A 144,179-nucleotide genomic window follows, 5' to 3' on the forward strand; every position below is an offset into this window, starting at 1 on the left:
TTGCTGGGCACAGAGTGGCGCCCTCTACAGGGCCGCTTATAACACAGCGCTGCCCCGCCCTCCCTCCTTTTTTTTATTATTTTTTTTTTTGGATGATATTGGGAGGACGGTCAGGCTGCAATGTCTCCTCCTAGGACATGCACATACACAATCGTATATGTATACAATAATACCTGCATTATAAAACCAAAAGACGTTTTGGTACATTTGCTGGGATAGCTCTCCCCAAACCGGTGACCACAAGAAAAAAAAAAAAAAAAAAAAGTATACAAAATATAAAATATCTTAAATATTTATAAACATTGAGAGGAAAAAAATAGACCTGTATGAAAATATTTTTTCTGCTTTTTTTTTGTTTTTTTTTCCATCTGCAGTTACATTCTCCACCCCCTACAAAAAAAAAAAAAAAAAAAAAGTCCACTGTTCCGGCCTGGTCGTTTTTAGTGGGGTTTGAGTCCGTAGCTGTTGAGGGGGTGAGTATAAGCTCTTCCCAATACTATTCTGTCCCGTAGAAGTTTGAATAAGACGTAGTAGTTGCAGAACAGGATGAGCGCCATGGACAGAGTGTGGTTCCACTTCTCGGAGCGGAGCAGGGAGTAAAGCTGATACAGCACCAGGCTGCCTTCCATCACCACCAGGGTATTGAGGAGCCGTAACGGCCGGTGGAATAGAAACTACAAGAACAGAAACAAACCTCAGTGAGTCAATCATCCTTAACCTGATACATATACAACTCTCAACAACTGTGTTTAAAGCTGAACATGAACCTGAACTCTTGAGGTCCTCCTAAAAAATAGCAGTGCACTTCTTGTACCTAGGCAATTATATGCCTACAGCATCATAGCTGTAAATCTTCAGTGTGAGATCATCTAAGGCAGAGGTGTCAAACCCAATTTCATTGCGGGCAGCATCAGGGCAGGTTGTATCTGGGGTGCGCTAAGCAGAGTGCAGAGCTCGGGGGAGGTGCGCCACGTGCAGAGCGCAGAGTTCAGGGGTGCGCCACGTGCAGAGCGCAGAGTTCAGGGGTGCGCCACGTGCAGAGCGCAGAGTTCAGGGGTGCCCTACGTACAAAGCGCAAAGTTCAGGGGTGCGCTAGGTGCAGAGTGCAGAGTTCAGGAATGCCCTACGTGAAGAGCGTAAAGTTCAGGAATGCCCTACGTGAAGAGCGTAAAGTTCAGGAGTGCCCTACGTGAAGAGCGTAAAGTTCAGGGGTGCGCTACGTGCAGAGCGTAAAGTTCAGGGGTGCGCTACGTGCAGAGCGTAAAGTTCAGGGGTGCGCTACGTGCAGAGCGTAAAGTTCAGGGGTGCGCTACGTGCAGAGTGCAGGAGTGCAGGGGTGCGTTATGTGCAGAGTGCAGGGGTGCGTTATGTGCAGAGTGCAGGGGTGCGTTATGTGCAGAGTGCAGGGGTGCGTTATGTGCAGAGTGCAGGGGTGCGTTATGTGCAGAGTGCAGGGGTGCGTTATGTGCAGAGTGCAGAGTTCAGGAATGCGTTATGTACAGAGTGCAGAGTTCAGGAATGCGTTATGTACAGAGTGCAGAGTTCAGGAATGCGTTATGTACAGAGTGCAGAGTTCAGGAATGCGTTATGTACAGAGTGCAGAGTTCAGGAATGCGTTATGTACAGAGTGCAGAGTTCAGGAATGCGTTATGTACAGAGTGCAGAGTTCAAGAATGCGTTATGTACAGAGTGCAGAGTTCAGGAATGCGTTATGTACAGAGTGCAGAGTTCAGGAATGCGTTATGTACAGAGTGCAGAGTTCAGGAATGCGCTATGTACAGAGTTCAGGAATGCGTTATGTACAGAGTTCAGGAATGCGTTATGTACAGAGTTCAGGAATGCGTTATGTACAGAGTTCAGGAATGCGTTATGTACAGAGTTCAGGAATGCGTTATGTACAGAGTTCAGGAATGCGTTATGTACAGAGTGCAGAGTTCAGGAATGCGCTATGTACAGAGTGCAGAGTTCAGGAATGCGCTATGTACAGAGTGCAGAGTTCAGGAATGCGCTATGTACAGAGTGCAGAGTTCAGGAATGCGCTATGTACAGAGTGCAGAGTTCAGGAATGCGCTATGTACAGAGTGCAGAGTTCAGGAATGCGCTATGTACAGAGTGCAGAGTTCAGGAATGCGCTATGTACAGAGTGCAGAGTTCAGGAATGCGCTATGTACAGAGTGCAGAGTTCAGGAATGCGCTATGTACAGAGTGCAGAGTTCAGGAATGCGCTATGTACAGAGTGCAGAGTTCAGGAATGCGCTATGTACAGAGTGCAGAGTTCAGGAATGCGCTATGTACAGAGTGCAGAGTTCAGGAATGCGCTATGTACAGAGTGCAGAGTTCAGGAATGCGCTATGTACAGAGTGCAGAGTTTAGGAGTGCCCTACGTACAGAGTGCAGAGTTCAGGGGGTGCCCTACGTACAGAGTGCAGAGTTCAGGGGTGCCCTACGTACAGAGTGCAGAGTTCAGGGGTGCGCTACGTACAGAGTGCAAAGTTCAGGGGTGCGCTACGTACAGAGTGCAAAGTTCAGGGGTGCGCTACGTACAGAGTGCAAAGTTCAGGGGTGCGCTACGTACAGAGTGCAAAGTTCAGGGGTGCGCTACGTACAGAGTGCAAAGTTCAGGGGTGCGCTACGTACAGAGTGCAAAGTTCAGGGGTGCGCTACGTACAGAGTGCAAAGTTCAGGGGTGCGCTACGTACAGAGTGCAAAGTTCAGGGGTGCGCTACGTACAGAGTGCAAAGTTCAGGGGTGCGCTACGTACAGAGTGCAAAGTTCAGGGGTGCGCTACGTACAGAGTGCAAAGTTCAGGGGTGCGCTACGTACAGAGTGCAAAGTTCAGGGGTGCGCTACGTACAGAGTGCAAAGTTCAGGGGTGCGCTACGTACAGAGTTCAGGAGTACGTTATGTGCAGAGTTCAGGAGTGTGTTATGTACAGAGTTCAGGAGTGTGTTATGTACAGAGTTCAGGAGTGTGTTATGTACAGAGTGCAGAGTTCAGGAGTGCCCTACGTACAGAGTTCAGGAGTGCCCTATGTACAGAGTGCAAAGTTCAGGAGTGCCCTATGTACAGAGTGCAAAAGTTCAGGGGTGCGCTATGTACAGAGTTCAGGAGTGCAATAAAGTGATACAAATATCAGCATCAATAAATAGTCATAATAGTCAAATTCAATATAAATCAAACAATGATATAATAGAAATGAAAGTCCAATCCCAATGGGATATACAGGGCTCCACTAGGGGGCCGGCGCAGAATCACGTGTGAAAACGAAATGCCACAGCTCCACGTGTTTTAGTCCCAGCCACCTCGGACTTGCAGTGCATTCGGGAAGTATTCACAGCGCTTCAATTTTTCCACATATTGTTAAGTTACAGCCTTATTCCAAAATGGATTCAATTCAGTATTTTCTTCAAAATTCTACAAATAATACCCCATGATGACAACATGAAAGAAGTTTGTTTGAAATCTTTGCAAATTGTTAAAAAAATCCCATGTACATAAGTATTCACAGCCTTTGCCACAACACTCAAAATTGAGCTCAGGTGCATCCTGTTTCCACTGAACATCCTTGAGATGCTTCTACAACTTGATAGGAGTCCACCTGTGGTAAATTCAGTCAATTGGACATTTAATTTTGGAAAGGCACACACCTGTCTATATAAGGTCCCACAGTTAACAGTGCATGTCAGAGCACAAACCAAGCCATGAAGTCCAAGGAATTGTCTGTAAACCTCTGAGACAGAATTATATGGAGGCACAGATCTGGGAAAAGGTACAGATATATTTCTGCAGCATTGAAGGTCCCAATGAGCACAGTGGCCTCCATCATTCCTAAATGGAAGAAGATTGGAACCACCAGGACTTTTCCTAGAGCAGGCCACCGGCCAAACTGAGCGATCGGGGGAGAAGGGCCTTAAGTCAGAGAGGTGACCAAGAACCCGATGGTCACTCTGACAAAGCTCCACCATTTCTCTATGAAGAGAGGAGAACCTTCCAGAAGAACAATCATTTCTGCAGCACTCCACCAATCAGGCCTGTATGGTAGAGTGGCCAGACGGAAGCCACTGCTCAGTAAAAGGCACATGACAGCCCCCATGGAGTTTCCAAAAAAACACCTGAAGGACTCTCTGACCATGAGAAACAAAGATTGAACTCTTTGGCCTGAAGGGAAAGCGTCATAACTGGAGGAAACCAGGCACCGCTCATCACCTGGCCATTACCATCCCTACAGTGAAGCATGGTGGTGGCAACATCATGCTGTGGGGATTTTTTCAGAGGCAGGAACTGGGAGACTAGTCTAAACACACAGCCAAGATAACAAAGGAGTGGCTACAACTCTGTGAATGTCCTTGAGTAGCCCAGCCAGAGCAAGGACTTGCACCCAATTGAACATCTCTGAAGAGATCTGAAAATGGCTGTGCACCGACACTCCCCGTCCAACCTGATGGAGCTTGAGAGGTCCTGCAAAGAAGAATGGGAGAAACTGCCCAAAAATAGGAGTGCCAAGCTTGTAGCTTTATACTGAAAAAGACTTGAGGCTGGTGCCAAAGGTGCTTCAAAGTATTTTTTTCCTTTTTTATTATTAATAAATTTGCAAAGATTTCAAACAAACTTCTTTCATGTTGTCATTATGGGGTATTGTTTGTAGAATTTTGAGGAAAATAATGAATTGAATCCATTTTGGAATAAGGCTGTAACATAACAGAATGTGGAAAAAGTGAAGCGCTGTGAATACTTTCCGGATGCACTGTAGATTTATGAATTCCCTTACCAGATAACCAGAATCTCCAGATTATAAGAGATCATCATTTGGTGTATTCTGCGCTAGTGATCTCTTATAATCTGGGAGATCCTGGTCATCTGGTAAGGGAATTCATATATCTATGTCCGAGGTGATTGGGACTAAAACACGCGGAGCTGTGGCATTTCAATTTTCACACATGATTCTACACCGCCCCCTAGTGGAGCCCTGTATATCCCTTTAGGATTGGACCTTCCTTTCTATTATATCATTGTTTGATTCATATTGAACATGATTTTATTTTTCCACTTTATTGCTGGTTTTATTTATTGATGCTGATATTATTTGTATCGCATTATTGTTTGCTTTCATTGTGATTTTTTGGTCAGAGGTTTTGCGCACTTTTTATTTATTCAATTAAAGAGGAACTGCAGTCTGCTCACATAAATTTGTAATAAAAATATCTTTGCCATTCTGAAGCTTCCCTCCAACCACTTTGCATATTATTTTATATATACTGTGGCTCTGTACTTGCCAAATATGCTGCCGAAATCTCCCTCTACTGAGTCTGGCTGCAGCCATTTTAACTGTGGGCAGCTGAAGCTGCTGCCTGTTCACTTCCTGGATTTACACAGAGGCACACCTCCAGCTCTGCAGCTCTCATTGGCCCTCTTATGACTCATCACCCCTCCCTCCCTGACAAACTCTCACGAGAGGGACAGAGAGAGCTGTGCATGATGTCATAAGCCTAGGCTAATGACCAGACAAGAAACAGGAAGTGGGCTGTATAAGGGATTTACTGGCAGACAAAAAAAAAAGTTTTACTATCCAAAGTTAAAACAAGAAGGGCAGAAGATTTAATAGATGGAAAGTTGGAAAGAAAAATGACTGAAGTTCCGCTGTAACTAAGGCTGCATTGTCCATCAGGCTCTACTTACATAAAATCTGGCGTGAGAGACATCTGAAGGCACTGCTACATTATAGGGTCCCACGGCTTTATATAAGCTTCGGCTGTGTCGTACCAGAACGCCCTGGGGCCACACTGTGCTTTCTGACCAGCTGCGGAGAAAAGAGAGAGAGAAAGGTTACTTAACATGACAGACATGTGTGGGCTTGTAATAAATGTAGACCACAGTACACACCCCTCCCAATCAAAGCCTTACATGGGGTTCGCCCTCTTCCTTTCTGAACTGCTCCTGAATCCCTCTCTGCAGAACGCAGCAGCGGGAGTGAGACTCCAATAGCAGATTTGTAGAGCTGGAAACTCCAGGTGGTAATACATTGCTAGTAAAGTCCCCGAGACATATAAAAAGTCACCACTCCCAGGCTCTGCCTCATTAGGGGGGGGGGGGGTCAGCGTGATGTTATAAGGGGCCCTGTAGAGGGCGCCACTCTGTGCCCACTTTACCTGCCAGGACTAAGTCTAGGCCAATTTGAATAGGAATTCCCAACTTTGGGAAAACACCGTTGCTTCCTGGGCCGTTAGTTAGAGGGGGGGGGGGATTAATCAGGAAATTAATGTTCTCCGATGTCTTCCTCGTCTCACTGCATGCATCAAGGTATTTGATCAAACCAATCTCGGATTAATTACATACTCTGGAGGCCAGAGGAGAGATATGGGATCTAATAGACCCCACATCTCTCCATAAAGAGGACCATGCTATTACAGGGGAGGTTGTTCACTCATTGTGATAGCAGTAAAGTTCAATGAAACTAATTTTAAAAAGGTACAGTGTAAAAAAAAATATACACACATACATATATATATATATATATATATATATATATACACATACACACACACACACATATATATATGTGTGTGTGTGTGTTTTTTTTTTCAAGTGCCCCATGCAAATGTGCAAGCGCACGTAGTTCTCGCACACATATGTAAATGGAGATTGAACCACACATGTAAGGTATTGTTGCGAACGTCCGAGCGAGAGCAATAATTTTAGCACCAGACCTCCTGTGTAACTCCAAACCAACCTGGTAACCTGTAGCGGCTTTTATAACGTCACCTATAGAGACTTTTAGGTACCTTCGTTTGTCCCCATTCCAGAGGCGTACGCAATTGTAAAGCGTGACATGTTTGGGTGCTATTTACCGTATATACTCGAGTATAAGTCGACCCAAATATAAGCCGAGGCACCTGATTTTACTACAAAAAACTGGGAAAACTTATTGACTCGAATATAAGCCTAGGGAGAGAAATGCGCAGCTACTGTAAGTGGAAAAGAGGGTCAACAATGCCCATTTGAATGCCTCACTGTGCCCATTTGCTGCCATAGGTCCCCCGAACTTCAAACTCGGTAGTTAAGGGTTCCTAGATGCCCCCTAGCTGCAGCCAAAATTTGGGGTCTCTGGACCCAAAGGGTCCCGAAATGACATTGCTGCAGATGGACACAGTTGAATGACTTTGGGGCCCCGTATCTCGGGATCACTTGATGCTAAGAACCCCAAATTTGGTGTGCAAACCAAGTGGAACTAGCACTACAACATATCTAAAGTTGGGGTTCCTAGCACCAAGTGGCCCTGAGATACGGGGCCCCAAACTCGGTTCGGAAAATGTCAAGTACTTTTCTGCAGCAGAGAATGACATTTTCCGAACCGAATTTAGGGTCCCGTATCTCAGGGCCACTTGGTGCTAGGAACCCCAGCTTTGGATATGTTGTAGTGCTAGTTCCACTGGGTTTGCATACCAAATTTTCCTAGCACCAAGTGGCCCTGAGATACGGGGCCCCAAATTCGGTTTGGAAATGTCGTTCTTTGCACCAGAAAAGTGCTTGACTCGAGTATAAGCCGAGGGGGGCACTTTTAGCACAAAAAAAGTGCTGAAAAACTCGGCTTATACTCGAGTATATACGGTACTCAGTGTAACATCATCCTTTACTTTTTACCCCAAAATTGGGTATTATAATGTATTTGTGTGCACTAAAATTTATTAAAGAGTATTTTTTCGGGAAAATTTGCATTTAATAAACTGCTGCGCAAATATTGCACTGATGAACTATAAGGGCTTTTAAAGCATTACCTATGGAGAATTTTAGATGTCATAGTTTTGGTTTTTTTTTGTGATTTAATGGGCGTGTGCAACTTTAAGGCTTGACATGTTTGGTATCCATTTACTCAACGCAACCAAATATATTACAAAAAAAAAAAAAAAAGGTATAATATCTGGTGTTTGTTTGCACTAAATTACATTATGGGGCATTTTTTCCTGCAAATATGCATTTAATAAATAGCTGCGCAACATACAAAATTGAAACACCCACCATTTTATTCTCTAGAGCAGGGGTAGGCAACCTCAGCCCTCCAGCTGTGGTGAAACTACAAGTCCCATGAGACATTGCAAGACCCTGACTGGGATTTGTAGTTTCACCACAGCTGGAGTGGCGAGGTTGCCTACCCCTGCTATAGGGCCTCTACTTAAAAATATATGTTTGGGGGTTCTAAATAATTTTCTAGCAAAAAATGCTGCTTTTTACATATACAGTGAGGGGGAAAAAGTATTTGATCCCCTGCTGATTTTGAACGTTTACGCACTGACACAGAAATGATCAGTCTATAATTTTAATGCTTGGTTTACAGTGAGAGACCGAAAAGCAAAAAGATCCAGAAAAATGCATTTAAAAAAAATAGGATTTTTTAAAACAGCTTACCTGTAAAATCCTTTTCTTTCGAAGGACATCACGGGACACAGAGCCACAGTAATTACTGATGGGTTATATAGGTATCACTGGTGATTGGACACTGGCACACCCTATCAGGAAGTTCAACCCCCTATATAATCCCTCCCCCTTGCAGGGATACCTCAGTTTTGTAGCCAAGCAATATAGTGTATTAGAAGAGGGGCGGGACCTCTGTGTCCCGTGATGTCCTTCGAAAGAAAAGGATTTTACAGGTAAGCTGTTTTAAAAAATCCTATTTTCTTTCTCGAACATCACGGGACACAGAGCCACAGTAATTACTGATGGGATGTCCCAGAGCAATGCTACCTGAGGGGGGGGAACCACGACCAAGTAGGGTGCAATCAGACCTGAGGACCCTGTACCGCTGCCTGCAGCACACTACGCCCAAAGGCGATATCCTCATGCCTTCTCACATCCACCTGATAGAATCTGGTGAATGTATGGACTGAAGACCAGGTTGCGGCCTTGCAGATTTGAGCCATAGAGACCTGGTGATGCACTGCCCAAGAAACACCAATAGCCCTTGTGGAATGTGCCCTGATCTGAAACGGAGGAATCTTCTGTTTCAAACCGTAAGCTTGAATGATCAACTGTCGAATCCATTTAGAAATGGTAGCTTTTGACGCTGCCTGTCCTCTATTGGGACCCTCTGGTAGCACAAACAAAACATCCGTCTTGCGGATCTGAGTAGTTGCCCCTAGATAGGCCTTAACTGCTCTTACTACATCCAACGAATGTAGAGATCTCTCTTCCGGAGAACAGGGATCTGGAAAAAAGGAAGGTAGAACAATGTCTTGGTTTAAATGAAAATCAGAAACCACCTTCGGTAAAAAAAACTAGGATGAGGGCGTAGTACCACTCTATCCTTGTGTATAATCAAATAAGGCTCCTTACAGGAAAGAGCTGCTAATTCTGATACTCTTCTAGCAGAAGAGATGGCCACCAGAAAAATTAATTTCCTTGTCAACAAGACCAAAGGAATCTGACTTATTGGTTCAAAAGGCTGTTTCTGTAACACAGCCAGGACCAAATTCAAGTCCCAGGGGTTTAGGGGCGCTTTAACCAGAGGATTAAGACGCATCACCCCCTGCATAAAGTTTCGGACCAAAGAATGCGAAGCAAGTGGCCGCTGAAATAATACTGATAAAGCAGAAACCTGGCCCTTGATGGTACTCAAGGCCAGCTTCATCTCTAATCCCATCTGTAGAAAATCAAGGATTCTACCTATGACATATTTCCTGGGATGCCAACCTCTGGATTCACACCAGGTTATATAAGCCTTCCAGACTCTATGATAAATCATCCTGGAAGCTGGCTTCCTTGCATTAATCAAGGTAGATATGACAGGACCTGAGAGCCCATGACTCTTCAGAACGTGGGTCTCAATAGCCAAACCGTCAAATTTAGCGTTTGTAAGGCAGGATGGAACACTGGACCTTGAGATAACAGGTCTGGGCGTACCGGTAGGGTCCACGGGGAACCCACCGTCATCCTTACTATTTCTGCATACCAAGTCCTTCTGGGCCAAGCGGGGGCCACCAGAAGTACCGACTTCCTTTCCTGCCTGATCCTGCGAAGGAGTCGTGGTAGTAGCAGAATAGGCGGGAATGCGTAAATCAGTGAGAACCGATGCCACGGAATCACCAACGCATCCGTCCCGCATGCAAGAGGATCTTTTGTCCTTGCCACAAATCTGTCTATCTTTTTGTTGAATCGGGATGCAAAGAGATCTACATCTGGAACCCCCCATCTTTGGCATATGGCCCAAAAGACGTCGGGATGCAGAGACCATTCCCCTGGAAGGAACTGCTGGCGACTTAGATAGTCCGCCTGACAATTTTCTATTCCCGAGATAAAAACTGCAGATATGCATGGCACATGCATCTCTGCCCAAACTAAGATCTGGTTCACCTCTTTTTGAGCAGCTCGGCTCCGGGTGCCTCCCTGATGATTGACATAAGCCACTGCTGTGGCAATGTCGGACTGGATCCTGACCGGACAACCCTGTAGCCTGATAGTCCAGGCTTTTAAAGCTAGATGTATCGCCCGGATCTCCAGAATGTTGATGGGTAAGGTCCTCTCTGTCTTGGACCATACCCCTTGGACCGCAGCCTGTTCCAGAACTGCTCCCCAACCTGACAGACTGGCATCTGTTGTTACCACCGTCCAGGTAACCGGTAGAAAGGATTTCCCCTTCTGCAGGTTTTCGGGTATGAGCCACCAATTGAGGCTCTGACGCACCGCATGCGACAGGTGCATCGGAAAGTCTAATGCCTGAACCTTCTTGTTCCAGGTCAACAGAATACTGTGTTGCAGCATTCTTGAGTGAAACTGAGCATAGGGAACTGCTTCGAATGAAGACACCATCTTCCCTAGTAGCCTCATACAAAGGCGGACTGAGGGACCCTTCTTGGTCCTTACTGTCAGAATCAGCTCTCTCAAAGCAGTGATCTTTGCCTGGGGTAGAAATATCTTCTCCTGGCTTGTATCTATAATCAGACCTAAATACTCCAGTCTTCTTACTGGTTTTAGGAAAGACTTTTCTAAGTTGAGGATCCAACCCAGGTGTTCTAGATACCTGACCATGGTCCTCAAGTTTCCCTTCAAAGAGGCTACCGACCGGTCTATCAAGAGCAGGTCGTCTAGGTATGCTATGACAGCTATACCCTGAGCCCTTAATCTGGCCAGAGGAGGAGCCAAGATCTTTGTGAACACTCGAGGTGCAGTGGCTATCCCGAAAGGCAGAGCCACAAACTGGAAATGGCACCCTCCTACCTCGAAGCGCAGAAACTTCTGATGAGCAGGAAAAATGGGCACATGCAGATATGCATCTCTGATGTCTATTGATGCCAGAAATTCTCCTCCCTGCAGGGTGGGAACTACTGTTCGAATTGATTCCATGTGGAAGGATTGAATCCTTAGGAATCGGTTCAGATCCCTTAAGTCCAGAATGGGCCTGACATCCCCATTTGGCTTTTGGACCGTAAAAAGGTTGGAATAGAAGCCCAATCCCTGGTCCTTTGCGGGAACTATCATAATGACCTCCTGCGACAAAAGTCGCTCTAACGCTAGAAGGAGAGACTGCTTCTTCTCTGGGTCTCTGGGAACATTTGATCTGAGGAACCGAGGAGAAGGGAATTCCTGAAACTCCAGCTTGTACCCTAAGGTTACCGTGGAGATTACCCATCTGTCCTGGAAGTCCTCCTGCCAGAGCTCTGAGAACTGTCACAGTCTTCCCCCCACTCGAGTGAGCGGGGGCGCCCCCTCATGCAGAGGTCTTAGTGTTTTGCCTAGTAGGCTTCTTTCCCCAGGACTTCTTTTGTACCTGGGGTTGACTCTTGTCTCTGGACCCCGATGGAGGCGGCCGTCGAGACTGCCTGGAGGCTGAAGCCACCGGCGCTGGGGAAAGAGTCAGTTTGAAAGAGGGACGCTTACTCTTCTTCTTGACAGGTAAGAGAGAGTGCTTTTCCCACAAGAGATTCTCTTGATATAGTTATCCAAGTCCTCTCCAAACAACCTTGCACCACGAAATGGAAACCCAGCCAGTAGCTTCTTACATGGTGCTTCGGCTGACCAATTTTTCAACCATAGGATTCTACGTATATGCACCAATCCCAGTGAAAGACGGGAGGTTTGCACGATAGAATCTCTAATGGCGTCAACCACAAAGCATAAGGCCGCTGGAAGGTTAGCAAACCCCTGGGCCTGCTGTTCAGGTAATACTTTGATGACCTGCTTAACATGGTCTCTTAAGTATTGACAGACTCCAATCGCTGCTACTGCAGGTTGGGCCACTGATCCTGCTAAGGAGAAAACATCCTTCAATAGGGATTCCATCCTTTTATCTAAAGGATCCCTGAGCATCTGAGCATTGTCTACAGGACAAGTCAGGCTATTATTTACGGAGGAAATGGCGGTATCAATAGCCGGTATTCCCCACATTTTAATAAACTTTTCTTCCATCGGATAAAGTGTTGAAAACTTTCTCGGCGGAAAAAAACGTTTGTCTGGGTGATCCCACTCAGAATAAATAAGCTTTTCAAGTAAAGTATGAACAGGAAAAGCATGTGCTGCTTGGAAAGGTTTCAGTGACCCCAAAGCAGAAGAGGATTCTTTAGCAGTTTCAGGTATGGGCAACTTAAATGTGAAGTGGACCAATCCAGTGAGGATCTGCACTAAGACTTTCTCCTCTTGGGAAGTCGCAGAGGGTCCCTCTCCACCTGAATCCTCCGAAGAGGAATCATCCATCCCATCCCGATCCTCTGAAAGGGATTCATCTCCTTTATCCCAGAGCTCCTCTGTCTGAGGGTCTTGGGGAACAGAGGAAAGCCTAGTGCGTTTTCTTCCACTGAGTGAAGACGTAATCACGGCCATTAATCTTTCCTCTAGACCATTAATGGTTAAGGAAAAAACCTCTTGTGTAATATATACAGGGGCTGAAGTGCCAGAAGCAGGTGTAGCCCCTGACCCCGATGGCTCTCCCTGGCTAGCCATCCCTGGCCCATCTTTAGGGGGGGAGGATGCTGCCGACAGGGGGCCCTCAGAACCTGAATGAGATCCCCTAGTGTCTCTGGTTCCTGGGGTGCTTGAACCTCTTCTACCCATAGTGCAAAGCAACAAGGTGTGAGGTATACAAATGAACACTGCCCGCTGAGCGATGTAGTCTGGCTAAAAGCCTTGCTACCCAATGCTCAGTCTGGTGTTACTTCAGTAAATGCTGCCTAGGAGAATGCCTGTGTCCCACCTTACATGCGACCGTCAGCTCTGTGTCTCTCAGAAGGCTATGTGCACCTGTACAGAGTGCCTCTAATAGCCTGCAGCTGGCCTGAGTGGGAGTTTGCAGCCTGCTTGAGACGCTGGGACATAAACAGCGATTACAACACCTGAGACAGAGTCAGCATGTGTAGGTTTGTGCTCTTGGCAGCCCCCGGTGGTCACAATAGGCATAGCATGCATTTACCTTAAAGGAGAAAAGCCACTAGAACTCAAAAATTCTGTGGAATCTCCTCTTACCTTATCCAGCCGCAGGGTGCTGTTTACACAGACCCAATCTTCACCTCTCACGGTGGGCTCCGTTTGAAAAACCGTCAGAGACTGGGGCCCCCATCAGTAGGGGGATCCAACAGTTCTGGGACCGTAAAGCACCTCGCCAGAAATTAGGAAGTTTAAAGCCATTTTCTGATCTGCGGGGTCCAGCTCTCTAAAAAGAGAAGCATTACGGGTAAAACCTCGTTTCTTCGGACACGAGGACCGGGTACCATTCAATTCGGCCATGAAAAGACACTTTGAATGGATCCGGTTCGCCTGGCTTGCCCCAGTATAGGATCTTAGGATATTCCCTTTGGAGCTCAGCACAGGACATCTTTACACGTCCATCACCTAAGACACTGGCGTAAAAACTGAGGTATCCCTGCAAGGGGGAGGGATTATATAGGGGGTTGAACTTCCTGATAGGGTGTGCCAGTGTCCAATCACCAGTGATACCTATATAACCCATCAGTAATTACTGTGGCTCTGTGTCCCGTGATGTTCGAGAAAGAAAGTTATACATGGATTTGCATTTTAATGATCCCCTGTCAATCAGCAAGATTTCTGGCTCCCAGGTGTCTTCTATACAGGTAACGAGCTGAGATTAGGAGCACTCTCTTAAAGGGAGTGCTCCTAATCTCAGCTTTTTACCTGTATAAAAGTCACCTGTCCATAGAAGCAATCAGATTCCAATCTCTCCACCATGGCCAAGACCAAAGAGCTCTCAAAGGACGTCAGGGACAAGATTGTAGATCTACACAAGGCTGGAATGGGTTACAAGACCATCGCTAAGCAGCTTGGTGAGAGGGTGACAACGGTAGGTGCGATTATTCGCAAATGGAAGAAGCACAAAATTACTGGAAATCTCCCTCGGTCTGGGGCTCCATGCAAGGTCTCACCTCGTGGATCTTCAATGATCATGAGAACGGTGAGGAATCAGCCCAGAACTACACGGGAGAATCTTGTCAATGATCTCAAGGCAGCTGGGACCATAGTCACCAAGAAAACAATTGGTAACACACTACGCCATGAAGGATGGAAATCCTGCAGCGCCCCCAAGGTCCCCCTGCTCAAAAAAAGCACATGTACAGGACTGTCTGAAGTTTTCTAATGAACATCTGAATGATTCAGAGGAGAACTGAGTGAAAGTGTTGTGGTCAGAGGAGACCAAAATCGAGCTCTTTGGCATCAACTCAACTCGCTGTGTTTGGAGGAGGAGGAGGAATGCCACCTATGACCCCAAGAACACCATCCCCACCATCAAACATGGAGATGGAAATATTATGCTTTGGGGGTGTTTTTCTGCTAAGGGGACAGGACAACTTCACCACATCAAAGGGACGATGGATGGGTGAGAACCTCCTTCCCTCAGCCAGGGCATTGAAAATGGGTCATGGATGGGTATTCCAGCATGACCATGACCCAAAACACATGGCCAAGACAACAAAGGAGTGGCTCAAGAAGAAGCTCATTAAGATCCTGGAGTGGCCTAGCCAGTCCCCAGACTTTAATCCCATAGAAAATATTTGGAGGGAGCTGAAGGTTCGCGTTACCAAACGTCAGCCTCCAAACCTTAATGACTTGGAGAGGATCTGCAAAGAGGACAAAATCCCTCCTGAGATGTGTGCAAACCTCATGGCCAACTACAAGAAACATCTGACCTCTGTGATTGCCAACAAGGGTTTTGCCACCAAGTACTAAGTCATGTTTTGGGTCAAATATTTATTTCACTCATTAAAATGCAAATCAATTTATAACTTTTTTCAAATGCGTTTATCTGCATATTGTTGTTTTTCTGTCTCTCACTGTTAAAATAAACCGACCATTAAAACTATAGACTGATCAATTCTTTGTCAGTGGGGCAAATGTACAAAATCAGCAGGGGACCAAATACTTTTTTCCCCTCACTGTATTTTGTTTGCACTTAAAATTTATTATCATGCATTTTTTTCCTAAAAAAAATTAGCTGGGCAAATATCGCTGTGACATAAAAAAAAATTGCAAAACCCACCATTTTATTCTCTGCCTCTGCTTAAAAATATTTTTTGGGTTCGAAGTAAACTTTCTAGCAAAAAAATGCACATTTTTTACATGTATAAAAGAAATGTCAGAATTGGCCCAGACTGAAGGTGGTTAAATCCAATCTAAATTGGAGTTTAAAATTTATCGGAAGGGAATGGCAGTTCGATTTTTGCAGATTTAAAAGATCAAATGATGCAACTGAAGTATGTATGGCCACCATAGGACCGTTGTCGCCAGAAGATTCCTTCGCTGGTGTCATTACAAGGTGGCGCCGCTCTCTGCACCATTTAGGCCCCACCCACAGCAGCAGAAGAGGGCCTGTGACCTCACATGACCACACAGCAAACCCATGGAGGACGGCTTTAAAACAGGTGAGTGTGCCTAACAAAAAAAAAACAAAAAAAAAGCGCTACACTGCTATAAAGGTCATCTAAATCTAAAAACAAATATGTAATATACTGCAGCATACCGGTCCTTAGATGTGGTGGTTGTATTTGTTTTCTTTTTCAGGCTAAGACCTTTCTTTCTGAAATTACAGAAAAATTATCAGTTGATCCTGCCAGAAATCCAGTATGCTTGTAAGTTTCTGCACCCTGAACTGAAATTTCAAACAATGTTATCAGCTTCCCCAGCTGGGAACTACCGAATTCCCTCCCATGTAATGAAGGTGAGTAAAGGAGGGGGGGTTTGAAGTTCAAATTTGGAAAGCAACCTAAGGTGACAACGCTGCTTCTCCTCCACAGTACAGCGAGTGAACGAAAACCCGACAAGAGAAAACTAATGCGGCCACCATCTAATGACTGGTAAGCTGCACTATATTTCTTTTTGTTTTTTCTTTACTTTTCATATGCTTTAGGCAACCTCTTCTGAACGATTTTTTTTGACAGCTTTTAAAAACGACCGTTTAGCCGCGTTTGCATGTCGCGTTTAGATGCGTTTACGTCTAGGAGCGTTTATTTAAGATAACATCTTAAGACCCTCCCAAAGCACAAAAAAACAGTATTATTTGACTATTTCAGCCATTCTGTGAGACCAGAGTGAGTAGTAGCAGCTGAGAGAGCAGCAGTGTACTTGTATCTACCTCAATTTCAGTGTTTTTACTATGGATCCCATAATGAGCATATGTGTGGAAATGCTCCTGACGTTGCTGTTGACGAGGCTGGAAAGACGTCGGAAATTGCGTGTGAGGACCAGAGATTGTTGCTACTGGACTCATCCATTGACTGCGCAGCGCATGTCTGTAGGATATTTTTGTAAATGTATGTACAAGCAGGGTCTCAAACTGGCGGCCCTCCCAACTGTTGCAAAACTACAAGTCCCATCATGCCTCTGCCTGTGGGAGTCATACTTGTAACTCTCAGCCTTGCAATGCCTCATGGGACTTGTAGTTTTCGCAACAGCTGGAGACAGCTGGAGGTCCACCAGTTTGAGACCCCTGATGTACAGCAATGCTAGTGGTGTATTGGATTAGATCATGGACTCATTAGGGTTATATAAATGGTCTATGAAGCAGTGCAAGCAATTACAAGTTTTTAGAATATTTTTTTTTAAGCGGTTTTTCATCATTTGCCATCATTTTTTAGGTTTTGTAATGTAAAAAAAAAAAAATAGGGCACCTTTAAAAACATTGCTGAACGCCAGTACCGCGTTTGGCGTCGGAAACTTCGGTGTCTGAACACATTTTTATGCCTTCAAAGAAAAGCCTCTAAACGCAACTGCCTAAAAATGACGTTAAACGAACCTGTGTACATGTACACATAAGATAACATAGAGGAGAGTTCAGGGGCAGCTGAAAAAAAAACATACAACTGCCTCTGAACGTCCAGCAGTGTACATGAGGCCTTAGGGCCCTTTCACACTGGGGCGGTTTGCAGGCGCTAACAATAGCGCCTACAAACCGACCCAAAAGTGCTGCTGCTTTGTCTCCAGTGTGAAAGCCCCGAGGGCTTTTACACTGGAGCGGTGCGCTAGCAGGACAGGAAAAAAAGTCATGCTAGCAGCATCTTCGGAGCGGTGAAGGAGCGGAGTGTATACTGCTCCTTGAAATCAATGGGACAGCGCGGCTATACTGCCGGCAAAGCGCCTCTGCAGAGGAGCTTTGCGGTGGTATTTAACCCCTTCTCAGCCGCTAGCGGGGGGTAAAACCGCCCCGCTAGCAGCCAAACACGCTTTACCGCCGACGCCGCCCCCGCCCCAGTGTGAAAGGGCCCTTAAAGAGGAGCTCTAGGCTCCTTCAAGAAAAAAAAAATAAATAAAAGTCAGCAGCTACAAATACTGTTGCTGCCGACTTTTAATATTAGAACACTTACTTGTCCACGAATCCAGCGGGGTCTTCACCCGAGCAGATTTTTTTTAACTGGCTGTCGGGTGTTGCTGCCGCCAACTCCACTAAGGCAAACCAGCAGACGTTCCCTACTGCACATGAGCAACGCGTGCTGCTCTTTGTGAATGGCCCAGCGGTGGTGGGGGTAGGAGAACGCCAAGGCTGACTTTGCTGTAGTGAGATTAGCTGGAAGTGGGAGTGGGTACCTGTCAAAACCAGGTAGCCGCTGCCCCCAAAAAGTGCCAAATGTGTCACGCTTAATTCCTACATGTAATAATCATCATTTTTTTATCTAGAAAATTACTTAGAACCCCCAATCATATTATATATATATTTTTAAAAAAATTTTTTTTAAAGCCCTAGAGCAGGGGTCTCCAAACAAAGGGCCAGTTTACTGTGCTTCAGACTTGAGGGGGACCAGACTGTGGCCAATGAAAGTAAAAACTGTTCCAGCCACACATGGTGGTCAGTGTGAAAAGGAAGAAAGCCCCATTTTAGGTGTCATTAGGAGAAGTAGCACCCCATTGTTGGTGTCAGTGGGAAGAATAGTGCCTCATTGCTGGCATTGGTGGGAGGAATGGGGACTCCTCATTGGTGTCAGTGGGAGGAATAGTGCCCCATCTTTGGTTTCACTGCGAGGAATAGTGTCCCATTGCTGGTGTCACTGAGAGGAATAGTGTCCCATTGCTGGTGTTAGTGGGAGGAATAGTGTCCCATTGCAGGTGTCACTGAGAGGAACAGTGTCCCACTGCTGGTGTCAGTGGGAGGAATAGTGCCCCATCATCGGTGTCACTGAGAGGAATAGTGTCCCATTGCTGGTGTCACTGGGAGGAATAGCGTCCCATTGCTGGTGTCACTGGGAGGAATAGTGTCCCATCATTGGTGTCACTGGGAGGAATAGCGTCCCATTGCTGGTGTCACTGGGAGGAATAGTGTCCCATTGCTGGTGTCACTGGGAGGAATAGTGTCCCATTGCAGGTGTCACTGAGAGGAATAGTGTCCCATTGTTGGTGTCACTGAGAGGAATAGTGTCCCATTGTTGGTGTCACTGAGAGGAATAGGAACCCATCATTGCTGTCAGTGGACGGAATAGTTCCTCATGTCTGTGGAGGAAAAGTGCCCCAAGGACCGGATAAACTCAAGCAAAGGGCTGCATCCGGCCCCACGGGCCATAGTTTGGAGACCACTGCCCTAGGCCAGGGGTAGACAACCTCGGCCCTCCAGCTGTGGTGAAACTACAAGTCCCATGAGACATTGCAAGACTCTGACAATCACAGGCATGACTCCTAGAGGCAGAGGCATGATGGGATTTGTAGTTTCACCACAGCTGGAGGACCGAGATTGCCTACCCCTGCCCTAGAGAATAAAATAGTGCATGCTGCATATTTTTATGTCACATGATGATATTTGCGCAGTGGTTTTTCAAACACAATTTCTTTGGGGGGAAAAAATAAAATTTAATGTGTTTTCATGTGCAAAAACAATATAATACCCAATTGTTTGGTAAAAGATAAAAGGTGATGTAATGCCGAGTAAATAGATACCCAACATGGTACTCTTTGCATACGCCCATAGAACGGCGCCAACCAACAGCAACTAAAAATCTTAGGTGATGCTTTAAAAGCCTTTACAGGCTACCAGTTTAGAGTTACAGAGGAGGTCTGGAGCTAGAATGATTGCTCTCTCTATACTGCTCGCAATACCTCACATGTGTGGCGCGAACATCGTTAGCAACCTACGTATGCCTTTATTTTTATGCGCAAGCATAGGGGGACGGGGCACTTTAAAAGTTTTTTTTTTATTCTTACATGGTTTCTTTAAAAAATATATATATATCACTTTTATTGCTATCACAAGGAATGTAAACATCCCTTGTGACAGCAATAGTCAGTGACAGGTACTCTTTATGGAGAGATCTGGGGTCTATAAGACCGGGAAACCAGAAGAGACGAAAATGCTTGTTGCTTCCGGTTTCCTATACCATAGAGATCATCTGGGACCTTCCAGTCCTTGACCATCACTATGGCTAGCCGGCAAGACCACTGGGGTCCCCGGTGGGAGGGGAGAGCCCGGGAAGGAAGCGAGAAAGGAGGAAGGAAGGGAGGAAGGAGGAAGGGAGGAAGGAGGAAGGGAGGAAGGAGGAAGGAGGAAGGGAGGAAGGAGGGAGGAGGAAGGAGGGAGGAGGAAGGAGGAAGGAGGGAGGAGGAAGGAGGGAGGAGGAAGGAGGGAGGAGGGAGGAGGAAGGAGGAAGGAGGGAGGAGGAAGGAGGGAGGAGGGAGGAGGATTAGGGAGGAGGGTGAACCCCTTCCCTCCGCCTGTAAAAAGTGATCCAGTGGCTAATTGCCCGCTAGCATCGCTTTTCCAAAAAGAGAGACTAACTGGCTGAAAAAAACAAAGCTACCGCGCTGATGCCTGTAGCTGCAGGCATCATCCTGGTATAACCACTGCAACTCAGACATCCATGGGTGGCAATTGGTTAAGCAATTTGAAATGTAATTTTTGGTCTCAGTAAGATCTGCTTTTTAAATTTATTAGTAAAGCGATCGTGAGATACTGGAAGCCACGTCACGCGCTCAGTTGATGTGAATGTACACCTGTATTAACCCCAATGCCCCAACTATAAAATGAAGACAGGGAGGACTCACATGTGCTGTGGTGCGTTGCTGTACGACCCGTGCTCCAGCTTCTGCCACTTTCCTAAGTGTGACGCCGACCGGTGCAGCAAGTCGCAATACTTGGGCGGCAGCAGCTGTGTGGTCAGCATGACGAAGGCATTGATCCACACCATGATGAGGTGCTCACACGACCACCGCATGTCATAATACTGAGTGCTCTGCAAGGAAAGACACAACGTCAGAACATCGAATACATTCAGGAAACGCATGGAGCTCATCATTTGGATAAAGCTGCGTCACAACCAGGACTGTACAATCCTTAACCCTTTCATGCCTAAGCCTATTTCTGACATTTGTTGCTCACAAGTTAAAATCTGTATTTTTTGTTAGAAAATTACTTAAGTGTGTTTTTCCCAGAAAATTCTGTTTGAAAGACCGCTGCGCAAATACCGCGTGACATAAAATATTGCAACGATCGCCATTTTATTCTCTAGGGTCTCTGCTAACATTATATATATATATATATATATATATATATATATATATATATATATATATATAATGTTAGCAGAGACCCTAGAGAATAAAATGGCGATCGTTGCAATATTTTATGTCACGTGGTATTTGCGCAGCGGTCTTTTAAACGCAATTTTCTGGGAAAAACACACTTTCATGAATTTAAAAAAAAAAAAAAAAAATAAACAGTAAAGTTAGCCCAACTTTTTTTTGTATAATGCAAAAGATGATGTTACGCCGAGTAAATAGATACCGAACATGTCATGCTTTGAAATTGCGCATACTCGCAGAATGGCGACAACCTACGGTATCTAAGAATCTCCATAGGCGATGCTTTAAAAAAAAAAAAAAAAAAGGAAAAATGTTTATCAGTACATGGGTTGAATTTCGAAAGAATTTTCTTTAGAAAATCTCATCTAAGAATTTTCGTTCGTATTTCGCACCATTAGTGGGCTGCAGCAACAGCCGATTTTCTTGCGGCCATCAAATTGGAGTAATCGGACATGTTGGAAATTTTTTGAAAAACTAACGATTTTCTAATCAATGATGGGAGAATCGTGCGAGAAATGTAATCGAAAAAGAAATGCGCATGTGCAAGAAAAGAAAATTCCCGGAAAGAAAAGAAGATTCCCGGCCATGAAAATTCTTTTCTGTAGCAACATGGAGGTGAAATTGAAGGCTTGGTTGGTCAAATTTCGAAATCAATGGTGGCATCATCTGATCACAAAAAACGCACAAATTTTTAGATTTAAAAAAAAAAAATTCTTTCAATATTCGACCATGTATGGCCAGCCTTACAGAGGAGGTCTTTTGTTATAATTATTGCTCTAACTCTGACGATCGCCCCGATACCTCACATGTGTGATTTGAACGCCATTTAGATTTGCGGACGTGACTTACGAATGCGTTTTCTTTGCTGCGCGAGCACGCGGGGACAGGGCCCTTTACATTTTTTTTTTTTTCTTATTCTTTTTTACATTGTCCCTTTAAAAAAAAAAATTCTGATCACTTTTATTGCTGTCACAAGGAATGTAAACATCCCTTGTGACAGTAATAGGTGGTGACAGGTACTCTTTATGGAGGGATCTAAAAGACCCCAAATCCCTCCTTTGCACTTAAAAGTATTCAGATCGCCAAAATCGGCGATTCTACATTCTGTCATTTTTTTTTAAAATCGCCGCCCTTAGCAGTGACGTCACTTCCGGGAATTTACATCGGAGACCGAATCCGGCTTTGTTTGGGTCTCAGCCTAGGCGGCGGACGCGCCGGCTGGTGGCTCGGGCCTCCCGGTGGGATGGGAGGCCCAGGAAGAGCGGCGACGTCCCCTCCCACTCCATAGGATAACAGCCGATCGGCTTTTAGCTGCATCAGTTATCATCACTCCAATAAACGGTACAGAGCGAATAGGTAACTACAGATTAAAACGGTATTAAACCCAAAAGCAAGCAATTATTATATTGCAGATGACCAATTCTTTGATGTGATGGCTGCATTCGTTTTCTTTTTTTAGACTTTATTTTTTCTGTTTTCATCTGGTGATCCAGCCAGCAAGTCTATTTTTCAAAAGCACAAGGCTCTCCAGCAGAATGCATCAGTTTACATGGGAGGAGACGAACCACTTTACACTGGCAGGGGTGCTTACAACGATCAGCTTTTATTTATTCATGCAAAATCTTTATCTTGGATCACCGGGTAAAAATAATTGAGAGAAAAAAAACAAATGAAAGGACCAGCAAAAATTTGAGAATGGGTAGGCTGCAATATATATCGTTTTGGTTTTTATATGATTTTAAACTTTGATTTTTTATTTATTTTTTATTCACTTGCAATGTGCTTAGAAAATGTGACTACTCCAGGAACAGTAAATTCTTTAGCCCAGCCGCCTCCCTCCCTGCACGTCACAGCCCTCTCCTCCTCTGGGAGGGTTTAATTACACCAACATATCAGAAAAAAAAATTGAAAAACAGAATGACTGAGTTGGAAAAGGATCACCCCCCTTACGTCAGTATTTTGTTGAACCACCTTTTGCTTTAATTCCAGCCTTTAGTCTGTTGGGATTTGTCTCTACTAACTTTGCACATCTAGACTTTGCAATATTTGCCCCACTCTACTTTTCAGAAATGCTCAAGTTTAGTTACATTTGATAGTGGCCGTTTGAGGACCGAAGTCTTCAAGTCATTCCACAGATTTTCAATGGTGTCCAAGTCTGGGCTCTGACTAGGTCATGCAGGGACATTCACCCTCTTCTCCTTCAACCCCTGTGTGGTCATTGTTGCTGTGTGCTTTGGGTCATTGTCATGTTGGAAGGTAAACCTTCTTCCCATTGACAACTTTCTGGCAGAGGGCAGCAGATTTTCCTCAAAAATTTGACAGTATTTTTCCCCATCCATTTTTCCTTCTATCCTGACAAGTGCTCCAGTTCCTGCTGCAGAGAAAAACCCCCATAACAGGATATTACCACCCCCCCCATAACAGGATATTACCACCCCCCATAACAGGATATTACCACCCCCCATAGCAGGATATTACCACCCCCCATAGCAGGATATTACCACCCCCCCATAACAGGATATTACCACCCCCCCATAACAGGATATTACCACCCCCCCAACAGGATATTACCACCCCCCCAACAGGATATTACCACCCCCCCAACAGGATATTACCACCCCCCCAACAGGCTATTACCACCCCCCCAACAGGCTATTACCACCCCCCTAACAGGCTATTACCACCCCCCTAACAGGCTATTACCACCTCCATGCTTCACAGTAGGAATGGTGTTATTTGGATGGTGAGTTATATTGGATTTCCGCCAGACATATCGTTTGGCGTTGAGGCCAAATAATTAAATTTTAGTCTCATCTGACCATAACACCTTTTTCCATCTGGCCTCAGAATCTTCAAGGTGCATTTTGGCAAAGCTCAGTGGTGACTCCATGTGGCCTTTCTTGAGGAGTGGCTTTTTTTTTCTTGCAAACGTCCCATTAAAGCCACATTTGTGGAGAATTTGTGATATTGTCACATGCACTCAATGACCACTCCTTGTCAAAAATTCCTGCAACTTCTTCAGAGTTCTTGTAGGACTCCTGGTGGCTTCTCTGACCAGTTTCCTAATGGCTCCTTCATCCAATTTGGAGCGACGTCCTGATCCAGGGAGGGTCTGTGTTCTACCAAACTACCAAATACCTTCCATTTCTTTATAACAGACTTCTAGGCATTGATAAAGCCATTGTCTCCATCTCCTGACTTGTGCCTGTCCACAACTTTATCCCGGAGATCCCAGTGACAGCGCCTTGCCACCCATAGTGATTGTTTGCTTCACTTGCACTACCAGGAAATTAAATGCTCCAGGAAATCTCTTTTATGCTGAATTAATCAAAATGACCACAGCTGATCACAGTTGAAAGTCAAGTCATTTTTAGGAGGGGGGTGATCCTTTTTCCAACTCAGTTATTCTGTTTTTGAATTTTTAAGAAAAAATTTCTGACATGGTGGTGTTATATCCTTTATTTGGATGTTATACAACTGGATAAAACAAAAACTGTGCCCATATTCTATTAATAGATAAGCACAAACAAGTAAATAGTACAAATGAAAAAACATACTTTTACAAAGCACAGTGGCAGAATCGCCACGTAGTAGGCACTAAAGAGGGAGTTGAACAGGACTTCTTTAATCCTGCGGTTGAAGTCCGCTTTCAAACACTCCACCTCGTTACGTATGAGGTCCGGGGACAGCGGACAGCTGTGGGATGGGATAGAAGGGGGGGAATTGAACTGTTCTCTCAGGGACTCCCGGAGGAGGGATAGAAAGTCTTTGGGTCTGACAAGGCTGGCCACGTCATTAGCACCGTCCTCTACCAATGAATCCTGTACGAGGTATCCACAATCCGTGGGCAGAGGCTGGGAGCGGTTGTCTTGGTGGAAGCAGCAAAGAGGTACGTAGACTCCGAACCTGGAAAGAGATGGAGGAAACACAAGGGAGATATAAATACAGATGAAACAAAGAATGAAACAAAAAAATACTTCCAAACAATGGCCAACAATTGGCGGACACTTGACAATCACAACTATATCAGTTTGTTGGACATTCCATTACAAAACCATGGCCATTAATATGTAAATGTCCCCTCTTGGTGGCTATACCATCCCACACTCTTCTGGGAAGACTTTCCACAAGTTTAAATTTGTCTGTGGGAATTTGTACCCATTCAGCCATAAGAGTTTGTGAGGTAAGGTTTGAAGTGAAGTCCTGCCTCACACTTGGCATCCCAATTCATTCCAAAGGTGTTCAGTAGGGTTGAGGTCAGGACTCTGTAGAAGCCACTCAAGTTCCTCCACACCAAATTAGTCAATGTCTTTATAGATGGTGATCACTAGGGTTGAGGTCAGGGTTCTGTGAAGGCTACCCAAGTTTCTCCACAACAAACTCATCAAACTATGTTTTTATGGATGGTGACTAGTAGAGTTGAAGTCAGGGTTCTGTGAAGGCCACCCAAGCTTCTCCACACCAAACCATGTCTTTATGGATGGTGATCAGTAAGGTTGAGGTCAGGGCTCTGTGAAGGACACCCAAGTTCCTCCACACCAAATGATGTCTTTATGGAGCTGGCTTTGTACACAGAGGCACAGTCATACTAAAACAGAAAAGGGCCTTCCCCAAACTGTTACCACAAGGTTGGAAGGGCACCATTGTCTAAAATGACTCTGTATGCCTTAGCATAGATAGAACCTTTCTTTGGAAACACCTGAACTGGAGAAGGGTCCATATACTTTATGCCATATAGGTAAGCATGATGGTCATAACAATCAAAAACAACTCATCACCTTCTCACTTTAGTAAAGGCTGGAGTAAAACACAGACAATATATCCTGAACTTTAGTGTCACGTAAACGAAATTAAACCCCCCGCCTCAATGTTCTATGACCATAAAACAAGTCCTCGAGGGTAAATATTTTTTATAGGCACTGCATATACTTGATCATTTAGGCCCACTGTCTCCCTCTGTCTCTCACTCTGACACACACACACACACTGAAGAGGTTGTAACAATAACTCACGGGTAGCCCAAGAACAAGAGGTTCAAGACTGAATGATTGCGGAACAGGTTGACCAGGGTCCAGCAGAACACCCACCCGCACAGCGTGAGCAGGACCAGGCGGGCGGTGATCAAAGCGCTGTAGTGGACCATGGAGGTTGATCCTACCTGAGAAGCCTGAAAGAGAAACGACAATTAGCCAAAAAAGTCTGCCGCAGGAAGAGAAGCTTGAAACTTAAAGCTGAATTTCAGGAGCTCCAAGTCCAGCGAAGTGCATGACACCTTCAGGGCTTAGCTTTATTATTTATATCTGACAGGTTTATAGTATGATAGCAGTTTTCCGGGCCCCCAACACTGATCCTTCTGAGCTCTGCATCCTAAACAGGAGAATCGTTGCAGCAGCTATGCCCGCCTCTCCCCTCCTTCTGCCCATTCACAGAAGCCTTGGTATTATATGAACACATTCACAAAATACAAAGGCTTCTGTGAATGGGCAGCAGAGGGGAGGGGTGGGTATAGTCTCCTCTCGAATCCTGGAGTGACTCTCCGGCAGAGAAATAAACCTGTCAGATGTAAATAATAGAGGTAAACCAAGGGGATGCTATGCAGCTCCTTGGATTTAACTCATAGTGACCTTCACTTATTTTTCCACGTAGATATAAAAAATATTCAAATGACTGCAGCTCTGTAATCACAATTCATCATTAAATATATACTATAATGCAATCAGTGAAAGCAGCTGAATTTGACTTCATAACCGCTTCCTGCAATCCCTGTACAGCAACAGACCAGACTGCAACGTGGAGAAGCCACACAAGGTGCAAATCAGTACATGTGCTGACAAGAAGTATGCCGATAGAAGAAGAACAAAATATTTGATCGATCAATTATCTACTTGTTGTGCCACATCCTAAATTCGAGTTTAGAGCAAAAGGAGTTCCCCTAGCGGACTTTAAAGGCACATTTTTTAAGAAAATATTTTAAAAAAAAGGGGTATGTAAAGTAGATAACAGTTTATTAGTTACAAAAAATAATCAAGTGAATCACATAGTTACAAAGTTAAAAACAAGGAATGCATTTCCATAAATATAGAAGTTGATACCAATACATGTGCACCCGACGCGTTTCGGAGTTACTTATGCCTCCTTCTTCAGGGGTGATTGTAGGGTTTGCAACAAGAATTTTATTGGTATCTATGGATATAGGTTGTGCATTCCAGGACGAATTAAAAGAAACATAGATATGTTGACGTACTGCCCATCGGACACGCTCCCTGGTCGTGGTGTGTAGAACTTTAGTGAAGTATAGCAGGAGTATTCACATAGCCACTGTCAAGGTGGAAGTAGAGACGTATAAATATATAGGGTGGTTTTATTCTTCCTTCCAGTAGGAAGAAAGGCCCAAGGTTAGCGGGCATATGACAGTTTAGATCTGAGGTCACACTGGGGCCAAATGTGTATCCTGGTCCGCCTACAATAATGGGGGGCAGTAACTGGTGGTAAATATGGATCAGATGTGGTTCAAAAAGCAAGTGTCACAGCACCTCGCACCAAGAGCGTCCTGTCTGCTGCAGACAGGACGCTCTTGGTGCGAGGTGCTGTGACACTTGCTTTTTGAACCACATCTGATCCATATTTACCACCAGTTACTGCCCCCCATTATTGTAGGCGGACCAGGATACACATTTGGCCCCAGTGTGACCTCAGATCTAAACTGTCATATGCCCGCTAACCTTGGGCCTTTCTTCCTACTGGAAGGAAGAATAAAACCACCCTATATATTTATACGTCTCTACTTCCACCTTGACAGTGGCTATGTGAATACTCCTGCTATACTTCACTAAAGTTCTACACACCACGACCAGGGAGCGTGTCCGATGGGCAGTACGTCAACATATCTATGTTTCTTTTAATTCGTCCTGGAATGCACAACCTATATCCATAGATACCAATAAAATTCTTGTTGCAAACCCTACAATCACCCCTGAAGAAGGAGGCATAAGTAACTCCGAAACGCGTCGGGTGCACATGTATTGGTATCAACTTCTATTTATGGAAATGCATTCCTTGTTTTTAACTTTGTAACTATGTGATTCACTTGATTATTTTTTGTAACTAATAAACTGTTATCTACTTTACATACCCCTTTTTTTTAAAAATATTTTCTTAAAAAATGTGCCTTTAAAGTCCGCTAGGGGAACTCCTTTTGCCGATAGAAGAAGAGAGCAAAGTGGCAGAGAAATTAGCTCATCACTGTGCTGCTTCTCCTTTCACCACCCAGTCACAGAATGGGAGCGGGTCCAGGACAGCCGGGGATCTCGAAGAAGCGGGTTGAATGATGCTGGCAATCATGCAACCCGGTAAATGGAGGGCATCTAGGAGCAGAAAATGATTACTGTGGAGGACAGCTCTGGTTGAAGGCGAGTACTATAGCAAAAAGTTGCTTTTTTAGTTTTATCCTTTAACCACTTGATCTCCTGAAGATTTACCCCCCCCTTCATGACCAGGCCATTTTTTGCGATACAGCACAATGTTACTTTAACTGACAATTCTGCAGTCGTGCGACATTGTACATGAATAAAATGTATGTCCTTTTTTTCCTCAAGAAATAGAGCTTTCTTTTGTGGGCAGTTGATCACCTCTACGTTTTGAATTTTTTGCTCTATAAAAAAAAAAAAAAAACAAAAAAAAAAAAAAAAAAAAACAATTTAGAAAAACAAACACAATATTTTTTACATTCTGCTATAAAACATGTCCAATAAAAAAATTAAAAAAAAAAAATCCAATGTCTTCATAAAATTTAGGCCAATATGTATTCTGCTACATATTTTTGGTAAAAAAAAAAAAAATCCCAATAAAGTGTATATTGATTGGTTTGCGCAAAAGTTATAGCGTCTACAAACTATGGGATATTTTAATTTATTTTAATTTATTTTACTAGTAATGTCGGCGATCAGCGAACCAATGTCAGATCACTTTGCTAAAAATATGCACTGTCACTGTACTAATATCACTGGCTGGGAAGGGTTAAACATCAGAGGGTGATCAAAGGGTTAATTGTGTTCCTAGCCAGTGTTTTACTAAACTGTGTGGTGTTTCTACTAGGGGAAGAGATGGATTCTAGTCCCTGCTTAGCAGGGACACAAAGTCCATCCCTTTCCTCCTGTCAGAACAGCGATCTGCCTTGTTTACATAGACAGAACGGCAATTAGCCTATCTGCCTAACGATCCGTGGATGCCGATCAGCTTCCGCTGACAGTGTGCATGCGCAACCACCTACCCAGAAGTGTCAGATCGTGTATGCTGTACATACGTGATCTGGTGCACAGGTGTCGCCCTGTAGAAGTAAAACTGCTATAGGGCGGACCTGAAGCAGTTAATGACCTCTGGAATAGTGAAAAGAGTGCAGCCTTAGACTTGTGCGACTTGTCTTGCGACTCAGGACTGCAAAGTCGCATGACAAGTCGTACCCCATGATTTCCAATGAGTACCGTTCATATCTGTGCGACTTCAAAGTAGTCCCTGTACTTTTTTGGTCCGACTGTGATATGAGTTGAGGGCCACAGACCTCAAGTTTACACAGGTTGTCCCTGAAATTGCAGCAAAATCGCACGACTTTTAAGTCGCTGCAGTGTTAAAGGGGCCTTACCTGTGAGGGATAGTTTCTTTTTTTTTTTTTATTACTGACTTGTACTCTCTTGTCAGAGCTATTCATACAATATAAGAAAAAACAAAAAAACAAAAGGCTTTTGCGTTTTATCCTCCTGCAGTCTGGACAGAGTGTTAGCTCACTTGCCCTGCTGCCGCACATATGCGTCACGCAGTCAGCAAGAGGTTAATATAGGGGGAAAAAAAAAAAAAAAAAAAACAACACACAATACACATTCCCTTTAGATCCATTTCACACCGAGGGAGTTTTGCAGGCACTATAGTGTTAAATATAGCGCCTGCAATCCGCCCTCAAACAGCTGCTCCATTGTCTCCAGTGTGAAAGCCCGAGGGCTTTCACACCGGAGCGCTGCGCTGGCAGGACATCAGGAAAAGTCCTGGCAGCAGTTTCTTTGGAGCGGTGAAGGAGCGGTGTGTTTACCGCTGCTCCCCATTGAAATCAATGGGGCAGCGCTGGGATACCGCCGGCAAAACGCCGCTATTGCGGCGCATCGTGGGCGGTTTTAACCCTTTCTCGGCCACTAGCAGGGGGTAAAAGCACCCCGCTAGCGGCTGAAATGCACCACAAATCCGATAGTAAAACGCCGCTTTGCTATGGGCGGCTCGGTGTGAAAACCGTCTTAACTTCTGATTGCCAGACAGTGCTTGCTTGATCTGAGGCTGTGCAGTACAGGGTGGATTGGAATAAAGCAGCACACCAATAAAAAGGAGAGAGAGAGAGGGAGAACGCGAGAGCGCGAGAGGGAGAGCGCGAGAGGGAGAGCGAGAGGGGGAGAGCGAGAGGGGGAGAGCGAGAGGGGGAGAGCGAGAGGGGGAGAGCGAGAGGGGGAGAGCGAGAGCGAGAGGGGGGGGGAGAGAGAGAGCGAGAGGGGGGGGAGAGAGAGAGCGAGGGGGGGGAGAGAGAGAGCGAGAGGGGGGAGAGAGAGAGCGAGAGGGGGGGGGAGAGAGAGAGCGAGAGGGGGGGGGAGAGAGAGAGCGAGGGGGGGGGGAGAGAGAGAGCGAGAGGGGGGGGGGAGAGAGAGAGCGAGAGGGGGGGGAGGAGAGAGGGGGGGAGAGGAAGAGGAAGAGGAAGGGAGGGAGGGGGAGGGGGAGGGGGAGAGAGAGAGAGAGAGAGAGAGAGAGAGAGAGAGAGAGAGAGAGAGAGAGAGAGAGAGAGAGAGCGAACTCACCTCAGAAATAAGGGCCCAGACAAGTCGCCGGGCCAACATGACGGTGATAAAAGCTGCCAGGTGATAATCGATGAGATGGAAATTCTGCAGAATAAAAAACACAAATCTGAATGTGAACATCTCTAATCTTTATGGCAGCCTAGTGCCTAAAAGAGGTACTACAGTCAAAAAACGACAACTGGGTTCTGGTACATGTAGTTTGTTTAGGTTTACAAATTAAAATGTAACTAAACCCGGGAACACCTCTGTAGGAGTGTGGCAATGACAAAAACCATATCAAAGTGGGACTTCACTCTCTGAATCAACATTGACTATTTTTAATCCTCATGCTGCTAGCATTAGTAAATCGATAGGAAAGAAGATATTTGTTTTAAAGTGTAACCCCCCCCCCCCCCCCTTTTTTTTTTTTTTTTTATTGTGGTTTTGTATGTCTGACATCCTTGCAGGAGTGGAAGAGGGGGAGTAGTGGCCATAGACTATAATTTAGTTGGGGTGAGGGAGATTTAATATGCATTATTCTTCTCTAAGGGTCCTGTAGTCGGGTAGAGTATTCAATCTATTTTTCATAACATCTAAGCGAATATATTGTTGGACTTATCCCAATAATACCTTAATTAATCAAGGCCATTATTTGGGCAAGGGGGTTTGTATAGGTTTATATAGTAATTATATTATATTATAATTTATATATAGTAATATGTTTTGTGCAATGTGTATTTCTTTAGTGAAGGATGTTGAAATGTTTTCTGTTTTGTAAATTAAATAAAAAAAAAAAAAAAAAAAAAAAAACAATCAATAAAATTAGATTGAAAAAAACTTTTTTTATTTTTTTACATTTCTTCAGTTACTTCCTGCTTTCCAATTACCTAGGCCAGTGATGGAGAACCTTGGCACCCCAGATGTTTTGGAACTAAATTTCCCATGATGTTCAACTACACTGCAGAGTGCATGAGCATCATGGGAAATGTAGTTCCAAAACATCTGGGGTGCCAAGGTTCTCCATCACTGGCCTAGGCAAATGAGGTCATACTTCCCAGGAGTCTTTAGGAGGGAAGGATGGGTTTTTCTCAGCTAAATACACTCTTCCTGCCTGCAAGCCTGAGCTAAGGGCAGATGGATTCCAGGAAGTAAATGCTACATGAATCATCTGCCCTTACTCAAGATGGCCATGGCCAGAAATGCTAGGGGGGTGGTGTTTTTCAGCAAAATAAAGCATGGAGACATGGATGGATAGGCAAGTTTGTTTTTAATATGAACAATACATTAAATAGTGTTTTTGGTTTGTGGTGTTCAGATGCAGTGTAGTTCAACTTTAAAGCTGCTCACTACATTACTGAGGACCACCCAACTCAGAGAAGAGGAGGACCAAGCAGGTCACATGACTTCATATTTACTGGAAAGCTCAACTCTTTTTTCTGAAGTCTTACACATTGAAATGCAGTCTTCTATTCAGCCAAAAGATGGAGCTCTAGCCTTCTTTTCGCATCATAAGAAGGAAGTTTTTATCAGACAAAGAAAGCTGCTCTCTGCTGTGTTGGTCTTTAGCTAACCCATAGTTAGGGCCCTTTCACACTGATATGTTTTTCCTGCATTTTTTCCTTTCAAGAAAAATGTTTCCCTTTCAATCCTTTTGGACTTTTCACCACACATGTGCACTGCCGAAAAATGTGTTTGTTTTCCTTTTATTCGTTTTGGGGTTTTTTTGGGGTCATTCATTATGAACGAAATTCGTGAATTCGAAAATAAAAATAAAATCTATAAGAAATTTTTAAACATTAAAGCTGGATTCTAAAACTTCAGCCACTTTGTAAAAGAGAAGGCACAACTAGGGGTTAAGTCCAAGGAGATGAATTACATCTCCTGAACTTATCTCTATTATTTGTAACTGACAAGTTTAAGGCTTTGCCTGAGCATACATGGACACTGGTTTTCTCTAAAGGGAGAGAGAGAGGCACCTCCCCTCCCTGAAGGCACACTATGAGATAAATCCAAGGAGGTGCATGCCCTCTCCTGGGCTCTGCTGCCCATTCAGAGAAGCCTTTGTATTTTGTGAATGAGTACACATAACACAAAGGCCTCTGTGATTGGACAGGAGGGGGGGGGCAGGCGCAGCAGCTGCGCTGAGTCTAAATGTTGAAGATGCTTAGACCTGAAGCATCAGGCTACTGGAATACGGCGACAGCTGTCTTCGGGAGAGCAGTAAGACTATCAGATTTAAAATAATAGAGAGATGAGCCCAGGAGATGGCATGCACCCCTTTGGATTTATTTCATAGTGTGTCTTAATTTTTTATTTTATTTTTTAAAGGAGCTACATTCCTGAATTCAGCTTTAATGTGGGAGAAGTTCTGCTAAATGTAAATTTATAGAGATTTAAATGGTAACCTTTTAGAATGACGCTAAACCCTTCTATCCCCTGGGTGGACCAAGCACAGTGTCTGCCTCTTCTACCCTCGCATGCAGTACATTGGAATGGTTTCATTTCACTGCCCACTGACTCACCAGGGAGGTGCAGGAGGCAGGGTGGTTATATGGGTACCACCACACGGTCTTGTATATATTGATGTACTGGATGAAGAGTGACACAAGAAGGTAGATAAAAAAGAGGAACTCAAAGAGGAGACTTCCGTCCAGCGGCAGGTCAGGGATACGGCAGTGACGCACGGGTTCGGGAGTTATCAAGGCAGTTATCGGAGGGGGCAGATAGGCCAACGGCACTACCATTCCTGAGAAAGAAGCAGAGTTACACATAAGTCATATGTCCTGTTTTATTAATTAGAGGTCATTTCTACTGATTAGGTTGTCATTGATTAGGTTGTCATTGATAACTTCTTCTGAAATGCTAACTGCCTGTCTGCCATGCTCATTTTCTGCCTACAGTACCTTCAGAGTCAACAACTTGGAACAAGATCTCATGTCATGTTCCTCATGTCCCTCAAAACACATTAGCTGCGGTTCACTGTTGACATGTTGCTAAGTGAATACTTTCATTGATCACTGCAAGCATGGAGACGTGAGGAGGTCCTGTCTATGGGATGTGATGGATAGTTACACGTCTGTAATTATAACGTGTGATAAAAGGTAATGCACAAGACTGGTATGTTCTCTCTTTTTGTGATTTTATACCCTACTAGTTAGATCAGCATTTCTCAACCAGGGACCCTTCAGAGGCTGCTCAGTTCTCTGAGCAATGGCGGATATTGATCTCCCACCTAAACTGACCCCCAATGGAAGGGGCCGCTCCTAAAGCGACCCCCAATGGAAGGGGCCGCTCCTAAAGCGACCCCCAATGGAAGGGGCGCTCCTAAAGCGACCCCCAATGGAAGGGGCCGCTCCTAAAGCGACCCCCAATGGAAGGGGCCGCTCCTAAAGCGACCCCCAATGGAAGGGGCCGCTCCTAAAGCGACCCCCAATGGAAGGGGCCGCTCCTAATGCGACCCCAATGGAAGCGGCCGCTCCTAAAGCGACCCCCAATGGAAGGGCGCTCCTAAAGCGACCCCCAATGGAAGGGGCCGCTCCTAAAGCGACCACCAATGGAAGGGGCCGCTCCTAAAGCGACCACCAATGGAAGGGGCCGCTCCTAAATCGACCACCAATGGAAGGGGGCGCTCCTAAAGCGACCACCAATGGAAGGGGCCGCTCCTAAAGCGACCACCAATGGAAGGGGCCGCTCCTAAAGCGACCACCAATGGAAGGGGCCGCTCCTAAAGCGACCACCAATGGAAGGGGCCGCTCCTACAGCGACCACCAATGGAAGGGGCCGCTCCTACAGCGACCACCAATGGAAGGGGCCGCTCCTACAGCGACCACCAATGGAAGGGGCCGCTCCTACAGCGACCCATGAAGGGGCGCTCACAGCGACCACCAATGGAAGGGGCCGCTCCTACAGCGACCACCAATGGAAGGGGCCGCTCCTACAGCGACCACCAATGGAAGGGGCCGCTCCTACAGCGACCACCAATGGAAGGGCCGCTCACAGCGACCACCAATGAAGGGGCCGCTCCTACAGCGACCACCAATGGAAGGGGCCGCTCCTACAGCGACCACCAATGGAAGGGGCCGCTCCTACAGCGACCACCAATGGAAGGGGCCGCTCCTACAGCGACCACCAATGGAAGGGGCCGCTCCTAAAGCGACCACCAATGGAAGGGGCCGCTCCTAAAGCGACCACCAATGGAAGGGGCCGCTCCTAAAGCGACCACCAATGGAAGGGGCCGCTCCTAAAGCGACCACCAATGGAAGGGGGCCGCTCCTAAAGCGACCACCAATGGAAGGGGGCCGCTCCTAAAGCGACCACCAATGGAAGGGGCCGCTCCTACAGCGACCACCAATGGAAGGGGCCGCTCCTACAGCGACCACCAATGGAAGGGGCCGCTCCTACAGCGACCACCAATGGAAGGGGCCGCTCCTAAAGCGACCACCAATGGAAGGGGCCGCTCCTAAAGCGACCACCAATGGAAGGGGCCGCTCCTAAAGCGACCACCAATGGAAGGGGCCGCTCTAAAGCGACCACCAATTAAAGGGGGCCTCTCCTAAAGCGACCACCAATGGAAGGGGCCGCTCCTAAAGCGACCACCAATGGAAGGGGCCGCTCCTAAAGCGACCACCAATGGAAGGGGCCGCTCCTAAAGCGACCACCAATGGAAGGGGCCGCTCCTAAAGCGACCACCAATGGAAGGGGCCGCTCCTAAGCGACCACCAATGGAAGGGGCCGCTCCTAAAGCGACCACCAATGGAAGGGGCCGCTCCTAAAGCGACCACCAATGAAGGGGCCGCTCCTAAAGCGACCACCAATGGAAGGGGCCACTCCTACAGCGACCACCAAATGGAAGGGGCCGCTCCTAAAGCGACCACCAATGGAAGGGGCCGCTCCTAAAGCGACCACCAATGGAAGGGGCCGTTCCTAAAGCGACCACCAATGGAAGGGGCCGCTCCTAAAGCGACCACCAATGGAAGGGGCCGCTCCTAAAGCGACCACCAATGGAAGGGGCCGCTCCTAAAGCGACCACCAATGGAAGGGGCCGCTCCTAAAGCGACCACCAATGGAAGGGGCCGCTCCTAAAGCGACCACCAATGGAAGGGGCCGCTCCTAAAGCGACCACCAATGGAAGGGGCCGCTCCTAAAGCGACCACCAATGGAAGGGGCCGCTCCTAAAGCGACCACCAATGGAAGGGGCCGCTCCTAAAGCGACCACCAATGGAAGGGGCCGCTCCTAAAGCGACCACCAATGGAAGGGGCCGCTCCTACAGCGACCACCAATGGAAGGGGCCGCTCCTACAGCGACCACCAATGGAAGGGGCCGCTCCTACAGCGACCACCAATGGAAGGGGCCGCTCCTACAGCGACCACCAATGGAAGGGGCCGCTCCTAAAGCGACCCCCAATGGAAGGGGCCACTTCTACAGCGACCCCCAATGGAAGGGGCCGTTCCTAAAGCGACTCATTTATGACTGTTTTGATTACTATTGTGATTGGCCCACAGCTATCACATGGTACCTAGGCCGATCACTGCACCCTGTACCATGTGATAAGCTGTAGTTAATCACAGGTCACAAGCTGTCATGAATGAAAGTTTAAAAAGCGTCTTATATAATGGAGGAGGCAGACCTTTCATTCATCTGCACTTTTCATTAATGGAACGGAGAAGGGGGTGGAAAGGGCAGGCATAGTCAACACTCTTTGATAAGTGCCTGTGACAGGCCCAGTGAATTTATCAACACACGTGGGATTGAGGGGTTTGGGGTCAACCATAAGAGAGTCTGGCCAACAGCACAAGGGACACTTTGCATTAAACTTAAGTGCTGTCCATTGTAATGACGTTATCTAAATTTAGGCATTAAAAGCTTTCGAATGCAATGCATTTAGATGATTAAATTTCTCTATGACCAATATCCAAAGGTCAGAAAAACAATCAGATTGGAGCGACAGGGGAACAAAGCAAGATCGTCAGCCTAACACTCAACTTTACCTTATAAAGGACTGTAGTGTTTTGTGCCCATTTTCTTTACTATGGCCAGAAAAAAAAGAAAAAAACAAATTACAAATTTCTATTATCTTTTCCTATTTCGCTAAATATAATTTATATTTCCATATCTAGCCACCAGGTGGAGCCCTCTGCTCCTTTTTTACATTTTCCAGGCTCTCCTTAGCTTCACTGTTGAAAAAAAAGAGTCTGAGATTTACAGAACACACAGGGGTTGATTTTATAAAACTGGAGAGCGCAAAATCTGGTGCAGCGGTACATGATATCCAATCAGCTTCTAACTTCAGCTTGTTCAATTAAAGTATAGCTAAAAGGCAAAAAATATTTCTAGTTTTGGATGGAGTGGAGAGGGATTAGAACGCCTGTCAGTTTTTATTGATGTCTGTGCTCCCGTTAAGGAGATTCACCTGCCTCTCTATATGGCATCATCATTGAAAGTGAAAGTAAATGAAAATCCCAAATTTAGGGTTGTCCTCAGAAAAGTAATGGAGGGGAAATCTTCCAAATGGGGAGTTCTGGTGACCTGGGGGAATTCCCTTAATTTTCCCCTCAGTTCCTGTTTGGCTATGGGACAGAAAGTGAAGGGAAATCTTCGCAATGGGACAAAGATGGCGGAAAAAAAATTTGCAGGAGTTATAACCCTCCCTTGCTCTATCCAAAATTAAAAAAATAAGTTTTGCATATAGTTCTACTTTAAAGTGGTTGTTACGCCACTTTATAAACTACACACAATTCCCCTCTGTTATGAAGCCTCCTATGCTGCAGAGTAGTTCTTTATATATAAAAAAAAAAAAAAAAAAATGCCTATTTCTACCTGAATTCACATGGTCGATCTGCGGTCACATGACTCTTGGAGGCTCTCTCTCCCCGTCTGACAGCTAGAGCGGAAGGGGCCAAGATTGCCCCTCTGATGTCAATCCGAGGGGAGGAGAGGAGGCGAGAGACCTGAGAATTCAGGCGGGGAGGAGGGGAGCCTCGAGGAGTCACGTGACTGCCGATCGGCGCTGTGAATTCAGGTGGAAATAGGCATCCTTATTACATAAAACATACACTCTAGCATAGGAGGCTTTATAACAGAGGAGAATTGTGTGTATTGCCTAAAGGGGTATTGCGGGGGGATTGGCAAGAGCTGACAAGCAGGGAGGGGAGGGGGAGGACGACAGAGGACACAGGAGACAGAGAGGAGAGCTGCGGATGACCGAGGCACGTGAACTGACCACGGGGTCAGGGCTCAGCAGCCATGATACACTGTGGTCAGTTTACAGAGGGGAGGGCATAGCCAGGCAGGATCAGCCAGGTATTACAGGGGGCCAAATTACACAGCACAAGCACTGTGCTATATAGCACACTTTAAAAGAGCAGGATACATTTTTCTTTCTTTTTAGGTTAACACTTTAAACGTTGACAAAAAAAGAAAAAAAAATTGAAAGCTGATTGGTTTCTATGCAGAGCTGCACCAGATTTTGCACTCCTCCAGTTTTAGTAAATCAACACCACAGACTATACTACACACATGTACAATCAGTGAGAGAGAGAGTCTAAAGGCAAACAATTTTATGCTTTGTGACACCAGTGTCATGATGATTTCAGAAGTTTATATATGCAGAATTTTTTTTTTTTTTTACACGGAAAAAAATAAAATAAAATCTAAAAACATTAAAAGCTTAAAAACTATTTAAACAAACTGACCTAGAACCATTTAAATCTCCCTTTAAAGTCTGTATTTTCATAAATATCTGGACTAATGCACACTAAAGATGTATGGGCAACCTATTAAAATGATAGGTATTTGGTCCACATTGAGCTTATGACAGGTGCTCTTAGAGGGAATCTATTAACCAGGCCACATAGTTTTACATCTTCGTGTGATTTAAAGGTCATGCCCGACTTGAGATGAAAGTTAGAACTTCAAAGCCGTATTCCAAAGAAAATTCTTATCCACAAACACTGGAAATTGAAGCTTTAAAAGAGAACTTCAAACACACGACAGAGGTCAGAGGGGGGGGGGGAAAGAAGGCTTAAAGCTGAAAATTTAATCTGGTTATATCTTGCTTGCCCTGGTTCCTCCTCACCCCCATCAACACTGCTTATGACATTTTTAAATAAAACCTTTCGGCTTTCATCACATACCTTATATTTATATCCAGTGACATCATCACTGGGTCTCTGTGCTTCTCCATGCAGATCATGGCTGGTAGGAGGGGCTGGCAAGATTCTGTACATCCTGAAAACATCACAGCACCCTGACTCAGTACTCCTCTCAAGAGAACTCAGCCCTGATACAAGCAGTGGGCTGGCTCTTGGGATGAGTTATGCAAATATCAAAATGCCTTGATGGGTGGAAGTCAGTCTGGAAGAGTGGGCGTTTCTAGGAAGGCAGTATTAGGATGCCAGACTGCCCTAGGCAACGCCCACATCTGATACTGAGTCCATATCCAATTAATGAAAGGAGCGGGCCAGGGACAGTCAGATTGGCGAGTAAAGTCTAGACAAAGGAATGCTAGGAAAGGAGGCAGGCTCTATCTGACTTGTTGCAGCTTCTAATGCACTCTGTGAGAAGCTCACAGTGTGCAGTGGAATCAGAGTAAGGGTAGTCTGTACAACTGCAAGACTGAAGGGAAAATTGGAGTCCAGATGTTTACGGTTATAAGAGGTCTGACTTGCAAGTCCATGAAGGGCTATTTGAATGTATACCATCCATGCAACATAATCTTAAAAGGATGCCCCCCATGTGTCTAACTGTTGGGTAAACATGAAGAAATGTCAGTTCTTCCCACGTCCAGCCTGCAGGACTCACCTGTTCCTCAGCCCTGTGCCATTGCCACAAGACCCGCCGCCAACCAAAGTCTGCAGAGAGGGCAAAGCGGAACGGCTTAGTTGCTGCCGACTAGGACCCCTTCTTCCACCGGGCATGACAAGGTGCCAGTCCGTGTCCAGCAGTCAGCTCCACTCCGAGGCCGGGAATACAGGGCAACGCCGTTTTCTGCTCTGCAGAGAGAGAGAACAAAAAAAAAAAAAGAGCGTCAACATGGCAAGACCCCATGGTAGTAACAGAATGCCATTATAAACCTAAACACTAAAATCTCAACCTTTCATGGTATTGTTTCAAATGTCATTTACATTATTTTTTTAAATCTTTAGGTTTTACTAAAATACCTGGTGATCATGTTATGAAGGTCCATGTTTGGGCTCTTCCTGCTTGAGGGTGACAACAGTTTGTCCATGACTGCCTATTGCCTGCCTGCATTGTCAATTGCTCTAGACCAGCCTTTCTCAACCTTTTCAACACAGAGGAATCCTTGAAATAACTTTCTGGTCTCAGGGAACTTCTACTAAAAATTACTATATCTACAACTCTTGATACATTAGTGTGATGGTCAGTGGGAAGGGTGCTATTGATACTTGTAGCCATTGGGAAGAATTACCCTTTTACAGATAGATAAAAAGATCAAGAGTGTCAGTGGGAACTTATCTGAGTGCAGAAATCTCTCATTGCTCAAGAAACCCCTAGCAACCTCTGGAGGAACCCTCGGGAAACCCCTAGCAACCTCTGGAGGAACCCTCGGGAAACCCCTAGCAACCTCTGGAGGAACCCTCGGGAAACCCCTAGCAACCTTTGGAGGAACCCTCGGGAAACCCCTAGCAACCTCTGGAGGAACCCTCGGGAAACCCCTAGCAACCTCTGGAGGAACCCTCGGGAAACCCCTAGCAACCTCTGGAGGAACCCTCGGGAAACCCCTAGCAACCTCTGGAGGAACCCTCGGGAAACCCCTAGCAACCTCTGGAGGAACCCTCGGGAAACCCCTAGCAACCTCTGGAGGAACCCTCGGGAAACCCCTAGCAACCTCTGGAGGAACCCTCGGGAAACCCCTAGCAACCTCTGGAGGAACCCTCGGGAAACCCCTAGCAACCTCTGGAGGTACCCTCGGGAAACCCCTAGCAACCTCTGGAGGTACCCTCGGGAAACCCCTAGCAACCTCTGGAGGTACCCTCGGGAAACCCCTAGCAACCTCTGGAGGTACCCTCGGGAAACCCCTAGCAACCTCTGGAGGTACCCTCGGGAAACCCCTAGCAACCTCTGGAGGTACCCTCGGGAAACCCCTAGCAACCTCTGGAGGAACCCTCGGGAAACCCCTAGCCACCTCTGGAGGAACCCTCAAGGAACCCCTAGCCACCTCTGGAGGAACCCTCAAGGAACCCCTAGCCACGCTGGAGGAACCCTCAAGGAACCCCTAGCCACCTCTGGAGGAACCCTCAAGGAACCCCTAGCCACCTCTGGAGGAACCCTCAAGGAACCCCTAGCCACCTCTGGAGGAACCCTCAAGGAACCCCTAGCCACCTCTGGAGGAACCCTCAAGGATCCCCTAGCCACCTCTGGAGGAACCCTCAAGGATCCCCTAGCCACCTCTGGAGGAACCCTCAAGGAACCCCTAGCCACCTCTGGAGGAACCCTCAAGGAACCCCTAGCCACCTCTGGAGGAAGCCTCAAGGATCCCCTAGCCACCTCTGGAGGAACCCTCAAGGATCCCCTAGCTACCTCTGGAGGAACCCTCAAGGAACCACTAGCCACCTCTGGAGGAACCCTCAAGGATCCCCTAGCCACCTCTGGAGGAACCCTCAAGGAACCCCTAGCCACCTCTAGAGGAACCCCCAAGGAACCCCTAGAAACCTACAGAGGAACCCTCAAAAAACCCCTAGCAAACTACGGAGGAACCCCAGGCAAGAAACCCTGCTCTATACACTAATGGGAATAGGTAGTCCAAAAAACCTAAGAGAAGCTTTATTAAACTTGAAACCTAAACTCTGTACTAATAACCAATTTAATTTACCGACATTTCTTTTCACGGTGGCTAAACAGGTTCTAGCAAAAGCATGGTATTCATCAACACCTATCATAGGCCAAGCAAAACAGAAAATGAATAGGTCTCTCCTCAATTCGAAAAATGATGGTGGAGCTCAAAGATCCCATCTCTAAGTTCAAGAAAATTTGGATTTATCATTATCCCCCAACTGAATTCAATGGCACACTGTTGGGGTTAACGATTATTTTGTCAAAGTTCCAACCATAAGATGTTCAAGACCCAACTCCAACCCTCTGACCCCACCCGCTTTTGTTCCTAACTTTATCCCTTACCCTTCAAATCTATAAATCCAGCCATAGATGGATTAAATCTTGGCCGGTTCAGCAGGGACCGGCAGAGATTCAATTATGTATGGGCAGGCTGACTGTACCCAAGTCAATTCATCGATCGATCTGGGTACAACCAGCATGTCGGATTTCTAGCATGTGATTATTGCCAGCAGCTATAGCCGCTAGCAGTAATCACTGTGTTCTCCTGGCAAGCATGGCTCCCACACCGAACCCCCCCCCCCACCAGGAGAACACAATATCTCCATGGGACTGTGTTGATGGGGGAACTGAGCGATTTTCTTTGCTGCAAATTGCATAATAAATGGCCTGCCTGACTCAGATTTATCACTTTTGCCTATGTCTAGTTTTAGCTAAGGAGCAGTAAATCTCAAGAACCCTTTTGCCTCCCCTGGAACTAAATTTAAAGCGTAGTTCCGCCATTCCCTGGCAAAAAAATTAAAAGTCAGCAGCTACACATACTGTAGCTGCTGACTTTTAAATATTGAGACTAGAGCTGCACGATTCTGGCTAAAATGAGAATCACAATCTTTTTGCTTAGAATAAACATCACGATTCTTGCAGCGTAACATCTTTCACATTACAGGAGGTCCCCGGTAAGGATGAGCTGAACACCCCCCGGTTCAGTTCGTACCAGAACATGCGAACCGGCAAAAACTTTGGACGAACACCGTTAAAGTCTATGGGACATGAACATGAAAAATCAAAAGTGCCAATTTTAAAGGCTTATATGCAAGTTATTGCCATAAAAAGTATTTGGGGACCCGGGTCCTGCCCCAGGGGACATGTATCAATGCAAAAAAAAGTTGTAAAAATGGCTGCTTTTTCGGAAGCAGTGATTTTAATAATGCTTAAAGTGAAACAATAAAAATGAAATATTCCTTTAAATATCGTGCCTGGGGGGTGTCTATAGTATTCCTGTAAATTGGCGCAGTTTTACCGTGTTTAGAACAGTACCACAGCAAAATTACATTTCTAAAAGGAAAAAAGTAATTTAAAACTGATCACGGCTGTAATGCATTGTCGGGCCTCGGCAATATAGATCAAAGTCATTGAAAAAAACAGCATGGGTTCCCCCCCAGTCCATAACCAGGCCCTTTGGGTCTGGTATGAATATTAAGGGGAACCCCAAACCAAAAATGTTTAAAAAAATTGCATGGGGGTCCCCCCAAAAGTCATACCAGGCCCTTCATGTCTGGTATGGAAATTAAGGGGAACCCTGTGCCAATTATTTTTTTAAAAATGGCGTAGGGGTCCCCCCAAAATCCATACCAGACCCTTAAGCAAGCACGCAAGCTGGCAGGCCGCAGGAAAAGAGCGCCCCCCCCTCCTGAACCGTACCAGGCCAGATGCCCTCAACATAAAGGGGGGGTGCTTTGGAGTAGCCCCCCAAAGCACCTTGTCCCCATGTTGATGGGGACAAGGGCCTCATTTCCACAACCCTTGCCCGATGGTTGTGGGGGTCTGCTTATAGGAATCTGGAAGCCCTCTTTAAACAAGGGGACCCCCAGATCCCGCCCCTATGTGAATTGGTAACGGGTACATTGTACCCTTACCATTTCACAAAAAAAAAGTGTCAAAAATAGTAAAAAAGACGGGAGACACTTTGGGAGAAGTCCTTTATTAAAAAAATAAAAATGTCCCACGATGTAGATCCATCTTGCGTTGCCTGACGAGACGAAAAAAAAAAACCCGCAACAGCTCCACCACCATCGGAGGCTCCCACAGAGTGACACTTCTTCTCAGTAACAGCCGTTACATAGCTGAGGGAAGGGCCACTCGGTGACGTAAACGGTGACCCCGCCTTCCGCTGACGTCACGTGGCATCAGAGGGGGCAAGATCTCTTAGAAGTGGGGACAGGTATCTGTCAAAAACAGGTACCCACTCCCCCCTGAAAGGTGCCAAATATGGCACTGGAGGGGGGGGGGGGGGAGCTGATAAGCGGAGCTTCCACTTTTGGGTGGAACTCTTGTTTAAGCCAGCCATAAGCTAGTAGATCGAAAATTCACACAAAAATGTGTAAAAAAAACCCCCACAAAACTCTCAGTATATTCGATGACTTAACAAGTGTCATTTGAATGTTTGAAATGTTGTTTGCTTTTAGCATTCCATTTTGGAATGAATGGAAAATTTCCCAAATGAAAACCACATGTACTGTAACAAATTAGTTAATTCCAAAAAGTAGTTTTCCATCCTGCTCCTTTGACTTTAGTTTTCATGTGACTGCAGTCGAAAACGGGCGTTGATTTGACCCCCACTAATGATTCGAAAATTGAACGGCTATTCTTAAAACAAAAAGATTTTGAACCAAATTCTCGTTGAGTATGGCCAGCTTTAGATTAACTGATAGTTGGAACCTGGGAGACAGATCCATACATGATCGAAGATCAGCAGTAATCAATGGTTCTGGTAGAAAGCATTGCAAAGTTATTTACAAATAAAATGCATGGTTTTTTTATCGCAACATTAGAAAAAAAAGAATTTACAGGAAGGCATACAAATTAATTATTTTAATATTAATGGATAAAAATTTTAAAAAAATAAAAAAAGGAAAATATTAGCTATGGGGAAGACAGTTAATTAGGGTTGATTATGGTAAACGAAAGCTGGGCACGTTCTTATAACATTCTGGCTGTGACGTTATAAGGGATGGAGCCTCCGAATGCCATCACAGGGTGACCCCGCCCCATGCCAATATAAGTAGTGGCACACCGTGCACCCAGCATTAGAGCGGGAGAGAGCGTTGAGTCACCATCAGAAGAAGAACAGAGGGAGAAGACAGCACAGAAAACCCGGCAAAAGAGCATGAAGATAGCGGAGAAGACCCGGACAGTGGAGAAGACAGCAGACCGACAGAGAAGAACCGGAGAGGGCTAAAAGACATCAGCAGAGAAGAGCCGGCAGAGGCAGAAGACGTGAGCGGAGGAGGCAGACGAGCCGGAGAGGGGAGAAGAAATCGAAAGAGATGACAGAGCTGCCTTAGTAAATTACTTTAAAAACTTGTGTAATGTGTTTTATTTTTGACATTTTTTTTTAGGTGAATGGGTAAGAGTACAATGTATCCCATACTCATTCACATAGGGTGGGGGGCTGGAATCTGGGGGCCCCCCCTTGTTAAAGGGGGCTTCCAGATTCCAATAAGCCCCCCCCACAGACCCTGACAACCAATGGCCTGGGTTGTCGGGAAGAGGCCCTTGTCTTCATCAACATGACTCAAAGCACCCACCCCCCATGTTGAGGGCATGTGGCCTAGTATGGTTCGGGGGGGGGCGTCGCTCGCTCGTCCCCACACACTTTCCTGACCTACCAGGCTGTGTGCTCAGATAAGGGTCTGGTATGGATTTTGGGGGGACCCCAACGCCATTCTTTTGGCATGGGGGTTCCCCTGAAAATCCAGACCAGACCGAAGGTCCTGGTATGCTCTTGGGGGGGGGCCCATGCAGTTTTTTTTTACATTGTGCGTGGAGTTCCCCCTAAAGATTCATAAGAGACACAGTGCCTGGTATTGTCGGGGTTCAAAGTCGGATCCGAAAGTCGTACAACTGTCAACACTAGTCGGTCCGACCTTGAAAATGATCCCTGCACTACTTTGGTCTGACTTTGATCCTACTTCAGCCAATTGAATATCACTGAAGTTGGATCAAAGTAGGATCCTTGTCCTAACCATCCGACTTGTGACATCCGACATGGTAATTAGAGCAGCAGTAAAAGGAATTTATGTCACACTGGGATTGTTTTGATTGGTCAAAGGACTAGTCAAAGTCGGAGCAAAATCTTATCCTGTATATTCAAGTAAGGCTGATGTAGGACCGATGTTGCAGGGGCAAAGTAGGATTATAGTCGTACAACAGTCGTGTCGTGCCAGTGTGAACCCAGGCCTAAAGTAAGACTCAAAAGAAAGGTTTCAGAGAATCCCACTAAAATTATAAACTTTTTTCCTGGGACGCAAATGGTTCATGAGCTACAGAAGAATTCATACATTATTCCTCCTCCCTATTACTGCTAGCAGATCTGAGCCTGTTTACGGAGATCAGTAACTCAAGCTGTAAGAGCAGCGACTATTATTGGGCGTTAAGGAAATTGTATTCTATTTTGTATGTTTGCCTATGTATTGCACACTGCACTCAACGTGCACAAGGCACCAATAATGTTTTCATTCAGTTTGTATTCTTTCAAGTCCTGATTAGAATTTAGCCTGCCTATGTTACGCCCCTTGTTACCATAAAAATACAACTGTAGTATTAACCGCTTCAGCCCTGGAAGATTTTACCCCCTTCCTGACCAGAGCACTTTTTGAGATTCGGCACTGCGTCATTTTAACTGACAATTGCGCGGTCGTGCGACGTTGCACCCAAATAAAATGGATGTCCTTTTTTTTCCACAAATAGAGCTTTTTTTTGGTGGAATTTGATCACCTCTGCGGTTTTTATTTTTTGCGCTATAAACAAAAAAGTGCGACAATTTTGAAAAAAACGTATTATTTACTTTTTGCTTTAATAAATATCCCACAAAAATATATAAAAAAAACAGTTTTTTCTCAGTTTAGGCCGATATGTATTCTTCTACATATTTTTGGTAAAAAACAAAAAAAAACGCAATAAGCGTATATTGATTGGTTTGCGCAAAAGTTATAGCGTCTACAAAATAGGGGATAGTTTTATGGCATTTTTATTTTTAATTTTTTTAATATTAGTAATGGCGGTGATCTGCGATTTTGACACTATTTTGGGACCATTGTCATTTATACAGCGATCAGTGCTATAAAAATGCACTGATTATGGTGTAAATGACACTGGCAGTCAAGGGGTTAACCCCTGGGGGCGATGAAGGGGTTAAGTGTGTCCTAGGGAGTGATTCTAACAGTGAGGGGGGGGCTTCAAGTCACATGACAGCGATCACCGCTCCCGATGACAGGGAGCAGTGATCTCTGTCATAACACAAGCCAGAACGGGGAAATGCACTTCCCCATTCTGAGGCTCCGTGACACGATCGTTGGGAGACCGGCAGACATCGAGTCCGCTGGTCCCATGGGCTTGGTCACGCTGTACACGGTGGGCGCGCACCTGCTATCCCCGGCTCTTAAAGGGGACGTACAGGTATGCCCATTTGCCCACCGCTGCCATTGTGCCGACGGCATGCGAAATTTCAATTTCGTCAAATAAACAAGTTATTTGGAAACATGCTGAGTATATCTTTTGTGCCTGTTCCCTACTGCAGTAGCTTAATAATTTGGAACCACTAATCAATAAGTGAGGATAGGAGTTGCCTATCTATAACATTTCCAGAACATTGACCAACTTCAAGTGAGGTTTCAAATAGATATATCTAGCCTCAAAGCTGGCAATGTCTCCTCTGCTTTCACTTTTGATAAACCACAGAGCTCTGGGAATCCTTGTGTATTTATCATGTATTAGACATATAAAACAAAGACTGTATGCATACAGAGCTCATTCACACCAGATTCAATGGAGCTTTGCTGGCAGCTATTTTCAGTGCAGTACCATCGCAAAGACAAGGCCTCGTTTCCGATGTCAGTTCACACCACAGTGATGCTGTGTTAGGTGCTGAAAAAAGTGCTGCATGCCATACATTTTCAAGCACAGCAAACTTGCAACACTAACCACCACATTGCAACACTGCTCCCTTGAATAGAATTATATAGAAATTTCAATAAAGTTCTGTGGAAAAACAAAAGGAAACCGTGCAATTTGTTGAGTTTGGCCCTTTGGCCACATCTCCAGTTACCACTGACAGACAGGGGGAGAGAATTTATGACAGAAGAGACCACATTATGTCAACGTTTACAAAAAAAAACAAAAAAAAAAAACAAAAAACAAAACAACTTCAATACCGCTTTAATATCAAGATGGCCCTCCGTTAGTGGCCATAAACATCATCCACTCTTCTGGGAGGGCTTTCCACAAGATTCTGAAGTGTGTCTGTGGGAATTTGTGTCCATTCAACCAAAAGAGCATTTGTGAGGTGTCAGGTACTGATGTTAGATCAGCGTTTCAATTCACCTCAAAAGGTGATCAGTGGGGTTGAGGTAAGGGCTCCTGTGCAGGACACAAGTTCCTACACACTAAACCATGTCTTTATGGATGGTGTTCAGTAGGGTTGAGGTCAGGACTCTGTACAGGCGATTCAAGTTCCTACACACCAAACTCAAACTGTGCCGTTATGGAGGGTGGTCAGTAGGGTTGTGGTCTGGGCTCTGTGCAGGAGACTTGCATTCCTCCTCACAAAACCATGTCTTTATGGATGGTGATCAGTAAGTTTAAGGTTAGTGCTCTGTACAGGCCATTCAAGTTCCTACACACCGAACTGCTCAAACCAAGGCTTTATGGATGGTGATCAGTAGGGTTGAGGTCATTTCTCTGTACAGGCCATTCAAGTTCCTCCTCACCAAACCCATCAAACCATATCTTTATGGATGGTGATCAGTAGGGCTGAGGTCAGGGCTCTGTACAAGCCAATCAAGTTCCTCCACAACAAACCATGTCTTTATGGATGGTGATCAGTAGGGCTGAGGTCAGGGCTCTGTACAGGCCAATCAAGTTCACCCATACCAAACTCAAGCCATGTCTTTATGGGGGATGGTCAGTAAGGCTGAAGTTAGGGCTCTGTGTAGGCCATTCAGGTTCCTCCTCACCAAACTCATCGATACATGTCTTTATGGATGGTGATCAGTAGGGCTGAGGTCAGGGCTCTGTACAGGCCAATCAAGTTCCCCCACAAAAAACTCAAACCAAGTCTTTATGGGGGATGGTCAGTAAGGCTGAAGTTAGGGCTCTGTGTAGGCCATTCAGGTTCCTCCTCACCAAACTCATCGATACATGTCTTTATGGATGGTGATCAGTAGGGCTGAGGTCAGGGCTCTGTACAGGCCAATCAAGTTCACCCATACCAAACTCAAGCCATGTCTTTATGGGGGATGGTCAGTAAGGCTGAAGTTAGGGCTCTGTGTAGGCCATTCAGGTTCCTCCTCACCAAACTCATCGATACATGTCTTTATGGATGGTGATCAGTAGGGCTGAGGTCAGGGCTCTGTACAGGCCAATCAAGTTCCCCCACAAAAAACTCAAACCAAGTCTTTATGGGGGATGGTCAGTAAGGCTGAAGTTAGGGCTCTGTGTAGGCCATTCAGGATCCTCCTCACCAAACTCATCAATACATGTCTTTATGGATGGTGATCAGTAGGGTTGAGGTCAGGGCTCTGTGCAGGACACTTGAGTTCCTCCACACCAAATCATATCCTTATAAGCTGGCTTTATGCACAGGGAGGGATACAGTAATGCTGGAACAGAAAAGGGCCTTCACCAAACTTATCACAAGCATGGAAGGGCACAACTGTCTGCAATGTCTTTGTATGCTGTAGTATTACCAATACCCTTAGTTGGAACTCAATTATTTGGAGAGGGGCCACAATGACTGGCCATATAATAGTTCCAAGAGTAGCCATGTCACGTGTGAAGTAAATGCCCAGGTGCTTACCCACAAACAAATCCATATAAATCCAAAACTGGTTTAGAGGCATGCACGGGTCTTGCAGAGAAGGCAGAATAAAAAACAGGAGCGTTTTTACTGTCAACTTTTCGATGAAGCTCAGTCCATCTTTAAGACCTTCAAGGTCTTGAGAAAGATGGACTGAACTTCATCAATAAAAACATGGCTGTTTTTGATCTGCCTCCTCTGTAAGACCTGCAAGTGCCTTAAAACCAGTTTTGGATTTATAGGGATTGGCCATATAGGTAGGTGTGAATTACAGGTGTCTTCATGCTCTTTGGCCGCCTAGTGTATTTGCCCTTTTCGTACACAGGCTGTGCTTTCTGTTCCATGGTGCTGCGTAGTGATGATACTTCCCTCCTCCCTTCTCTCTCGCTTTCTATTCAAGCCTACACATCTGGTCACACTGACTGAAATCATAAGACTCTCTCTGCTGTTATCTGATCTTATCTTGGCAGTCATTTACCCAAGTAACTTACGGTTTGCTAAATATATAGAATCGCGACGCCACGCAACCGGATATGAAGCTTATGAGATACATGAACAGGAAGCAGGTCAACAACCCGAGCCACATTAAAATTGACAGTGACACCAAACACTGGTTTAAAAAAAAAAAAACTTCACTCAAAAACTCTCTATTGCTCTCCAAATTCCTTTTTTTGGAGAGTGAGTAGATCATCATCTCCAACCACTGGTTTTGAAACTGCCACCAAATTGCAACCTAATTTGCCCTGGCACATATACAATCAGTGACATGGACATCTAATTATATATGGGCCACTTTGGATTTTAGAGCACTTTACTCAAAAGTAACAGGAAGTGAGGAATAATCTCTAACAAATCAGCCTTCCCCTACTATAGGGATAAAAATGTATTTATCTGTGTTGCTTGGATATTTTCCCTTCCTTCCTGTCTGGTAAAACTATTATGAAAGGAGGACATTTCCCCTCACTTCCCATCTGGTTAAACAATTATTTTGAAAAGGAGGAGATTTTCTCTTACTTCCCGTATGGTAAAATAATTATCATTGTGAAAGGAGGACATTTTCCATTACCTACCGTCTGGTAAAACAATGATGAATTGTGAAATGAGGAGATTTTCCCGTACTTCCCATTTGGTAAAACAATTATCACCCGGACAGGTGAGGGTCTTCCTTTACTTCCTGTCTAGTAAAACAATTATCACCCTGATAGGTGGAGATTTCCCCTCATTTCCTGTCTAGTAAAACAATTATCACCCTGATAGGTGAAGATTTCCTCTTATTTCCTGTCTAGTAAAACAATTATCACCCTGATAGGTGGAGATTTCCCCTCATTTCCTCTCTAGTAAAACAATTATCACCCTGATAGGTGGAGATTTCCCCTCATTTCCTGTCTAGTAAAAACAATCATCACCCTGATAGGTAGAGATTTCCCCTCATTTCCTGTCTAGTAAAACAATTATCACCCTGATAGGTGAAGATTTCCCCTTATTTCCTGTCTAGTAAAACAATTATCACCCCGATAGGTGGAGATTTGCCCATACTTACTGTTTGGAAAAACAATTATCACCCTGACAATTGGAGGTCTTCCTTTACTTCCCGTCTGATAAATCAATTATCACCCTGACAGGTGGAGATTTTCCCTTACTTCCAGTCTGGTAAAACTATCATCACTGTGACCGGTAAAGCTTTTCCTTTACTTCCTGTGTGGCAAAAACACTGTCGCATGCGGCAGTGAGTGTAAGAAAGCCATGCGCAACAATAAAACCTGTCAGGGGTTCCAACCCCACCTCCCACTATCCACAGCCGCCCGCATGCGCATATACAATTAAAATCTACAACCCTGTGGATGAGCCGCAATTTTACTGCTCCCCCCCCAAATCTCACCTGTGCACGAGCCTTAAATGTGCCTTACAGTACACGCTAAATTGCAGTCCAAGGAAGCAAGCCATTTATTATGAAAGGGAAAAACAAATGTATTTTTTATGTTTTTAAACACTGCAGGTGCGGGTGTGTCATTGTGTCGGGGCAATGTGTTTTTTTTGTTTTTTTTTTTAGTGCGTACTGCCACATGGCCCTTACATAGACGTGCTCTGCATTCTCTGCAAAGCTTTGCAAGATATCCCGAGGACTTGGATTATATAAATGATGAATAAATACTACCTGAGCGTTTCTCTTTACCAGAGTGCCAAGAAAAAAAAAAAGCCAAGTATTATCCCTTCATGGAGTAATTAGCACTGTTAGCGAGGAGTAAACATTAATAACTCATGAACAGTCATTTTCTTTTTATAACAAGCTCACAGGCTCAAGCAAACTGTATTCTGGCTCCATCGCAAAACAGGACTTATATTCCTGCTGCCTTAAAGCGGAACTAAACCCCCTTCTTTTCAGCCAAGGAAGCTGCCATCTTGGCCTCTGTTTGATCTGCAACTGCCATGGTGCTGCCCATGTGATCAGTTATGACACCGGCCATTTGATGGTGTCATGAGTGCCCAAGCAAAGTGTGACAGTCACCATTCCCAGCATACCGAGAATGCACAGTGGGTATATAAAAGAATTACCCCCATTAAAATAATCACATTTTGTTGCTTTGCAGCCCTGAACTGAAGACAGACACGGTTTTTGTTTTATCCAGCTGTATTTACTCGGTGCAACGTGTAACATCAAAATGAAAAATATAACCAACACATGTCAGAATTTTTTTTTTTTTAATATTCAAAAACAGAACCACAGAGTTGAAAAAAAGATCTCCCCCCCTCCTAAAAATGACTTGTAAACTCAATCAGGTGTAGCTAATCACCTTCTCAATTGCACACAAAGCCACCTGACTTTCAACTGTGATCAGTTGTGGTCATTTTGATTAGCTCAGCATGAAAAGAGCTTTCCCGGAGCATTTCAGTCCCTAGTAGTGCAACTGAAGCAAACAATCAACAATGGGTGGCAAGGCTCTGTCACCGGGATCTCCAGGATAAAAGTTGGGGACTGGCACGAGTCAGGAGATGGATACGAAAACATTTCAAAGGCTTTATCAATGTTTAGAAGCACAGTGAATTCTATGATTAAGAAGTGGAAGGTATTTGGTAGAACACAGACCCTCCCTGGATCAGAACGTCGCTCCAAATTGGATGAAAGAGCCAGGAGGAAAACTGGTCAGAGAGGCCACCAAGAGGCCTACAGAAACTCTGAAGCAATTGCAGGAATTTATGACAGAGTGGTCATTGTGTGCATGTGACAACAATATCACAAATCCTCCACAAATGTGACTTGTATGGGAGGGGTGCAAGAAAAAAAAAGCCATTCCTCAAGAAAGGCCAAAGGACTTCAACTGGAGCATACTCTGGGCAGCCACTCCTCAAGAAAGGCCACCTGCAGTCACCCCTGAGCTTTGCCAAACTGCACCTTGAAGCTTCTGAGGCCACATCGAAAAAGAGGTTATGGTCAAATAAGATTAAAATTGAATTAATTCGGACTGGGCGTGACCGGAAGCGGATGGAGGTGAGAGGAGTGGAGTGAGTGCGAGATCCCATCCCGCTCCATGAAGCACCGTGAACCCTGCGGCTAATGGCCTCGCCGCTACCCATCGTGCTAAGTTAAGCCCCTGTCTTCCCCCCCCGTTGTACATGCTGTACCGCTGTGTAGCCCCGCTCCTGTGTGGATCCGAAATGCTGCGGAGTGACCCTGTCCGCTGAGACTGCTGGAGCAATCACTGGCGCTGTGTGCGGGGAGGTTACTCGGAACACCGCTCAAGGCAGTGCGAGCCCGGCAGTGATTGAGAGGGGAGCCTGGCGCTGACACCGCAAGCACCGCGAGAGTAAAGAAAAAGAACGTGAGTCCGGTCTGGCTGTCAGCAAGGAGACGGAGCATCAGGGAGAACGCTACAAGCAAGAAGCAGGTACACGATATCACAATAACTGTATCCTGCTTGAATCAATGGGGATGTCTGTTAGCCATGTGTTGTATTGAGAGATAACTAACGAAGGAATCTTGAACTGTGAAACAAAAACAAAACCTCTGAAGTCTCTCTCTGGGCTGATTACTGGCTGACCCCTGTTTGAATAACTGGATCAAAAGCACCCCCCCGGTAGTAAGGAAGAAAGACACTGAGTTGACTTTTTCTGTTGTCTGCTGGAATATTTCTGGACTACTCTGACCCCCCCCTATTGTTGGGAACTGCGAGGGATTGTACTAAGGGACTCAGGGTGCTCTGTAATAGAGGAGGGAGAGTTCTGGAAGGGGAGACCTAGTCTATAAGGACTTTGTATGATTTACGGACACCATATTAAAAGCTGGGTCTGAGGGGAAAAAGAGGTCAGATATTAGATTAGGTCTGCTGATAAGACACCCGTGTATAAGCCCGAACCTCTAGTAAATGACCAGGACGGTAATAAGGGGTAACCCAAAGAATATCAACAGTTGGTGGTGCAGTTATATAAACATATAAGAGCAAAATAAGATAACCCAGAGAAAACCAACATGACAGGGAAAAAAAAGGGAGAGGAGCATCCTAGCCAGGAAAACATGGGAACCCAATCCTTGAGGTCAGCTAAAGACAAGGAGAAGGAGAAAGGCCCACACCTTACTGTGGCAGGAGCAACAGCTGCGGTGGTGGCAGCCTCCGCTAAACTAGAGAAACTGGTCCTAGCAGCAGAACATACCCCAAATAAAGGAGGACAACAAGCGTCGATTAAATCAGTAACAGAGAGAAAAAGTCAGGGCCATGCGGGACAGTCCGTAGGTAACCCCAGTACAAAGAGTCTATCTACAAAGGGCTCAGGAACCGTCGGTAGGGAAGTGGAGACACCAGCCGCCCCAACTCCCATAATGGAAGGAGAACCCTCCCTAAAGGATATCTTTCTGGCAATAAGCGCATGCAACCATTCCCTGGGATCATTGGGAGAGCAAATGAAGGGTATTAAAGAGGAGTTGACACTAGTACGTCAGGATCTTAAGATGATAACTGAAAGGGTGACAGAAGTGGAAAAGAGAATAAGTTTAATAGAGGATGACCTACTCCCCATGAAACAAGAAGCAAAGATCTGGAGGGAAAAAATTGAAAAACTCACAGGGAAAGTCGATGAAATGGAAAATAGACTCCGCAGGGACAATGTTAGAGTGGTGGGATTCCCTGAGGGGAGTGAAGGACTGGACCCTATTGTATTTTTGGAAAACTGGGTGTTGGGGGTATTTGGAGGTGAAACATTTACGCAGCAGTTTTCTATAGAAAGGGCACATAGAGTTCCGTTCAGGCCCCCCGCACCGGGAACCCCCCCAAGACCGTTTTTAGTTAAATTTCTGAACTACAAGGATAAAATAAAACTCCTACGTAAAGCTCGTGAAATGGGGAAAATCTTGTATAAAGATATAAGGATATCAATATTTCCCGATTTTTCCCCGGACCTTCAGAGACGCAGAGCTGAGTTTCTGGGGGTGAAGCGTAACCTCCAGAGATATAATGTCTCATACGCCCTTCTTTATCCAGCTAAATTGCGGATAAATGCACTAGGGGGTAGCCAGTTTTTTGAGTCCCCTGCGAAAGCGTTAGCATGGCTGGAGGATAAAAAAGATCAATTACCTAAGAAATAGGAGAGATACACTGCGAAAAATTAACGTTTATTAAGTAGGTATAATTAGGATTAGTTATATTAATATTTTCATATTTGGAGCGGGGATGGTTTAGGGATACGGTAAATGGAAGTAGGTTTGAGATGGAGAGTGTTTATGGTTGATGGTGGGGGGGGAGGGAGGGAGTGGGCATGGGGGAGGGAGGGGGGGGAGGGGGGAGGTATGGAGAGGTTGGGGGGTATGGGTCGGTCATTAAAAAAGCCCGGAGGGGTAACCTAGAGTGGTGTGGGGAGGTGGGGAGGGAGGGAGGACATGGGAGGATCTCAAGGGGGGGACAAGGGAGGGATGGGTTGGAAGGGACGGGGGAGGGGGGAGGGGGTAAAGAGCACAGGAAAATTAATATGCAATATAAGGTACCAAACAACACATTAAGTATAAGGTATATTACACTATATAAAGATATAAAGGATATGGATAATGGAAATGGTATAGTTGATATTATAACTAAGCACTAAGGTAGATTTGATAGGGGAAAAGCTTTTTTTTTTTTTTTTTTTTTTTTTTTTTTTTCTTTCTCGCAGTGATAATCTTATTTGTAAATAGCTAATGGGAATAAAGATTGGCTCATGGAACGTTAGGGGATTAGGTACTCCCCTAAAAAGAACACAGGTATTTGATCTATTAGATATACTTAGAGTAGATATTGCATGCCTACAGGAAACACATCTGACTAGAGAGACAAAAGTAACTATTAAGAACAAGAATTTTCACAACCAGTATCATGCGGTATACTCCTCTTATTCGAGGGGGGTGGGAGTGCTGATCAGGAAAGGGATTGTGTTTTCCTGTAGGCAGAGCAATATAGATGAAGGTGGCCGATATGTTTTTCTACACTGCACGATAGGGAATCAGGAATGCATAATAGCTAATATTTATAATCCACCACCTTTTAAATTAGAAATTTTATATAGCCTGTTGAAGTTTGTTATAGATAAACCGAGGACCCCTGTCATTGTAGTAGGGGATTTTAACGTAGTGATAAATAAAGAATTAGATAAACTTCCCCCAGGAAAACCGGGACAGAGCCCATGTGGGATCCGAATGGGACAGTTCCTGGAAGAGGCTGGACTGATGGACCTGTGGAGAGTGAGAAACCCTGGAATACAACAGTTCTCGTGTCACTCTAGTACCCATTCCTCCTTGTCGAGAATAGATTTAGTATTGGGAAATGATATGGCCGCTTTACTGATCAGGGATATAACCTACCATCCAAGAGGAATCTCGGACCACACACCGGTTACAGCTATGATGGATATCGGGATAAGGAAACAGTGGGGTACCTGGAAACTGAACCCAGTGTGGCTCGAGATTCTCGAGGACCCAGAGGAAACCATGACAAAAATGAGGGAATTTATAATGTTAAATGAGGGCTCAGTGGCAAAAGGGGTGATGTGGGATGCATTGAAGGCATATATGAGGGGAATATTGATCCAGCAGATATCAAGAGTAAAGAGAGCATCAAGGGCTGTGGAAGAGAAGGCTAGGGACGAGATCCTGGTAGCAGAAAGGGAGCTAGTGGAAAATCCATCCCCGGAAAAATATCAAAGGTGGGAAAATAAGCAATCAGTATATAAGGAGATAATGTCCAGGAAAGCCGAAAACAAAAGAACATTCCAAAAACATATAATGTTTGGAGAGGGGGAAAGAATAGGGAAGATACTAGCCCATATTGCTAAAGTGGATGCCCCCCCCCCAATAATCCCTGCCATTAATAATAGGGAGGGTAAAATTATATATCAACCAGATAGAATAAATGAAGTATTTAAGAATTACTATGAAGAACTATATAAATCCCAGGGGCCAGTGGCAGGAGAGATAATAGAAAGATTTTTTAGGAAAATAGAAATGCCCTCCCTGTCTGAGCTGGAGGCTGAGGCCCTAGAGGCCCCAATCTCACTAGAAGAGGTTAAAACTGCCGTAAAACAAATGACTAACCAGAAATCTCCAGGTCCGGATGGCCTTCCGGCAGAGATATACAAAAAATATGGGGAAATACTGATACCGGAACTCCTCAAAGTGTTTGAGGGGGCGTACCAGGAAGGAAGGCTGCCCGATTCAATGACGGAGGCCACAATTGTAATGATACCAAAGGAAGGGAAGGATCCCCTGGAGCCTGGATCATATAGGCCTATTTCCCTGTTGTGCTCAGATGTAAAAATCTTGGCAAAAATTTTGGCCACTAGGCTCCAGGGGATAATTCATAGCTTGGTTCAATCGGATCAAACAGGTTTTATTCCTCAAAGGTCAACAAGCGAGAATATAAGGAGGCTATTTTTGAACTTGCAGATCCCAACAGAGAATACTGGCTCTAGAGCTATTATGATGTTGGATGTAGGGAAAGCCTTTGATAGCCTGGAATGGGGATTTATCTGGCAGGTACTGAGGGTGTACGGTTTCGGACCCTCATTTAGGAAGTGGGTGGAAATCCTATATAGCCACCCCATGGCTAGGGTTAAAACTAACAATATAGAATCTAACAAGTTCCAGCTGGAGAGAGGGACAAGGCAGGGGTGCCCCCTCTCACCCCTGATCTTTGCCCTAGCTATGGAACCAGTGGCGGCTGCTATAAGACAAAACAGGATGGTAGAGGGGTTCCAGAGAAGGACCAGGGAGGAGAAGATCGCGTTATACGCGGACGATGTCCTTATTTTCCTGGGGAACACGGAAGGGTCACTAAGACAGGTGATGAGTGTCTTTGCAGACTTCGGGGAGGTCTCGGGCCTCATTATAAATTGGGAAAAATCGGCTCTACTGCCAATAGACCCCATCAAACAGGGCACCTTCCTGGAAAAAACCCCATTAAAAATAGTGGAGAAAACCAAATATTTAGGAATCCAGGTAACAAGGGATCCAGATCATTTTTTAAATAATAACATGGCCCCATTATTGGAGAAACTTAAAAAAAAGGTGGATATATGGAAAGGCCTTTCTCTGTCGGTAGCTGGAAGATGCAATCTGGTCAAAATGCTGTGGATGCCCCAACTCCTGTACATCTTGCAGAATTCACCAGTTTGGATAGGTGGCAGATGGTTCAAAAAAATAGATATGTTGTTCAGAGGGCTTGTGTGGAGGGGGGGGCATTCAAGGATAAGCCTACAGACCCTACAGCTTGCAATAGGTGAGGGGGGCATGGCGATCCCGCATCCACGCTGCTATTTTTTGGCTGCCCAATTGCAACACCTAAAGACAGGAGGTAGATCTATGAGCAATAATAATTCTGATATAATGACTGCAGGTGCACCACATAGATGTGTGCTGGAGGTATTGGAGGCAGATTCGTTTGCATATAAGACCCCCACAATCAAATTAATGCTAAAAGTTTGGAAAAGCATTAAAAGCCTGAAAGGTATGGAGGGAATTGCAAGAGATGTGCCTCTTTGGGATAACAAACGTCTGCAAGAATTAACAAAGATAGGAAAAATTAATTCATGGGAGGCAAGAGGGATAACCAAATTAGAACAATTATATAATGGCAATATTTTGAAATCCTTTGCCTCCTTAGAAGAGGAGTTTGTTGTCCCAAAGCAGTCATATTTTGGGTATATCCAAATTAGGCACGCGCTGAAGGCCCAGTACGGGGAACAAGGTCCGAAATGGAGCCAATCACCCATCCCCCGGATGATAGAGAGTTTTGAGGGATCAAGAGGATTAATAGCAGAACTCTACCAGTATATCTTCAGAAATAGCAGAGAAGGATCAAATAACCTTAGGAGTAGGAGGAAGTGGGAAAGAGATCTGGGGACAATATCAGATGCCCAATGGAGGGAAATGTTGAAGGGGAGTCAACAGGTCTCAAGCTCGCCAGCTCAGAAATTTTCACACCTAATGTTATTGCATAGGGCATACTATACCCCCCAAAAACTGTTTAAATGGGGGAGAAGAGCAGATCCCAAATGTCCGAGATGCCAAATGAATGGAGATTTGCTACACATGATATGGAAGTGCCCTAAACTAGCCCGTTATTGGGTAGAGGTGGTTGAGGATATAAATAGGTTTCTCAAGCTGAGTCTTAAATTAGACCCAAAGCTATGTATTCTGGGGGTGGGTGAGGACCTGGGCGATGGGAGAGATAAAATAAAAGCAGTGCGGAGATGCTTATACCAGGCAAGAAAGGGAATAACTAAAAGATGGCAAGCTGAGAAACCCCCTTCGGTTGCTGACTGGCGTAGAGAAATCTCGGAAACAATAGGGAAAGAAAGTACAGTCTTCACAAGGGCAGGAAATTTAAAAGAATTTAAAAAAATATGGAATCCCTGGCTGATGAGTGTAGTCAACCCGACAGGCTAGCAGTGTAAGAAGAAAATGGAGAGGATATTGTTTTTAAGATTGGAGTAGTAGTAATATGCCGGATGTCCTATACAAGGAGATGAGTTTGGTATAAGGAATATAAGGGAGGGGGGGGCATAAGGGTGTAAGGGAGGGGGGGGTGAAAAATAAAACTGTATTCTCTTTTTTTTTACTAATGGTGTGAACTTTTATGCTACATCGGGTATTGGAAGATTTTTACTACTATCCGATAATATGTATATTGTATATTGTGATGTATGGTATTTAATTATGAATAAAAATTATCAAATTTAAAAAAAAATTGAATTAATTCGCCTCAATGCCAAATCATATGTCTGGTGGAAATCCAATGCAACTCACCATCCAAATAACATCATTTCTACAGTAAAGCATGGAGGAGGTAATATCAAGTTATGGTGGGTGGTAATATCCTGTTATAAATGGGAATTACTACTGCGCTAACTCAAATTAAGGAAAAGTGGAAAGCTGCTACATAGACAATGTGACAAGGATAATGAATAGAAAGTGATAAATAATGTAGCGCTGAAAAACACATATCTATATGCACATGAATGATACATAATTCAATCGTACAAAAATAATTAAAAAAAGGAAAATGGAAATGTGCAAAAGTCCAATGGTTGTGAAGGCCCTAAAAAGGACCCGTGTAAGTCCACCACCAAATAGTGGTTAATCAGGGATGGAGTACACTGGCACAGCCCAGCATGCTCTCTATGCCATCAGAGATGGTACATCTTCAACCAAAAAAAGGAAGTATATCTACCGGAACAGGTGGACTCAAATGTCATCGTCAACGAGTCATTAAGGCAAAGGTGCCGGGATCGGCAAGTCGACAGAACTCCAAGGAACCCAGGACCTCCAAACACCACTCCAAGGGGTGTACAGGAAACCACCAAACCAGACCTCGGAAGTAGGAAACACCAGGGCTATAATTCAGGCGTTGAAGGCCAGACTGGACCGCAAAGGAACTCATGTCCAAAAGGTTATGAAAAGAAAAAATGCCTCCATATGGTGTAGGTCGAAAAGGTCGTTTTTTTTAATTTCTAAAAACCGACATACATCAATAAGATAAAAATTGTGATCACAGAATAAAAAAAAGAGAAAAGGGCAATGTGGGGAGCAGAGAGCCAATCCCGACGTGTTTCGTCCCAACTGGGGCAGCCAATCCTCAAGAAAGGCCACCTGCAGTCACCACTGAGCTTTGCCAAAATGCACCTTGAAGCTTCTGAGGCCACATGGAAAAAGATGTTATGGTCAGATGAGACTAAAATTTAATTATTTGGCCTCAACACCAAATGATATGTCTGGCGGAAATCCAATACAACTCACCATCCAAATAACACCATTCCTACAGTAAAGCATGGAGGAGGTAATGTCATGTTATGGTGGGTGGTAATATCCTGTTATGGGGGTGTTTCTCTGCAGGAATGTTTCCAACACCTTGAGAATCTATGCCACCAGGAATGAAGGCAAAAGGGGGTCCAACCCGGTAATGCCAAGTGGCCGGTGAGTGTATAAGTGCTAATGAAAATAAAATAATAACTCGATGATTCACACATTTTACTACAACACAAAGGCGTGAATGATCAAATAAAGAAAGACCCTTGCTGTTTTTACCTGCGAAAGGATTTGTGTTGCTGTCCATCAAGTCTTGATTTTTCTCTGCTGCGTTTCAGTAACACACGCAAGTCTTGACCCTCCACCGGCCTGTGACCGGACAGTGAAAGAAGTAGCTGCTCATCTCTCCATCACTCTGCTCTCCCCTCCTATAAGCATGCTCTACTTCAGCATATACAAGCACTGCACCACAACTGACTGAATAGATTAAATGAATACAGAGCCTGATTAATTTGCGTCTTCTATATCCGCTTGGAGTAAAATGAAAGTGATGTAAATACGAAAAGGCCACGTCACTGTCATAGATCTTCATGCTGGTTGCTTAAGGGGGGTTATGTGAAACTTCATGTGCGATAAAGGAGGAGGAGGAGGAGGAAGCAGGACAGAATGGCCGTGTGAGCACGGTTCACTTCCTCTCTCATGCTTACAAGACACGACGACAGTTTGAGTCACAACCCAGACACACCACGGGCCGCCAATTCAGAAACAACAACGCATGAAAAAAAAAAATTAATAATACCATTCAACAGCAGCTGCTAATGAGGACAACTAAATCCTGGAGCTGCTTTTGGCATAAAGATTTAAAATTTGGCATAGCTATTCGGAACACTAAACTTGCAATAAAAGTCATACATCTTGGCTTTGGTTTGTCCTATAATAGAGAGAGGAGGACCTTACACATGCATGAACAAAGCTAAAACCCACAAGCCTTTGCTACTATTAAAAGTATAACTAAACCCTATATTAGCAAGGCACATAAATAGAGAAATGGACGGCATTGTTAGTTTTTTTTTTTTAAATTAACTTTATTTTCAAAATAAAATAAAGATGTGCACAGGCTCTCTGGCCCTGTGCTTCTCCTCCGGCTATTAGCGCACATATCACTGCAGCAGGTGGTACAGAAGCGTGCAATAGGTTGGTCTCAAATAAGTGTCAGCCCACAGCCAACCAGCAGTCCCCTACCTTCTACGGTGCCAATGCCGCTTCTGACTGTCAGCATTGTCACTTTAGTGGGGGGAGTTACAACATCCCAGTGGGGCCAGTCAAGATGGCGAAAGATTCTGCACCCTGAAAGAAGATCAGATGAAGAAGATGGTGCCAGCAATAGTGCTCATGGATGTTGCATTGGTGGAGGGGAGGGGAGGGGGTAAAGCTCTGCTTTAAAATTATATTATAATATATATATATATATATATATATATATATATATATATATATATATATATATATATATATATATATATATATATACACACACACACACACACACACACACACACACACACTACATTGTCACAAGTATTGGGACTCCTGCCTTTACATGAACTTTCATGGCATCCCAGTCTTAGTCTTTAAGGTTCAATATTGAGTTGGCCCACCCTTTGCGACTAGAACATCTTCAACTCTTCTGGGAAGGCTGTCCTCAAGGTTTAGGAGTGTGTCTATGGAAATGTTTGACCATTCTTCCAGAAGAGCATTTGTGAGGTCAGGCACTGAGGTGGACGAGAAGGCCTGGCTCGCAGTCTCCGCTCTAATTCATCTCAAAGGTGTTCTGTTGGATTGAGGTTGGGACTATGTGCAGGCCAGTCAAGTTCCTCCACTGAAAAACTTGCTCATCCATGTCTTTATGGACCTTGCTTTGTGCACTGGTGCACAGTCATGTTGGAACAGGAAGGGACCATCCTTGAACTGTTCCCACAAAGCTGGGAGTATGAAATTGACCAAAATGTCTTGGTATGCTGACGCCTTAAGAGTTCCCTTCACTGGAACTAAGGGGCCAAGCCCAACCCCTGAAAAACAACCCCACACCATAATCCCCTCCACTAAATGGTTTGGACCAGTGCACAAAAGAAGGTAAATAAAGACATGGATGAGCGAGTTTGGGGTGGAGGAACTTGACTGGCCTGTACAAATGCCCTTCTGGAAGAATGGTCCAACATTACCATATACACACTCCTAAACCTTGTGGACAGCCTTCCCAGAAGAGTTGAAGCTATTATAGCTGCAAAGGGCGTGCCAGCTCAATATTGAACCCTATGGACTAAGACGCCATTAAAGATCATGTGCGTGTAAAGTCAGGTGTCCCAATAGTTTTGACAATCTAGTATATAGATATTTTATATAGCTACACACACACAGTGATTCAAAAAGGATGGTGCGAAGTAAAGCTGATTTATTCTTAATGGAATGAACTTAACACAACTGTATTAACAGGAAAAAACACATTAAGTGTCCAAGTTTGACCTATGCACTACAAATGTTTGATGTGAGCCCTACTGGTGACATGACAGATGATGAGACGAAAAAGGAAAAATAAAAAGAAGAAAAAGAAAGAAAAAGAAAAGGAAAAAGAAAAAAAGGCAAAAGGAAAAAAAAGGCAGAAGGAAAAGAAGGCAAAAGGAAAAGAAGGCAAAAAGGAAAAAAAGGCAAAAGGAAAAAAAGGCAAAAGGAAAAAAAGGCAAAAGGAAAAAAAGGCAAAAGGAAAAAAAGGCAAAAGGAAAAGGAAAGAAAAAGAAGAAAGGAGAGCAAAGGAAAAAGAAGAAAGGAGAGCAAAAGGAGAAAGAAAAAGAAAAAGAGGAAAGAAAAAGAAAAAGAGAAAAGAAAAAGAAAAAGAGGAAAGAAAAGGAAAAGAGATATAAGAGACTGAAAGAGAAAAAGAAAGAAGAGGAAGTGTGAGAGAGAAGAGGAGACAGAGAACACAAAAGACAGTAAGAAATACAGAATGGGGTCAATTTACTGGTCCAAAATCTGGTGCAGCTCTGCATGGTAGCAAATCAGCTTCCAGGTTATATTGTCAAAGTTTAAAGCGTTTGTTACCCCAACACGTCATATTAATGGCTGCTGTTCCATGTACTTGTATGGGAAAGTATCCTGTACTCTGTATTGCTTTCTTTATGTGAAATCCCTGGTGTTCCTGACAGCCCATCTGCTTTCCTATTAAAAAAACTGACCACACTAAGCAGGAGAACACAGCGAAGTCAGTGCTCTAACTATGCTGGGAACTCCATTTGCTCTCCTCCAATAATCAGACTTGTCCTGACACCCTCCCCCTGCACAGCCATTCACTGGGAAGCTCAGTGTGTTGTTGTTTCTCTCCCCCCCCCCCAGCTCTTATGCAGCTGAGAACAGAGGGAATGTGATCACTTTTAAAAAAAGGTAAAAGGGTATTTAGAAGTCTTTTTTTTATAAATATCTATACACACAAGTTTTGCCTTTCATTTAAATTTTAAACCGAATAGGTTGTTTTGCAAGGTGATCCTTTACAATCACTTTAATTGAACAAGCTGAAGTTAGGAGCCGATTGGCTACCATACATAGCTGCACCAGATTCTGAGTGCTCCAGTTTTAGTAAATCTCCCCCATTGTGTTTTTCATGTTGTGACGCAAATATCTGAAAATGGGTCTACCCATTCCAGTTACAATTTAGGGGGAAAAAAAAATGTCCCCCCTCAAACTCACACTGTATATGTCATCAGAGAAAACGCAATGACGCGACGGTGGGGTGAAACCTAAATAACACAATCAGCCAACATCGAACACTCAACATCTGGCTGAAATGGAAGATATACAAAATTAAAATTAAGTTATTTGGAACCAAAATGTGACTGTCGGTGCGACATTCCGGTAAGTGACGGTTTATTTCACACCTACATTGTGTGTCTGTACAGGCCGAGCCTAACCCCCTGACTGTGGTTTCCTTCTGACAGCATCACCTCCATGTAGTAGAGAAGATGGTGAGACTAAAATACTACATTTATCTTATTGTGAGTGCGCAGACTTCCTGTGTGTAACCCCAGAAGAGGATGCTGCAAGGGGGAAAAAAAAGAACCAACCGACTCAAAGCAAAGAGTCACTAAAACTACAAGGAGGGGAACGATCAACAGTTAGGACTTTAAAATGGATGCAAAACCAAAAATAGGACTCTCTAGTTTAGGACAGAGAGAGAAAAAGATTAAGAAACCCTGCCAGGTTTTGACTGCTGTCTCGGTTACAGCAGCAGCAAAGGGGTTGACGGCCAACTTTGTTTGATAGAGTGGGTAAGTGTTAGAACCTGTGTCAAGCTCCTATTACTCCCTATATCCCCTATGGGGGGGGGGTTTCTCCTCCGATTTCCAGTTCTGACACAATGTGCGTCCAACAGCGATCACCGCAGCTAATTGCGGGTTGTGCGGTCACCCACATATACCTGCATTCGCTGGCAACCTGTCGTTATGGGGAATGGGGCTGGTGGCCACACCTAGCTGCTGAGAGCCGCCGCAGGAATTGGACGATTCATGTGACTACAATTCACACCGGACGTAATTGCCAGTGTGAATGTAGCCTTAGCCCTCTTTCACATTGAATGCAGCTTTGAAATCATGTGACTATCTCAAAATCGCACAAATTATGTGTCAGTGTGACTTTGAAGACATCTGTGCGACTTTGTGCACAGACGTCTATTCAAGTAGCACCCAAAGATAACCCAAAAGTAGTGCAGGAACTACTTTTTCAAATCGATGCGGCACTGCAAAGTTGGGGTTGCACCGATTTGAACAGTGTCATTGCCGACAATAGAGTGCCACTTGTCATGCGATTTGAGAGGTCAAATCGCATGACAAGTCTCTCCAATGTAAATGAGGGCTTAAAGTGGTCCTAAAGGCTCAAGGTTTTTTACCTCCACGCATTCTGTGCATGAAGGTTAAAAAAAAAAAAAACCTCCTCAGTGCAGCAGCCCCAACCTTATACTTACCTGAGCCCAATCCTCGCAATCCATCAATGTGCACAAGAGCCTCGGCTCTCTGGGGACTCTCCCTCATCAGTGGCTGAGACAGCAGCGGGAGCCATTGGCTGTCAATCACAGACAGTAAGCCAATGAGAAAAGAGGGGGGAGAATGGACACGCAGAGCAGCAGCTTGGGAGCCCCCTATGGCAAGCTGCTTGTTATGGGGGCACTCGGCCTGAGGGAGGGGCCAGGATACCCAGGAAGAGGAGGATCAGGGTTGCTCTGTGCAAAACTGCTACGGATGTTTGTTATTTAAAATAAAAATAATAATTGCCTTTAATATCACTTTAAAGTTGTTATAAAGTTTGTTTTTTTTTAAATAAAAAAATAACAAACATGCCTATACTTACCTGGTCTGTGTAAAGGCTTTGCACAGAGAAGTCCCGATCCTCTTCTTCGGGGGTCCCCCACCAGCACTCCTGACTCCTCCTCTTCAGCAGGTGCCCAGTGCCTGCTCGCTCCCGAGTCCATTGACACAGACAGCAGGACTCGGCCCCACACCGTTTTCAGGTCACCAGATTTTATTCACAGCCAATGGCTCCCACTGCCTCTGCGCTCGTGCACATCACTGGATCAGATGGGTTCAGATAAGAAAAATGAGGGGAGGGGGGTCTGGCAGGGAGCTGCAGCAAGAGAGGTTTTTCACCTTATTGCATAGAAAGGTGAAAAACCTTAAGGCTTTAGAACCACTTTAACTCTCCACAATACCAGGAATGCGCTACTTTAATTTCCTCCTAACATTCTGCATGACTGGTGGCTTTCAATCCCTGCCGCCAGTGACAGATCCAATCCCCCCTGATTGGGAACCAATCAAGAGGGATTCCTGATCATGTGATCATTCAGTCCGCTATGAAAAAGTGAATATTTGAAGGCTGGAGGCTTAACTGACAAAATACTGTAAGCCTCTAGGCCTGCAGATGTCGCCGCAACCTGATGGTGGCAGTGCTCATCTTTTTAAGCCTGTAACTGTCAAATACAAGTATAGTATTAAAAAAAAAAAAATACATTTAAAAATATAATCATTTATAAACAGGCCCGTGATTAATTTAAACAGGAACTAAGATTTTTTTTTTAAAAACAGTATAGAAAATAAAAGAAATTTAGGTTATTGTCAAGTTAATGTTGATGTTAAATTTGGCCTGGCAATCCAGCAACAATGACCGCTGGTTATGAAGGGGTTAAAATTGAAGATGACTTAAAGACATACCCCCTTTCCTCACTGCTAGGGTTAAAGCGGAGTTCCACCCAGAAATGGAACTTCCGCGGATCGGATTCCTCCCCCCTCCGGTGCCAGATTTGGCAGGTTTCAGGGGCGAGCGGATCTCCATCAAATCCAGGTATTTACTCCAACTTCCGGGGAAAAGATCACCGTAATCTCATCGTGTGTATCAGGCATTACTCCTTACTTCCTGGTCAGCCAGTGCTCTTTCTTCCAACGCCCCAGGTTCGGGGGGGGGTGAATGGACTGTCTGCTCAGGTCTGCCTGAAAAACTCAGACATACTAGATTGGACTCTTTGTGTGAAAGGGGCCTGAAGGTCTTTTACTCCAATGCAATAACATGTACCTTCTCTCCCTAACACGTACCGGAGACCTCTGTGCCCGGTTGCAAGTCTTCCTTCCCCTCTTTGCAGTCTCCCATGCTCTTTGCTGAAAGAGCAGGTATGTATAAAACGTGTTTTATTATTTCAATACAAAAATAAAATTTAAAAAAATAATATATATTTTTTTTTTTTTTAAATAAAAAAATTGTTACTTTACAATCACTTTAACCACCTCCCACCCGCCGTATTGTCAAATGAGAGGCGGGCGGCGGTTCTCTCAATCTGGGATGACGTCATACGGCGGCGTCCCGCTCTCGCCGCATGGCGATCAGTGGTGCACTCTGTCCCTGGGACACGGCACATCACCAATCTCGTTAAAGAGCCCATGGTGAGGCTCTTTACCCATGTGATCAGCTGTGTCCAATCACATGTAAAACAAGGAAATGCCAGTTATCAGCATTCCTTTCCGCACACTGACAGCATGTGAGGAAAGGAGAGCCGATCAGCGGCATTGCCTCCCAGGGGAGATCTGCACAGATAATCAGGGCACTGATTATCAGTGCAGCCTCAACAGTTCCCAGCAGTGATGCCAATTAGTGCAGCCCATCCGTGGTGCCCATAAATGCCACCTATTAATGCTGCATACTAGTGTCTCCTCAACAGTGTCACCTATTAGTGCTCATCAGTGCCACCTCATCAGAGCATCATCAGTAAAAGAGAAAAAAAAAAATACTTATTTACATTTTATAACAGAAACTAAGAAAAAAAACTTTCGGGCTTTTTACGATTTAAAAAAAAAAAAAAAAAGAAAAAAAGGAAAACCCAGTGGTGATTATTAAATGCCAGCTAAAGATGATAAAAATGTTGTTTGGGTACAGCGTTGCGAGACCGCGCAATTGTCAGAGTGGGACAACGCTGAAAATTGGCCTGGGCAGGAAGAGGGTAAAAGTGCGGTAAGCAGTTAAAGAGACACAAGGAAGGGAAAAAGAAAGGAAAAAAACTTTGGACTTGCCTCCTATTTCCCTTATATTAGAGAGGGAGGTGGGCCCTCAACGTTTTTATAATGCAAGTTTGCGGGAGCTGCATTGTTTGTGATGAGACGTCAGAGGGCGACCAATGAACGGATCACCGAAAAGAAGCATTTTGGGGTACCAATTGCCCCACTATATATATATATATACACACACACACATATACGAGGGGCCAGGATGCATTGATGCCATCAATTTGATGGGAAAGTTAGAGGCTGGGATTAGCATATTTCAGCTGCCTTCATCTATTGATCCCTCTGATGGATATCTTTTGAACAATCGGTCTGAATTGGCCAGGTTTCTCACAGTACTACCGATGATCTATATCCTTAACGTTATTATCATACGGCGTGGCCATGCATCATTGCATACATATAATCTCCCATAAACCAAATAATATCCCTTTAATAAATGGGAGGTGGTGAAACCTAACATACAGCGGGGCCGATGTTCACAAGTGAACTCCCAAGACAAACATACAAAAAGGACAAAGGCCTGAAAGGTGTTCATTGTACAACTAGCTCAGGGTTTACCCGCCCCGGGATGAGCAATATGGCGGCGGCACACACTTGGCAAATCAGAAGCAGTTTGTGTTCTGTCGAAACCGCTTACTTGCAACTACACAACTGATGATGCATGCCAAATTACATAAGGGTTTTAGTATATCGTTTATTTAACCAATTCAAGACCAGGCCTTTTCTGGAACTTTGTTTAAAAGTTTAAATCAGTATTTTTTGCTAGAAAATATATATATATATATATATATATATATATATATATATATATATATATATATATATATATATATATATATATATATATATATATATATATATATATATATATATATATATATTTTTAGCAGAGACCCTAGAGACTAAAATGGCGATCATTGCAATATTTTATGTCACACGGTATGTGCGCAGAGGTCCTTCAAATGCATTTTTTTTTGGGGGGGGGGGGGGGGGGGGAATACATTTTAATGGAAACAAAAAAAAAAAATAAAATAAAAAAAAAACCTACAATAATTAGCCCAATGTTTACGTATAATGTGAACGATGATGTAAGGCCGAGTAAATGGATACCCAACATGTCATTCTTTAAAATTACGCACACTTGTGGAATCATTCCACAATGATGGAATGGTGACAAATTACAATACTTAAAAATCTCCATAGGGGACACAATATTTCATAGGTTACCAGTGGCGGCTGGTGCTCAAAAAATTATTTTAGGGGGCACAAACAAACTGAAATAAAAAAAAAACATTTGCAAAGCCACTGCGCCCATCAAAGGCAGCCACTGCGACCCCCTGGCGGCATTTAACCAGCACCCCCCGCCCGCTGGCACTTACCCCATCGTGGTGGCAGGTCAGGCAGAGGGTGACAGCGGCGAGCCGTGGGACAGGCAGCGGCTCCTGCTGTGTCCTCCATGCTTTGGGTATCAGACCCGCGCTTCCCGATTGGCCGAGAAGCGGTTTAGTGTTAGAAAAGCAAATATTCATTTGCTTTTCTAACACACCTGGGTGGGCTCCGAGTGCAGTGCTCTGCGCTCCGAGTCCACCCCCCGCCGCTCTAATTCACGCGCTCGGTGTCCTGAAAGGGGCCGGACGCATGAATAGGATGTGGCATTGGTGGCCATAGATGCATGAATCTATCCATTACTCATATGGGGGGGGGGGGGTTGGCGTAAAAGAGGTGGCGGCGCCCTTATTGGACGGGCCGCCACTGCAGGTTACCAGTTTAGAGTTATAGGAGGTCTTGAAACTAGAATTCTTGCTCTCGCTCTAACGTTCGCGGCGATACCTCACGTGTGATTTGAACACTGTTTACATATGCGGCCCGACATACCTATGCGTTCCACTTCTGCGCGCGAGCACGGAGGGATGGGGCGCTTTACATTTTTTTTTTCTCATTTATGTTACTTTTACATTTTTACGCTGTCCCTTTATCACTTTCATTCCTAATACAAGGAATGTAAACATCCCTTGTAATAGAAATAAGAATGACAGGACCCCTTTTTTGAGAGATCTGGGGTCAAAAAGACCTCAGAACTCTCATATACCTTTAAAAGCAAAAACATTTTAAAAAAAAAATTAATACACTATGGCCCGGGAACCGGAAGTGACATCAGACGTCACTCCGGTCCTCCAAGGGCATAGAGTGGCGGCCATCTTGGCCTCAGTCTTCTCCATACCCAGCTACCGCCAGCTTTGGATCGCTCCCAGGCTTCACAGATGGGCCAGGTAAGCCTGAGAACAACTGGGAAGTGGCGGGAGGGGGGCGGGTACCCTCTCACGCCACCTCCAAAAAGTGATCCTGCAATGAATCCGCCCGAGGGTCTACTTTTATCTAAAAGAGATTCGGCCATAATAAAAAAACAGATAAAAAAAAAAAAAACAGATAATGCAATTCAGGCAAACCATGGCTGGGGGGAGGGGCCTACATAGCTTCTTGAAACCTTCCTCCTCCCTTGTAACATGGTAATAAAATGCTTAAATAAAACGCTTCTGTTCTCATTATGTCCTATCAGGGCCCCTGTGCTACTATCTACAATGCAGATAGATCATGGCTAGTGGGAGGGGCTTCAGTACTTCTCTCAAGAGCCCTCAACTCTGATGCAAGCAGTAGGCTGGCTCTTGGGAGGAGCTATACAAAAATTAAACTTTCACGTTTCCTGGCCTTTAAGAAGACACATATATAGTCTAATTAGATTGCCAAACATCCAAGAGTCCCAAACCTTTTCACAAAAATATCAGTTCCTAGCAGGCGAACACAAAACCTTAAACGCGTTTCGAGTGCTCAATTAAGCCCTTCTTCGGGGACCAGAATTTGTATGTGGTAGGACTCTAGGAACATTCACCAGGAATAATTTTTCTGATGCGCACTTTCCTGGTATCACTTACAAACACCTGAGCCCTAAAGAAAAAGGGAGTTTGTTGGGCCCCTGAAACGCGTTGACAGCTTCAGTTATCCAGCAAAGAGCTAATCCACATTCTGAAAGGTTCTGGACTCCTGGATGTCTGTTTAGTGCTTTCATTAGACTGCATAGTGTACACTCACAGGCAACTTTTTTAGGTACACCTGTTCAATTGCTTGGTAACACAAATTACTAATCAGCCAATCACATGGCAGCAACTCAATGCATTTAGGCATCTAGACGTTGCGAAGAAGACTTGATGAAGCTTAAAACGAGCATCAGAATGGGGGGAAAAAAGGGATTTAAGTGACATTGAACGTGGCATGGTTGTTGGTGCCAGACGGGCTGGTCTGAGTATTTCAAAAACTGCTGATCTACTGGGATTTTCACACACAAAAATCTCTCTGGGTTTACAGAGAATGGTCTGAAAAAGAGAAAATATCCAGTGAGCGGCAGTTGTGTGGAGGAAAATGCCTTGTTGATGTCAGTGAAGAATGGGCAGACTTTCGAGATGATAGAAAGGCAACAGTAACTCAAATAACCACTTGTTACAGCCAAGGTAATACCATCTCTGAATGCACAACACATCAAACATTTAAGCAGATGGGCTACAGCAGCAGAAGACCACACCGGGTGCCACTCCTGTCACCTAAGAACAGGAAACTGAGGCTACAATTCGCACAGGATCACCAACATTGGACAATAGAAGATTGGAAAAACGTTGCCTGGTCTGATGAGTCTTGATTTCAGTTGCGACATTCAGATGGTGAGGTCAGAATTTGGTGTAGACATGAAAGTATGGATCCATCCTGCCTTGTATCACTGGTTCAGGCTGCTGGTGTAATGGTGTGGGGGATATTTTCTTGTACACTTTAGGCTCCTTAGTACCAAATGAGCATCATTTAAACACCACGGTTTACCTGAGTATTGTTGCTGACCATGTCCATCCCTTTATGACTACGGTGTCCCCATCTTCTGATGGCTCCTTCCAGCAGGATAATGCCCCATGTCACAAAGCTCCAATCATCTCACCACTGGACAATGAGGTCATTCTACTCCAATGGCCTCCACACTCACCAGATCTCATCCAACAGAGAACCTCTGGGATGTGGTGGTCAATATGGACCAAAATCTGTGAGGAATGTTTCTAACACCTTGTTGAATTTATGCCACGAAGAATGAAGGCAGTTCTGAAGGCAAAAGGGGGTCCAACCCGGTACTAGCGAGGGGGAACCTAATAAGGTGGCCAGCGAGTGTATATACATATGAAAACTTGGCAGAGTATCTATCCCTGACCCCATTCTTTCCAAAACTAAACCAAAAATAAACATTGGCCAGAGCGAGGCGGTCATTGTGGAGGTAGGAACACAGACCAGTGTTTTTCTTGGATGTTGGTAAAGTTGTTCCAAACACAAGCAGAAACAAATATAGCAAAATAGCTGAAAGAGCAAGTTGAGCACGTATTACTATTGTGTACATAGTAAATTTAGGGAGTTCCCTGAGAGCCTGCCAATCAGGAACTGATGGAAGCAGAACTGTGGTTACGAGGACAGTTGTAGTTAGTTACCGAACAACAAAACATCAGCTCCGGGGCACAAGCCAACCAGTTGACTGCGAATCCCACCCAGAAAGCACTGCATGCTAAAAGCGTAAAGAACTTCAGAGGGCACTGCTGGGGCTTTTATGGGTTCAGCAAACAAAATAGCCGGCTGCACAAGAAGAAAGACACTAAGCAGGTAGATTGTTTTCATCGAGTCTGTTTAAACACAGGATTCTAATCTGTCCAGCCGTACCTCATTGTCAGTTCTGAAGGACTCGAAAGATTTAGGAAGTCAGTGAGGAATTTGAAAGAAAGCCTTCCCAAAAGTAAAATTTCCATGGTGTGTTGGCTGCACATTGAGCAACTGTTTGGCAGAATTAATCCCTTTCCACTAACCTTTCAATGCACAACCCAAAGGGATCAAAGCAATTTACCTCTAACTGTAGTAGTCTAAAATATATTCTTGGACACATGCAGTGCCACCTGAAGTGGAGAAGGGTCCAGTAGAATGGCAGTCGGTGGGTGAAGGACCCTATTAGAATGGTGGTCTTTGGTAAGAATGCCACTTACAGATGGATAGTGGGAGGAGGATAGCCTGACATTGGTGGTCAGTAGGAAAAGGGACCCCCATTAGGTTAGTGGTAAGAATGCTGAGTACATTGGTGAATAATGGAAGAAAGGCCCTGTGATGGTGCTCCTTTAGTCTAGAAGGACCCAGCGGATTGGCAGACAGTGACATGAGGACCCTATAACATTGGTGATAAGTTTGTCCCTTACATTGGTGGTCAGCGGGCAGAATGCCTCTTACATTGGTGGGAAGAATGCCCCTTACATTGGTGGGCAGTGGGAAGAATGCCCCTTATGATGGTGGGCAAAATGTCCCTTATGATGGTGGGCAGTGGGAAGAACCTTCTTTTCTCCAGTGAGAAGAATGCCCCTTACGATGGGGGGCAATGGGAAGAATGCCCCTTACGATGGTGGGAAGAAGGCCCCTTACGATGGTGGTCAGAACCTTCTTTCCTCCAGTGAGAAGAATGCCCCTTACGATGGGGGGCAATGGGAAGAAGGCCCCTTACGATGGTGGGGAAAAGGCCCCTTACGATGGTGGGGAAAAGGCCCCTTACGATGGTGGGGAAAAGGCCCCTTACGATGGTGGGGAAAAGGCCCCTTACGATGGTGGGAAGAAGGCCCCTTACGATGGTGGGAAGAAGGCCCCTTACGATGGTGGGAAGAAGGCCCCTTACGATGGTGGGAAGAAGGCCCCTTACGATGGTGGTCAGTGGGAAGAACCTTCTCGTCTCCTGCCGAGTGCCCCTGGGAGTGAGCCGCTGCTCTGTGTGTCCATTTACACATGGAGGGCTGCTTGGCCCCGCCCTCACTTTCTCCTCATTGGCTCACTGGCTGTGATTGACAGTAGCCAATAGCTCAGCCAATGAGGAGGAAGAGACCCTGCTCTTGTGAAGAACTGCTGTTCTTGTGAACATCGGGCTCAGGTAAGAATTAGGGGGGGGGGGAGCTGCGGCACACAGGTCTTTTATAGTGGTGCACCAAAATTAAAATTTCAGTGCCGAAAACGGAAAATTCAGGATGCACTTGGCAGAAACTGAAATTGACGCTTTTTAAAAAAATATATATTTTTTTTTTATAAATACCGTATTTATCGGCATATAACACGCACAGGCCTATAACACGCACATTCATTTTAAGAGGGAAGTTTCAGGAAAAAAAACTTAAATTTTAAATAAGGAACTTTGAAGCAAAATAAGGGTCAGTGCCCATCAGCAGCCTCACCATTGCCATCAATGCAGCCTGATCAATGCTCATCTGCAGCCTCACAAGTGCCATCAATGCAGCCTCATCATTTCACATCAATGCAGCCTCATCATTTCACATCAATGCAGCCTCACCATTGCCATCAGTTCAGCCTAATCGATGCCCATCTGCAGCCTAGAGGGGACATCGAGGGGGGCGATTGCATACAGTGAGAATCTCCTATGATAGACAGAACAGTGGTCCAATGGTGGCCCAGGAGACAGGAATTCCTATTACAGAGGCCGCCAAGTAAACAGGAGATTCTCACTATATGTAATCTGATGGCGCTCATCTCGCCCCCCTCCGAGGCAGCTAAAATTGAAGTATCGGCGTATAACACGCACATGCTATTTGCACCCGATTTTCATGGTGAAAAAGTGAGTGTTATACGCCAATAAATACAGTAATTGTATTATATTCAACTTTTTATTTAATATCATGAATTTAAATGAATATGAATTTATTGTCGGTCATTAACGGTACTTTTTGAAGGGGTGTTAAAAATCCTGCTTGCTAGATCTTTGGTGCATATTTAGTCAGTTAAAAAAACAAAACAAAAAAATAAAAAACACACCAAAACGCACCTCCCCTTGATATGCATTGAAAACACAGCAAGAACAAATCAAAAATGCACCCGTGTTGTGTTTTTGAGTCGTATACCTATAAAAAGAAAAAAATCGTCGGCGCAATGCTGAAAACCCTATTTTCGGCCAAGATTTTGGCGCATTACTATTTTTTTTACCTTCGTGCCTAGAATGCACAAAAAGGTAAAAAAAAAACCTGAAGCCTCCGCAGCCATTTTAAGGCCCTCCGGTCACAATCAGACAACGCCCAGGCACCTGAAGAACTGCTATTACCGGTGAGATCTCCTTCATTACTTTGTCAGGTTTGTTTTTATTACATTATCACTCTGAATTCTGTAGTATAAAACACGGCACCTTTCAGTGATTGTGCAGTAAATCTAAGGACTCTGTGATGTCATACTCCAACCAATGAGCTGCCTAGGATGTTTGACCTCAAGCCTAAATTATGACTTCTGTGACAGGACAATGAGCCTATTACAGGAGCAGGGGAGAGAAAGATTCTGAGAAATCCTGTCCTTCCAGCTAAATAGTCACTTTGGTAACAACAAAAAGTAATTAGAAACTGTTTGAAGGTCAAAAGAAGAAGATAATAGCGGACTCCAGTTTGAAAAAGGAATGCCGGGAAAAATGAAAAACTGATTGAAATGAAACAAAAATAAATAAATAACTGACATAAAATAAAAAACCTGCTACTATTAATAGTCTCATCATTTCTAAGTATTTCTGTTGATCCTGCCAGTGTCAGCGAAATCCCTTTTATTTCCTGTTGAAGGCTGACAACACTATGTTACCGCTGCTGAATTTGCAGAGTTGTCAGCTCTGCAATGTTGCTTTCCTCATTTGTCTTTGTGGCGACGTCATCACGTTTACTTGGTTTAGATGCTATGGGGGGGGGGGGGGGGTTTAGCCAATGAGAGCTCATTCATCTTTGCAGTGGCACCATCACGTCACTGCATGCAGCTTAAACTGTATGTGATGCGATTCATTCAGGCTGCATTTACACTTCAGCGTTTTGAATAGGCGGGCAGATTTGCCGCGATTCTGCCCGCGATTTCAAAGCGCCGAGGTAAGAATGACAAATCGCAGAACGCACATTTGAAATGCCAATCGTTTGAATGGCACCTAAAATGGCGGTGCAGTTCTGCCGCGATAAATCGTAGCAACCCGCATCGCATGGAGCTTGTTGCCCAAAAAAAAAAATTTCAGCAGCTACATTTGGGCGACATGCTGCACACGATGCGGGTTGCCGCGCGACAATTCCGCAATTTCGAAATTGAACCGCACCGCGATTTTTAGGTGCCATTGAAAACGAAAGGCATCTCAAATCTTGCTTTCTGCGAGTGGTCATTCGCACCTCGGCAGCAAAATCTGCCCGCAATTCAAAACGCAGAGGTGCGAATGCAGCTTCAGGGCCCATTCAAACCAGGTGCAGTGGGATGTGTTTTTGAACACATTACCACTCCTAAATCCATGTCAGCCAATGAGTCCAGTTCACGCCATTGCATGGCAGCAAGCTTCATTTTTTCACTGTGTAAACACATGTAACTGCTACTCAATGTAACCCTGGGGAAGGGGGGGGGGGGGACAAAAACAAGTTTGGCTCCTCTGAGAACCTGCCCTTCCCCATGCCAAAAATGCTTAGGAAAAAAAAAAAAAAACACATGTAAATGCATGTCAAAAGCATCTAAAATGTGCGCAAAGCAGAAACTTTAAAAAGAGATATATGGGGGTTTTTTTCTTGTTTTTTTAAGAATCATACTTACCTAGGTGGATGCTGCATCTGTCCCCCGGCGCCTCCAACACTGAGAACCGAGCGATCAAACACCGCTGATCGCTCGGTTCTCAGAGCTCCCTGAGCAGAGAGATGGTAACCTTCAGTCACTGCTCTCTGCTTCCCCCCCCCCCCGCTCTTACTGGAGCGCTGGGCTGTGGAGGGGGCAGGAGCGTCCGGCTCAGGCTCACAGTGACTCGCTGAGAGGCCGAGACGGGGGCCGGTCCAGGCACGTGGGTGGATCCCAACTTTTTTCGTCGCGACCTTGCCCAGCTCTGTTACGAGTCACAGGAGTGCAGAACGAACTACACTCCTGTGATCCACAGGAAAAGTACAGCCAAACGAGCTTTGGCTGTACTTCTTTAGTCTTGGTTCACACTAGCAGGGCTTCAAAGTTGCCCGACTTTTAAGCCACGCCACACAGTGTGACTTCATCAGTGCTTGCAAATGACTTCTTTAATATAAGTCAATGTGAGTCGCCCCCCCCCAAGTAGTGCAGCAACTTGGGCGGCACAGTGGTGTAGCGGATAGCACTTTCACCTAGCAGTAAGAAGGGTCGCTGGTTCGAATCCCAACCACGACACTACCTGCCTGGAGTTTGCATGTTCTCCCTGTGCCTGTGTGGGTTTCCTCCGGGTACTCCGGTTTCCTCCCACACTCCAAAGACATGCTGGTAGGTTAATTGGATCCTGTCTAAATTGTCCCTAGTATGTATGAATGTGAGTTAGGGACCTTAGATTGTAAGCTCCTTGAGGGTAGGGACTGATGTGAATGTACAATGTATATGTAAAGCGCTGCGTAAATTGACGGCGCTATATAAGTACCTGAAATAAATAATAAATAAATAAAATAAACTTGAGTCGCTCTGATTAGAATGGTTCCATCGCACTGAGGGGCTCGGAGAAAGAAGGGATGTCCCCTCGAAACGCGTCAGCCATCTGGAAGGTCCTCCGGCGTGCTGGACACGGTCCTGGTGACCTGGTCGGTCTGTGTCCATTGTGGACTCTGTTATGCCCTTATTATCCACTTGTTTGTACGTTTCCTTCCTTTTGATTTCAATAAGTAACACTTGGGTAATGCGCAAGGTTGGTGCGCCCTCTTTTTTGTTCTTTTACAGTGGTTCCATTGCACTGCATGGGGCGCGACTTGGCAGGGGACTAAGTCGCCTGACAGGTCGCCTCAGTGTGAACTGAGCTTTAAAGGTGTGAATGGGCCTTTAGTTAGTGACGGCTCAATAATCTTTGCAGCCTCCTCTTGGAGGCGCTGTTGGGCGTGAGAACCAGCAAGGCAGCGCATAGGAGTTGGTTGCCCAATTCATGAAAGGCAGGAGCCCTAGCGCGGTATTAACTGTCACGTGACCACCAAAAATAAAGTTATATAAAAGTATGAAAAAAACAAGGCTTGCTGAATACGGCAAACCATAAAGGACCACGGTATATATGCAAAACTAAAGAATATCTTCCTACATATATGTTGCTCATCGTGCCCCCACTCTTTTTACCTCTTGCTGTCCACGTAACGCATAAGAGGCAAAGAGGACGGGCTTTAATGCCCACACATGTGTGTCAGAGGATGACTGAGGTTTTTATGCTGGGAGTGCGCCCCAATCACAGTGACCAAGCTGCCACACGCTCTCTAGTAATGGTCAGGAGACGGCGGGATAGGCTCCCGATCATGTGACAGCCAATCGCAGTGCACGGTCCATATTATAGTAGTTATAAAAAAATTTTTTAGAAGTGATCTTGCGCAAAACCTTGGTGACTAAAACTAACAATAGTGACCAAAATAAACATATAAGTGATCAAGCAGTGATGATGTGATAAAAAAAAAAATAGCAAGTACAAGTGCTAAAAAAAAAAGTCTAACAGCACGTAAGAGACTCACACTAGTAAAATTAAGCTGTGAAAAATTGACAAACTGTACTATATGAAGTTCCAAAGTGTAAAAAATAAATTGAATCTAATTAAATGTGCAAAAAAGTTCAAAAAATAAAGTTCAACAAAATATAAATAAAAATAGTGATAATGATGCAAAAAGTTCATGAATCTTCACAAAAAAAAAAAAAATAGAACAAATCATGTTGACTGTAGATCAAGTGATAATAGCATCCACCCAATGTGCTCACAGAACTCTTACTTCATTGGGCATAGATAAATGACTTAATCCATTCAATGGATAACTGCCATGATTCCAGAGCCCAGGATCAATCAGAGAAGAAGATGACTGCTCGATGAAATAAGGGGGGGCGCGCAGCAGCTTGATATCCTGAGAACGTCATATGACGTCCGGTCAGGATATCGCAACCACTTTTTTCAAAGTCATATTGCTATATGGCAGTAAAAACTTACGAGTACGAGAAGGGGTAATAACTCCTTTCAGTTTTTCTTGTTATACATGTGTCCCGCTGGGGAGATTTTCTTTCACTTTCTGTCTTATAGCTAAACAGGAAGAGGGAATCCCTACAAACTGAAATACCTTGTTCTTGTCCCCATTGAAGGATTTCCCAATTGTTTTTGTTCTGGTGACAACGCAAAATTTGATCTTCTCTCGATCCAGCACTGTCTGCAGCAGCTCTTCTCCCCTCTCTCAGGGGCTTGGCTGAGAGAAGCTCCTATCAATCAAATCATGTGAGGAGGGAGCCTGAGCAGTCTATAGACAAGGATCAAGCCCCCACTAGTGTCCCCATAGCAAGCAGCTTGCTATGGGAGGGGCACTCAGAGAGGAGGAGGAGCCAAGAGTGCGGGCAGGGGGACCTCAGAAGAGGAGGTTCAGGGCAGCTCTGCACAAAACCTTTGCACACAGAAGGTAAGTGTAACAGGTTATTTAAAAAAATAATAATAATAATAATAATAATAATAATATTATTATAAATATATATATATATATATATATATATATATATATATATATATATATATAAAACATTCTGCACTTCCGCCTACAGGGGGCGCAGGCTGTCCCCATCTGCTGTGTTTATTTACAGCAGAAGCCAACCCGGGCACTCAATGTCCTCCAGCACCCGCCGATCATCAGTAAAACACACAGAACGGAGATATGCCGATGTAAACAAGGCAGAGCCCCCCTTCTGACGGGGGGGGGGGGGGGGGGATGGATTTTGTGGGAATAAAATCCATCACTTCCCTTAGTAAAAAGCACCACATGCAGTACACACATAAAACACTATCGCCCTAGATCTTTAACCCCTTCCCAGCCGGTGTCATTAGTACAGTGACAGTCCATATTTTTAGCACTGATCACTGCATTAGTGCCACTGGTTCCCACAAAGTGTCAAAAAGTGTCAGTGTTCGATTGTCCGCCGCAACATTGCAGTCCCGCTACAGGTCACTGATCGCCACCGTTACTAGTATATATTCCATTAATATATACCATAGTTGTAGACGCTAGAACGTTCGCGTAAACCAATCAATATACGTTTAGTGGGATTTTTTTTATTACCAAAATAAGTAGCAGAATCCATTTTGGCCAAAATTTATGAAGAAATTTGATTTTTTTTTTTTTTTAAATTGGGTATGTTTTATAGCAGAAAGTAATAAAAAAAACGCAGAGGTGATCAAATACTACCAAAAGAAAGCTCTATTTGTGGGAAAGAAATTACATGAAGTTTTATTTGTGTACAGCGTCGCACGACTGCGCAATTGCCAGTTAAAGTAACGCAGTGCCGTATCCAAAAAAAATGGTCTGGTCTTGAAGCGTGTGTGTGTAGGGAAGGGGAGGGGGGGGGGGGTAAATCTTACAGAGGTAAAGCAGTTAAGGACAACCCCAGGGCAAGCGTGCCAACTGCACTTTATTTCAAATGCGGGCACCACCGCCATCCACTGGAGTTCTACTTTAAAGCCGGACAGGACGGGCAGAACATGATTGTGAGTCTCTGTTTTAGAAAATCTGCTCACCTGCATTGTGGCAGCCCTTCCAAGTTCACTGAAGACATAAAACAAACAGCTCATATCTAGAGATCTAAACGGATTACAAACTACAGTAAAAAAAAAAAAAAAATTAAGGCCGGAGCACAAATAAAAAGCACCTCCGGGCACAAACTAACCGCACGATAAAGGGAGTACGACCAGCGGCTGTCTACATGACAAGATGTAATTAATCAAACAGGATGCATGCAAAGAATTACTGCAAACAGGTTCCTCTGAAACTCCACTCCAAATTCTCAGGAAGTGTGGCAGCATGGCGAGAGGAGACAGTAGAGTTCCATGGTGTCACAGAGAGTCCTCCATGCAGCCAATCCACTCACTAGAGACCGGTGACATCACTAAGAATGCAGCCTATCCACTCACTAGAGACTGGTGACATCACTGAGAATGCAGCCTATCCACTCACTAGAGACTGGTGACATCACTAAGAATGCAGCCTATCCACTCACTAGAGACTGGTGACATCACTGAGAATGCAGCCTATCCATTCACTAGAGACCAGTGACATCACTGAGAATGCAGCCTATCCATTCACTAGAGACCAGTGACATCACTGAGAATGCAGCCTATCCAATCACTGGAGACCGGTGACATCACTGAGAATGCAGCCTATCCATTCACTAGAGACCGGTGACATCACAGAGAATGCAGCCTATCCAATCACTAGAGACCGGTGACATCACTGAGAATGCAGCCTATCCATTCACTAGAGACCAGTGACATCACTGAGAATGCAGCCTATCCAATCACTGGAGACCGGTGACATCACTGAGAATGCAGCCTATCCATTCACTAGAGACCGGTGACATCACAGAGAATGCAGCCTATCCAATCACTGGAGACCAGTGACATCACTGAGAATGCAGCCTATCCAATCACTAGAGACCGGTGACATCACTAAGAACGCAGCCTATCCAATCACTGGAGACCGGTGACATCACTGAGAATGCAGCCTATCCAATCACTGGAGACCGGTGACATCACTGAGAATGCAGCCTATCCAATCACTGGAGACCGGTGACATCACTGAGAATGCAGCCTATCCAATCACTGGAGACCGGTGACATCACTGAGAATGCAGCCTGTCCAATCACTGGAGACCGGTGACATCACTGAGAATGCAGCCTATCCATTCACTAGAGAGCGGTGACATCACTGAGAATGCAGCCTATCCAATCACTAGAGACTGGTGACATCACTGAGAATGCAGCCTATCCAATCACTAGAGACCGGTGACATCACTGAGAATGCAGCCTATCCACTCACTAGAGACCGGTGACATCACTGAGAATGCAGCCTATCCAATCACTGAAGACCGGTGACATGACTTTTCCTGTAAAAGTCAAGAATGGCTCCGCCCCCAAGCATCTTTAAGAAGCACCTGCCATTGCCGACGTCTCGTTCTGCTCCTTGTAGTTTCCTGCCTGTCATGCTGAGCCTCTGTCTTCAATCCTCCATGTCACTGACCTGGAACAAGTATATAAATAAGGACTTCTGGCTTTCCTCTGACTTTCTTCACCTGTGTCCTTGTTGCAGGTCAGAGACTTAGAAATGACTGAAGCCACAGAACGTTTGCCAGGCAGATGGTATTTTCCACTGGGATTGGCAGCAGCAGTCCCTGGACTGATTTATTTCTTTCTCCGTGTGATGGGAAGCTCCTGCATACAACACATGGGAGAGGGGGGGGGGGGGGGACACTGATATGAAGACATTGCACCTTCTATACAATGTATCGGTCTAGTTATCATTTTTTTAATACCTTGCAGGCTAATTATAGGTACAATGAGAGTCAGTAACCAATCAGATTTCAGATTACACTGCCAGGAAAGATGGTGGATATGCAGGATTAGGCATCGCTCACGTGGGCATACTACAGGGTGGAGCCATGTGAGGTAGGTGTGTACCCGCAGAGGGGGTGCCCACGTGTTTCGTCCATCTCTGTGCAGGAAGTCCCATGCATGTCACCTGGGATGCAGCGGCCGCGTGCGTGGGGTGCACAGACACAGCTATTGCTACCAGTATAAGATCTGTGAGAATTCACAGCCGGGGGGGGGGCACCAACATACACGTCACATTGGGAGCAGCCACTGTGTCCCGAATGACATGAATGGGATGCATGGAACACCTGTACATCCTCATACAGATAAACACTTGCCTCACATGGGGGGGGGGGGGGGACGCTGCAGCATGCCTGTGTGAACGATGCCCCGATGCCCTCGGCTACACCAAGCCATGGCAGATGATTCAGGCCTCATTCACACCTGAGCCTTTCAAAGTCACGCTTTTTTTTACAGCAATTTTTTGCCGCGATTTTGTACAGGTCAAAAGGTCACCAATGTAACAAAAAAACAGAAAAACGCCCAGATCTGCCCCAAAGAAGCTCAGGTACCTTTTTTTTTGAGCTTCAGGTGTTTTGCTTCTTCAGGTGGCAAAACTCTCAGGATGTGAACAGGTGACATGGAAATGAATGGGATTTTGCTTGTTGGGTGTTTTACAAGCTCAAAACGCTCAGGTGTGAATGTAGCCTTAGGCTGGGTGTATATATTACATGGGGGGTGGCGAACAATACATATTCAGGCAGGGAGAGTATGGGGGGGGGGGGGGGTGTCACATGTACAGGTTGAGGGGGTTGTATATATATTATTAGGGGGTGTCATACTCACACATGTACAGGAGAGGGGTGGGATTATATATATATATATATATATATATATATATATATATATATATATATATATATATATATATATATATACACACACATATTATTGGGGGGTGTCATACTCACACATGTACAGGAGAGGGGTGGGGGGTGTATATGTTATTGGGGGGGGTTGTATATATATTATTGGGGGGTGTCATACTCACACATGTACAGGAGAGGGGTGGGATTATATATATATATATATATATATACACACACACACATATTATTGGGGGGTGTCATACTCACATGTACAGGTGGGGGGAGGGGGGTGTATATGTTATTGGGGGGGGTTGTATATATATTATTGGGGGGTGTCATACTCACACATGTACAGGTGGGGGGGTTTTATATATATTATTTGGGGGGGGTCTATACATTATTGGGGGGTGTCATACTCACACATGTACAGGAGGGAGGAGGGGTGTATACATTATTGGGGGGGGTTGTATATACATTATTGGGGGATGTCATACTCACACATGTATAGGTAGGGGGAGGAGGGTGTATATACATTATTGGGGGGAGGGGGTCATGCTCACACATGTAGGGAGGGTGTATATACATTCTTGGGGGTGTTGTATATTATTGGGGGTGTCATACTCACACATGTACAGGGAGGGGGGTGTATATACATTATTTGGGAGGGGGGGTCATGCTCACACATGTAGGGGGGGGTGTATATACACATTGGGGAGTTGTATACATTTTATTTGGTGGGGGGTCATACTCACAAGTGTAGAGGAGGGGGTGTATATACACATAGAGGGGTGTATATATTATTGGGGGTGTCATACTCACACATGTACAGGAGGGGGGAGGGAGTGTATATACACATGGGGGGTTGTATATATATTATTGGGGGGGTGTCATACTCACACAAGTAGGGGGGTGTTATATATTTTATTGGGGTGGGGGTCAGACGCACACATGAACGGGAGGGGGTGTATATACATATACACAAAGGGGGGTGTACATATATTATTGTGGGGGGGGGGTCATACTCACAAATGTACAAGAGGGGGTGTATATACACAAAGGGGGTGTACAAATATTATTGTGGGGGGGGGTCATACTCACACATGTACAAGAGGGGGGAGGGGTGTATACATTATTGGGGGGGGTTGTATATATATTATTGGGGGGTGTCATACTCACACATGTACAGGTGGGGGGAGGGGGTTGTATATATATATATTATTGGGGGGTGTCATACTCACACATGTACAGGTGGGGGGAGGGGGTTGTATATATATATATTATTGGGGGGTGTCATACTCACACATGTACAGGTGGGGGGAGGGGGTGTATACATATTATTGGGGGGTGTCATACTCACACATGTACAGGTGGGGGGAGGGGGTGTATATATATATATATTATTGGGGGGTGTCATACTCACACATGTACAGGTGGGGGGAGGGGGTGTATATATATATATTATTGGGGGGTGTCATACTCACACATGTACAGGTGGGGGGAGGGGGGTGTATATATATTATTGGGGGGTGTCATACTCACACATGTACAGGTGGGGGGAGGGGGTGTATATATATATTATTGGGGGGTGTCATACTCACACATGTACAGGTGGGGGGAGGGGGTGTATATATATATTATTGGGGGGTGTCATACTCACACATGTACAGGTGGGGGGAGGGGGTGTATATATATTATTGGGGGGTGTCATACTCACACATGTACAGGTGGGGGGAGGGGGTTGTATATATATATATTATTGGGGGGTGTCATACTCACACATGTACAGGTGGGGGGAGGGGGTTGTATATATATTATTGGGGGGTGTCATACTCACACATGTACAGGTGGGGGGAGGGGGTTGTATATATATATATTATTGGGGGGTGTCATACTCACACATGTACAGGTGGGGGGAGGGGGTGTATATATATTATTGGGGGGTGTCATACTCACACATGTACAGGTGGGGGGAGGGGGTTGTATATATATATTATTGGGGGGTGTCATACTCACACATGTACAGGTGGGGGGAGGGGGTGTATATATATTATTGGGGGGTGTCATACTCACACATGTACAGGTGGGGGGAGGGGGTGGCTCAGACATCAGTTGTGGTTCTCCTCTTCCCCCCAGTAGGGAGCTCCGGACTGGCTCATGTTGTGTAGGTGGAGGAGGGGGGGTACCGGTACAGCAGCCTGTCTCTCCCCCTCTCTCTCTCTTCTTCTTCCCTCTTTCTGCAGCTGCCCAGGAGAGACGTGGCAGAGCGAACTTCTCCGTCATCAGCCAGCGACCCCCGGCGCGCATGCTCAGTACTGCAAGCGAGGACTCCCCTCCGCCATCTTGCTAGTGGCACGTCTCCGAGGAGAAGTGAAGCCGGTGCTGCTTTCCTGCTGATACAAGAACCGGCATTGATAGAAAACAGAGCCCAAGGGGTTCTGTCACTCCACATTATATGAGGGGTTCTGGGGTGTTTAGACATCGGTACATGCAGCCTGTGAAATGACAGGCGCCATCTTGGTTGTGGCACACCTGTATCACACACCACATCTGTATAAGTTCTCATTTATTGGTACAGAGCTTTGTAATTGCCAAATATAATATCAGTCAATAAATGAACAAATATATAATTCCTTTTCCCAAAGTTTCTGAAATCACAGCTTTATGGGTCCCAACTGAACCTGAATTGGAGCCGAACCCTCATATTCTGATGAATAGACCTTCATTTACAGTTTTTCTCCATTGTTTTGGCTCATTTCTTGAAACAGAAATGACATTCTCAAAACAACATGGACAAATCTCCAAACCACTTGGCAATTGTTCACAACTGAATTGAATTTCTCATTCATTTCATCAAAATTGCAAATGTCTCAGTACATCTTTCACATAGTTGCCAACATTGTAAAAAAAAAATGTGGGACACTTTTGTGGCTGTAGGCGGAGCCGTACAATAATTAGGGGGCGGGGCATTCGTTTGTAGGCGTGGCTTAGTAAAAACAGTAAGTGTGGCGCGCAAAGCGCGCCGTGGCGAAAAATGGACGTGGTTTACGCGTCATAGTGGGCGTGGCTTAAATGGGCGTGGCTCAAGAGGGTGTGGTTAGAGTCTGAGATGAATAAGGGATGGAGAGGGAAAGGGGGAGAGGGAAAGGGGGAGAGGGAGAGGGGGAGAGGGAAAGGGGGAGAGGGGGAGAGGGAAATGACGGGACAGCAGCCCCAGATCCTACACAATAAAAATATGTGTATTCTAGAAAGTTTAACAATCAGCAGATAAAGATACTCCAAACACCTGGTGTTAGCACTTCAATCATCCCGACACCATGATTGTTATGGTGTCAGGATGATTGAAGTGCAGTATTTCTATTATTACATTGTAATATAAAATTAAATCATTCAACTCACCATAATGCAGAATCAGTGGGAGCCCTGAGCGTGTCACCTGCCACGTCGCCTGCCCCCGGCAGAGTCCGTCCTCACATCAGGTGTCCCCGGCAGAGCCCCCCTCGCATCAGGTGTCCCCGGCAGAGCCCCCCCCTCGCATCAGGTGTCCCCGGCAGAGCCCCCCCTCACATCAGGTGTCCCCGGCGGAGCCCCCCCTCGCATCAGGTGCCCCCGACGGAGCCCCCCCTCGCATCAGGTGTCCCCGGCGGAGCCCCCCCTCACATCAGGTGTCCCCCAGTGGAGCCCCCCTCACATTAGGAGTCCCTGGCGGAGCTCCCCCTCACATCAGGTGTCCCTGGCGGAGCTCCCCCTCACATCAGGTGTCCCCGACGGAGCCCCCCCTCGCATCAGGTGTCCCCGGCGGAGCCCCCCCTCACATCAGGTGTCCCCCAGTGGAGCCCACCCTCACATCAGGTGTCCCTGGCGGAGCTCCCCCTCACATCAGGTGTCCCTGGCGGAGCCCCCCCTCACATCAGGTGTCCCCGACGGAGCCCCCCCTCGCATCAGGTGTCCCCGACGGAGCTCCCCCTCACATCAGGTGTCCCTGGCGGAGCCCCCCCTCACATCAGCTGTCCCTGGCGGAGCCCCCCTCACATCAGGTGTCCCTGGCGGAGCCCCCCCTCACATCAGGTGTCCCTGGCGGAGCTCCCCCTCACATCAGGTGTCCCTGGCGGAGCCCCCCCTCACATCAGGTGTCCCTGGCGGAGCCCCCCTCACATCAGGTGTCCCTGGCGGAGCCCCCCCTCACATCAGGTGTCCCTGGCGGAGCCCCCCCTCACATCAAGAGTCCCCCAGTGGAGCCCCCCCTCACATCAGGTGTCCCCGGCAGAGCCCCCCCTCACATCAGGAGTCCCCGGCAGAGCCCCCCTCACATCAGGAGTCCCCCAGTGGAGCCCCCCCTCACATCAGGTGTCCCCCAGTGGAGCCCCCCTCACATCAGGTGTCCCCCAGTGGAGCCCCCCCTCACATCAGGTGTCCCCCAGTGGAGCCCTCCCTCACATCAGGTGTCCCCCAGTGGAGCCCCCCCTACAAATTCCCACAGCGGCGTGCGCCCCCCCTCCCCTACCTCAGAATCCGCCGGTCTTTTCGAATTCCGCATGGATGGCAAAACCCCCGCCCCTTTCCCTGGCAGTGGGGCGGGGGTAGGCGGAGTGAGGCGGGGCGGAGCGGGGCGGAGGGTGGGCGGAGTGAGGCGGGGTGGAGCGGAGGGTGGGCGGAGTGAGGCGGGGCGGAGGGTGGGCGGCGTCGGAGGAGCTCCGTCTAGCCCCCCCCCCAGCCGTCTTCAAGCTTCTTCAAGATGGCGGCCGGCGGAGACAATGTCTCCACCGGCTGCAGACCTCTAGCGGCGGCGGTGGGCGGCAAAAATCAAAAACCGGATTTTTCGGGACATTTACTGGGACACAAAAAATTTGTGAATGGAGTGTAAGTCCCGGGAATGTCCCGGGAAATCCGGGACAGTTGGCAACTATGCTTTCAAATGATTAAGTACAAGTAGCCTACATTTAGCACAATTTCCAAGTGAATAGATCTTGTTGATCTAAACTGATTGTCAATTCTCAGTCTAATGGTTGTTCTCTCCAAAACATGTCAGCATCATTTCATTGTTTAAGTCATCACATGCACAATAGTCTGTTCAATTGTCAAAATTATTCAGGAACATAATACCATGAATACCATATATGAATCTCTTGGAACATTTGATAAAATGATTACAGCAATTGACAGTCGGGTGCAACTAGAACTTGACTAACGAAGGATGAGTTGTAGTTAGTCTCAGGTGACCAATCAAACAGTATGTTTAGTTACCTGACAGGTGCTGTCCATGATTGTGAATGCTGCCAAACATGTATATATAGAGCTTGACCATGCAGGACCAGTACAATTTCTGAACATGGAGGCACCTGGCCAAGTAGATGAACAAGGGCAACTGCCTGCTCGAGGAAGAGGAAGAAGAAGAGGAGGAGGAGTAAGGCTGCGTGGTGGTGGAATAGGGGGAAGAGGCAGAGGAGCTCGAAGACACCATGCTGTCCCTGATGAAATTCGGGCCACAATTATAGACCATGTCATCAACCATGGCCTCACAATGGCGGAGGCAGGTCGCCGAGTGCAGCCTAATGTGCCTCACTCTACAGTCTCCTCTATCATCCAAACCTTTCGCAGGGAAAACAGGTATCTAGTCAGTCAATGATGGAATTATATAATGTATAGGACAGGACACTGTGCATAGAGCAACAAATATGTTTATTTACTCATTTATGTATTCATTTAGTGTGTGTGTGTGTGTGTGTGTGTGATAGGCCTACAGTATTACAGTATATTACCTAGCGGGATGTTACGTATGATACTAACAATGACAAGAAAAATATTGTAGAAAATAAACTATGGAATAGTATGGAATAGTTTATTTTCTACAATATTGATGATACAGTTTACAGTAGTATTCCAGTCACTGTGCAGTGATGCATTAGAATTGTGGTAAAGTTACTGTAAGTAAAACAACAATACGATTACATTGGTAACTCATTCTGTATGGAATACATAAGGTATAAATTACGAATGAATGTTGTCCTTTGAATTCTATGTCTAGGATTGGACGACAACCTGGCACGGGTGGCCGAAGAAAACTTCTCAATGAACAACAAGAACAAGAGATCTGTAACATGGTGCTTGCAAATAATGCCATCACATTGAGACAGATCCGCACTAAAATCCTACAAGACAATGCCATATTACAAAATGTCAACTCTATAAGCATCTCCACAATAGCCCGCATATTGAAGAAGCATCAGATGACAATGAAGCAAATTTACAGGGTACCATTTGAGAGGAATTGTGACAGAGTGAAAGAGCTGCGGTACCAGTATGTACATGTAAGTCAGTCACTGGTTGTCCATCAAGATAACCTTTTTACAATTACCGTAAGCAGTGGTTCCCGAAATGTATTGGTTTCAGTACCCACTTTACCTGATTTCTGAATCCAGGTAATCCAGGTATGAAAGTATTTGATTTACATATCTGATTTATAAACATTTTGCCTAAAAACTGCAGCTTACTGTATGATGCAATTATCATTATAATCCTTATTTTGAAGAATATAACATATAATACAGTAAGAAAAAGGGTCAAAGAGCTGCAATTACAGTAGTGCCTCCCATGCAAATCTATCTAATACTGTGGGTTTTACTGTGACATTTCAGTAAGTCTACTCAATAATTTTTACCCTCCCCTTTCTGTTAAATACCCCCTGTAGTACCTCTTCTTAGGGTACATGTACCCCAGGTTTGGAACCACTGGAATACTGGCCAGTAGTATATTGAACTTGTGTAGAACATAGAACATTCCTATTAGGGTTGTCCTGATACCACTCTTTTAGGACCGAGTACAAGTACTGATACTTTTTTTCAAGTACTCCCCGATACCAATACTTTTTTTTATTCTTTATTGCAATATGTGTTTTTTTTTATTTTTTTTTTTATCAGCCCTGTTGGGGGGCTTTGGTGAGATATCAGGGGTCTTACGTAACAGACCTCTGATATCTCCCACTTGAGACAGAGAAAGAGACCGAGGATAGAGATTCCCCAGTCCCTTTCTCTGCAGCCTCAGCTGCACTGAGAATGAATGGAGAGAAGACAGCGGCTCCTCTCCATTCATAAACTGACACATCGTAATCACAGGAGATTACAATGTTTCATCTATGTGAATGGACAGAGTCAGCTGACTCTGTCCATTCACAAAGGAAGGAGGAGGGGGACGGCGGAACGGAGGGGGACAACGGAGGGGGACAGAGAAGGAGAGGGGAACGGAGGGGACAGCGGAGAGGCACAGCAGAACGGAGGGGACGGCGGAGGGGGACAGAGAAGGAGAGGGGAACGGCGGAACGGAGGGGGACAGCCAGGGGCGTATGGAGGGGGTGGCTAGGGGGGGCTGAAGCCCCGAACAAGACCCGAAAAAGCCAGAGTCTATGGAATGCTGCATTCCATTGTCAGCCCCGAGCGCCGGCGCCGGGACCGATCTGATTGTGAGTGCGGGCCGAAAGTGGCCGAAAGTAGCCGAGTCCCCGAGTGCCATAGCGGCCAAAAGTAGCCGAGAAAGTGGCAGAGTGCCGCAGCTCCCGCCTTCTGGAGCGGGACGTGTGACGTGACGTCCATCTTAGCCTGCAGGCTCCAGAAGACGGGAACGCTACATTCCCGCTCGGGCGGGAGGCTTTCCTCTCCCCCTCGGCTCCTCTCTGACGGTGACAAGTGACTGACTGCCTGCTGTGACCGCACACCACAGCTGAGGTAGGTCAGACACGCAATGTGTGTATAGTGGTCAGTGTATATAGGTCAGGCAGGTCAGTGTATATAGGTCAGTGTATACAGGTCAGGCAGGTCAGTGGATGTAGGTCAGTGTATATAGGTCAGTGTATACAGGTCAGTGTATGTAGGTCAGTGTATGTAGGTCAGTGTATGTAGGTCAGTGTATGTAGGTCAGTGTATGTAGGTCAGTGTATATAGGTCAGTGTATATAGGTCAGTGTATGTAGGTCAGTGTATGTAGGTCAGTGTCAGGCAGGTGTGTTTACTGGTCAGCATTGATAGGCACTGGTAAGTCACACAACCCCACCACGCAGCCCAAAAAAAAGCCGCGCCACCCCCCCCCCCCCCCCCCGGTTTTTGGACTTCGGGCTGAAGCCCCTGGTCTTTTTGCCACCTAACAACGCCCCTGGGGACGGCGGAGGGGGACAGAGGAATGGAGGGGACATGGAGGAGGATGCAGTGACAGTCAGAGGTGACCGATCACCGCTGTATGTCACTAAAGCCGCTGAAAGCCGCTGGGGGAGAATCTTGTAACTCCCCCAGGCGCCGATCACAGCTGACTTCCAGGTATCGGCGGAAGCATCGGGAGCATTTGCCCGAGTACAAGTACTTGTACTAGTATCGGTATCGGGACAACCCTAATTCCTATGTAACTGTCTGTAACTGTAGTATACGACTCTTCTGTATGACTGATTTGATGTTTTCTTTTTTTACTCTATTGTAGAGAATAATGGCATTGGAAGGAAACGAGACCTCTCACATACTCGTATATGTGGATGAGGCTGGCTTCAACCTGGCCAAGGGCCGAAGACGTGGCCGTAATTTTATTGGCCACCGGGCCACGGTGGATGTCCCAGGCCAGCGAGGGGGCAATATAACTATGTGTGCTGCCATTTCTGAGAATGGTGTGGCCACTCACATCCCCAGTCTTGGCCCATACAATACACAGAAGCTCCTCATCTTCTTGGACCGCCTTCATTTGGATTTGATCCCTGAAAATGAGAGAGGTCTCATAGGGCCTCACCTACCACAATATATAATTGTATGGGACAATGTGAATTTCCACCGTGGCCCGCTTATCAGGGCCTGGTTCACTGCTCATCCAAGGATGGATATGGTGTTCCTACCACCTTACTCTCCTTTCCTCAATCCTATTGAGGAGTTTTTCTCTGCTTGGAGGTGGAGAGTGTATGAGCATCGGGCTCAAAATCAGAGGTCCCTGCTCCATGCAATGGATGCTGCCTGTGAGGATATTACAGGAGATCAGTGTAGGGGATGGTTGCGACATGCACGCCGTTTCTTCCCTCGTTGCATCGCAAGGGAGGATATACGCTGCGATGTTGACGAGAATCTGTGGCCAGACAGACAGCAGCGTGTGGATGGGCAGGAGGGTGAGGACGGTGGCCAGTGAAGAGATGTTACAGTAGTTGTGAAACTCCAGCTTTATTTACAGCATTGTAGGCTAAATGTAATTTTCCTTGTTTTTTGTTTGTGTGTTTATATTTTTGTATATTACTGTATAATAAATTTTCTTTTTACTCTAATGTATGGACTTACTGTAACTTTGTGTGTAAATGATAATGGTTACAATACTGTAAAGTGATTTTTCCTTGGCAGTATGAGTGCAATCTGTGATGTCAAACCTTGGAGGCTACTCTTAGCCTAAAATCTTTTCTTTTTTTTCAGTTTTATACACCATTGTATTCAGTTAGCTAGACAAAAACTGTAATCATTGTCAATGAAGGACTGGGCTAAGACTGAAAGGTGGACATGAGGAATATTGAGGGATGAGGGATATTTCAATGGTCCTCTGCCTTAGGCTAGGTTCACACTGCTGCGGTGCGGGAACGCAGCGAATTTACTGCAGGTTCCCGCATCGCACCAACTCGCACGGCAGTTTACACTGCCATATGCGAACTGCTGGGGAGTGTCATACAATGTTAACGACACCCCCAGTTCAGCTCGCATATCGCACTGCGAACTGACAATTCGGACATGTATCGGATCGCATGGGTGTGAACACCCATGCGATCCGATTCTGGTCCGAACAAAAAAAAGGGTCCTGTGCGAGTTTGGACTGAATGCGGTGCGATATCAGCCATACTATCTGTATGGCTGATATCGCACAGCACAGACATCGCATGTGATGTGAACAGCAGTGCACTGCAAATCACATACGATGTCTGCCACCGCAGCAGTGTGAACCCAGCCTTAGAGACAAAACATCTAAACATTTTGACTTGCAGTGCTTACACAATGCCAAAGGGATGAAGCATTTTGGGGGCACTGACTATTTGAATGAGAAAGAAATTTATTTTTGACACATGAGTGAACTGTTTTGGGAAAGATATGAGCTTTTGAAGGTGAACCATGGTGTTGTGCTGAACCATCCAGGTTATTTTGGCAAAAGCACCAAGAGAGTGGAGAACGTCTGGTCTGTTTCAAGAAATGAGCCAAAGCAATTGAGAAGAATCTTTGCCATTTTGGTAGCACTGACTCTTTATATGGGAAAGGAATATGGTTTTGAAGCATGAGTGAACAGTTTTGGGAGAGATATGAGCTTTTGCACGTGAGTTAAAGTGTTGTGCTGAACTGTAAGACTGTTTTGCCAAATGAACTTAGAGTTTTGAGAATGTCATTTCTGTTTCAAGAAATGAGCCAAAACAATGGAGAAAAACTGTAAAGTGGCCAATAAAGGTTTGGTTCTCCTTTACCCAAAAAAACAGCCTGTGCAGTTAAGGGGCACCTGTAGATAAAAACAAACTGTGTAGCTTTGACTAAAATTGGATAATGGGCTTTCTATAAAGTATGGGCCATTTACGTACCTCCCGATGCCTGGCTGAAAAACTCCCAGAGAAGGCATCATCTCGTCCTGCCTTGTTGCCAGGACGTTGCTAAGACACTCCCAGACATCACAACCTGCAAAAACTCATTTCAGGGAGGTGGTGAACCCATTTCAGGGATTTGACGATTCGCACCAGCGCCGACCCACCAATGAAATGCAGCCTTACCAGTGCCAATTAAATGCAGCCTATCAGTGTCCATCAGTGCAGTCTATCAGTGACCATCCGTGCCATCTCATCAGTGCCTACAAGGGCAGCCCATCAATGTCCATCAGTGCAGCCTATCAGTGACCATCAGTGTTCATTCCTGCCACCTCATCAGTGCCTACCAGTGCAGCCTTTCAGTGTCCTTCAGTGCCACCTCATCAGTGCCTACCAGTGCAGCCTATTAGTGTCCTTCAGTGCCCACCAGTGCAGCCTATCAGTGCCCACCAGTGCAGCCCATTAGTGCCATCTCATCAGTGCCTACCAGTGCAGCCTATCAGTGTCCATCAGTGCCACCATTGCAGCCCATCAGTGCCACCTCATCAGTGCCCACCAGTGCAGCGTATCAGTGCCACCTCATCAGTGCCCAACAGTGCAGCGTATCAGTGCCACCTCATCAGTGCCCTCCAGTGCAGCCCATTAGTGCCACCTCATCAATGCCTACCAGTGCAGCCTGTCAGTGTCCATCAGTGCCACCTCATCAGTGCCCACCAGTGCAGCCCATTAGTGCCACCTCATCAGTGCCTACCAGTGCAGCCTATCAGTGTCCATCAGTGCCACCTCATCAGTGCCCACCAGTGCAGTCCATCAGTGCCACCTCATCAGTGCCTACCAGTGAAGCCCATCAGTGCAACCTATCAGTGTCCACCAGTGCCACCTCATCAGTGCCTACCAGTGCAGCCCTATAGTGCCACCTCATCAGTGCCTACCAGTGCAGCCTATCAGTGTCCATCAGTGCCACCTTATCAGTGCCCACCAGTGCAGTCCATCAGTGCCACCTCATCAGTGCCTACCAGTGCAGCCCATCAGTGCAACCTATCAGTGTCCACCAGTGCCACCTCATCAGTGCCCACCAGTGCAGCCCATCAGTGCCACCTCATCAGTGCAGCAAATTCAGCCATACACCCGCAGCAGTTCGCAGAGAGCAGTGCTAACTGCCTGCGAGTCAGATGCGATGTGGGAACCCGCACAGGAATCTCGCTTTTTCCCGCATCACACCAGTGTGAACCCAAAGTTATAAAAGTAATTTGTAAAATCAAACAATTTTTTTTTTTTACTCTAAGATTTTTTTGTCTAATTCCAGGTATCTCTGAAGTAGCCCTGGCCTTAAAGGTGCACCCTGGGAAGGCCACACCACTAGTGCCCTCCGGGGAAGCCTCACCTGATCTTGTTGTAGCACTGACCCCTTGGGGGTTGCTTAGAATTGCATGTTCTTCTGCGCAGCCTTGACCCTGTGAACTTTCCGGCTATCCTGACACTCTAGGTTCAGACATCTTGCCTATACCTTTAAATAACACACTCACACAATGCATATTGTTTTAGCTCTCTCAGATTTACCTAACCACGTCAATGCTGGGCACTTACACCCCCTTCCTGCCCAGGCCATTTTTCATCTTTCAGCGCTGTCACACTTTGAATGACAATTGCACAGTCATACAACACTGTAACCATGTGACATTTTTATCATTTTCTTCACACACATAGAGCTTTCTTTTTGTGGTATTTAATCACTTCTGGGTTCATTTTTTCCCAAAAAAAAAAAAAAAAAGACAGAGAATTTTGACAAAAAAAAGTTTTTATTTTGTAAATAAGCAATTTTTCTCCTTCGCTGATGGGCACTGATGTGGCGGCACTGATGAGGTGGCACTTATGGGCACTGATGAGGCGGCATTTATAGGCACTGATTAGTTGGCACTGATGAGGCACGAATATGCCGCGCTTGTGGGCACTGATGAGCACTGATAGGTGGCACTGGTGAGCACTGATGGGTGGCACTGGTGGGCACTGATAGGCAGCACTGGTGGGCACTGATAACCGGCACGGATAGGCGGCACTGATGGGCATTGATGGGTGACATTGATGGGCAGCAGTGATGGGCATTGGTGGGCAGCACTGATAACCAGCACTGACTGGTAACACTAATGGCCACTGATTGCTGGCACTTGTGGGCACTGATTGCTGGTACTGGTGAGCACTTATTGCTGGCATTGTGGGGGCTTTATTGTAAACAGGGTACTGATTACATACCTAGATGTCCCCTAAGAGGAGATGCCGCTGATCGGCTCTCCCCTCCTCACACTCTGTCAGTTTGGTGACAGGCAAGTAATAGATTAGTGACACACCCAGTAGTGTATGAGTGTCTCAGCTTCAAAAAATTGCCCATGGATCCCCTGCCATCCTTTCGTGTTGAAGCTGAGACACTTATTCAAAATGCTATTACAGATTTAGTCATAGATAAAAAAGAGGCAGCTTTTATGTGAAAGGACTTCTATAGCACGCCTTATTTTTATCACCTATCACCTAAAGTGCATAAAGACCCATTACATCCGCCTGGCAGACCTATTGTGGCATCAATGAATAGTGTCACTAGTGGCTTTTCACTATACATTGACTCCTTCTTGCAACCCTTAGCCCAAAATCTCCATTCATATATACCAGATTCAATACACCTTATGGAACTCTTGTCTTCCTACACCTGGGCTGATGGCTATTCTTGGTTATCTCTTGACGTGAACTCTTTGTACACGTCGATCCCACATAATATAGGACTATTATCAGTTTTTATTATTAGATCCCTTGCTGAATACCAGACAGGCCTCTTTCATTCTGGATGCCACCTCTTTTTTCTTAACACACAATTATTTCCATTTTGAAGGACAACTCTACCTGCAGAACCATGGTACAGCTATGGGGGACAATTTTGCACCCGTCTTATGCTAATCTGACCATGGGTCTGTGGGAGAATCAATTCATATGAAAAAATAACCCCTTTGCTGAACATGTGGTATTTTATGGCAGGTATATCGACGATATCGTCATCATCTGGGATGGATCTTCATCCCAGGTTGACGACTTTGTCACCCATTGTAACGCCAATGAGCTGGGTTTTTCTTTCTCAGCTGTTTGGAATAAGGATAGCTTAGCTTTGCTTGATTTTGAGCTCAGCTATGAACAAAATAATATCTTTGCTCGTAATTACACTAATTACCACCCCACCATCAGAAGTTGAGTCCATTACTCTCCCTAACATCACAGTGCACCCCCCCTTTCCTTATGCTGCTGCTGGGAAGAAGCTGGATGCATTGCTTGAGAGCAGAAAGTAGGGGTCTGGAGGAGGACCAGAGTCGGACTGGAGCTCTCCTGCAGCTGCAGGAGAGGTGCGAGGGCCACATGAAATGGCCTGGAGGGCCGGATTCAGCCCACGGGCCTCGTGTTTGACACCTGTGCACTAAACCCCCTGCGGGTAATTCTTACCTTCATTTCGATAGTTGTCATCATCCCCAGTGGGTGAAAAACATACCAAAAGGACAGTCCTGCAGACTTAGGCAGGACTGTACCAGAGAATGTGATTATATTTCTCAGAGATCACATCTCAAACAAAAGTTCATTGAAAAGGTCTACCCTTCCAAACTGGTAGAACAGGCATATAATCATTTCCTTGGACACTCTTGCACCCAATGGGCTCAACGAGGAACTTGAGGTTAATACTATCTTATAGTTTCCTGTTGCCTGTTTTTCAGCTGTCGATGTTGTTGTCGTTGTTATACGAGCCGGCAGCTGAACCTACTAGTAGTAATGATGATCTTTTCTCCCCTTCTTTTAATGTATTGTTTTAGGTCTCTTCTGACATATGGCTCCATGACAGCCAGTTAATATGTTATCTGGTTGTTATTAACTAATTAATTTTCACGTGGTTCTATGTGTGTATGTATGTATGTATGTATGTGTGTGCTTTAGCATGTGTATGCATATATATGTATGTATATATATATATATATATATATATATATATATATATATATATATATATATATATATATATATATTTATATTTATTTATTTATATTGTGTGTTACTATTATAATAATCCCTTTTGAAATTATTGATTTATTATTATTTGTATTAATCAAAATAATAATTTTTAAATGTATGTTTATACATATGTGTGTATGTGTGTATATATATATATATATATATATATATATATATATATATATATATATATATATATATATATGTGTATATATGCTTTTTCATATTTAGATATATATATAGATAGATATATATCTATATCTATCTATCTATCTATCTATCTATCTATCTATCTATCTATCTATCTATCTATCTATATATATATACATATATATATATATATATATATATATATATATATATATATATATATATATATCTATATATTTATAGATATATATATATATATAGGTATATAGATATAGATAGATAGATAGATAGATAGATAGATAGATAGATAGATAGATAGATAGATAGATAGATATTTCGGCTATCAGATTTTAAATGTTTTAAATAATATTTTTAAATAATGTTTGTGAGTTTAAGACATTTGAGATATTTATCATGTGATTTCTTATTCCCATATATTTTTTTTATATTGTCAATGTCATTTACATATAATTCCCCTCTTTTTGTCTAGTGTTGAATTGCGGCAATTTTGTGCGATTTCTATTGATTGGTTGGTTTGTCTGCACGTGTGGGTGTGCACTCATTTGTAGTTGGGCTCCTGCGTCTGGGAGCTCACCCGTGTAGACAATCCATTAATGCATTTTGTATCTGTTAAGTCTGTGAATACCTTTATATTTGCTCTATGTTATGTTTTTGGGCACCTTTGCATTGATTTATTTGATTTATTTCATAAGTCCCCGTTAGTGTTATGCAGCATAATTATTAATATGCAGTCAGCTGTCTTTCGTCCGCGGATGGAGCCTTTAAATGCCATCTCCTCTCCAGTATTGTTGCTATGAATCAGGCTGCTTTATTGTTTAATACTGATAGAGACTGTTACTCACTCAGGAAAATAATTATCAGATGTAACCGAATAGCTACTTGACCTTTTGTGACCTTATGTACAATGTAATATCCATATACTGTGTCATTGTCAACTTTAATACTTTTAAATAAAAAATCTATTAATCTATTTACTGTTAAAAAATGCCGTCTCCTCCTCTCCCTTCTTTACACTTGAGAAAGGAGCACGTATGTGCCTCACGGACTTTGCGCATGCTCTGAAACGCGTTGTGTTCCCCCTGCTAGGGCTGACGTCACATGCTGTTTCCACGAGCCACTCGTTACTTCTCCTCTCCAGCTCCTTGTGGCTCACACAGCCTGGATTTGTAATCTCCTGGAAACATGCCTCTGACACCGGCCACATTCCCATGATATTGCCAACTCATGATGAGTATTCTTGTACTCACTGAAATGATATGCCCTGTACACACGGTTGGATTTTCCGACGGAAAAAGTGCGATCGGATTGTGTTGTCGGAAATTCCGATCGTGTGTGGGCTCCATCGGACTTTTTCCATCGGCATTTCCAACACACAAAGCTTGAGAGCAGGCTATAAAATTTTCCGACAACAATTTTCCGATAGGTCTAATTCCGATCGTGTGTACACAATTCTGACGCACAAAGTGCCACGCATGCTCAGAATAAATTAAGAGCGGAAAGCTATTGGCTACTGCCCCGTTTATGGTCCCGACGTACGTGTTTTACGTCACCGCGTTCAGAACGATTGGATTTTCCGACAACTTGGGCGACTGTGTGTATGCAAGACAAGTTTGAGCCAACATCTGTCGGAAAAAATCCATGGATTTTGTTGTCGGAATGTCCGATCAATGTCCGATCGCGTGTACAGGGCATAAGTGTCTATTATTATTTTGTATTACCGATTAAAACACTTCACTCAGAGGCGCTTTTCTGTTTTTGCTTTTTCTGTGCTATTATAAGCAGGGACTACTAATGTAGTCAACCCAATGTTGTTGTGTTTTTTTCCAGAGATAGTGTTCCCAGCATGTTTAACACAGTACAATTGGCTTTAAAAATTAATACACCAGCATTGTGGATGCCCGTACAGGTTTGACAGGCTCTGGGATGACTGGCTGGCAGTACCTGGTTTTGCACCTGCGGACTTATTATTGACTACAATACTAGGCTGAACAATGTAATACAGTAATTAACCACTTGTCGCCCGCCCATGTGATCGGCTGTGACCAATCACAGCCGGTCACATGTAAACACGGAGATGCTGGTAATCGGCGTTCCTCGCCTCACACTGACAGAGTGTGAGGAGAGGAGAGCCGATCAGCAGCATCTTCTCACAGGGGACAGCTAGGTATGTAATCAGGGCACTGATCATCAGTGCCCTGATAACAATTGGTGTACACCAGTGCCAGCAATCAGTGCCAACCAGTGCCCACAATTGCCACCAATCTGTGCCCACAAGTGCCAGCAATCAGGGCCCACAAGTGCCAGAAATCAGTGGCCATTAGTGATGCCAGTCACTGCTGGCTATCAGTGCTGCCGATCAATGCCCATCACTGGTGCCCATCAATGCCACCCATCAATGCCACCCATCAATGCCCATTAGTGCTGCTTATCTGTGCCCACCGGTGCCGCCTATCTGTGCCCACCAGTGCCGCCTATCTGGGCCTAGTTCCCACCAGTGCCACCCATCAGTGCTGCCTATCAGTGCTCATCAGTGCCACATATCAGTGCCAACTTATCAGTGCCCATAAGTGCCACCTCATCAGTGCCCATGAATGCAGCCTATCAGTGCCGCCTCATCAGCACCCATCAGTGAAGGAGAAAAATTACTTATTTACAAAATTTACTGAGAGAAACTAAGAAAAACTTTTTTTTTCTCCAAATTTTTGGTCTTTTTTTTTTTTAGGAAAAAATAAAAAACCCAGGAGAGATTAAATACCACCAAAAGAAAGCTCTATTTGTGTGAAGAAAATGATAAAAATTTCACATGGTTACAGTGTAGCATGACCGCACAATTGTCATTCAAAGTGTGACAGCGCTGAATTAGAAAAATGGCCTGGGCAGGAGGGGGGTGTAAGTGCCCCATATTGAGGTGGTTAAAGATGCGGATGGAGTCAGGCGCCCTTCTCTTCTTTCAATGTTGACACGACGCTCTCTGCCGCTGTAATGCTGTGTTCACAGTGCGCAATGACTTATATAGGCATGGGGCGTGGTCACCGGTGACCCCGCCCCTTATGACATCACAGTCCCGGGGCATGCTGGGACTGTGCCGTCATAAGGGGCGGGGTCACCACCCGGTGACCACACCCCATGCCTATTTAAGTCGTTGCGCACCGTGAACACAGCATTACAGCGGGAGAGAGCGTTGTGTCAACATCAGAAGAAGAGAAGAGGGAACAAGACAACAGAGAAGACCGGGCCACCGCTAGTAAGAGAGCGGCAAAAGAGCAGAAGATAGCGGAGGAGCCCTGCAGAAGACCTGGAGAGCGGGAGAAGAAGAGGAGAAGAGGCCGGAGAGCGGGAGAAGAACCGGACAACGGGAGAAGGCCAGGGTTGTCGGGAAGAGGCCCTTGTCCTCATCAACATGGGGACAAGGTGCTTTGGGGTGGGGGGGGGACGCAGGTCGCCCCCCTTCCCCAAAGCACCCACCCCCTCATGTTGAGGGCATGCGGCCTGGTACGGTTCGGGGGGGGGGGGCGTTCGCTCGTCCCCATCCCCCTTCCTGACTGGCAGGGTTGCGTGCTCGGAAAAGGGTCTGGTATGGATTTGAAGGGGAGCCCCCCACGCTGTTTTTTTTCGGCGTAGGGGGCTCCCCTTAAAATCCATACCAGACCTAAGGGACATTGTTGCCTCCCTCTCGCACTCGCTGCAATAGGAAAATGTGTTTTTCCTATTGCAGCGAGCGCGAGATGCATAGTACCCTGTCACCAAGAACCAGATCCTATCGCGCTGGAAACATTCTCGCGGGCAGGTGCTATAGCTGCCCTTGCGTCGTATTTGGTCCGTCGGACCAGCATACAGATGAACGGGCTTCCCGATAGGAACTGGGTCTGGCGGAGTGCAGGCGGAAAGATTTGAAACATGTTTCAAATCTAAAGTCCGTCGGATTTTCGACCAAAAAGGTCCTTCAGAAGTCCGATGAAGCCCACACACGGTCGGATTGTCCGACGGATTCGGTCCGTCGGACCAGTCCGGTCGAAAAGTCCGCTCGTGTGTACACGGCATAACTTGTGCACAGGATAGTTCTTCTCAGGGGGAATGAGACTCCGACTCACATATGCTAATAGACGAAGCTTCCCTTCCGATTCTTGATATAAAACTCCCCCTAGCCCATCTCGGCTAGCATCCACATGCAGCTCATAAGGCTTACAGTAGAAGGGTCGGCATAGGCCAAAACAGGAGCTTCAGTAAGACTCTCCTTTAAACGTCTAAAAGCCTTTTCACACTTCGAAGTCTATTGATCTTGAACAGACTCACGCGGCTTCCTGGGCCCCAACTGCTTGGGCTCCCCTGAATTCGGCTTCTGCGAACCTTTGTTCACTTCCCTTTGCAACAGGTCATTGATAGGTTTCGCAATTTGTGCAAAGTTTTTTACAAATCTTCTATAATAGGAACAAAATCCTAGAAATGACCTCAGTTCTGTAACAGTCTTTGGTCGAGGCCAAGAGGTAACAGCTTCCAGCTTTCATGGATCCATCAGCTGAGACCACATACCCCAAATAGGTAACTGAAGTCTGGTAGAATTCACATTTCTTCAATAACAGCTTCAACCCCTCTGCGTGAAGTCTCTGGAAGACTTTTTTGAGTCGTGCTTCATGCTCCTATAACGTCTTGCCAAAAACGATGATGTCATCCAAATACACAAGCACTTCTATCAGATTCATGTCTCCCACTGTGTTCTCCATCAACCTCTGGAAAGTGGCTGGGGCTCCCACCAGTCCCTGTCAGTGGGCTGATGAATGCCGTCTTCTCTCGGTCATCAGGATGCATAGGTATCTGGTAGTATCCACTCTTCAGATCCAATACTCTGAACCATTTTGCTCCAGACAGACACTGCAAAACATCTTCTATGCTAGGTGTAGTATACTGATCAGGAATGGTTCTTCGATTCAGCGTTCTATAATCAATGCACATCCGAATGGACTCATTTTTCTTGCGCACCACCACAATGGGGGATGCGTAAGGGCTCCTGGATTTATTAATGACCCCAGACTTCTTCAACTCGGCCAGCTGCTCCCGAAGATCTTCAAGATCACTCAAAGGGATCTGCTGAGCTCCCTCTCGAAAAGGTTTGTCTTCGCTCAGTCGAATTCCGTGTTGGGCACTTTTAGCACAGCCTACATCAAAGTCATTCTTATGCCGCGTACACACGAGCGGACTTTACGACAGACTTTGCCCGGCGGACGGGATTTCGTCAGACAATTCGATCGTGTGTGGGCTCCAGCGGACTTTGTTTTCTCAGAAGTTGGACGGACTTAGATTTGAAACATGTTTTAAATCTATCCGTCGAACTTGAGTCCGGTCGAAAAGTCCGCTCGTCTGTGTGCTAGTTCGACGGACAAAAAGCCACGCTAGGGCAGCTATTGGCTACTGGCTATGAACTTCCTTGTTTTAGTCCGCTCGTACGTCATCACGTACGAATTTGACGGACTTTGGCGGATTGTGTGTAGGCAAGTCCGTTTATTCGGAAAGTCCGTCATAAAGTCCGTCGAAAAGTCCGCCGGGCAAAGTCTGCCGGAAAGTCCACTCGTGTGTACGCGGCATTAGAGAACATCGCTTCCCACCTGGCTAGCTGAGTTCTAACCCTCTCTTGCCATCTGGGAGACAAAGTAGGACGCTGGGCGTGAGACTCTCTTCCAGGGTCCCTCTGAACCAAGTCATCCGCCGTCACAGGAGTAGCCGCACTCACTCTTCCTATCCAATATGAGGCTTCGGGCTAAGAGCCTGCAAGGGTGAAGGATAAGGTCCTTCACCCCTGCACCCCTTGGTACCCAAGGCAAAAGTGAACATTTACTCATTGCAGTGCAGGGGAGTACCTCTGCAAGGGTACCTTATTAATTCTGTGGAGTTGAGTTTTAGGATCCCTCGGGAGGTGATAAAAACAAAATTGTCGTCTTTGCTGCAATGCTCATCTTCAGTCCAGAGTTGTTCCTAACTGTGCAACCCCTCTGGGTGATCAATGTACATTGCAGGGATGTTAAAAAAAAAAAACTTTGAAAAAAAAAAAAAACTTTGTTGCAGATTTCTACCTTTTTTGCTTCTCTGAAGTAATAGCTATTTGTTTCGCCATGACCTGTGTAGACTGGTTCTGAATGAGAGGGTCTGGTTCATTATAATCACATGATAAACTCTCAGTGTTCTGATGAGAAAAGGTGCAGGGTCTGCATCATTTTAGAAGTATTTAAGCCTTGGGGAGTATCTCATCAAGACTGAAATTCCTGTTGCAGAGGGTTCCTAAAATCTGACTTGTATCATAAGTCCAGACTTCTGGGAAATTTAGTAAGCCAATCACACAAGCAGGAAATCAGGTTGCCAAATTGTATTGAATTTTACTGATAATTACAGCGGCTGCAGATTGAAAAGGAACTTCTTTTTTAATAACATTAAATTACAATATGGCTTGTGCAGCAACTGTATATGCTACATTATTATTAATATGAAATATAATTAATATTAATATTAATATTATTATTACTATAAATATATATTTTTGCTATCATTTTTTTTTCCACAAAAGTATGCTGTTTGTATATTTTCACACAATGTATGATAAGTCCTGCTGCCACTTAGCCACACTACAGTCTTGAATATAATTCTTCACAGTCCATGTTATTGATGGCTTTGTATCAACTTCAGTTCTGGGAGGTTTTACCCCCCCCCCCCTTCATGACCAGGCCATTTTTTGCTATTCGGCACCGCGCTATTTTAACTGGCAATTGAGCGATCATGCAACACTGTACCCAAATGAAATTTATAGTATTTTTTTCACACGTATTCTTTTGGCAATATTTGATCACCACTGGATTTTTAGTTTTTTGTGATAAAAACGAAAAAAGACAGAAGATTTTGAATTTTTTTTTTTACTTTCTGCTATAAAACATATCCATTAAAAAAAATGTCTTCATAAACGTTGGCCAAAATGTATTCTGCTACATGTTTTTGATTAAAAAAAATCCAAGTAATAAGTTTATATTGATTGGTTTGGGTGAAAGTTATAGCGCCTGCAAAGTAAGGTATATATGTTGGAATATTTTTTTTGTACTACTAATGGCAACGACTTAACAGGACTGCGATAGTGCGGCGGACAATCTGACACTAACTGACACGGGGGGGGGGGGGACTGACTAACTGTCACTGACATCACCAGTTACACTAATACAGTGATCAGTGCTGGACATGTGCGGTTCGTTTCGTTCCGAATTAAAATTCGGACAAATTTTTCCCTATTCGGAAATTCGCATGTATCCAAATTTCCGAATTACAATAGTAACGAATTTAAACGAACCCTGAAAATACAAAACAAAATTTCAGACGAATTCGAATAGTTTTCAAATCAAATTCAGATAGTTTTCTAATTTAATCCAAATTTGAATCATTTTCCAATCTAATTCGAATTTCTGAAGAGAATAAAATAGAATAGAAAAGAATAGAATAGAATAGAAAAGAATAGCATAGAAAATAAAAGAATTGAATATAATAGAGTAAAACAGAACAGAATAGAAAATAAAAGAATAGAAAAAAATAGAATAGAAAAAATAAATAGAAAATAAAGGGATAGAATAGAAAATAAAAGAATAGAGTAAAACAGAACGAAATAGAGAATAAAAGGACAGAATAAAATAGAATAGAAAATAAAGGAATAGAATAAAATAAAATAGAAAGAATATAACCATCTTCGGAAATTCGAATTTCTAATAGAATAATCTTGAATCTGAATACAATAGTAAATAGAAAAGAATAGAATAGAAAAAAAAGGAATAGAATAAAATAGAAAGAATATTACCTTCTTCCAAAATTCGAATAGAATAAAATAGAAAGGGATAAAAGGGATAGCATAGTTGCCTTTTTTTTTTGCGATTGTGCTAATTTCAGTGCTTTTTCTCACTCAGCTACATGCCATTGTGATGTCATAGTATTACTGCTGCTGTGGTTGCAACCATTAGACCTGACGTTGTTGTATATTGTCATTTGTCTCCATCTACAGGATCTACGTGTACTTATTTCACTTTTTCATGTGATTGCAATGTCAGTGGGCACTTATTGGCTTTTGTCATGTATATTTATTTATTTATTTAATTTCAGGTACTTATGTAGCTCCGTCAATTTACGCAGCGCTTTACATATACATTGTACATTCACATCAGTCCCTACTCTCAAGGAGCTTATAATCTAAGGTCCCTAACTCACATTCATACATACTAGGGAGAATTGAGACAGGATACAATTAACCTACCAGCATGTCTTTGGAGTGTGGGAGGAAACCGGAGTACCGTATATACTCGAGTATAAGTCGTTTCGAGTATAAGTTGTTCCGAGTATAAGTCGAGGCCCTAATTTACCACAAAAAAATGGGAAAAACTTATTGACCCGAGTATAAGACGAGGGTGAGAAATGTGCAGCTACTGTAAGTGGAAAAGAGGGTCAACAATGCCCATTTGCAGCCTCACTGTGCCCATTTGCAGCCATAGGTCCCCCGAACTTCAAACTCGGTAGTTAAGTGTTCCTAGATGCCCCCTAGCTGCAGCCAAAATTTGGGGTCTCTGAACCCAAAGGGTCCCGAAATGACATTGCTGCAGATGGACACAGTTGACCGACTTTGGGGCCCCGTATCTCGGGGCCACTTAGTGCTAGGAACCCCAAGTTTGGTGTGCAAACCCAGTGGAACTAGCACCATAAAATATCCAAAGCTGGGGTTTCTAGCACCAAGTGGCCCTGAGATACGGGGCCCCAAAAATCGGTTCAGAAAATGTCAAGCACTTTTCTGCAGCAGAGAATGACATTTTCTGAACCGATTTTGAGGCCCCCGTATCTCGGGGCCACTTGGTGCTAGGATACGTTGTGGTACCAGTTCCACTGGGTTTGCACACCAAATTTGGGGTTCCTAGCACCAAGTGGCCCTGAGATACGCGGCCCCAAAGTCGGTTCGGAAAATGAAATTTTTTGCTGCAGAAAAGTGCTTGACTCGAGTATAAGTGGAGGGGGGCACTTTCAGCACAAAAAATGTGCTGAAAAACTCGACTTATACTCGAGTATATACGGTATTGTATTTTCTTGCTTTTATTGTTAAAAATTATTAAAACTGTCTGTCAATAAAGTACAACAGAACAGAATAGAAAATAAAAGAATAGGAAAAAAATAGAATAGAAAAAAATAAAATAGAAAATAAAGGGGTAGCATAGAAAATAAAAGAATAGAGTAAAACAGAACAGAATAGAATAGAAAATAAAATAACAGAATAAAATAGAATAGAAAATAAAGGAATAGAATAAAAAAAATAGAATAGAATAAAACAGAAAGAATATAACCATCTTCCGTAATTCAAATTTCAAATAGAATAAGTTTGAATTTGAATACAATAGAAAGGAACAGAATAGAAAAAAATATATAGAATTGAATAAAATAGAAAGAATACAACTGTCCTCCTGAAATTTGAATTTTGAACAGAATAAAGTCACATTCAAATAGAATATATATATATATATATATATATATATATATATATATATACACATATATCACATATCACATAGAAATACCACCAATATAATATGAAATCCGGATCATTCTTTCCAGTCTACAACTATCTCTGGGTAGTTGGGATCGGATGACATAGACATCCAGCCTCCAGGTCTCCTCGGTGTCACATCATTCCTGTTTGGGTTCTTCTCTAATTCTTTCACAAGCTAAATGCAGAGAGGATCCAGACACACATTCCATTCCATGTAGCAATAAACCATGTCAGACCTATGAATGCCCCCTGCTAAAGGGTGACTCTGGAGAATTTGCAGTGTGCACATATGTAGAGTTATTACCATGATGTTTACCCTAAAGCCCAACTCTGAAATCATTTTTGTAAATATTTTATTTTTATTTTTTTTTTGGTAGTGTCCCTCCTGGCCTGTGAAAGAGGGTAAAAAGCAGCTGTTTGCTCACCTTTAATCCAGAGCAGTACTCTATTTTCACCACAAGGTGTCCTCAGTCTTCAAGTTATGCCCAGTGTCAATCTGGAAGATTGAGGACATACTGTGAGTGTAGGGTGACATTAGCCAGAACACCCCCCCTCCCCCCCAAGGGGGTGTCACCAAGGCACCTTGAATTCACTGGCTAATGATGCAAAGAGTACTCTTCACATAAGCGCCACAATCTGAATAGTTGAGGACCGTCCAGCCCACCAGCCCAAAGAAGAGGCAAAGGGGAAGAAGACCCAGCAGTCACAAAAGGCTTCGGAAAAGGGGAGTAAAATAAAAAAACAGCATACTGCCTGAGGGACCTTGACAAGGAAGGGGGTCACAAAGGGGAAAAATACAGAGGCCAGGTTTGGGCTTTAACAATGTGCGCTCTCTTTTTCCACTAGGGTTGTAGCCAAGAGGCAGTGGGGTGGATTTACTAAAGGCAAATAGGTACATAGTTGGTAAGGCTGAAAAAAAAGACACCAGTCCATCCAATTCAATCTGTGTGGGTGTGTATGTGTGTACATCAATAATAAATCGTATATCCCTGTATGTTGTGATCGTTAAGATGCCCATCTAATAGTTTTTTGAAACTATCGACACTCCCTGCTGATACCACCGCTTGTGGAAGAGAATTCCACATCCTTTCTTACCGCTCTGACAGTAAAGAACCCTCTACGCAGATTAAGTTTAAACCGATTCTCTTCCAATTTCAGTGAATGGCCGCGTGTCTTATGCCGCGTACACACGAGCGGAAATTCCGCCAGCAAAAGTCCAATGAGAGATTTTGGTCCGAAAATGCGACCGTGTGTATGCTCCATCGGAGTTTTGCTGGCGGAATTCCAGCCAGCAAAAGATTGAGAGCACGTTCTCAATTTTTCGGTGGGAAAAAGTTTCAATCGGAAATTCCGATCGACTGTACCAGTTCCGACGCGCAAAATTCCTACACATGCTTGGAAGCAATGAACTTAATTTTCTCGGCTCGTCGTAGTGTTGTATGTCACCGCGTTCTTGACGGTCAAAAGTTCAGCGAACTTTTGTGTGACCGTGTGTATGCAAGCCAAGCTTGAGCGGAATCCCGTCAGAAAAACCATCCAAGATTGTTCCGTCAGAAATTCCGTTCGTGTGTACGGGGCATAAAGACTGTGGCCAGGGGTCTCAAACTGGCGGCCCTCCAGCTGTTGAGAAACTACAAGTCCCATCATTCCCCTGGCTGTGGGAGTCATGTTTTTAATTGTCTGCCCTGCAATGCCTCATGGGACTTGTAGTTTTGCAACAGCTGGAGAGCAGCCAGTTTGAGACCCCCTGAGTGTAGTACAGTTGCTCCAGGGCTTAGTAAATGCGGTGAAGCTCTGCTGACTTTCAGCATCCAATCACGTGTAAGCAAAAATGCTGTTTTTTTTTTTCTTGCATGGGATTGGGTATTCTATGCAAAGTGAAGCTTCATCTCATTTACTAAGCCCTTGAGCAACTGCACTTGTAAAGTGCACAGTCTATTTGGCTCTTAAAGGGACAGCGTCTATTTCCATATTGGAATCCGCTAACAATTTGCAATGGAATATATATTATCTTTATTAAAAAAGCCAAAACCTTTTTTGTTTTGTGGAGGGGCAACGGGGTTTGAACCTCTGTCAGGTTTTCTTGCTGTGGCCGCTGGGAAGATTCTCTTTATTTCTCCTGGTAACCCCTGTCACCAAGACAGAAAGTGAAAGGAAGCCCAAAATTTTACAGTTCCCGCCCAGGCCCATTTTCAGCTTTCAGCGCTGTCGCACTTTGAATGACAATTGCACGGTCATGCAACACTGTACCCATATGACGTTTGTATATTTTTTTTTCACACACATAGAGCTTTCTTTTGGTGTTTTTTTAATCACTTAATGCTGAGTTTTTATTTTTCGCTAAACAAACAAAAAAGACAGAAAGTTTAAAAAAAAAAAAAATTTCCATAGTTTGTTATAAGATTTTGCAAACAGGTTTTTCTCTTTCACTGATGAGCGCTGATGAGGCTGCATTGATGGGCACTGATATTCACTGATGGTCACCGATAGGTAGCACTGATGGGCACTAATAGGTGGCACTGATTGGTACTGATTAGGCGGCACCGGTGGGCACTGATCAGGAGGTACTGATGAGGCTGCACTGATGAGTGGCACTGATGGGCACTGATAGGTGGCACGGATGGCCACTGATAGGTGGCACTGATTGGCAGCACTGATGGGCACTGGTAGGTGGCACTGATGGGTACTGATTAGGCGGCACCGGTGGGCACTGATCAGGAGGCACTGATGAGGCTGCACTTATGGGTGGCACTGATGGACACTGATAGGTGGCACTGATGGGCACTAATAGCTGGCACTGATGGCCACTGATAGGTGGCACCGATTGGCAGAACTGATGGGCACTGGTAGGTGGCACTGGAGGGCACTGTTCAGGAGGCACTGATGAGACTCTACTGATAAATGGCACTGATAGGCACTGATAGGTGGCACTGATAGGTGGCGCTGATGGCCACTGATAGGTGGCACTTATTGGCAGCACTGATGGGCACTGGTAGGTGGCACTGATGGGTACTGATTAGGCGGCACCGGTGGGCACTGATCAGGAGGCACTGATGAGGCTGCAGTGATGGGTGGCACTGATGGACACTGATAGGTGGCACTGATGGGCACTAATAGGTGGCACTGATGGCCACTGATAGGTGGCACTGATTGGCAGCACTGATGGGCACTGGTAGGTGGCACTGGAGGGCACTGATTAGCAGAACTGATGGGCACTGATAGGTGGCACTGGTGGGCACTGATTAGCAGTAATAATGGGCACTGGTAGGTGGCACTGGTGGGCAGTAGTTAGCAGCACTGGTCGGACTATGATGGGACCAATGTCCCTTTAACAGAAGCTGGTTAGCGACTTTCTTCTTTTCTCCTCACGCTGTCAGCGCGGGGGGGGCAAAAAAAAGCAGATAACTGGCTTTTGTTTACTTCTGTGATCAGCTGTCATTGGCTGACATGTGATCACGTGGTAAAGGGTCACTGTGATTGGCCCTTTATCCCGATCTCTGATCAGCTGAGTCCTAAAGATATTAGCTGTAGACGGAGCCATCTCCAGCAAACTTCAGCCAATCCGTGAAGACGCGGTATCCAGCCAATGAGGTGCCACGCAAGCTGCGCTGTGCGCAACATCACTTCCTCCCAGCTCTCTAGTCGGTCTTCACATGGAGCTAACGTTGGTAAGGAGGTGAGGAAGCATCCCTGCTCAGCCTGCATTTGCAGATATGTCAAGAAATATATCAGTAGTTGGACTTGGACTGCGAATCATACGCTTTTTTAATATAATGGTATCTCCGTGGTGCCTAGGGTGCAAAATAGTCCAGCACCCGCCCTGCTTGTGAGGCGTGTTGCTGACCCCCCCTCCCAGGGTGGGCTCACACTATTTGTTCATAATAGGTATTTATATTTTACTAGCTACTTACATAGGCCTCAGTCTCTGTCCTAGGAGCTTACAATCTAATGTCCACAACTCACATGCATGCACATACTAGGGCCAAATTACACAGGAGCCAATGAAACTACCAGCATGTCTTTGGATTGTGGGAGGAAACCCACCCAAGTAGAGAGAGAACATGAAAACTAAATGCAGGAAGTGTCCTGGTTGGAATTTGGACCGAGGACCCCAGTGCTGCAAGGCAGAAGTGCTAACCGCTAAGCCACGTGCCGAACACTCTACAACCGGACTGATCAGTACTCACTTATCATAAAGCACCCCTCAGTCCAGGAGTAATGCCCACCCCATGTTGCTAAGAGGAAGCCCCCATGACATCACCAGACTGGCTATCAGACTGCAGGTAAAAGATACAGTCTATGTAATGGATGGCTACAGTTGATACCTTTATTTCACATGCAGTTCTGCTTTAAAGAAACCCCCTCAGTGCCACTGACACCAGTGCTGAGGGTTATTATTGGGGCTACTGACACCAGCGCTATGGGTTATTATTGGGGCTACTGACAACAATGCTGGGGGTTATTATTGGGGCTACTGACACCAGCGCTATGGGTTATTATTGGGGCTACTGACACCAGCGCTATGGGTTATTATTGGGGCTACTGACACCAGTGCTGGGGGTTAATATTGGGGCTACTGACACCAGTGCTGGGGGTTATTATTGGGGCTACTGACACCAGTGCTGGGGGTTATTATTGGGGCTACTGACACCAGTGCTGGGGGTTATTGTTGCAGACTCTGACACCAATGCTGGTGGCTATTATTGCGGTCACTGACACTAGTGCTAGGGATTTTTATTGCATTTACAGACACCAATGCTGGGGGTTATTATTATGTTCACTGGCACCAGTGCTGGGGGTTATTATTGGGGTTACTGACACCAGTGCTGGGGGTTATTGTTGCAGTTGCTGACACCAATGCTGGTGGTTATTATTGGGGTCACCGACCTTGATGCTGGTGGTTATTATTGCTGTCACTGACACTAGTGCTAGGGATTTTTATTGCATTCACTGACACCAGTGCTGGGGGTTACTATTATGTTCACTGGCACCAATGCTGGGGGTTATTATTGTTGTCACTGACACCAGTGCTGGGGGTTATTATTACACCCACTGGCACCAATGCTGTGAGATATCATTGCAGCCTCCGACACCAATGCTCTATAGCCCTTTAATTTTGAATGGGCTGCCAAATTTGACGCAATGCACCTCGAAGCACGAAAACATACTGGTCTTGTGTGGCCCTGTGGAAATGTCGGGGGCCACACTTGGGGCTCTCTATTGTTTTCAGGTTGACCCGCACTGCCAAAGAGAGTGTTTTCCTCACTGTGGTGATTCTGTTTTGCCAGCAGCAAAAATGTAAGGGGGAACTCTGATGGGGACTGTCAAGTAGGGGGAGGCTGATGGGGACCCCAAAGTAAGGGGGGCTCTGATGTAAGGGAGGACTCTGATGGTAACGCTGATGTAAGGGGGGGGCTCTGTGGGAGTCAAGTTTATATGGAATTGTTTTGCTTTATTTTAGTGAAGTTCCTTCTCTGTTGTTCTGAATCTTACCATGCCGATTACAAAAAAACTCCTGGTAAAACATATTCATTTAAAAATCTTACTATTTATTTTTAAAATTGATTTATTTTCAGCCTGCAAACATTTGTAAAGTATACGATGTGGCTCTCATACTGAAAAATAAAAGAATCTGGAGACCCCTACTCTATAACATACAGCAGGGTGTATATTATCACACATGCTCCCAGCCTATGCCGATTGTAATTTATAAACATATATATATAATAGTAAATTGATGGCAGAAAAAAAGACAAAAAGACCAAGAAGTCCATTGAGTCTGCCTGTTTTGTCTTTTTTTTTTTTTTTTAATACATGTTTTGTTTTATTTTTGTTTTTTTTTGTTAACTTTTTTGTCCCAACTTTTTTGATCTATGTTTGTCCCAAGCATGTTTGAAGCCATTTACTGTTGACTGGTCTGGCTCACTACCTCTGCTGGAAGTTTATTCCAAGCATCAACTACCCTTTCAGTAAAATAATACTTTTTAAGATTTATTTTGAACTCTCCTTCAGTTAGTTTTAGGTCATGTCCCACTGACTACAGGGGGTCCCCTAGTTACAAACATCCGACTTACAAACGACTCCTACTTACAAACGGAGGCAGACAACAGGAAGTGAGAGGAAATCTACCCCTAGGAAGGGAATTTCTCTCCTGTAAGAGCTATTTTGGGGAAAAGGTACATCCACTGAAGCTTTATCACCAAGGCTTGTTTCCACAACAACCCAAAATTTTCAAAATCCAATTGTCATTGGGACAGAAAGTGAGGTGAAATCTTCTGAACAGGGGCACAGACAGCAAAACAAATGTTACAGGGGTGATAACCCTTCCCTATGCTATCCAAAAAGCTTAAAAATAGTTTTTTTGGCTGGAGCTACACTTAAAAAATGTACCTGTTCCGACTTACAAACAGATTCAACTTAAAGGGGTTGTAAAGGTGTTTTTTTTTTTTTTTTAAAATAACAAACATGTCATACTTACCTTCACTGTGCAGCTCGTTCTGCACAGAGTGGCCCCGAACCTGGTCTTCTGGGGTCCCTCGGCGGCTGTCTCAGCTCCTCCCCGCAAGCATTTACCACCTTCATGCGAGCTCTCTCGCACGGTGGTGAGTGCTTGCGGGCGCGCTCCCGTGATACAGCCGGCGGCTATAGCCGCTCGCTGTATCACTCGGCCCCGCCCCCCGGCGCGCCGCGTCATCGGATGTGATTGACAGCAGCGCGAGCCAATGGCTGCGCTGCTTTCAATCCATCCACTGCAGCCAATCAGCGGCCAGGGTGAGCGGAGGAACAGATGTCGGGAACGCGAAGCTGACTTTCGAGGCGTCAGGTAAGTAAAACGGGGGTGCTGGGGGCGGCGGTTCTGTCAGAAGTTTTTTCACCTTAATGCATAGAATGCATTAAGGTGAAAAAACTTTTACCTTTACAACCCCTTTAAGAACAAACCTATAGTCCCTAACTTGTTTGTAACCCGGGGACCCCCTGTATATGTATAATGAGGCCCTCTAGTGGCTCTTCTGTGACACTACATGCGGATATACGATTCAGCTAAAACCATACTTTGACTTGTCATTTCAGTCCCAAGTCTAATCGTTGTCAACAGTTTGTAGAATTCACCTCAGTAACATCTCTAAAATTCCCTTTTCAACAAATGAAACTACCAAGCTCCTCATTCACTCCCTTGTTATCTCTCGCCTTGACTATTGCAACTCCCTTCTCATTGGCCTGCCTCTCCATAGGCTTTCCCCTATTCAGTCTATCATGAATGCTGCTGCCAGACTTATCCACCTTACCAACCGCTCAGTGTCTGCCAACCTTCTCCTCCAATCCCTACACTGACCACCAACATTCTCCTCCAAGCCCTACACTGACCACCAACCCTCTCCTCCAATCCCTACACTGACCACCAACCCTCTCCTCCAATCCCTACACTGACCACCATCCCTCTCCTCCAATTCCTACACTGACCACCAACCCTCTTCTCCAATCCCTACACTGACCACCATCCCTCTCCTCCAATCCCTACACTGACCACCAACCCTCTCCTCCAATCCCTACACTGACCACCAACCCTCTTCTCCAATCCCTACACTAACCACCATCCCTCTCCTCCAATCCCTACACTGACCACCAACCCTCTCCTCCAATCCCTACACTGACCACCAACCCTCTTCTCCAATCCCTACACTAACCACCATCCCTCTCCTCCAATCCCTACACTGACCACCAACATTCTCCTCCAAGCCCTACACTGACCACCAACCCTCTCCTCCAATCCCTACACTGACCACCAACCCTCTCCTCCAATCCCTACACTGACCACCATCCCTCTCCTCCAATTCCTACACTGACCACCAACCCTCTTCTCCAATCCCTACACTGACCACCATCCCTCTCCTCCAATCCCTACACTGACCACCAACCCTCTCCTCCAATCCCTACACTGACCACCAACCCTCTTCTCCAATCCCTACACTAACCACCATCCCTCTCCTCCAATCCCTACACTGACCACCAACCCTCTTCTCCAATCCCTACACTGACCACCATCCCTCTCCTCCAATCCCTACACTGACCACCAACCCTCTCCTCCAATCCCTACACTGACCACCATCCCTCTCCTCCAATCCCTACACTGACCACCATCCCTCTCCTCCAATCCCTACACTGACCACCAACCCTCTCCTCCAATCCCTACACTGGCCACCAACCCTCTCCTCCAATCCCTACACTAGCCACCAACCCTCTCCTCCAATCCCTACACTGACCACCAACCCTCTCCTCCAATCCCTACACTGACCACCACCCCTCTCCTCCAATCCCTACACTGACCACCAACTCTCTCCTCCAATCCCTACACTGACCACTAACCCTCTCCTCCAATCCCTACACTGACCACCACCCCTCTCCTCCAATCCCTACACTGACCACTAACCCTCTCCTCCAATCCCTACACTGACCACCAACCCTCTCCTCCAATCCCTACACTGGCTCCCAATCACCCAGAGAATTAAATTCAAAATACTAAACACAACATACAAAGCCATTCACAACTCTGCCCCGAGCTACATCACCAATCTTATCTCCAAATATCACCCAAATCGTCCTCTCCGCTCTTCTCAAGACCTCCTACTCTCAAACTCTCTCATCTCCTCCTCCCATGCTCGTCTCCAGGATTTCTCCAGAGCCTCTTCCATCCCCTGAAACTCGCTACCTCCATCTATCCGGCTATCCCCTACTCTTGCTACCTTCAGGCGATCCCTGAAAACTCATCTCTTCAGGAAAGCCTATCACGTCTCCAACTAATATCCTACCACTTCCACCAGCTCATTCCCCACAGTTACAACCTTTTGTACCACCTGCCCCACCCTATTAGACTGTAAGCTCCTCTGAGCAGGGCCCTCTTAATCCATCTTGTATTTTATTGTATTGTAACTGTATTGTCTCCTTATATATTGTAAAGCGCTGCGTAAACTGTTGGCGCTATATAAATCCTGTATAATAATAATCACTCGAGGCATAAATCCTATATAAACATGTAGCATCTCAGACATAGTTTAAACTAGTATTATAGCTGACGGTTGATATTGTCTGAAAGCATCATTCCAAAACCAGTTCTTTCCAGGACCCACTTAACCTGTGACCATCGCAACAAACAAGACCCTAAAAACAAAAGATATCTGTCTGTCAGCAATTTATAGAATGTTTCAGTCTTGTTAACTCTTTCTCACCCTTCAATAAGGTGGCACCGATGAGGCGGCACTGATAGGTGGCACTGATGGGCATTGTGGTAGGTGACACTGATAGGCAGCACTGATGATGAGGCGCTGATGGGCACTGGTTGGCAGCACTGATGGGCACTGATAGGCAGCACGTATGGACACTGATAGGTGGCACTGGTAGGTGGCAATGGTGGGCGCTGGTAGGTGGCACTGATATGCACCTGTAGGTTGCACTGGTGGGCACTGGTAGGTGACACTGATATGCACCTGTAGGTGGCACTGGTGGGCACTGGTAGCTGACACTGATATGCACCTGTAGGTGGCACTAGAGGGCACTGCATAGCAGCAGTGCCTCTCCCTGTTCAGGACTGATGTCCCTCTGTCAGAAACCGGTGATCGGCTTTTTTTTCCCCTCACGCTGTTAGGGTCCTTTCACGCTAGGGCGGTTTGCAGGCGCTATTGCGCTAATAATAGCGCCTGCAAACCGACCCGAAAGTGCCGCTGCTTTGATTCCAGTGTGAAAGCCCCGAGGGCTTTCACACTGGAGCGGTGCGCTAGCAGGACGGGAAAACAAGTCCTGCTAGCAGCATCTTCGGAGCGGTGAAGGAGCTATACCGCCGGCAAAGCGCCTCCGCAGAGGCGCTTTACGGTGGTTTTTAACACTTTCTTGGCCGCTAGCGGGGGAAAAACCGCACCGCTAACGGCCGAATACCGACGGTAAAGGGCCGCTTACAATAGCGGCGCTTTACCGCCGACGCCGCCCCCGTCTCAGTGTGAAAGGGCCCTAAGTGTCAGGAAAGAAAAAGCTGATTACCGATCTTTTGTTTACATCATTGGTTGACAGCTGATCACGTGGTAAGGGGCCGGGACGCCCTCCTGGCAATTAAGGCCCACAATGTAGCCGTCATTTGGCTATAGCGCGGGCAGGAGGAGGTTTAGACTGCTTTCACACTGAAAGCGCCGGCCGTAAGCGCTAAAGCGCCGCTCAGTTTAGCGGGGCTTTAGCGCTGTTTAAGCGGCGCTTTTGCGCTGATTTTCAGCCACTAGCGGGGCGCTTTTAACCCCAAAAAGCGGTGCTTTCAAAGTGCTTTTCAGGCGCTTTGAAAGCGTTGCCCATTCATTACAATGGGCAGAGCTTTTTGGGAGCGTTAAATACAGCGCTCCCAACATGCCGCTTGCAGGACTTTTCATTATGTCCAAAAAGCGCACCGCTCCAGTGTGAAAAGTCGCACTTGAATGGATGGGAGGCGGTTTTCAGGCGCTTAGCAAAGGCTATATCCAGCGCTAAAGCGCCTGAAAACTGCCAAAACCGCCCCAGTGTGAAAGGGGTCTAAATGAAGATGCTGAAGTTAGAAGCTTATTGGCTGCCATGTACAGCTGCACCAGATTCTGAGTGCTCCGGTTTTTAGTAAGGCCGGGTTCACGTATGTGCGGCCGAGGTTCCCAGCAGGGGTCCGACGCGTTTCTGTTCACCGGTTCAGGTGCAAATCCAGTCCCAGTTTTTGCCTGAATTTGCACCTGAACTGGACCCAAACACGCACAGGACCCTTTTGGAATACGGACCGTGGCCGCCCCGGAACTGTGTGAACCGGCTCTATCGAGAGCCGGTCAACCAGCATCCAATTCGCACATTCGCGATCCCAGCCTAAATCTCCCCCATAGTGTGATGGTGTACCTATCTGATCTATTTTATTTACATCCAGATTGGAAGGCCTTTTGTACTATGTAGTGTTCGGTAAATCCATAGCCTGACAGTCTACTTACAGCCATGTAAAAAGGTAAGTACCCCCCCATAGAAGTCCTCAGAGGTTCCGCCACAAATCAACTTTGTAGTTCATGTACTGTATATCTGCCCAATGTTGTTTTCAGTGTGCACCAGGGGCAGCCCGTCCATTAAGGGCGCCACTTCCCCTCTCCTTCACCGCCACCCCCATATCCATGTGTCCGGCCCCTTTCAAGACGCCAGGTGCATGGATTCCAATGCGGGGTGGGTGGTTTTTTGAAGCCCCGATTGGAGCCAGAGGCTCCAATCGGGGCTTCAAAAAAGGGTGGGCACGGGGTGCTAAGAATGCGATTGAAGCCCACCCAGGTGTGTGAGAATAGCGAATGAATATTTCCTATTCTCACACTGAATCGCCTCTCCGCCAATCAGGAAGAGTGGGTCTGAGACCCGTTTCCCAATTGGCCGAAAGGAGAAGGGTTCTGATTGGCCGCCGAGGAGGAGGGAGGAGACAGAAGCCGCCGATCAGGGGAAGGTGAAGCTGCTCGTGATGCCTGTGGAGGAGAGCCGGGGAAGCCGCCCCCTGATTGCCCGCCGTGGATTGACCGGCCCAACGCATCAAAAACGCACCAGAATGCACTGCAGCGCATCAAAAATGCACTGGACCCCCCTACAGTAAATAAAAAAAAGGAAAAAAGAAAAAAAAGCATCTGGAATATATAAAAAAACACATTAAAAATGCCCCAGAACGCATCAAAAAAAGTGCATGCAGAAACCCATCTGGAACTGATATGGAGTGCGTTTTAGTGGCGTGAACCAACCCTGACAGTACTTGCTGTCAGTGAACACCAGTGGCGGCTGGTGGTAATCTTTTTTGGGGGGGCAGCAAATAGTGCACCCCCCTAAAAAAGATTACCACCAGCCACCAATGGTGTTCACTGACAGCAAGTACTGTCAGGGCTGGTTCACGCCACTAAAACGCACTCCATATCAGTTCCAGATGGGTTTCTGCATGCACTTTTTTAACGCGTTCTGGGGCATTTGCATCCAAGAACAACAATGTAATATATTGCAGCTTACCAGTGTATATGTGCTGGCTGCATTCGTTTTCTTTTTCAGTCTTTTTATCCTCGCAGGGATGGGGGGTACAGAGGATGCTGAAGAGTTGGTGGGAAGGGGGTACAAATGATGCTGAGGAGTCACAGAGAAGGGGGTACAGGGGAGGCTGAGTAGTCCTAGAGAGGGGGTGCAAGGGATGCTGAAGAGTCAGTGAAGGGGGTACAGGGGATGCTGATGGGTTGGTGGGAAGAGGATTCAGGGGATGCTGAGGAGTCAAGGGGGGTGCAGGGGAGGCTGAGGAATCACGAGTAACGGAAAAGGGGGTGCAAGGGATGCTGAGGAGTATATCATCTTGGAGGTGTGTTTGGGGTCGTAATCATGTTGGAATATTGCCGTGCGGCCCAGTCTCTGAAGGGAGGGGATCATGCTCTGCTTCAGTATGTCACAGTACATGAAGAGTAAAAGAAATAATAAACCCGCGCAGTGGAAATAAAATGAGACCTGTGGAACTGCTGCCGCCCAACATGCAGTCACCATAAATGGGGACAGCTGAATTGATTAGTATGATAGAAGGGTATGGCGCTGTTCCTTTGTCTAAATGATGAGTCCCTACCTGTATATTTGTATATTACTGAATTCAAACAAAGTGCCTATATGTGAATTCTTATATGTAACCAAAACGTATAAATATCAAATAGTATCCTTAATATTCCACAGTATTGTTAAAACAAGCTTTGGGTATATATATAAACAAACTATAAATATATATATAAAATAATAATAGCGGTGTCAAATTCCATATGCAATTAGTGTTCAAAAAAATATATAAGTGATGAAAGAAAGGAAGGAGAGAGGGGGGGAGGGGGGGGAGGGGGGAAGGGAAAAAAGGAGGGGGGGGGGTAAAAGGAGGGGGAGAGGGGGGAAGAGGAGGGAGTGAAAGATCAAACAGTGATAGGAGGATGTCCAAAATTCATTCCTATAAAGTGCAAACGTGCTATCAAATTTTCAAAGTCCTTAACGTCTACGGGAGCGTCCTAACGACGAAACGCGTAGGGCGTGGCCTAACCTGTGCTTCCCAAATACTACTTACCTACCAGAGCTGTAGGTCAACTGAGACATTTTTACTCTGCTTGTTTTATACTGAAAAATTGTGAGTACCTTTCCAATTGTTTAATAAATATCTTTTAAAACGATTTTACGCTATGGGCACCCCTTCTCTCTTTACATATGACGCACCACGATCCTGAGTCTGCCTTAAAATTGCCGTACAGTGGCGCATTACTGTAACTGCCTGATACCCCGTCGGGGCGAAGCGATTTGGTGAGTGGCTGCACTTTTAGAGCAAGGATTACTATCACAACAGCACCTGGATATTGCACAAGATACATATCAAGAAATTATACCATAAAGGATTTGAAAGGATTTGATAAAAACTTTATTGCACGTTAAGGACTTTGAAAATTTGATAGCACGTTTGCACTTTATAGGAATGAATTTTGGACATCCTCCTATCACTGTTTGATCTTTCACTCCCTCCTCTTCCCCCCTCTCCCCCTCCTTTTACCCCCCCCCCCTCCTTTTTTCCCTTCCCCCCTACCCCCCCCTCCCCCCCTCTCTCCTTCCTTTCTTTCATCACTTATATATTTTTTTGGAACACTAATTGCATATGGAATTTGACACCGCTATTATTATTTTATATATATATTTATAGTTTGTTTATATATATACCCAAAGCTTGTTTTAACAATACTGTGGAATATTAAGGATACTATTTGATATTTATACGTTTTGGTTACATATAAGAATTCACATATAGGCACTTTGTTTGAATTCAGTAATATACAAATATACAGGTAGGGACTCATCATTTAGACAAAGGAACAGCGCCATACCCTTCTATCATACTAATCATGTCACAGTACATGTTGGCATTCATGGTTCCCTCAATGAACTGTAGCTCCCCAGTGCCGGCAGCACTCATGCAGCCCCAGACCATGACACTCCCACCACCATGCTTGACTGTAGGCAAGACACACTTGTCTTTGTACTCCTCACCTGATTGCCGCCACACACGCTTCACACCATCTGAATCAAATACGTTTATCTTGGTCTCATCAGACCACAGGACATGGTTCCAGTAATCCATGTCCTTAGTCTGCTTGTCTTCAGCAAACTGTTTGTGGGCTTTCTTGTGCATCATCTTCAGAAGAGGCTTCCTTCTGGGATGACAGCCATGCAGACCAATTTGATGCAGTGTGCGGCGTATGGTCTGAGCACTGACAGGCTGACCCTCCCACCCCTTCAACCTCTGCAGCAATGCTGGAAGAACTCATACGTCTATTTCCCAAAGACAACCTCTGGATATGACGCTGAGCACGTGACCTCAACTTCTTTGGTCTACCATGGTGAGGCCTGTTCTGAGTGGAACCTGTCCTGTTAAACCGCTGTATGGTCTTGGCCACCGTGCTGCAGCTCAGTTTCAGGGTCTTGGCAATCTTCTTATATCCTAGGCCTTCTTTATGTAGAGCAACAATTCTTTTTTTCAGATCCTCAGAGAGTTCTTTGCCATGAGGGGCCATGTTGAACTTCCAGTGACCAGTATGAGAGATTGAGAGCGATAACACCAAACTGAACACACCTGCCCCCCATTTACACCTGAGACCTTGTAACACTAACGAGTCACATGACACCGGGGAGGGAAAATGACTAATTGGACCCAATTTGGACATTTTCACTTAGGGGTGTACTCACTTTTGTTGCCAGCGGTTTAGACATTAATGGCTGTGTGTTGAGTTATTTTGAGGGGACAGCAAATTTACACTGTTATACAAGCTGTACACTCACTACTTTACATTGTAGCAAAGTGTCATTTCTTCAGTGTTGTCACATGAAAAGATACACTAAAATATTTACAAAAATATGAGGGGTGTACTTACTTTTGTGAGATACTGTAGGTTTTCTATAGGTGGACCTTTTCCTCATATCTGTAGTCTGTATGAGTAATATGATATACATCATATATAAATCAACATTTTCTTTTTTTTATTAATAAAAAGCCATCCTTCAGCTCCAGCACAGTGACGTTAACTAGGCTGAGATGATGTCATCAGTATCATGAAGTATGTGACCAGCGGCCATCGTGGTGGGATCACCAAGGATGTTTTAATGGCTGCAGATTTAAAAATATTGAAAATAACTTTTGATCTGATATTAACATGTTGAAGCTTATAACACACACTATATTTCCAAAATTATTGGGGCGCCTGCCTTTACACACCCATGATATTTAATGACATCCCAGTATTAGTCCGTAGGAACTTGACAGGCCTGCATATTATTATTATTATTATTATTATTATTCAGGATTTATATAGCGCCAACAGTTTACGCAGCGCTTTACAATATAAAAGGGAGACAATACAGTTATAATACAATACAATACAATAGGATTAAGAGGGCCCTGCTCAGAAGAGCTTACAATCTAATAGGGTGGGGCAGGTGGTACAAAAGGTTGTAACTGTGGGGAATGAGCTGGTGGAAGTGGTAGGAGATTAGTTGGAGACGTGATAGGCTTTCCTGAAGAGATGAGTTTTCAGGGATTGCCTGAAGGTAGCAAGAGTAGGGGCTAGCCGGATAGATGGAGGTAGCGAGTTCCAGAGGATGGGAGAGGCTCTGGAGAAATCCTGGAGACGAGCATGGGAGGAGGAGATGAGAGAGCTTGAAAGCAGGAGGTCTTGAGAAGAGCGGAGAGGACGATTTGGGTGATATTTGGAGACAAGATTAGTGATGTAGCTTGGGGCAGAGTTGTGAATGGCTTTGTATGTTGTGGTTAGAATTTTGAATTTAATTCGCTGGGTGATTGGGAGCCAGTGTAGGGATTGAAGTAGAGGGTTGGCAGACACTGAGCGGTTGGTAAGGTGGATAAGTCTGGCAGCAGCATTCATGATAGACTGAAGAGGGGATAGCCTATGGAGCGGTAGGCCAATGAGAAGGGAGTTGCAATAGTCAAGGCGAGAGATAACAAGGGAGTGAATGAGGAGCTTGGTGGTTTCATTTGTTAAAAAAGGGCGAATTTTAGAGATGTTACGGAGGTGAATTCTACAAACTTTTGACAATGATTGGATTTGAGGCTGAAATGACAAGTCGGAGTCTAGGATTACACCTAGTACCCTGGCGTGAGGGGAGGGACTGATGGTTGCATTGTTGATTTTGATGGAAAAGTCATGGAGGGGGGCACGGGCGGGGGGGAATATTAATAGCTCAGTTTTAGAGAGATTTAGTTTAAGGAAGTGGTGCGACATCCATGCTGATATGTCAGTTAGTAAGTTAGTAATGCGAGAGGAGACTGAAGGAGTGAGGTGAGGAGTAGACAGATAGATTTGGGTGTCATCAGCGTATAAGTGGTATTGGAAGCCGTGGGCAGTTATTAGGTGACCAAGGGAGGTAGTGTAGATAGAGAAGAGAAGGGGTCCAAGAACCGAGCCTTGGGGGACCCCCACAGAAAGGGGCAATGGAGAGGAGGAGACAGAGTTGTAGGTGACACTGAAGGAGCGCTGTGATAAATAGCCAGAGAACCAGGATAGAGCAGAATCTCGGAGGCCAAGGGAATGTAGTTTATTGAGAAGGAGCGGGTGGTCAACAGTATCAAAGGCCGCAGCATAGAGTCCTGACCTCAACCCAATAGAACACCTTTGGGATCAATTAGAGCAGAGACTGCGAGCCAGGCCTTCTCATCCAATATCAGTGCCTGACCTCACAAATGCTCTTCTGGAAGAATGGTCAAACATTCCCATAGACACCCTCCTAAACCTTGTGGACAGCCTTCCCAGAAGAGTTGAAGCTGTTTTAGCTGCAAAGGGTGGGCCAACTCAATATTGAACCCTACGGACTAAGACCGAGATGCCATTAAGGTACATGTGCGTGTAAAGTCAGGTGTCCCAATACTTTTGGCAATATAGTGTATTTTGGTGATTGGGTTTACATGTACTTTAAATATGCAGTACTTTATCTAACCACCAAGTGGCACTGTTATTCTATTCCTTTATCCAGGATTAGCAAGGTTTATTCAGGTATTTAACCACTTCAGCCCCGAAAGATTTGGCAGGCCATTTTTTACGATACGGCACTACATCTCTTTAACTGACAATTGCGCGGTCGTGCGACGCTTTACCCAAACAAAACTGACGTCCTTTTTTCCCACAAATAGAGCTTTCTTTTGGTGGTATTTGATCACCTCTGCGGTTTTTATTTTTTGCGCTATAAACAAAAAAAGACCGACAATTTAAAAAAAAAAAAAACACAATATTTTGTACTTTTTGTTATAATAAATATCCTCGATTTTTTTTTTTTAAAAAAGCGAATTTTTTCCCCAGTTTAGGCCAATATATAATTGGCATATTTTTGGTAATAAAAATCGCAATAAGCGTATATTTATTGGTTTGGTAGTTATAGTGTCTACAAAATAAGGGATAGATTTATGGCATTTTTATTATTATAATTTTATTTTTTTACTAGTAATGGCGATTTTTATTGGGATTGCAAAATTATGGCGGACAGATCGGACACTTTTGACACATTTTTGGGACCATTGGCATTTATACAGCGATCAGTGCTATAAAAATGCACTGATTACTGTGTAAATGTCACTGGCAGGGAAGGGGTTAACAGTAGGAGGCGATCAAGAGGTTAACTGTGTTACCTAGGGAGTGATTCTAACTGTGGGGGGAGGGGACTGCCTGGGTGAGGAGAGCAAACTTAGTATGAACAACAGATCGCTCTCCTCACCCCTGACAGCACGGAGATCTGTCTGTTTACATTGAAAGATCTCCGTTCTGCCTCTGTGTGGAGCGATCGCGGGTGCCCGGCGGTCGCACGCACATCGGCTCCGGCGTCGCGCTGCGTGCGCGTGCCCCCTAGTGGTCGAAAGCCGAACTGACCTACAGCTACATTGGTTCACCCAGGGGAGCCAACCTAGCCAGTATAACCGCGGCAGCTGGTCAGGAAGGGGTTAAAGTTGTGCGGTGGGGGGAAATTCTGGAGTCCTGCTTTTATTTTGCACCTGTGCTATTGTGCCTTGGACTATATCCATGTCCCACCATAGCATAATAAAAATGCCTCCTCTCCTTTTATTATTTTAAATTGATGGGGGCAGTAGATAGGGTGGGGGGGTAGCTTACAGAGGAGAGGGGAAGCTTACAGAGGAGGGCGGTAGCTAACAGAGGAGGTGGGGTAGCTGACAGAGGAGGGGGGGTAGCTGACAGAGGAGGGGGGGTAGCTGACAGCGGAGGGGGGTAGCTGACAGAGGAGGGGGGGTAGCTGACAGAGGAGGTGGGGTAGCTGACAGAGGAGGGGGGGTAGCTGACAGAGGAGGGGGGTAGCTGACAGAGGAGGGGGGGGTAGCTGACAGCGGAGGGGGGTAGCTGACAGAGGAGGGGGGGTAGCTGACAGAGGAGGGGGGTAGCTGACACAGGAGGGGGGGTAGTTGACAGAGGAGGGGGGGTAGCTGACAGAGGAGGGGGGGTAGCTGACAGAGGAGGGGGTAGCTGACAGAGGAGGGGGGGTAGCTGACAGCGGAGGGGGGTAGCTGACAGAGGAGGGGGGGTAGCTGACAGAGGAGGGGGGTAGCTGACAGAGGAGGGGGGGTAGTTGACAGAGGAGGGGGTAGCTGACAGAGGAGGGGGGTAGCTGACAGAGGAGGGGGGGTAGCTGACAGAGGAGGAGGGGTAGCTGACAGAGGAGGTGGGGTAGCTGACAGAGGAGGGGGGGTAGCTGACAGAGGAGGGGGGTAGCTGACAGAGGAGGGGGGGTAGCTGACAGAGGAGGGGGGTAGTTGACAGAGGAGGGGGGTAGCTGACAGAGGAGGGGGGGTAGCTGACAGCGGAGGGGGGTAGCTGACAGAGGAGGGGGGTAGCTGACAGAGGAGGGGGGGTAGCTGACAGAGGAGGGGGTAGCTGACAGAGGAGGGGGGGTAGTTGACAGAGGAGGGGGTAGCTGACAGAGGAGGGGGGTAGCTGACAGAGGAGGGGGGGTAGCTGACAGAGAAGGAGGGGTAGCTGACAGAGGAGGGGGGGTAGCTGACAGAGGAGGTGGGGTAGCTGACAGAGGAGGGGGGGTAGCTGACAGAGGAGGGGGGTAGCTGACAGAGGAGGGGGGGGTAGCTGACAGAGGAGGGGGGTAGTTAACAGAGGAGGGGGGTAGCTGACAGAGGAGGGGGGTAGCTGACGGGGGGTAGCTGACAGAGGAGGAGGGGGGGTAGCAGACAGAGGAGGGGGGCACATACAGAGGCAACCTCCCATCCACCATTGGCGTATCTTGTGCCTAAACAGCCACTCGCCCGCCCATGGCTGGGCCCTGAGCTTGCACCGCATAGATGGTATGCCAGATTCCGGAGTCATCCTGACTGGGCGCCAAGCAGAAACAAACGCCATGTAGGTCCACGAGGAGGACAAAAAAAGGAACGCAGTCCCTAGTGGTGAGTTAAAATTTATGGGAGTGGGGTCCTATAGCATTGGAGAGGAGACGGGGTTAACCCACACGTAGGCTGCCATGGATTCTGTCAGGAAAAATTGTTTGTTTTACCTCCCCATTTACCTGGAAGCACCACTGTGTCGGACCCGTGCCTGGGCCGGGAACGGGATTGCGGAGCTTGGTAAAATTTCTAGCAGATTTCAACATAATATGTGAAAAATTGGTTGGTATCCCTTCCCATCTACCTGCCGGCACCACCAAGCCCGGCCCAGCAAGTGGGATCGTGGAGCCTGGAAAAATATCTAGTAGATTTCAACACGTTTTGTGAAAAATTGGTTGTTATCCCTTCCCATTTACCTGGAAGCACCACTGTGTCGGACCCAAGCCTGGGCCGGCAGCAGTATTGTGGAGCTTGGTAAAATTTCTAGGAGATTTCAACACGCTTCGTGAAAAATTGGTTGGGTTTCCCTTCCCATATACCTGGCGGCACCGCCATGCCAATCTGGCAGATGGGATCGTGGAGCTTGGGAAATCTTCTAGCAGATTTCAACACGTTTGGGGAAAAATAGGTTTGTATCCCTTCCCATCTACCTGGCGGCACCACCGTCCCGAGCCCAAGCCAGCAGGTGAGATTGTGGAGCTTGGGAAAATTTCTAGCAGATTTCAACACGCTTCAAGAAAAATTGGTTGGTCTCCCTTCCCATCTACCTGGTGGCACCGCTGTGCCAGGCCCGAACCCAGCCCGGCAAGTGGGATCATGGAGCTTGGGAAAACTTCTAGCAGATTTCAACACGTTTTGTGAAAAATTGGTTGATATTCCTTCCCATCTACTTGGCGGCACCACCGTCCCGAGCCCAGGCCGGCAGGTGAGATTGTGGAGCTTGGGAAAATTTGTAGCGGATTTCAGCACAATTCAAGAAACATTGGTTGGTATCTCTTCCCATCTACTTGGCGACACAGCCACGCCGAGCCAAAGCCCAGGCTGGCAGGTGGGATCATGGAGCTTGGTAAAATTTCTAGCAGATTTCAACATAATATGTGAAAAGTTGGTTGGTATCCCTTCCCATCTACCTACCGGCACCACCAAGCCCCGGCCAGCAAGTGGGATCGTGGAGCCTGGAAAACTATTTAGTAGATTTCAACACGTTTTGGGAAAAATTGGTTGTTATCCCTTCCTATTTACCTGGAAGCACCACTGTGTCGGACCCAAGCCTGGGCCGGCAGCAGGATTGTGGAGCTTGGTAACATTTCTAGCAGATTTCAACACACTTCGTGAAAAATTTGTTGGTTTCCCTTCCCATCTACCTGGCGGCACCGCCATGCCGGGCTGCCAGATGGGATCGTGGAGCTTGGGAAATCTTCTAGCAGATTTCAACACGTTTTGTGAAAAATAGGTTCGTATCCCTTCCCATCTACCTGGCGGCACCACCGTCCCGAGCCCAAGCCAGCAGGTGAGATTGTGGAGCTTGGGAAAATTTCTAGCAGATTTCAACACGCTTCAAGAAAAATTGGTTGGTCTCCCTTCCCATCTACCTGGCGGCACCGCTGTGCCAGGCCTGAGCCCAGCCCAGCAAGTTGGATTGTGGAGCTTGGGAAAACTTCTAGCAGATTTCAACACGTTTTGTGAAAAATTGGTTGGTATCCCTTCCCATCTACTTGGCGGCACCACCGTCCCGAGCCCAGGCCGGCAGGTGAGATTGTGGAGCTTGGGAAAATTTGTAGCGGATTTCAGCACAATTCAAGAAACATTGGTTGGTATCTCTTCCCATCTACTTGGCGACACAGCCACGCCGAGCCAAAGCCCAGGCTGGCAGGTGGGATCATGGAGCTTGGTAAAATTTCTAGCAGATTTCAACATAATATGTGAAAAGTTGGTTGGTATCCCTTCCCATCTACCTGCCGGCACCACCAAGCCCGGGCCAGCAAGTGGGATCGTGGAGCCTGGAAAACTATTTAGTAGATTTCAACACGTTTTGGGAAAAATTGGTTGTTATCCCTTCCTATTTACCTGGAAGCACCACTGTGTCGGACCCAAGCCTGGGCCGGCAGCAGGATTGTGGAGCTTGGTAACATTTCTAGCAGATTTCAACACACTTCGTGAAAAATTGGTTGGTTTCCCTTCCCATCTACCTGGCGGCACCGCCATGCCGGGCTGCCAGATGGGATCGTGGAGCTTGGGAAATCTTCTAGCAGATTTCAACACGTTTTGTGAAAAATAGGTTCGTATCCCTTCCCATCTACCTGGCGGCACCACCGTCCCGAGCCCAAGCCAGCAGGTGAGATTGTGGAGCTTGGGAAAATTTCTAGCAGATTTCAACACGCTTCAAGAAAAATTGGTTGGTCTCCCTTCCCATCTACCTGGCGGCACCGCTGTGTCGGGCCCGAGCCCAGCCCGGCAAGTTGGATTGTGGAGCTTGGGAAAACTTCTAGCAGATTTCAACACGTTTTGTGAAAAATTCATTGGTATCCCTTCCCATCTACCTGGTGGCACCACCGTCCCGAGCCCAGGCCGGCAGGTGAGATTGTGGAGCTTGGGAAAATTTCTAGCAGATTTCAACACAATTCAAGAAAAATTGGTTGGTATCTCTTCCCATCTACCTGCCAACACCGCCGTGCCAAGCCAAAGTCCGGGCTGGCAGATGGGATCGTGGAGCTTGGGAAATCTTCTAGCAGATTTCAACACGTTTGGGGAAAAATAGGTTTGTATCCCTTCCCATCTACCTGGCGGCACCACCGTCCCGAGCCCAAGCCAGCAGGTGAGATTGTGGAGCTTGGGAAAATTTCTAGCAGATTTCAACACGCTTCAAGAAAAATTGGTTGGTCTCCCTTCCCATCTACCTGGTGGCACCGCTGTGCCAGGCCCGAGCCCAGCCCGGCAAGTGGGATCATGGAGCTTGGGAAAACTTCTAGCAGATTTCAACACGTTTTGTGAAAAATTGGTTGATATTCCTTCCCATCTACTTGGCGGCACCACCGTCCCGAGCCCAGGCCGGCAGGTGAGATTGTGGAGCTTGGGAAAATTTGTAGCGGATTTCAGCACAATTCAAGAAACATTGGTTGGTATCTCTTCCCATCTACTTGGCGACACAGCCACGCCGAGCCAAAGCCCAGGCTGGCAGGTGGGATCATGGAGCTTGGTAAAATTTCTAGCAGATTTCAACATAATATGTGAAAAGTTGGTTGGTATCCCTTCCCATCTACCTACCGGCACCACCAAGCCCCGGCCAGCAAGTGGGATCGTGGAGCCTGGAAAACTATTTAGTAGATTTCAACACGTTTTGGGAAAAATTGGTTGTTATCCCTTCCTATTTACCTGGAAGCACCACTGTGTCGGACCCAAGCCTGGGCCGGCAGCAGGATTGTGGAGCTTGGTAACATTTCTAGCAGATTTCAACACACTTCGTGAAAAATTTGTTGGTTTCCCTTCCCATCTACCTGGCGGCACCGCCATGCCGGGCTGCCAGATGGGATCGTGGAGCTTGGGAAATCTTCTAGCGGATTTCAACACGTTTTGTGAAAAATAGGTTCGTATCCCTTCCCATCTACCTGGCGGCACCACCGTCCCGAGCCCAAGCCAGCAGGTGAGATTGTGGAGCTTGGGAAAATTTCTAGCAGATTTCAACACGCTTCAAGAAAAATTGGTTGGTCTCCCTTCCCATCTACCTGGCGGCACCGCTGTGCCAGGCCTGAGCCCAGCCCAGCAAGTTGGATTGTGGAGCTTGGGAAAACTTCTAGCAGATTTCAACACGTTTTGTGAAAAATTCATTTGTATCCCTTCCCATCTACTTGGCGGCACCACTGTCCCGAGCCCAGGCCGGCAGGTGAGATTGTGGAGCTTGGGAAAATTTCTAGCAGATTTCAACACAATTCAAGAAAAATTGGTTGGTATCTCTTCCCATCAACCTGCCGACACAGCCGTGCCAAGCCAAAGTCCGGGCTGGCAGGTGGGATCATGGAGCTTGGGAACATTTCTAGAAGATTTCAACACCTTTTGTGAAAAATGTATATAGTGGTTAGAAAAATGAATGAAAAAACGGACAGACGCAGATAGATTTAAAGCTTAGAGCGCACAAAAAAATAAATAAAAATAATGACTCCACATGGGGTATCACACATAGGGTTCCCAATTCACAACAGCTGGTGGAAATAACTGTAAGCTGCAGTCAGGCGGGGACAGGCACGTGGAATGTGGCGTCTTATATCGCACACACACTCCGTGTCGTCATCCTTGCGTACATCACAACGTCCCCCCAATTGTGCAGCCAGCATCCCCTCTGCTGTGCCTGTGTGGTAAGGCAGCGACCCAGGCTGTCTGCCACATGGCACAGAGGCTGCCCTGTGTACATAGGGAGAGGAGGAGGAGGAGGATCAGAGGAGTGTCACTCCTCACACACAGTCCTCGCTCGCTCTGCACACAGGGATGTTCACTATTTATTCTGAGCTGCCAGAAAAGTCGCCGCACAGAGGCCCGATTGTCCCCGAGGGGAGCACCAAATCCGCTGCTTGGAAGGATGACAATTGGCAGGTGAGTGGAGACCCTTTCAAGCCGCCATATTTATCTACTGTGAAGCCTTTACAGGGGTGTATTTATAAAAATAAAGTTGCATCGCTATTCGGCGAGTATATTCGTTGTGCGTGAATTAATCTGCAATCGCTGCTTAATTTTAGGGCTTGGGACAAAAATCTAATTTTGGGGTATTTTCTCTTCTGATCGAATGTTCTTAGAATGGGTTCTATCCAGTACTGCTTATAACCACCAAAGAAATCCATACAATAATGTGTATGATAGTTAAAGTATAATCCAATCCAATACTATTTTTGGGGAGGGTGGCTATCAATAGTTTTTTCTTTTTTTTTCCCCCTCTGTGTCTCATTAGGGAGATTTCCCTTCACTTCCTGTCTTGTAGATGCAACAAGTAGTAAAGAAGATTCCTTATCAATGTGGGGAAAATCCCCTCTGAGGGCTTGTCTACATTAGCGTTACCCACTGAAGAGCGATCTGCCGTACATTGCTTTTCAGAGGGTGTTTGACAGGCCGTGTGGTGCGACTTCACTTGATTTCAAAGTCGGATTCAGTGTAAACGAGGGGGAGGGGGGGCATAATGTCACTGGTGATGTCAGTGGCAGTTAGTCAGATCCCCCCCCAAGCGTCATTGACCACCACACTATCGCAGTCCCATTAAAACACGCTGATCACCACCATTGCTATATATAATTTATATTACAAATAAAAAGTCCAGTATATATATCCCATAGTTTGTAGACACTATAACTTTCACACAAACCAATCAATATACACTTATTGGGATTTTTTAAAATTTAAAAACATGTAGCAGAATACATTTTAGCGAACATTTATGAAGAAATTCGATTTTTATTTTTTTTGGATATGCTTTATAGCAGAAAGTAAAAAAAATATATAATAAAAATAAATAAAATAAATAAATAAATAAAATAAATACGTTTTTATCTATCTATCTAGATCTATCTATCTATCTATCTATCTATCTATCTATCTATCTATCTATCTATCTATCTATCTATCTATCTATCTATCTATCTATCTATCTATCTATCTATCTATCTATCTATCTATCGATAGATAGATATAGATAGATATAGATATAGATTTATATCTATATCTATATCTCTATATATATAGATATATCTATATATATATATATGGATCTAGATATATATCTATATAGATATAGATATATCTATATCTATATAGATATAGATATATCTATATCTATATATAGATATAGATATATCTATATCTATATCTATATCTATATATATATTATATGTGTGTGTGTATGTATATATATATATATATATATATATATATATGTATATTGTATATATGCAGTGCAAATCACCGCATGTGATTCAGATAGGAACCGCGCCACATTTCCATTCACATCACATGCGATATCTGTGCAGTGCGATTTGAGCCAATGATCTCTATGGCTCAAAATCGCACCAAAGTCGCACAAAAAAAGGTGCCGGACCCTTTTTTTTAATTTATTGGATCACAGGGTGTTCACATGTACCATTTTGGGAGTGTCATTAACATTGACACCCCCTTGCGGTTTGCATGAAAGTTGTGTGATTTCAGTGTGGCGTGGGAAACGCACAGGATTTCGCTGCTTTTCCCGCACCGCATATATGTGAACCGAGCCTTCATGACCCCTCAAAACGAGGTTGCAAAGGCCGGGTCACATGGTGCGGTCGTACCATGCAATCTGGTTCCTGTGCGATTTTCTAAAGTAATGCACGTGAATACTTTTGGTGCGGTCCGGCGCTTTTTCAGCCCCTTCTTTTTGAATCGCGCTGCACCCGGATCGCACAGCATTTTATCTCTGCATGCCCATCACTTAAGCCGGTCATAGATGGTTGAAATTTTGATCTATCCGGCTGAGTTTTGATCTATGTATGCGCAGGCTGATCGTTACAGCCGGCATGTGGGATTTCTAGCTTGCGATTATTGTGTTCTTCCAGTCAGGACGGCGCCCCGCTCCACAGCAGGTCCTTCTTCTTCTTCTTGCTGAACCCGGCATACCTGAATGCCGCCAGGTGCTGCTGGCTGTGGTGAGCGGGATCCTCAACTTCATACAGAGGCCACCGATAAGCTCTGTTGATTCTACACAATGGTGAAGGCATTTAATGATTGTTTTTTATTTGATTCAAGTAGCTGCATTGCACTGGGTCGGGGCGCTATTGTTGGTTTTATTTTGTTGCCAGCGCTGGCGGTTGTTTCCACCTCATTAGGCAGAGCTGCAGGATCTGCGTGGTGTACTCATTTATTTAGTGGATTCCTCTCTTTTTTTTCGGACTTATGCCAGCGGCTTTAATTATTCGTCTAAAACACAGAGTGGTTGCATAAGTGTGCACACCCTCTTATAACTGGGGGTGTCGCTGTGTTCAGAATTAAGCAATCACATTCAAACTCATGTTAAACACTTCAATACCGGGCCCTTTCACCCCCTTCCTGCCCAGACCATCTTTCAGCTTTCAGCGCTGTGGCACTTTGAATGACAATTGCGCAGTCACGTAACACTGTACCTATATGAAATTTTGTTATCATTTTCTTCACACAAATAGAGCTTTTTTTGGTGGTATTTAATCACTGATGGGTTCAAAATGTTTGAAAAAAAAAGTTTTTCTTAGTTTCTGTTAGCAAATTTTGTAAATAAGTAATTTTTCTCCTTCACTGATATGCGCTGATGGGGCTGCACTGATGGGCACCAATGTGCACTAATATGCCGCGCTGATGGGCACTGCTAGGTGGCACTGATTGGCAGCACTGATGGGTGGCACTGATAGGCAGCACTAGTGGGCACTGATAGGTGGCACTGATGAAAGGCACTGATGGGCATTGATGGGCAGCACTGATGGGTACTGAAAGGCAGCACTGACTGGCATCACTGATGGGCACTAATTAGGTGGCACTGGTGAGGACGCACTAATATGCTGCGCTGATGGGCACTTATAGGTGGCACTGATATGCCTCACTGATGAGCACTGATGGGTGGCACTGATAGGCAGCAGTGCTGGGCACTGATAGGTGGCACTGATGAAAGGCACTGATGGGCAGCACTGATGGGTACTGAAAGGCAGCACTGACTGGCATCACTAATGGGCACAGATTGGTAGCACTGATGGGCACTGATTGGTGGCACTGGGGAGCTTTACTGTAATCAGGGCACTGATGTTTAGATGGTTTACAGTCAGGTCCATAAATATTGAGACATTGACACAATTCTAATCTTTTTGGCTCTATATACCACCACAATGGATTTGAAATGAAACAAACAAGATGCGCTTTAACTGCAGACTTTCAGCCTTAATTTTAGGGTATTTACATCCAAATCAGGTGAACGGTGTAGGAATTACCACAGTTTGTATATGTGCCTCCCACTTTTTAAGGGACCAAAAGTAATGGGACATTTGGCTGCTCAGCTGTTCCATGGCCAGGTGTGTGTTATTCCCTCATTATCCCATTTACAAGGAGCAGATAAAAGGTCCAGAGTTCATTTCAAGTGTGCTATTTGCATTTGGAAACTGTTGCTGTCAACTCTCAATATGAGATTCAAAGAGCTGTCACTATCAGTGAAGCAAGCCATCATTAGGCTGAAAAAACAAAACAAACCCATCAGAGAGATAGCAAAAATATTAGGTGTGGCCAAATCAACTGTTTGGAACATCCTTAAAAAGAAAGAACGCACCGGTGAGCTCAGCAACACCAAAAGACCCTGAAGACCACGGAAAACAACCGTGGTGGATGCCCGAAGAATTCTTTCCCTGGTGAAGAAAACACCCCTCACAACAGTTGGCCAGATCAAGAACACTCTCCAAGAGGTAGGTGTATGTGTGTCAAAGTCAACAATCAAGAGAAGACTTCACCAGAGTGAATACAGAGGGTTCACCACAAGATGTAAACCATTGGTGAGCCTCAAAAACAGGAAGGCCAGATTAGAGTTTGCCAAACAACATCTAAAAAAGCCTTCACAGTTCTGGAACAACATCCTATGGACAGATGAGACCAAGATCAACTTGTACCAGAGTGATGGGAAGAGAAGAGTATGGAGAAGGAAAGGAACTGCTCATGATCCAAAGCATACCACCTCATCAGTGAAGCATGGTGGTGGTAGTGTCATGGCGTGGGCATGTATGGCTGCCAATGGAACTGGTTCTCTTGTATTTATTGATGATGTGACTGCTGACAAAAGCAGCAGGATGAATTCTGAAGTGTTTCGGGCAATATTATCGGCTCATATTCAGCTAAATGCTTCAGAACTCATTGGAAGGCGCTTCACAGTGCAGATGGACAATGACCCGAAGCATACTGCGAAAGCAACCAAAGAGTTTTTTAAGGGCAAGAAGTGGAATGTTATGCAATGGCCAAGTCAATCACCTGACCTGAATCCGATTGAGCATGCATTTCACTTGCTGAAGACAGAACTGAAGGGAAAATGCCCCAAGAACAAGCAGGAACTGAAGACAGTTGCAGTAGAGGCCAGGCAGAGCATCACCAAGGATGAAACCCAATGTCTGGTGATGTCTATGTGCTCCAGACTTCAGGCTGTAATTGACTGCAAAGGATTTGCAACCAAGTATAAAAAAGTGAAAGTTTGATGGATGATTGTTAATCTGTCCCATTACTTTTGGTCCCTTAAAAAAGTGGGAGGCACATATACACACTTTTGTAATTCCTACACCATTCACCTGATTTGGATGTAAATACCCTCAAATTAAAGCTGAAAGGCTGCAGTTAAAGCACACCTTGTTCGTTTCTTTTCAAATCCATTGTGGTGTATAGAGCCAAAAAGATTAGAATTGTGTCGATGTCCCAATATTTATGGACCTGGCTGTAATTTCAGACTGGTGTGGAGTGGTAAGTGGGGTACCCCAAGGTTCTGTCTTGGGACCAATTCTGTTTAATTTATTCATAAATGATATAGACGATGGGATAAATAGCTCAATCTCAATCTCAAAAACAAGCAGGGCAATAACTTCACATCAGGATATAGAAATTTTACAGAAAGACCTGAACAAAATAATGGAGTGGGCAACTACATGGCAGATGAGGTTTAATGTGGAGAAATGTAAGGTAATGCACCTGGGGGTACAAACTACTCACTGGGGGAAAACCGCTGGGGGAATCAAGGATGGAGAAAGATCTGGGGGTCTTATAGTGAAATTGATAGACTGTGCAATAGCATTCAGTGTCAAGCTGCACCGACCAAAGCGGAAGCGGGCAGAATATTAGCATGCAAAAAAAAGGGGATATACTCCAGAAATAGAACGATAATCCTGACACTTTATAAAAACCTGGTCCGGCCACATTGGGAGTATTCCATCCAGTTCTCAGAAGGGATGTGCTGGATAGAGTCCAAAGAAGGGCAACAAAACTAATAAGGGGATGGAGGACCTCAATTACGAGGAGCATTACAAGCACTAAATGTATTCTCGCTGGAGAAAAGAAGCTTGAGAAGGAACATGATAGCGATTTACAAATAGCTCAATGGTGATCCCAGCATAGGAAATAAACTATTCAGTCTCAAGGAGTGTAAGAGGACATGGGGACACACAATGAGATTGGAGGAGACACGGTTTAATCTAAAGCAGCGTAGGGGGTTTTTCACTGTCAGGGCAATAAGATTGTGGAACTCTCTTCCACAATCGGTGGGAGTATTGATATTTTTTAAAAGACTCTTGGATGTGCATCTTAAAGAACACAATATACAGGGATATGAGAAATGATTATCGACGCTGACACGCATACTGTAACACCTACACAGGTTGAACTGGATGGACTGTTGTCCTTATTCAACCTTACCTACTATGTAGCTATGTAAAGTGCCTCTGATTAACCCCAAATAAAGTTCAGCTGTTCTAGTAGGTCTTTCCTGACATTTTCTTAGTCGCATCCTACAGCAAAAGCCATGGTCCGCAGAAAGCTTCCAAAGCATCATAGGGAACTCATTGTTAAAACGTACCAGTCAGGCGAAGGGTACAAAAGAATTTCCATGGCATTATATGTACCATGGAACACAGTGAAGTCAGTCATCATCAAGTGGAGAAAATATGGCACAACAATGAGATTACCAAAAACTGGACGTCCCTCCAAAATTGATTAAAAGACGAGAAGAAAACTGGTCAGGGAGGCTGCCAAGAGGCCTACAGCAACATTTAAGAAGCTGCAGGAATATCTGGCAAGTACTGGCTGTGTGGTACATGTGACAACAATCTCCCGTATTCTTCATATGTCTGGTCTATGGGGTAGAATGGCAAGACAGAAGCCTTTTCTTACCAAGAAAAATATCCAAGCCCGGGTAAATTTTGCAAAAGCACATTTGAACTATCCCAAAAGCATGTCAAAACCAGGTACCCGCTTCCACTTCTCAGTAAGATCGCCACCGCGGCGATGTATGAAATTTCCAGCCCCTCCTCCTTCCCCCCCTGCTGCCTTCTGGGAGACACACAGAGGTCCCAGAAGACATCAGGACCATTCAGATAGCGCAGCGTGACTCATGCATGCACAGTAGTAGAAACTTCCTGTTTCCCTTAGTGAAGATGCCAGCGCCCGATCCCACAGCCAATGAATGAATTGGCTGGGGTGCTGACATAAGTGTCCTTATATTAAAAGTCAGCAGCTACAGTATTGATGAGCACTGGTGAGGCTGCATAGGTGGGCACTGGTGAGGCTGCATAGGTGGGCACTGGTGAGGCTGCATAGGTGGGCACTGGTGAGGCTGCATTGATGGGCACTGGTGAGGCTGCATAGATGGACACTGGTGAGGCTGCATTGCTGGGCACTGGTCAGGCTGCATTGAAGGGCACTGGTGAGGCTGCATTGCTGGGCACTGGTGAGGCTGCATAGATGAGCATTGGTAAGGTTGCATTGCTGGGCACTGGTAAGGCTGCAATGCTGGGCACTGGTAAGGCTGCATTGCTGGGCACTGGTGAGGCTGCATAGATGGACACTGGTCAGGCTGCACTGCTGGGCACTGGTCAGGCTGCATTCATGGGAACTGGTGAGGCTGCAGAGATGGCACAGCTGAGCTCTGCAGTCTTTATGTAGCACACTGCTGAGCCTTGCATTCTTTATGTAGCTCACTCCAGAGCCTTGCATTCTTTATGTAGCGCACTCCTGGGCCCTGCGTTCTTTATGTAGTTCACTCCTGAGCCCTACATTCTTTATGTAGCGCACTCCTGAGCCCTGCATTCTTTATGTAGCACACTCCTGAGTCTTGCATAATTTAAGTAGGGCATTTCTGAGCCCTGCATTCTTCATGTAGCGCACTTCTGAGCCTTGCATTCTTTATGTAGCGCACTCCTGAGCCTTGCATTCTTTATGTAGCGCACCCCTGAGCCTTGCATTCTTTTAGTAGGGCACTTCTGAGCCCTGTCTTCTTTATGTAGCGCACTCCTGAGCCTTGCATTCTTTATGTAGCGCACCCCTGAGCCCTGCATTCTTTATGTAGTGCACTCCTGAGCCTTGCATTCTTTATGTAGGGCACTCCTGAGCCTTGCATTCTTTTAGTAGGGCACTTCTGAGCCCTGTCTTCTTTAAGACAAAAAAAAATGTACCCAGATTTCATTTTAAAAATCTGGTCATCTTATCCACTTCCGGACCGCCACACGCTGAAGTACGTCCAAACTTTGAAGGGGGATATCGTTGTTATGGCAGCAGCTAGCTGCCATAACACCGGTATCCCCGTTTTCGTGCGGCGATCCTCTTTCTGATAAAAGTGATCCCTGCGGCGGATTCACCCCGAGATCACTTTTATCAGTGGCGGGAGAGGAGACCCCCCTCCGCCACTTACCGGAGCCGTCAGTAGCGGCAGAGGCGATCGCGTCCGTCTCCCTCCTGTGCCCGGAGGGAGACGAGTGAGGCTAAGATGGCGCCCACTAGTCTCCATGACACTGCTGTCAAAGGCATATTTTTTTCAATGCCATTTTTTAAAATGACTTTTTTTTTTTTTTTTTTATTGCATTTTAGTGTAAATATGAGATCTGAGGTCTTTTTGACCCCAGATCTCATATTTAAGAGGTCCTGTCATGCTTTTTTCTATTACAAGGGATGTTTACATTCCTTGTAATATGAATAAAAGTGACACAATTTTTTTTTTTTTTAAACGGTGTAAAATAAATAAAATAATGTAAAATAAATAATAAAAATTAAAAAAAAAAATTTAAAAAACCCCCCGTCCCGACGAGTTCGCGCGCAGAAGCGAACACATACGCGAGTAGCGCCCGCATGTGAAAACGGTGGTCAAACCACACATGTGAGGTATCGCCGCAACCGGTAGAGCAAGAGCGATAATTCTAGACCTAGACCTCCTCTGTAACACAAAACATGCAACCTGTAGAATTTTTTTAAACGTCGCCTATGGAGATTTTTGAGGGTAAAAGTTTGTCGCCATTCCACGAGCGGGCGCAATTGTGAAGCGTGACACGTTGGGTATCAATTTACTCGGCGTAACATTATCTTTCACAATATAAATAAAATTGGGAATTTTTCCAAAAAAAGTGCGCTTTTAAGCCCGCTGCGCAAATACGGTGCAAAAAAAAAGTATTGCAACGACCGCCATTTTATTCTCTATGGTGTTAGTAAAAAAACATATATAATGTTTGGGGGTTCTAAGTAATTTTCTAGCAAAAAAACTGTTTTAAACATGTAAACACCTAAAATCCAAAACGAGGCTTCTATGAAGTATCTTCTATGAAGTAAATTCTATGAAGTATCTTTTTTTTTTATCTCGTTGATGAAATGTGAGAAATAACTTATATATCATACAATCATTCCATAAACACATACCACATACACTGTATATATAATTTGAGGAAAATATGCTTATAAAATAGTTTACCATTTGCCAATAAAAAAAAAAATGTCCCCGGATTTAATTTTAAAAATCTGGTCACCTTATATTAAAGTTCATGTGCGTGTAAATTCCGGCGTCTCAATACTTTTGGTAATAGAGTGTATATGTAGAAATCGTTATGTCACAAGTAGAATTTGGTAAATGCAGCAGGCCAAAATTAAATGTGGATCATTGGCATTTCCTATATTTCTAGTGTTTCAAAATATAAAAGAGAGAGGACAATTATCCAGTCCTGTGACTTTATTACCACTGAATACCTGGCATGCTGGCTGATCGTGTTCTCGTGGTGCACCTGCTGCCAGCTCTTAAAAGACTTGTGTCTTCTTAGATATCTGGTGTCCAGGAACCTGTCAGTGGATCTTGTAAGCCATAATTTCATGTATTACAGGACACAGGAACAGTACAAAGTCATATAGGAAGAACAAAAGACAAAACTATTAATTGTGGTACTTAGACCTCATGTACACTGGGGCGTTTAGCCCCAGAGCATGTGATCCTGGCATTCTCATGCAGTCCGAAGATACACACACACCATCCAGCTCCGCTACCGGCAGCCTTTAAATTGTATGAGGGGCTCACTCCTACAGTCTCCTCACATATCACTAATTTAGGAACAGACATATCAGCCTCAAACTCAACCTATCCAAAACCGAGCTCATAATTATCCCTCTCCCACATGCCCCTTCCCCTGATCTCTCTGTCAAGATCGATGGCACAACTATCTGCCCATTCCCGCATGCCAAGGTCCTAGGTGTAATCCTAGACTCCGAACTATCCTTCCGGCCCCACATCCAATCACTGTCCAAATCTTGCCGCCTTAGCCTGCGCAACATCTCCAAAATACGCCCCTTTCTAACCAATGACACCACAAAGCTCCTAATTCACTTCATGGTCATCTCATCCAACTAATTAAATTCAAAATGCTAACAATAATTTACAAAGCCATCCACAACTCTGCCCTCAGCTACATCACTAGCCTGGTCTCAAAATACCAACCAAACCATTCTCTTCGTTCCTCCCAAGACCTCCTGCTCTCGAGCTCCCTTGTCACTCTCACCTTCAGGACTTTTCCCGAGCCTCTCCTACCCTATGGAACTCCCTACCCCAATCTGTTTGATTATCTCCTACTCTGTTTGCTTTTAGACGATCCCTGAAAACCCATCTCTTCTAAAAAGCCTATTCTGCCCCCCACCTAATAATTGTACTTTAATTTTCTCTATCACCTCCTCCCCCACAGCTATTACCTTTTGTATCACTTGACCCTCCCTCTGAGATCGTAATCTTTATCGGGCAGGGCCCTCTGATCCCTCCTGTATTGAATTGTATTGTAACTGTACTGTCTGCCCTCATGTTGTAAAGCGTTGCGCAAACTGCGCTATATAAGTCCTGTATAATAATAATAATGTATAACTCCAGCCAGCAAAGATTTAGAACCTCCGTCAGGTTTTTATTGCCACCACAGTCCACACCACCAGCCCCCCCCCCCCGGGGTTAAACGATGCAGTTTGCTTTAGACCCTTTTTGGAGGGCTTTAATTCGGGAGGAATGGAGAAATAACTGAACATACCAGGTCTATGTCTCCCTTCTCTTCCTCCCCCTGTAATGTGTTGGTTCTGGTACGCCTTTTTATTCCTTGTGTATAGTCACCTTTCCCCTCCTGATTCCCATTGACTATCTTCATTTTATCATTTTATCTGTTTATATATCCCAGTCTTGTGATGCTTGTACAATATTAGCCTTTACCATCTGGCTTGTCCCTCTTGGTTCTCATTCCCCTTTTCTTTGTTGTTTTTGTGCTCAAATATTGTGAGGACCTTGGCGTGGGGTCTCCTGCCTATCCCCTCCAATTGGTACAAAGTACCATTTACTAGGCCTAATTGGCTGCTCGATATGTGGGACTTTTTCATTCTTTATTTTTTACTTTTCCCCATATCTATTCTTTTATTTTGAAGCACCATTGCTGTTTCTTTTTTCTTTCAGTAGGCCTTGTCATACTTTGGCACCTGTTTCATTTGCACCCGGCGCGGCAAGATAGCCTCTTTGAGGCTTCCAGGGATGTGGGTTCCGCCACTCCTTTGCGGACACCCCCTCATTTTGGTATCCATGGCGGCTCTCGTCATGAGATAATCTCGCCGCACCGGTGGGAAGTCGCTGCTTCGTGCCCATCCACGGCGCTCCCACATGATGTCGGCACGCATGCGCCGTTCGGCCTGCTTGTTCCCCGTGCTGTCCATGTGCGCGGCGTCGCCTGCGCTGTGTGGAGGTGCGGTGCAGTGACGACTCAGGGGCCCAGCCCATGGAGGTTTGGTCGAGAGCAGACAACACCCAGCTGTTCGGCATTACACGGATCAGCTGGGGGTTGGGATTTCTATTTTATACCTTTCAGTCACAGCAGGTCATGTAGGGTCAGGGGCATGACGCTCCTTGGAGAAGTCTGTGATTGGAACTTTAGCTATTTGGGTAAACCACATTATTTATATATTTTTTTTCTTTCCTTTTTTCTTTTTTGTATATTAATGGTCATCTTTTGGTGATATACCAGTTTGCACAGCCGTATGTCCCCTGTCTTATATATATAAGACATGCCAGTATTCCTCAATTTTTAAGATTTTTTGGATGCGTAAATGTACTTCCTTAGCTATTATGATGTAAGTATTGCCATGACTGTTTTTTTTTTTTTTTTTTTTCAATAAATATGTAGCACTATGTGTTAGGACCTATTGGCTGATTACTGTGTATTCAAATCTCATAGACACTGTACTTCCTGTGAAAACCCCTGATGAAGGAGACTACAGTTTATCTCTGAAACGTCGTTGGATTTAGGATTGTGTACCATGTCATTTTGCTAAACGTTTGTACCACACTATGCATCCTTTCTCATGTGTTTCTCATGTGTACAATAAACTTTATACATTTTTACTTATATATATATATATCGTTGTGGTAGTGCCTTGAAAGTCCCACCCCTAGGGGGTTCCTCCATTTCTGCATTCTTTATGTAGCGCACTTTTGAGCCCTGCATTATTTATGTAGCGCACTCCTGAGCCTTGCATTCTTTAAGTAGGGTACTTCTGAGCCCTGCATTCTTTATGTAGTGCACTCCTGCGCCCTGCATTCTTTAAGTAGGGCACTTCTGGGCCCTGCATTCTTTATGTAGCACACTTCTGCGCCCTGCATTCTTTATGTAGCGCACTCCTGCGCCCTGCATTCTTTAAGTAGGGCACTTCTGAGCCCTGCATTCTTTATGTAGCACACTCTTGCGCCCTGCATCCTTTATGTAGCGCACTCCTGCGCCCTGCATTCTTTATGTAGCGCACTCCTAAACCTTGCATTCTTTATGTAGCGCACTCCTAAACCTTGCATTCTTTATGTAGCGCACTCCTGCGCCCTGCCTTCTTTAAGTATGGCACTCCTGAGTCCTGCATTCTTTATGTAGTGCACTCCTGCGC

The 144,179-nt window shown here is 45.4% G+C and overlaps 2 protein-coding genes across 2 annotated transcripts in view; one reads left to right on the forward strand and one right to left on the reverse strand.

Annotated features, from left to right (window-relative positions):
- Positions 1–437: 437 nt before the first annotated feature.
- Positions 438–85,865, reverse strand: TMEM39A (transmembrane protein 39A). The gene is given in 10 exon segments (XM_073617382.1): positions 438–674; positions 5,677–5,797; positions 20,449–20,636; positions 24,543–24,891; positions 25,998–26,152; positions 30,813–30,896; positions 33,314–33,508; positions 33,510–33,537; positions 39,592–39,782; positions 85,636–85,865. Coding segments are annotated over 9 exon segments (1,470 nt in total). The 5' UTR covers positions 39,708–39,782; positions 85,636–85,865; the 3' UTR covers positions 438–440.
- A 45,853-nt stretch (positions 85,866–131,718) lies between these two features.
- The window catches only part of LOC141129377 (beta-1,4-galactosyltransferase 4-like), a gene marked incomplete in the record, with an annotated part of 270,467 nt that continues 258,006 nt past the window's right edge, over positions 131,719–144,179 (forward strand). The window contains 1 exon segment of the mRNA XM_073617385.1: positions 131,719–131,850.

Source organism: Aquarana catesbeiana, linkage group LG02 (genome assembly GCF_042186555.1).
Source record: "Aquarana catesbeiana isolate 2022-GZ linkage group LG02, ASM4218655v1, whole genome shotgun sequence".
Taxonomy (NCBI): domain Eukaryota; kingdom Metazoa; phylum Chordata; class Amphibia; order Anura; family Ranidae; genus Aquarana; species Aquarana catesbeiana.